Source organism: Salmo salar, chromosome 05 (assembly GCF_965601325.2).
Source record: "Salmo salar chromosome 05, fSalSal1, whole genome shotgun sequence".
In the NCBI taxonomy this organism is placed as follows: domain Eukaryota; kingdom Metazoa; phylum Chordata; class Actinopteri; order Salmoniformes; family Salmonidae; genus Salmo; species Salmo salar.
This window is the reverse complement of record NC_138295.1, coordinates 30,220,428-30,364,606: the sequence shown is the minus strand read 5'-3', so window position 1 is coordinate 30,364,606 and position 144,179 is coordinate 30,220,428. Positions and strand designations below refer to the sequence as shown.

At 41.5% G+C, this 144,179-nt stretch overlaps 3 protein-coding genes across 7 annotated transcripts; all 3 read right to left on the bottom strand.

Annotated features, from left to right (window-relative positions):
* Nucleotides 1–13,344: 13,344 nt before the first annotated feature.
* On the bottom strand, nucleotides 13,345–14,288 carry nano1 (Nanos homolog 1). The gene is given in 1 exon segment (NM_001141585.1): nucleotides 13,345–14,288. A coding segment is annotated over 1 exon segment (681 nt). The 5' UTR covers nucleotides 14,174–14,288; the 3' UTR covers nucleotides 13,345–13,492.
* A 62,119-nt stretch (nucleotides 14,289–76,407) lies between these two features.
* LOC106604584 (stonustoxin subunit beta-like) lies at nucleotides 76,408–111,681 on the bottom strand. 5 transcript variants are annotated; one of them, XM_045718043.2, is made up of 5 exons: nucleotides 80,894–81,013; nucleotides 80,043–80,552; nucleotides 79,347–79,485; nucleotides 79,059–79,105; nucleotides 76,408–78,162 (listed from the first exon to the last, which is right to left on the bottom strand). In XM_045718043.2, exons 3-5 carry the CDS (start codon nucleotides 79,478–79,480, stop codon nucleotides 77,621–77,623), a joined length of 723 nt encoding a protein of 240 aa, XP_045573999.1. In that variant the 5' UTR covers nucleotides 79,481–79,485; nucleotides 80,043–80,552; nucleotides 80,894–81,013; the 3' UTR covers nucleotides 76,408–77,620. The 5 variants fall into 5 exon arrangements, with proteins under 5 accessions (XP_045573999.1, XP_014054845.1, XP_014054842.1 ...); XM_014199370.3 differs by having other exon boundaries at nucleotides 80,439–80,552; nucleotides 80,894–81,011; XM_014199367.3 differs by having other exon boundaries at nucleotides 80,471–80,552; nucleotides 80,894–81,011.
* Nucleotides 111,682–130,292: 18,611 nt separating this feature from the next.
* Nucleotides 130,293–143,325, bottom strand: LOC106604579 (AP-1 complex-associated regulatory protein). Its single transcript, XM_014199353.3, has 10 exons — nucleotides 142,893–143,325; nucleotides 137,142–137,190; nucleotides 137,008–137,034; nucleotides 136,826–136,851; nucleotides 136,615–136,711; nucleotides 136,213–136,311; nucleotides 134,882–134,925; nucleotides 134,691–134,764; nucleotides 134,366–134,482; nucleotides 130,293–134,165 (listed from the first exon to the last, which is right to left on the bottom strand). The coding sequence occupies exons 1-10, from the start codon at nucleotides 142,961–142,963 to the stop codon at nucleotides 133,882–133,884; spliced, it is 888 nt and encodes a 295-aa protein (XP_014054828.1). The 5' UTR covers nucleotides 142,964–143,325; the 3' UTR covers nucleotides 130,293–133,881.
* Nucleotides 143,326–144,179: the final 854 nt, after the last annotated feature.

Here is a 144,179-nt window from a genome sequence, read left to right as displayed (position 1 = left end):
GCATCAATGTATAGATGAGACATGCTGTATATGCCTTTGGCTAGGATGTACACTGACAAACAAACCACATAGCTGCTTTAATCTTTATTATTTTCCTTCCTTTTTTCTTTTCTTTCACTAAAGCCTTCTGACTTTTTCTATTCTTTTTATTCTCTATTTATTTTCTTTGTGTGTGTGTGTGTGTGAGGGGAGCCCAGGACAGGGGGAAATTGGTGTAATGAATTTAGGGCGCCCATGCTTGCTGAGGCGAGCCCCCCTCGGTTGCTCGTGGCCATTAATCTTCCGCACTCTGTCAGAGCAAAATCTGCCCACAATAGGAAAAGGGGGAGCTCAAATTGACTACCAATTACGCGGCTGTGAATAAAGGATATGGAGAGAGGGAGAGAGAGAGAGAGAGAGAGAGAGAGAGAGAGAGAGAGAGAGAGAGAGAGAGAGAGAGAGAGAGAGAGAGAGAGAGAGAGAGAGAGAGAGAGAGAGAGGGGGGGCAATATGTTTCAGCGGTAAGTTTTATTTTAACCCTGTGAGTGTGCAGAAGCATCAGGGCCTGGAGACGGAGAGAGTGTGGAGTCACTCATGGATAAAGGCCTCTTGGTGAGGCTCGTTCGTTTAGCCTATCCAATGAGATAGCGGACCGGTGGTGATGCACGCCACCATGGGGTAAAATGGGTGGCGTGCAATGCCTTTTATAGCACTGTTCTTGATATCTCTCTCTCGGGGGAAGATTGAAGGAAAGTGCACCTCATCATTTTACAATGTTAGTTTTATCATGGCTTTAATGTTGGTTCTCATTATGGTTTTTTGTTGGTTTTGATATGGTGTGGCATATATTTGAAGTTAAAGCAACACATCAAAATGATTTTGCTCTATAAACATGTTCCACCACAATTTCAGGCACTAAAGACAGAATACTCAAAAATGTTAAATTCTCCTGCACCTAGGAGAACACGCTTTATAGTGAAGCCAAGATGGTCATACTCCAAGCAATTCCTTTTTTATTATGATTTTCACCTTGTACTGTTTTTAATACTTGGGAGTGGAGTATTTATTTAATTTCAATGTGAGAAAAACCTGACAAGATCTCATAATTATCATAGCATAATCCATTCATGACACATTTTTGCTATGGGAGACATTTTCTCCTTTTTAACCACCTCCCAGTTAATTATAGGAAGAGTGCACTCGCATGTGTTTCATGCACGTAAGCACAAGATAAGTCAGATGTTTTAATGAAGTTTGACTTTCAAGCATTGAGGCCTTAAATATGAGCCTCTAAGTTATTCAGAGTTTATAATTCTTCTGCAAACTTTCACAGCTAAAATAATACGGTCCAAAGCTGTTTGTTGTTGGACTGTGTTCTCTCCATATTTAGGATTGCAGACCAAGGCGCGGCGTGATTCGAGTTCCACATCTTTTATTAGTGAAACTTAAACAAAACAATAAACAAACAACAACCGTGAAGTAACAGAGCGCACATCAGCACTCAACAAAACAATATCCCACAACCCAGGTGGGAACAATGGAGAACTTAAGTATGATCACCAATTAGAGACAACGAACATCAGCTGCCTCTAATTGGGAACCATACCAAGAGCACCAACATAGAAATGAAAAAACTAGAACACCCCCTAGTCACGCCCTGACCAACAACACCATAGAGAACCAAGGGCTCTCTATGGTCAGGGTGTGACAGTACCCCCCCCCCCCCCCCCCGCAAAACCTGAAACCAAATGGGGAGGTTAGGGGGGTGACTAACGTCGGGCTGAACGCCGTGCCTGGACTGGGCATCAGCGCAGAGGAAGGCTCCGGCCTTGGAGCGGTACTGGAATCCGTGCCTGGACTGCGCACCGGCGCAGAGGATGGCTCCGGCCATGGAGCTGGGTTGGACGCCGTGCCTGGACTGGGCACCGGCGCAGAGGAAGGCTCCGGCCTTGGAGCGGGACTGGACGCTGTGCCTGGACTGGGCACCGGCGCAGAGGAAGGCTCTTGCCATGGAGCAGGACTGGACGCCGTGCCTGGACTGGGCACCGGAGCAGAGAAAGGCTCCTGCCATGGAGCGGGACTGGACACTGTGCCTGGACTGGGCACCGGCGCAGAGGAAGGCTCCGGCCTTGGAGCGGGACTGGACGCCGTGCCTGGACTGGGCACCGGCGCAGAGGAGGGCTCCTGCCATGGAGCGGGACTGGACGCCATGCCTGGACTGGGCACCGGCGCAGAGGAAGGCTCCGGCCTTGGAGCGGGACTGGACACCGGAGCAGAGGAGGGCTCCTGCCATGGAGCGGGACTGGACACTGTGCCTGGACTGGGCACCGGTGCAGAGGAGGGCTCCTGCCATGGAGCGGTACTGGAATCCGTGCCTGGACTGGGCACCGGCACAGAGGAAGGCTCCTGCCATGGAGCGGGACTGGACACCGGTGCAGAGGAAGGCTCCGGCCTTGGAGCGGGACTGGACGCCGTGCCTGGACTGGGCACCGGCACAGAGGAAGGCTCTGGTCTTGGAGCGGGACTGGACACCGTGCCTGGACTGGGTTGCACCAGACTGATGACACGATCCTCAGGTCGAGTGCGTGGAGCCGGCACAGGACGTACCGGACTGGGGAGGCGCACTGGAGGCCAGATGCGTGAAACCGGCACAGACTTCACCAGACTGCTGACAGGCTCTTCAGGTCGAATGTTGAGCAGAACACACTTGACCAACATCTCTCTCCTCTCTCTCCCCCCCAACTTCTCCATCGCCTCCCTGACGGTCTCTGGCTTTTCAGGGCGAGTGCGGGGAGCTGGCACAGATGGCACCGGACTGGTGTCACACTCTTCAGCACGCCTGCGCTGCAGCATACTCCTCGCCAAAGTCATTCTCCGATATCCCTCCTCACACTGCTCCATCGACTCCCAGGCGGGCTCTGGCTATCTCCTTGGCTCGGCCGACCACACCTCGTGCCCCCCCAAAACATCTTGGGGTTTCTGTGGCCGCGGTCCTCGGCGTTGTCGCTGTCCTTCCTGAGTCCTCTGCGACTACCGCCAAGGAAGGGTCTCGCATCTTCCCATGATTTCTTCCCAGGTCCAACTCACTTTTCCCTCCGTTGCATGCTGCTTGGTCCTTGTTTGGTGGGATATTCTGTCACGGTTGTTGGGATAGACGGACCAAGGCGCAGCGTGATTCGAGTTCCACATCTTTTATTAGTGAAACTTAAACAAAACAATAAACAAACAATGACCATGAAGTAACAGAGCGCACATCAGCACTCAACAAAACAATATCCCACAACCCAGGTGGGAACAATGGAGAACTTAAGTATGATCACCAATTAGAGACAACGAACCTCAGCTGCCTCTAATTGGGAACCATACCAAGAGCACCAACATAGAAATGAAAAAAACTAGAACACCCCCTAGTCACGCCCTGACCTACAACACCATAGAGAACCAAGGGCTCTCTATGGTCAGGGCGTGACAAGGTCTCTGACTATGGAGGGAATACGGCCATCGCAATGGGAGAATCTCAATCGCATACTCCTCGTGTTCACTCTCCTCTTCCTCAAAACCAACATTTAAATCAATCAAAATATAAATCAATCAAAATATAAATCTATAAGTCATATTTCTTCAAGGCCCTGACAATCCACCGCACAACATGGTCAGGGAGAAAGACAGTCCCCGAGACGTGCCCCTTGGTGCACTCACACTGAGGGTACATCAATCTTTTCCTAATTCCTTCAAGTGTGAAAGGGGCCTTATTGTGGCAGCCAGAGGGGAAGCCGGGCCAGAGGTACCTGTTGCAGCCATGTGGAGAAGAGAGGCCAGAGGTACCTATTGCAGCCAGGTGGAGGAGAGGAGGCCAGAGGTACCTATGTAGCCAGGTGGAGGAGAGGAGGCCAGAGGTACCTATTGTAGCCAGGTGGAGGAGAGGCCAGAGGGACCTATGTAGCCAGGTGGAGGGGAGGAGGCCAGAGGTACCTATTGTAGCCAGGTGGAGGAGAGGAGGCCAGAGGTACCTATGTAGCCAGGTGGAGGAGAGGAGGTCAGAGGTACCTATTGTAGCCAGGTGGAGGAGAGGCCAGAGGTACCTATGTGGCCAGGTGGAGGAGAGGAGGCCAGAGGTACCTATGTAGCTAGGTGGAGGAGAGGAGGCCAGAGGTACCTATGTAACCAGGTGGAGGAGAGGAGGCCAGAGGTACCTATGTAGCCAGGTGGAGGAGAGGAGGTCAGAGGTACCTATTGTAGCCAGGTGGAGGAGAGGCCAGAGGTACCTATGTGGCCAGGTGGAGGAGAGGAGGCCAGAGGTACCTATGTAGCTAGGTGGAGGAGAGGAGGCCAGAGGTACCTATGTAGCCAGGTGGAGGAGAGGAGGCCAGAGGTACCTATGTAGCTAGGTGGAGGAGAGGAGGCCAGAGATACCTATGTAGCTAGGTGGAGGAGAGGCCAGAGGTACCTATGTAGCTAGGTGGAGGAGAGGAGGCCGGAGGTACCTATGTAGCTAGGTGGAGGAGAGGAGGCCAGAGATACCTATGTAGCTAGGTGGAGGAGAGGCCAGAGGTACCTATGTAGCCAGGTGTTGGAGAGGAGCCCAGAGGTACCTATGTAGCTAGGTGGAGGAGAGGAGGCCAGAGGTACCTATGTAGCTAGGTGGAGGAGAGGAGGCTAGGAGGCTATGAGGAGAGGAGGGCCACATGTCCCAGCTCCGGCCCTGCTGGGTCCCTGACAGCTGACCAGATGGCAGAAGTATTAGACCAACAAAGGCAATCTAATGAAGGGGACAATGGAGGCCGGGCCAGGGAGGGGAGGGGGCGGTGTGCTGACAGCCACCGTGATGGAGGGACGGCGAGTGAATGACAGAGACAGGCAGGCCTGAAACCCCAAAGAGTCAATACACTTCCCTTCCCTCCCTCAAGCCCTCTCTCCCATCCCTCCCTTCATCCCTCCCTCCCTCCCTCACCTCCCTCCCTCCCTGCAACCCTCCAACCCTCCCATGTATACATCTCCTTCATGGCCCCACCCCTCCTCCTGGCAGTATTATAGGGGGCTATGACTTTATTACCCCTCATTAACACAAATTAGACCACTTGAGCCCCCTGAATGGAGATGACAAATTGAATTAAGCATTTGGAAACAAGTCAATCCCCACCCCGGCCAGCCTGCGACCATATTGCCTTAACATTCAAGGGGGAAGCCATAAAAACCTACTGATGCCTGCTGTTATTTGGGGCTTCTTTGAGAAGCTGTGAATGGTTAAATTCCTTTGGAAATGATTGGGATACTTTAGCTCCCTGAGTTATGCTTGGTGTGTTAAGTGAGGATTAATGGTGAGTGTAGCAGATGGTTTGCCCTTAAAAAACGGATGTGCCATCGGAGTGTTTTTAAGGGTTTTCTGAGGGTTCTCCTGTTGTGAGAAAAATATCAAATATACTGCAAAATATGTCCAAAATGATCAACGAAATGATATCAACTATAGACCTAGGAGAGAGTTCGCGATACGTAAATGACATTTAGAATTTAAACAGACTTTTTGGTGCACAAATGTTTGATTGCATTTATTTTGTTTCAGGGACTTTTTATGGAAAGGATATTTAACTAACCACTAATTGTAAAGTGTTTCTTTAAGACTGTCTTCTAATCACTGTAGTCTCCGTCCAGCGTGTATCTCAGTTTGTTTATATAGCACCTTTCAACATCGGTATTGTGTAATAGTGTGTGTAGGAGTTCTGGCTGAAATCCACTATCCCTGTTTTCCTTGCTAGACTTACAAACGGATCATGTTTTCATTGGCCATTGAGAGCCCATGTCCTGCTGTGATTGCGTAATCACACTTTTGTCAAAAATCACCTCATTCACAGGAACCTAATTTACAGGTGTAATGTAACTACATATCATCCCCTTGTGAAAACTGCACACACGTACAACATTGCACTCACTGTATGACAACGCCATTTTATTTTAATAGGCATGTGTAGCTAATGGAGCCCACCTGTACTGCATTAGCTAGTTGATTGTACAGCTAGCTACAGGCTTCTGATTAGTGGTATTGAATAAACTATTCTTATTCAGGGCAGTTTACTTCACGGCAAGGTAATTGTCGGAGGTCCTCTATACAAGTGAAGTGTGCTGTGTTGGTTTGCAGTGACTACTATGCAATATACCACCATCTAGTGTTTGAAAAGGTACTTACATCTATGGGGCGTCTTGCTTTGGGCCGCCTTGCGTCACAAGTTTGTCGATTCACACGCACGCACGCACACACACACACACACAGATATATAGGAGCTTGAGTCTTTGAGAATACATTTTACATTTTAAAAAGCATAGATGGCTCTACTATCATTGCTGCATGCATCGTTGTCGCAAGGAAGACCCATTCCACATAACCTGAAACTATGCCACGTGTGTCCAATTCACTCATGCAAAGAAACGCCAATACACTGAGTGAGGGAAGGTTTAGATATAAGCATCGTGTTTGATTTCAAATCTAAAGTGTGCCATTTCACTTGTAATACAAACATACTAGCTATGTATTGTCTGTTGCTAATGTTTACCACACTTTATGTACATGCCAAATGTGTGTAAAACCATAGCGCCACTTAAAGCCACAATCTCTATGAGCTAAGTGCAATGGTCTCACCTTTCATAACCCAAAATGTAAGAATGTATCAATGCATTGTTTGTTTTATTTGTAATTTGAGGGAATTGTAAACCAACAATATATATCTGAACTTGTTGATTTCATGGACTTTCAAGCCTTGCATCCATGGTCCACGTATAAATGACCATAAATTACATTTCCCAATGATGCAGCTTCTGTTTCAAATCAAGTCGGGGATTCCATTGGGCTGAAACATAGACTGCAGAGCGTAGCTTTATTACTCACTGTGATCCAAAGGCATTTTTTCCAGGCTTGTATAAGACTGACACCTTGTGGAACTCAATTACACTACAGTAGGTTTACTCCTCGTTGCCTGTAATCTAATGACGATGCTTATCAAACAGCACCAGGTGGTGCTAAAGCACTAGCAATTTTACTATATCGTCACACACGGTGAAACCCCCAAACAGCAAGGCACACCATTGCAATTACAGCTGTTTACTGAATGAAACCGTAGTTTCACTCAATGGGCTTCATTGGCATGGGAAACATATGTTTACATTGCCAAAGCAAATGGAATAGACAATAAACAAAAGGAAAATAAACAAGGGAAATAAACAATCAGTAAACACTACGTTAAACTACATTTTAAAATAATGTAGACATTTCAAATGTCATATAATTGTCTCTGTATGGTGTTGTAACAATGTGCAAGTCATTGACGTATGAAAGGGAAAATAAACAGATAAATATAGGCTGTATATACAATTTTGTTTTTGCTCCCCTGGTTCTCATGGCAACCGGCCACAAATCTTGTACTGTGACTGCACACTGCAGTATTTCACCTAACAGATATGCGAGTTTATTAATGTTTGATCTCTCTCTCTCAATTCATTTTAAGGGGCTTTATTAGCATGGGAAACATATTTACATTGTCAAAGCAAGTGAAATAGAAAATACACAAAAGTGAAATAAACAACAAAAAATGTCAAGTAAACATTACACTCACAGAAGTTCCAAAAGAATAATGACATTTCAAATGTCATGTTATATCCATATACAGTGTTGTAATGATGTGCATAAACTTAACGTTTATTTCACTTAAAGTACAAAAGGGAAAAGAAATATAGGTTGTATTTACAATGGTGTTTGTTCTTCACTGGTTGCCCTTTTCTTGTGGCAACAGGTCACAAATCTTGCTGCTGTGATTGCACACTGTGGTATTTCACCCAATATATATTGGAGTTTATCAAAATTTGATTTTGTTTTTGAATTCTTTGTGGGTCTGTGTGACGTGAGGGAATTATATGTCTCTAATATGGCCATACATTTGGCAGGATGTTAGGAAGTGCAGCTCAGTTTCCACCTCATTTGTGGGCAGTGTGCACATAGCCTGTCTTCTCTTGAGAGCCAGGTCTGACTTCGGCGGCCTTTCTCAATAGCAAGGCTATGCTCACTGAGTCTGTACATAGTCAAAGATTTCCTTAATTTTGGTTCAGCCACAGTGGTCAGGTATTCTGACACTGTGTACTCTCTGTTTAGGGCCAAATAGCATTCTAGTTTGCTCAGTTTTTTTTGTAAATTCTTTCCAATGTGTCAAGTAATTATCTTTTTGTTTTTTCATGATTTGGTTGAGTCTACTCTGTCTCTCACTCTGCATGCGTATGTGTTATTCAACTATCAGTCTGTAGGGGGCACTATTGAGACACATTTCAGTCTTGGCCATGCGGCCTCACATCTTAATGAAACCCCTGGTGTGGACTGTAACGTTACAGCCAGGCCTGCTATCCACCTGGGAGTGGTATAAAAGCAGTTGTGCAGGAAGCTTCTGCAATTTCCTCCCACTTGCGTCACAAATGCATTACTGTGCATCTCACCCAAACCACAACCACATGGGAGCTCAATGAAGCTCTGGAATTTTCCGACTGCCAAAACACAAACAGAGACTAACTAGGAACCTCCTGAATCTGAATGTATTTTAACTTTTATTGTATAAGGTTAGGGATTTTGGGAGTAAAATCATATTTTTTGCAGCAACACCTAGTTGCCTATGGATCCTTGAGAACTGACAGCAAATGGCAATATGTCAGTTCTTAAATCAATGACAGTATAAATGGGAATCATATTATGAGTTTTTCCACAGCGACAGGCTTATACTGTATAACTCTTTGTGTCTATGTTTTGGTTATGCACAATAACAACAACAAAGCCTACAGAAAGACAATTGTGTAATATACGGTTGTCCTATGTGGTCCCTTCATGTGGTTAACAGATGCTTCTCTGTCTGGATATACTAGCTCCCATAGGAATCTCCCTTAGCTTTACACATCATGACAGTGGCACTTCCATGGTAGCATAAGTGATTTATTTTCTGTTACTGTACTTTTACAGATCCAATCTCAGTCTGCAACGGTGACTAAACCCCCAGTTATCCACTCCTCGGCAAAATAGAATGAGAAAATAACTTAACACACGAATATTGGCTAGCACAGTAAGACAACAACAACCTCAGGCCAATTGTAATGAAAGTTGCTGTTCTGGTCAGATGCAATTTTGGCTTACAGTGTATGCATTGAATTAATCCACCAAGAGTACTACTCTGTAACATGGGCCAAAGTATATTAGCAACCCTGCGTTCTACATCCTGCCAAGTGTGTTCGTTCTATTGGCCCAGGGATAGTGTGCTTGCCTTGCAAGTGCATGGTGTCAAGTTGGTGTTGTGCTCCTCCCCAAATCTGCAGAATTGGTATGAAAAATAGGAATGGCACTACAGGTTAGAGGCACACCCAGGTATGAAGGGTGCAAGAAGGGGCTTGAAAACGTAAGCATGGGTGTGCTTTGTGAATTGTATTCCGTACATATAATTATATAGTAAATAGCACTACAGTGCCAATACCAATAAAACAAATCGGTTAGTTAATAGAAAGTAACGACCACAATGCATTTCAATCTCAACAATGACCACATGAATGTGTCTTATAAATGTCCTATATTTACGAATGACGTCTAACATGAACATGCTCAAATCTTACACCGTCAAATGGCAACTTACTGGAAGACTTCCCACTAATACCCCTCCATATGGGGACTCGTGTTTCCTCGATGATTCATGCATGTCAGGTCCACGGGAAGCTGGGGTAAGCAATATGTTGGATGCACTTAACCGTCCTCCCTGGAATGGTTTTCATGCTCTAGTCCTGTCTAATATGCTCTACACAAGGTCCCCAGATGACGAGAGGCAGCATCCTTAGGAACAATGATTCTGAGAAAGGGGGGCGGGGAGGAAGCCAATAAGTGTGACACCTTGCCCTGTAAGCAATTATCCATCTTCAATAATGTTATCACGTAGAAAATGACAGAGGGGCCTATGAAGGCCCATGGGGCCAATGAACAGTGTGAGTGGGTCCTTTTAGCCCAAGCTAACAGCAACAGCTGAGTCGATTCGCCCCAGTACTCTGTAATAGAAATAGTGACCCATATTTATTCAGCATTGTATGATAGAGGTCAGGGCTACACAAGTAGTGTCCAGAGAGTTGCAGGTTCATGTTCCAGGTGGGAGCGTCTGGTATAGAAATCCCTAGCTGAATTACGGTTGGCATTGTGAGGTAGGTAGTATTAATCATAGATGATATAGAAATAGAAGTGAATTTATTTGGACATAGTCATCTATCCATGAGATATGTGAATGCAGATTTATTGAAGTTCATTCATTTACATTTCTACATATGATGCAGTCTGCAGTAGGCTATTAAGTTAGGCCCAAGTCCTAACTTTAGCTAAGGCCGGGATTCAATCTGAATCCGTACTTGACATTTAAAGGTAAATTACAATTGAGCCGACATCAGCGTTGACATTGAATTCAATCTCTGCCAACGCGGTAACATTGTCTTTAAAAGACGCCTTGTCTACAAGCACGATCGGCTTGAATACCAACCTGAGTACCTCTATCAAATCTTCTGTAAATGATGCATTGATGTCAATGGGAGATTTGGGAGGAAATGTGATATATGAGCATACTGTTACATAATTAGAGGTCTTCTCTACAGTAACAACCCAGTATACACAACCAAAAGATTCATCATTCACTTTTCATTCATGTTAGTCACCTCATAAGACTAGTGGATGGCCACTACTGACTGAGAAGTCTTTACAGTAGGCCTGTAGTATAAGTGCCAAGTATTATTTGTTTACTGTTTAGCATCATTACATAACACATACAGCCATACTATGAACCCAGTCCATGTACTGTTATTCCTCCTCATACCATGTACAAAAACTGTTATCTGTATAATATAGGCTTACAGTATGATATTGACAGACAGCCATTTTCCATCATAAAATCATGTTAGAAATTCACCCCATAAATGGAGGAACTAACTAGATTAATCAAATCCTGTTGGCAGCACAGCTAATGGGGTGGGGCAGCATGGGAATAGGGCCTGGTATGGCAGCCATGTTTGTCTGAAATGATCCCCTCCAGGCTTTTCCCCACCACTGTTCTCCGAGAGATAAATCCCTGTTGCACTTAGTATCCATCCATTTTTAATGCAGGGCCCCAGCTGGAGAATGAGAGGGAGGGAGAAAGGAAGAGGAGAGGGCTGAGAGGTGTGGATGGCTGTGCCCAAGGCCTCAACACAGCACCCGAGTGCTTAGTGTATACTGTCTGTCTGAATCCCCCTTTCTCAAAAGAGGTCCAGAAGTTATGGGCTGCTGGCTGCTGCCATTCCAGAGATAGCAGACAGAGAGGCTAGGAGAGGGGGGCATTATTCAATAGACTTCAGTGCAAACATGATCTGTGTTGAGTGGGGAGGCACACAGGCCTAGACATTCCAGGGTGGGCAGCCTTCATAAACAACGGGCAAGTGCTTGGAACAACCATGGGGCTTTGTTCCTCCAGCTGAGGTGGCTCTCATGCAGAGAGACTTTGACTTCTAGAGCGGAGGAAGACCACTCCCTCCATCTGTTGAAGTATGGACTTTAATGTTCTGTAGGCGGAGCCAATGACAGAGAGCCAAGAACGATATGTGCCATCTTTAATGGTATGGTCTAGCCTACATTTAATATCTGACAATGGCAATGAGATACTGTTCATGTAAACTGGTGAACGAGGTCTGTGTCTATCAAGTCGATCAATAACATCAAGGCATCAGTTATAATATTTGATAAGCTATTTATTCATGTAATTAATTCATATCGTATTATTCTGCACAGGCAGCATACAGGGACTATTTCATTCATATCGTATTATTCTGCACAGGCAGCATACAGGGATTCATTCATTAACATAGTATTATTCTGCACACACAGCATATAGGGAAATTGTGGTAAAATATTAATAACAAAGATCAACAGTGTTTCTTTTTTCTTATTTCATTTAATCAAAAACCTCTGTTACAAGTGGCAAATTGTCAACTGTTTTCAATATATTCCATTCTCTTGCAAACAACCCCAAGAATGTAACATTGAACAAGTAAACTGTTAAAGTAGGGATAACACTATATACAGACAATCACGTTTTGGTGAAGAATGAGTAGAGCTTATTGGAAATACACTTTTGTCATGTTTGAATGCAGCAAAAGAAAAATACAATTATGTTATACAAAGATCAAAAATACTATTTAAACCCTTATTATAAATGGCAGCACTATATTAATAAACTGCAGTTGACATTTTACATGTAAGTACAAAATCCTGTTGAGGTAGTACCCTCTGAAGTCACTTGAAATGCTAAAATACTGAATAAACGTAAGTCAACTTTATATACAATACAGCAAATCTCTGTTCCTCATTTCAGTTCATTAAAATTGTATAATCCTTTGGTTAACATAACTGTCAGAAATGTGCAGTCTCACAAGTGACAACTTTCCATCTTTCCATCTTACATTCATAATAATTTTGCATCTTTTTGGATTTATTCAGGGGAATAATGCAAAAGGGGGCTAATACATTGTTTTTTAAGAAAGGCTTGTTTAATAACATTCATTTGCGCTATCCCACTATTTCTCAAGGTGAATTGTCCTCCTGACTCTACTATTGCAGAGCACTCCTTACCTCCCAAGTTCAGTCCTCTGTTGAGGATATTTTGGGGTAATTGTTGATAAAAGAAAAACTGCATTGAAAAGAAATGCCTACAAGCAATTATATCCAGTGTGTTACCCTCTCTTGGGAATGTAAACATCAAGGGTATATCTTATTTGGGTAATGATTATTCATAAGTCTGGGTGATGTGTGACATGGGAGATGAAAGTCATTTGGCTTGGCTACTATTGAGTATGAAGTTACCCAGAAAACACCAGGCCATAACAGAGATGTCATTGTCTTGTTTTTTTTTTATGCTACAGATATCACATGTCAACTTCAGAGCAAGTTTGAAACTGTGTTGTGGAGTGGCAGACAGAGGAATGGGCCTCAAAGTGCCATGCCTTGTTTTACAGACATCTTGAATGGAAAAAGTTTTATTCATGAACATTCTTACCCTTGTTAATAAATGACAAACTTAACTTTGGTTTTCAAAGAGAAAAGAAATAGCAAAGCTTACAGTAAAAAGTACTGGTAACATGACAATCACAACCTTCTCACGCCCTCATAAATCAATGTACACCAGGAAACACTCAGCATTTATTCACACATTGTGATTATGAATATAGGTGAATTTAAATGAACACTCAAAGAGCTATACACTATAAGAAGAAAATAAATTCAATGTATAACGAATAAAAACATCTATGTGAATAAAGCAACTATAAAAATATAAGAGATTTTGGAAAAAGCATAAAATCAACATTTTGTTTTATTTGTTTAAGAAGTCATGTAGCCTTAGCCATTAGGACTGGGATATGCTATAGCCGCAATGGAAACAGTCATCTGAAAATTGTTCAGTGCAATTCAATTTAGTTTCTTTACTTGTGTAAAAATCTATCTCTAGAATATTTTCATTCGCTTACCACCCACTGCCCTCCCTCCCTTTAATGGTCGCTGGGTTGGTTGATCTTTGGAGAGTGGACAGTACTTAATTGTGTGCGCATTGTCACCATTGGCGCTGCAAAGAGGGCAGGTATAAGCCCGAAGAATGGGGCACACCACCCTTCCGTCCGGTGTCTTCAGAACGTGGGAGCCATACACCTCCTCCGGCGCACCGTTATTCCTGCAGAAGACGCAGATTTTGGGCTCCTGTTTATTCCTTGACGTTGGTTTGCGCATCTTCCTCTCCACTCCGAACAGGTCAAATCCTGCGAAGCTTCCCCCGAAGCCCAAGTCCCGGTCTTGTAGTGGGATGCCACCGATTTGGTTTTGGAATGGACTCAGAATTGAAAAGCGCTCCTTCAAGTCCAGGATGGAGGTAGGCGGGGGGCTCGCGGATGGACAACAGCAGTCCAGGTGTCCGCCTCCACTACTGCCCGAGATTACGCACGCACATTCTGGAGAGTCATCCAAACCCAGGGTTGCTTTCAGGGACTCGGTGATGGAGTTTGGGCTTTGGGGCATCATGTGCTTGTTATTCTTCGTGACCAACGTCGACAGACCCAGATAGTCGTTCCAAAAATTAAAGGTATAGTCATATGGGTTGCGCGCACTCAAATAGTTATGATTGAGAAAATCCATGATTATTTTTCTCCTTTCTATGCAAAAGCACCAATGTAATCCTCCAGGTTTACAGCCAGAGCTCGTTTCCAGGATGGTTGGTGAACTGGACTGCTCCAGTGTTCTTCAAGTGTATAAACGCTTGTACAACAGGCTTGCTGGTTATAAGGAGACCGGAAAGCTGAAAAGAGGGCGGGGCTCTCTTCTTTAACCAAGTTTATGATCAGGTTGCAGCGCACTCTTTCTCTGCAAGGGTAGGTTTGGAAAGCGGGAAACCGATCCGATATGGTCCGAACTGGCAGTCGTTTACAAGTTGGAAAACAACCACATATCTTAGTAACATAGCCTACACAGAAATATAGTCACACTTTTTTAACGGTTTCATTACGCACCAGTCATATGTGTTTAGAGCTACACCCGTAGCTTTATGACTTGATACAGAAGGGCAGGATTGAGCTACGCAGTAAATACATAATTGTTTATTTGTATAGTGCGATGTCAAAGCCTACTAAAATAGCTTACATACACATGTTTGTGCGCATTTCTCGTGCACACCCTAACCCTTTCAAGACCATGCATGCATAAAATCCCTTTGTTCCTAGAGCACCCTCTCCACCACAGTGATAGAACACTTCCCACCTGACTCTTGTCATATCGCTGAGTATTTGGATACTATGGTAACAATAGTAGCCAATGCCATACCCTTTTCTGTCATCACGGCGTCTATTACAATTCAATACTACATATTTGTCACTAATATCATGATTATCCTATTGTAGTAGGCCTAAAATGTATTTTGGAGGGGTAGTGGTGGTATCGAAGGATATACTGCAGAATTACAGGGCTTGTTATAGTTTACATTTACATTTTAGTAATTTAGCAGACGCTCTTATCCAGAGCGACTTACAGTAGTGAATGCATACATTTCATACATTTTTTTCCCTGTGCTCCCCCATGGGAATCGAACCCACAACCCTGGCGTTGCAAACGCGTTGCAAACACCATGCTCTACCAACTGAGCTACAGGGAAGGCTAGTTTGTCAGTAGATTTACTTTGCTATTCCCCTTTTAGAGTGTTCCTTCTGTGGCTTTGGCATTGTGAAAAAAACCTTCTTCGTCAAGCCACATTGTTGTACAAGCTGAGGGCTGAATGAAGGCAAACTGTGTTGCCCTTCAAGCCACTCTCTCCAACCCCCGCCCTGAGTACAGAACCCTAATGATCGCAGATAAAATATACTCACATTTATACAGTGGCATAGCCCTTGTCTTTATATGTGAATCCATTCAAGGAACAAAGAGCATAGGATGGGGAGACAGGAGCATATAGAGAGGGGCATATATGGAAAGTGATTGCTCTGCAAGACATAACTGTCTCAGAATAGAATCTCGTGCTTCCTTATGACTGCATTTTATGGGTAGAAAAATAATGAACACTGGTACAGGTGTAAATTGGAAAGTGCATGAGGGGAACAGTGTGAAAATGTCATGGAAGACAGGGTATAATGGAATATATAGGCAGAGGGTATTGGATGCAGGCTGGTGCTCTCACAGGTCTATGATCAGGATGGTATTCTATTGTGGAATCCTCATTCCCTTGTTTACAATAACAGCAACGTGTCATTTCACTCCTCTGCCACTGGGAGACTGTGTGAGCCCAGTGGATCCTAATTAGGATGACATCATCAAGCTTCCGTTCAATAGAATAACCCCATAACCCCAAGAATTCACCCAAGGAGTTTTGATGTATTTTTGTTTACTGCCAGAAACCTATGATGGATAGAACATATTGTACTTATGAAAATACGTGTCCACTTTCATTGATTGAGGCCATGACATGAGCAAAGCCCTAAAAAAGAGTGTTTTGTTGTTGCTCTATCAATAGATAAGTCGTATAACTATCACATCAAACTTAACTTTAAAGTGCATGTAAACATCAGGAATGCAGGAATCTTTACATAATCAGGCAACTCAGAGTACCATTCTGTAATCTACTGTAACTGCTGCCTGCCTTCTCCATGATTAACTACCTGAGTCTGGAATTCGAGAGCAGGACTCTTTAAACAATGATAGCATATGAGTGACTGCAGTTCTAATTAAAAGTGGAGGGGAGGTTGTTGAAACCCGTCCAATCGGGAGGATTACATCTATTTCAAGGGAATTCATTAGAACTCCATACCTTGCTGTTGACTGAGCTGCAAAGTAATAAAAGAGGAACTAATACTAAGTAGAAATGTTTTCAGAGGCAGGTTTTCCCAGTCACATAAGAGAGGAAGGTATTGATCTTGGAGGATCTAACCCCTATACTTGTACCCATTAAGCATAAATAATGTATATTATCCTTAACTCTTTTTCCAGTGCAATATAGAGCCAACTCTACAGCATATGAACCCTACAGCATATTAGATACTTGGGTTTCTGCATCTCCACAGTGGAACTAAAATGTTCGTGGGTCATTATTACTTCATGTTGTTGTGACTGAGAAGGAGTAATACTCATCCATTTACATTAAGCAAATTATCTGGCTGTGTTGAGGTAGCATGGGCCTATCAGACAAGGAAGCAACTGAATGATCTATGGCACTAGTATGGGGGCTGTGGCTGTAAATTGATTAGGTATTCAAACTGAATAAGAGCTCATCATACAAGCATTTGGGGACCCAGTAACACATTTGCTTTGCAATAAAAAAGTATTGTTTTGCCCAGTAGTGCAAGTGTGAGCATTTCCCCGATTACCGATGTGGATTTACATTTCAAAACTCCCATTGATTATGCTGGAGATTAATTATGCAATGTAAATCAATCTGTATATGCCTCTTGCTGAACCTGGAAATATGGTAATGCATGATTTATAAGAGCTTTTGCAACAATCTTCCTGTGATTCCCCGATTGCATTTTGAAAATGATGTATAATCCTATACCAAATCTGTTGTTGAAGTAAGTTGTTCTGGTAAGAGCATCTGCTGAGTCGCCACATTTTAATGTACATTTTGTGGTAATGTATAATTTTTTTCTATGGGCATTTGTTTGAATTAAACGTATCACATTAAAAACCCAAATTAAAATGGAAAACTGAGGTAAAATCAAGCCTGCAGATGTACAGTAAATATTTATGGATGTACTGTGTAGGATAATAAATATGCCAGTTTTATCTGGCAGTCTTAGATGATCGTTTGTATGGATGATTGCTAATATGATGCAAAGCACATTGCATGCTGTAGAGAATGAAATATGAAACGGATATTTATGCATCTCTTCTGGCTGACATAAATAATCTTGTTAGTAGCCTCAATAAATAGCCATTTCTTTAAGTGTGGTGCTCATCGTGTAGTTTTCTGGTGTACTCTATCTCAGAGTAAGGGAATTGTCTCCCTTACAGTGGCTTGCGAAAGTATTCACCCCCTTGGTATTTTTCCTATTCTGTTGCCTTACAACCTGGAATTAAAATAGATTTTTGGGGGGTTTGTATCATTTGATTTACACAATATGCCTACCACTTTGAAGATGCAAATAATTTTTTCTTGTTAAACAAACATGAAATATGACAAAAAAACTGAAAGGTTGAGCGTACATAACTATTCACCCCCACAAATTCAATACTTTGTAGAGCCACCATTTGCAGCAATTACATTTGCAAGTCTCTTGGGGTATGTCTCTATAAGCTTGGCACATCTAGCCACTAGTATTTTTGCCCATTCCTCAAGGCAAAACTGCTCCAGCTCCTTCTAGTTGGATGGGTTCCGCTGGTGTACAGCAATCTTTAAGTCATACCACAGATTCTCAATTGGATTTAGGTCTGGGATTTGACTAGGCCATTCCAAGACATTTAAATGTTTTCCCTTAAACCACTCAAGTGTTGCTTTAGCAGTATGCTTAGGATCATTGTCTTGCTGGAAGGTGAACCTCCGTCCCAGTCTCAAATCTTTGGAAGACTGAAACAGGTTTACCTCAAGAATTTCCCTGTATTTAACGCCATCCATCATTCCTTAAATTCTGACCAATTTCCCAGTACCTGCCTCTGAAAAACATCCCCACAGCATGATGCTGCCACCACCATGCTTCACTGTGGGAATGGTGTTCTCAGAGTGATGAGAGGTGATGGGTTTGCACCAGATATAGCGTTTTCCTTGATGGCCAAAAAGCTCAATTTTAGTCTCATCTGACCAGAGTACCTTCATCCATATGGTTGGGTAGTCTCCCACATGCCTTTTGGAGAACACCAAATGTGTTTTCTTATTTCTTTCTTTAAGCAATGGCTTTTTTTCTGGCCACTCTTCTGTAAAGCCCAGGTCTGTGGAGTGTACTGCTTAAAGTGGTCCTATGGACAGATACTCCAATCTCTGCTGTGGAGCTTTGCAGCTCCTTCAGAGTTATCTTTGGTCTCTTTGTTGCCTCTCTGATTAATGCCCTCCTTACCTGGTCCGTGTGTTTTGGTGGGAAGCCCTCTCTTGGCAGGTTTGTCGTGTTGCCATATTCTTTCCATTTTTTAATAATGGATTTAATGGTGCTCTGTGGGATGTTCAAAGTTTCTGATATTTTTATAACCCAACACTGATCTGTACTTCTCCACAACTTTGTCCCTGACCTGTTTGGAGAGATCCTTGGTCTTCATGATGCCACTTGCTTGGTGTTACAGACTCTGGGGCTTTTCAGAACAGGTGTATATATACTGAGATCATGTGACAGATCATGTGACACTTAGATTGCACACAGGTGGACTTTATTTAATGAATTATGTGACTTCTGAAGGTAACTGGTTGCACCATATCTTATTAGGGGCTTCATAGCAAAGGGAGTGAATACATAAACACGCACCAGTTTTCCGTGTTTGATTTTTTTGATTTTTTTTTAAACAAGTTATTTTTTTCATTTCACTTCACCAAGTTGGACTATTTTTTGTATGTCCATTACATGAAATCCAAATAAAAATCCATTTTAATTACAGGTTGATATGCAGCAAAATAGGAAAAATGCCAAGGGGGATGAATACTTTTGCAAGGCACTGTATCTGATGGAGCTTTCCCCTCATAGAAATCATGATCTAAAAATAGTGTCTACACCTGGTCACCAATGTCAGGCCTCACTGAACAGCATTTTCTATGTAGCTGGTTATTCACATACAGTATACGTTAAGCTCATGAGACGGGGTTGCATAATACAGCATGTAGCTACTTATTGATCACTGTAATGATGTCTAATGGGTTTTCAGGAATAGCTACAAAAATCTTTTGTCATATTGATCATCGTAATGATGATGAATGATGACTCATTTCTTATGAAAATGTCCTCACTGTGTGCACCTGGCCACCTGGGCCTGTAGCTACAGTATGTTTTCTTGGTTTGTGACAGACTCTGACCAGCAGATAACCCTGTTTGTGTCTTATCATTAATATCCATTAGACTGCTGTCTTTACTTATGCAAATGAGGGCATATTCAGCAAATGTAATTTGGATTTCACTTGACAGATAGCTTAGAGCGTTTGATCAAATATTGAACCGCCAAAATGTATTCAAAATGATGCTTCAGAGCAGTCTACCTTCCAACCCCCCAACTCTGGAATGGCTTCTACTTGACCATGACTTTCCTCTGAATACAATTTTGGTTTGATATTCCTTTGTTCCTCAGAGACACAAGGTTATAGCAAAGGGTTAATGGGAAGCATTTCCATAAAGCAAAGCTTCTGTTTATGCGTTTTTGTTGTCATCCACTGCATTAACAAAATAGTACGCAGTCGTCTTTTGTTCCTTTATTGAATAGCAGGGAAATGGGTTTCCTCATAATTGCATATTAACTCCCCCGATGCCTTTCTGTTATATGCAGGCCTGCATAGATAACTGATGGTTTCATTCAATGACTCTTACTCCACCTTGCAGCATGGAATAAATGGGACCAATAAGGCAAGCTAGTCGATAAATGAGGCCCTGTCTGCATAGATATAAGGAGGCCCAGAGGTATAGAACAAACAAATGTCACTCAGTGCATTCTAGCAAAGACAAAAGCCCTCCCGTTTGACTTAATGGTCTGCTGAGCAACATTATAATGTCGATTCCAGAAACTATGAGCGATGAATGTTGATGCACTTGAGCAGGTTCATTCTCAGTTAATCCATTTTGACCTCAATTTAAACAGGACATATTTGCATATTTTGTTAAGTTTGGTACTGGAATAGAAGAGCTTAATGTAACTAATCTCTGGAGATATTAGTTTGTTTACGGTGGACTAACTTAAAGACCCAGTGCAATCTAAACAATTATTTATAATAGTTGTATTAATACAAATAGTATGATTGATGCATTTCTAAAAGGGTGATGAATGACAGGGGTTCCATGGGATTGATGTGCTTAAACATCCACTATAACCCTATAACTCTACTGTACTTGAACGGCACAGTTCACATTGATGTTTTCGGTTCCCAAACATTGCTTTGGTACCGTGGGTAAGTGTTTGGTAAGTGTGACTGAATTACCTCTTGATGCCATCATTCCCCATCTTCAGGTTTTACATTTAAAATATGTAGATTACGGTCTTATTCCCTCATGTGACTTGGAGTTTAAACTCATTTGCATGTAATGGAGACCATTATCATTCTCATATAGCTAGGAAACTGAATCTGGGCTTGGCAATCAGCAGGAGAATGAATGATAAATGATAAATTGCATAGGCTGGCAAGGAGCTGGAAAGGGAAGCATTAATTGCAAATAAGGCTTTAGTAACAGTTTAATTTATGCATTTTCTTTCTAATCTACCTTTCTAAATAACTTCCCTAAAGAATTTGCCAGCAGCCATATTCATTAGACTGCCTGAGAAAATATGAGTATTGTCTGTTTCATTAGGATCCTCAAAGCAATGTAAAAAAAGACAGTGCTTTCGCTGTTCTCAGATTACTCCTCGAGAGATGTTTCTGTGCACAATAAACACGACATACTGTATGAGCACAACAGTCCCTTTGTTAGCTTAGTGCAGACAGCGAGAGATGCCTACCTGTCTGATGTTCTTTTCATCTCTGCCAGATCAAAATAAAACACAGCTGACCTGTGAGTGCAGGCGGTCACCTGGAGAAGACTCCATATAACATTGGCTTTGTGGAGCCATCTCATCCTCCACTGACAAGGACGCAGGGTCACCCTGAAGCAAGCTGAGTTTCATAGAAGAGGAGAGATTCATTTTATCAGTTGTAGGTTGTTTAATCCCTCCGTCACAAAGCCTACACAATGCTATATTGTGGCATAGCCAGAAACAGTCATGAAATAGATAAATCAATCTTGTTCAGCTTTGACTCCTTGTATTAGATAGGATCTAAACATTGTAACAATATAAACTATTTGTTGATGTTAACCAAACATTATTCTATCTGAAAGGCATTCTATCGATGTTCGATGTGATGGTTTGTTTTGGATTCATTCTATATGACCAAATGCATATGCACACACACACAAACAGAAAAATAGATTTTCCATTTTTTTCTGATAATCGATAGGTCCTTGGTGGATATGATGAGCTGCTACATGTGCATCACTGGGATGTTTAGCTAATTAGCATCATTATCCACTTCAGTGAGCATGTCACCTTTTCCATTAGCACCAATGACATCATTAGTGCACTGATAACCCTGGTGATTGATTGAAATATGAACACAGTTCAGTGTGTGTGAGTTGGTACAGCACAGTGAATGGGTACAGTACGTTTCAACAAAGCAATAGGGATATGCTCAGAGCACTGATCAGGGTGGATATTAGGTCTCCGCCATAATTCTTTTTAAAAATCCAATCCGGTCTCTGTGTGAGCACTGGACAGTGCTTGACTTAGACTGAAATAGGTTCTGCTACTCATTTTGGGTGCTGGTATTGTTTATATTTAGGTGTAGGAGGTCCACAATACTTTTGAGATAATATTTTATAAGAGGAACAGGAGCTCAAGCAGTAGAACATTTAGGGTGCTGGTACTCAGGTCCAGTGAGCTCCTGCTCAAGTCAAGCAATGGCACTGGACAAGTAAACCTAAGACTTTTTTTCAAATATATAGAGAGATTTTTTTACACTAACTACAACAAAAATGACAGGACTAGGCTATGTGCTCATTCACATGGGCTTATGCATCTTCGTGCAATGGTTTAGTCTTTACTGGGTAAACCTTTTACATTAGCATCTAAAAATGACTAATTTGGTTGAGAATCAATTGGTCCAACTCTTTCTAGAAAGGCTACTGGCCCAGATGACAAAGCAGAAGTATCCGATTCTGACCATAACCTGCCGGGAGGTGGAATTTGATCCACTGTGCTGTCATGGGCACAGTTCTCAGGGCAGATCCTTTCCATGTGAAAAGCAGCTGCATTTTACAGTTGAGGGGATTTCAAAGGAGCCGCACCAAGCTCCTGCCTCTCAGTCGAAGCCACCTTTCCGGCCTGACCAAAATCTTTAGACCTGAAAGTTCACCGTAGGGGTTTTGTCGCCCGGTGAGCCGTTTCACATTCAATTGGCCGCTAAGACACTGACAAAGGTGCGGTGATGACAAGACTTGTTAAGTACATTTCAGTCATTTCAGTCATAAATGGTTTCTAATAGAGATTACATTGGGGAAAGGTCAAAGGCTTAGAGTGAGACATGGGAGATTAGTCATAGTTGTATGTTTTAATGATCTGTACTGGGTCCTTTATAAGACCTGAAAGAATGTTTGGGCTAAAATTGGGCGGTGCGAGGCACTGTATGGGATTTACCTGAGAAGTTGTGAGACAGGAAAGAAATCTTGTCACATCAGATTTCAGGTAAAATGTAATGGTATTGGACTTAGCAACAGCAGCATGGTCTGTCAGTAGCCCTGTTTATATCTGGTGCTAACACAGATCCTTTGTCCTGATCTTGTCTACATTCTGATTGTGCCCACATTTCCAGAATAAAATGTGTCTATTATCTGTTCACTGTGTCTGCGTTGTGACCAGATTTCCTGGTCCCTACCTTTATGCAAATTATTTCACAGCTGTTCTTTCAAAATACTGTATTTATTTATTGTAAGACACATATTGATGTAATCAGTCAATGGTGCCACCTGTCAGTGATTTTAGAGGGCGTAATAATTATGATTTAAATGGTTTCTCTGTCCAGATCTGTCTACACTTCTAAGATATCCAGACACAATGCGTGTCTGACCACCTCTGGAGGTGGTCAGGAAGACCTGATCACAATCAGGCCACAATGTCTCTTTTGATTGTCTACACCTGTCTAAAAATGTGGGTACAATCAGAATGTGGGCGAGATCAGGACAAAGGACGCAAGTTAGAACCAGGTGTAAACGGTTCTAGTGTGAATACCAGGAAAAATAGATATTGTAATACGAAATAGCACCACCCCTCCGCCCACAAGCAAATATCAATGGATGGTAAGCAGCTATGAGCAAAACAGTGGAGTTTTAGATGTCAACAAATAATTAGTTTAATCCTGTTTATTTAGTCAATTAATTAAAATGCCTTTACTTGTATGGCATGTTCAATAGAAACAAAGTTGAAAAAATCCGAAACGCGTAGGATTTTTAAAACTTTGTTTCTATTGAACATGCCATACAAATAAAGGCATTTTATTAAATTACATGAAGAGTGCCTTGGGTTCCTTTCTTTTTGATGACCAATTCACCCCTTTTACCCAAAAAAATTAAAAATAAAAAGTACAAAAAAATATTTAAAATAAAATAAAAAACAATTATGAAATGTATGCATTCACTACTGTAAGTCGCTCTGGATAAGAGCGTCTGCTAAATGACTAAAATGTAATGTAAATGTAAAGAGCACCTTCTGTCTACCAAAATGTACTATTGTGTACCTTAGTAGCGCTTCCCTTCCTCCTCTTCCTTAAATCAATGATGTTGTTTCAGCAAGTTTTTTATGATACAACATCCTTATGTGAAAGACATAACTCTTTGTAAAGGTTACCTTTTGCCAAAAACCTTTTTACTTTTTAAGTTGGGAATGTGGTTCAGTTTACCTTTACCTTAAAAAGGGAAGCAGCATGCCTTTTCAAAAAGGACTCAGGCATTCCTTTTGTAACCATTTTAATGATTACTGCCTCTATGGTCAAGAGGCGGTTGACGAATGGACTAATTCTGTAGGATTAGTCTTCGCTGGTTTGATCCAGTCAGCCAAACAAACGTGACCTCTGAGCGCTGGTCTACATAGTTCAAACCATACAGTCCGCCTCATGGGGGTTTCAGTCAATGGATTAGCCAGGATCAGCCATAGCCCTTTGAAATTATTTGACTGACTTCGAAAGACTTGTTGAACCAAAATCACTAGCAGAACACTGAAAAATGTTACGCCTGGCTAGACAAAGCCAGAGGCAAGAGGGATGTATCGCCTGGTTGTCATTCCTCATGTGTTTTGGGGACTTCTCCTCTTGTACACCTCAGCTATACCCTAGAACCCATAAAGAATGATATGGATATGCAAGACCTGTATTACACAACACATGGGGCTTCAGCTGTGTCAGGTGGCCTTTTGTTCTGGTCTAGGATCAGTTCTGCCAGAGTGCTCTGCCAAATAAACAGTGGATGTTCCAGAGAATGGTTTGCTCCACCAGCTCAAATGACATCCTGCCATAAGACAGACAGCTTTTTGGTGGGGATGCCTGAGGCAAGATTATACTAACCTTGAATCCATTACTTCACCTTAGTGACCAAGTTGAGCCTATTGAGCTCTATTAAAATTTAAAAAAGATGGAATGCATAAGGTGAATGTAGAATTGTTACATTTTGTAAGCTGAGTAAAGCGGTTTGGTGGGAGATGCATTCTGCTGTAGCATGCGATGTAATTTAACACAGTACACCCACTAATGTTCAGTACCACATGAGAAGCAATTTACATTTCAATGTAAGAACTCCAAAATAAAAAGTAGACAGAAGGGAAATGAATTCAATACTATACACGTCAGACTAAAGCCTGTTCCCTCGTCTTGTGTACTGCATTGAGAAGTAGCTCCTCTATGTGCCTCAGAATGTATTTTCAAGATGCGTTGTTAGATTACTCCATTTTGGGAATTTAGATTTTACTCCGAGATGTTTTATACATAGTGTCGAGCAGGCTTGACAGAGGCAATTTCCCAGTTTCTTTACTCTTCCAATCTGCTTCTAACTAGCTGGTCTAATGCAGCACCAGATGGGTCCCGTTCTCCCTGATGCCAGAAAAACCAAAACCGTATATATTAAATCAAATCAAATCAAATTTTATTTGGGAATTTTGATTTTACTCCAAAATGTATCAATGTGCTTTAACACTCTTCTAAAGGACAATATACAATGAAAGTGTTACATTGCTGAAGAAATGTTGCTCATGGGCTAAAATGATTGCATATTAGCATTGATGTTTGAGATGATCATCGCTTCCTTAATCATCCCAGTCCATCTCATGTTGTCCTAGATACATGCAGTACGCAGCAACTGTCCATTTTTTGGTTTAAATCTGAAGTAGGATTTTGGCTCTTCATACTTACCTCTTACCTAAGGGCTATCCAATATTTTTCATAGCCAACTGCTCTCCAAATTCATAAATGTTCCTAAAATGTAAGGCAGGTGGTCAATTCATAATACATAGTTTGGGGCCACTATTTTTCCATCCATGAAATACATCTCGGTACATTTAATCTAAAAAGGGTGCACAGTGATTAAAATGCAGCTTGGCTGATACATTTATTAGCTCCTACATATGCATGATATGGCTAAACAGTCTCCGCTGTTTGCATGAGGACATTAGGAGATTAATCACAAGTGACAGCAGAGGGAACATTCAGGGCAGGAACCGGAGGAGCCAAGATGGACCCTGACCTATATGTACCTACATGGTAGCTAGCTGGCCGGGTTATTCGATACCATTCAGGTTCAAATGGTTTAGCCGTTTCTCTCAGGTGTCTTGTGAGCATAAGATAGTCATCACACGTTTCTCCTCAAAATTAGCCCCCAAGATACTGAGGTGTAAAAAGTAGCAACTAGCTAGATGCAGTAACACGTCCTGTTCCAAAGTATTGCCGATATGTGGGTCGCAAAACATAATGTTAGTGCACTGTCTTCAGCATGTTGTTCTTCCTTTTCAGAATATATGTAGGCCTATGCTCCAAAGTTATTAAATTAGTAATTGCCATCAGGAAAAGGTTGCTTTGTCCTTGCTTTGAATGATTTTTGGAATTAATTTCTGAACACAGTGTAGTGTCACACGGATCAAAATTATTCTAGCCCAAGGATCCCAGAGCACTACTGACAGAAATAATCCCAACTATTAGTGAATCTTCAGCTTAATGTCGAAGACTAAAAGGATAAGGAAACATAAAATATTGCTGGACACATACTGACATCTTTTCGTGGAATAAACAGCCTATTTTCCATGCAATGTTATTTGTTGATACTGACTTGAATGCTAAGCATAGACATTCACATACAGAAAAATAGGTTGCATTTCTGTTGGTACAGCTCATGCTGTTAAAGGGATACTTCAGGATTTTGGCAATGAGGCCCTTAATCTACTTCCCCAGAGTCAGATGAACTCGTGGATACCATTTGTATGTCTCTGCATGCAGTTTGAAAGAAGTTGCTTACTAGCACTAGCGCAATTGCTGACTAGCATTAGCGCTATATACTGGTACCCCCTGTATATAGCCTCACTATTCTTATTTTACTGCTGCTCTTTAATTCTTTGTTCCTTTTTTTTTTTTTTTGGGGTATTTTTCTTAAAACTGAATTGCTGGTTAATGGCTTGTAAGTAAGCATTTCACTGTAAGGTTGAATATCTGTTGTATACAATTTGATTTGATTTGATTTACTGAAATTCTATGGATATCTGCTAGCATGCTAGCAGATACAAATAGACTTCAAGTCATTGCGCTAACGCTAGTTAACATTGGCTCGCAAAATTACCTCTAAATTCCTTCATAATGGACACAGCGACATAAACATGGTATCCACAAGTTCATCTGACTCAGGGGAAGTAAATTAAGGGTCTCACTGCCAAAATCCCGAAGTATCCCTTTAATATCTGTCTTACACATTTCCTGAATAGAATCTGTAACATCACTCATGTTGACGGCTGACAGGGAAATAGTCTATTTCTAGATGGATTCTGGTTAAGGCATCACATTTATCTATTGCTATTGCAGTCCTCTGGTGAAGGAGCAGACATGCAATATTAGCAACGCCATATCGACTGGCAGGTTGTTATTGATCAGCCTATACTATACGGGAGGTAGAGAAGGAAGGAGAGAGAGAGAGAGACCGAGAGAGAGAGAGAGAGAGAGAGGTGGAGTAGCTGAACTTATGTAATACCCAGAGCAGCCCTTAGGCCAGTGGGATATGGATCATATTACACATGGCCAGCATGACCATGAGTTAATCAATCTACTTTTTCATTTTCACCAGGCATCCATATCAGCTCAATCGTAGCCATCATTTTGAAGTCCATCTTTGACCCCCCCAGTGGCAGTGTTTCTAATCCTGTTTTCATTCGTCATCCTGGGGCCTATATAGGTGCACATAGGTATTAGCCCATGGGATATATGTATCAAGCATCTCAGAGTAGGAGTACTGATCAAGGATCAGGTCTCCCCTCTCCATGTAATTTTATTCATTGTGATCCAAAAGGCTAAACTGATCCTAAATCAGCAATCCTATTCATAGACACTTGATGCATATGGCACCAGCTCTATCACTGAGAAATACTGGACCACAGCTGTCCTTAGCTGCAGGTAAACTCGTACTACTCTACAAGTCATCCTTAGCTAAAGGTAAACTAGTACTAGTTTACAAGTCATCCCTAGCTACAGGTAAACTAGTACTAGTCTATAAGTCATCCCTAGCTACAGATAAACTAGTACTATTCAATAAGTCATCCTAGTACTAGTCTACAAGTCATCCCTAGCTACAGGTAAACTAGAACTAGTCTACAAGTCATCCATATTTACAGGTATACTAGTACTAGTTTGCGAGTCATCTCTAGCTACAGGTAAAATAGTACTATTCTATAAGTCATCCCTAGCTACAGATAAACTAGTACTAGTCTAAAAGTCATCCTAGTACTAGTCTACAAGTCATCCCGAGCTACAGATAAACTAGTACTTCTCTACAAGTCATCTCTAGCTACAGGTAAACTAGTACTTCTCTACAAGTCATCTCTAGCTACAGGTAAACCAGTACTATTCTACAAGTCATCCCTAGCTACAGGTAAACTAGTACTTCTCTACAAGTCATCTCTAGCTACAGGTAAACCAGTACTATTCTACAAGCCATCTCCAGCTACAGGTAAACCAGTACTATTCTACAAGTAATCTCTAGCTACAGGTAAACCAGTACTATTCTACAAGTCATCCCTAGCTACAGGTAAACTAGTACTTCTCTACAAGTCATCTCTAGCTACAGGTAAACTGGTACTAGTCTACAAGTCATCTCTAGCTACAGGTAAACCAGTACTATTCTACAAGTCAGCCCTAGCTACAGGTAAACTGGTACTAGTCTACAAGTCATCCCTAGCTACAGGTAGACTAGTACTAGTCTACAAGTAATCCCTTAAATGTGTGGTTAAACACAGGTGATAATTGTTCTCTGACCATAGTGACAAAGGACTCCAGTCGAAAACAATCAGGCCTTCAGGGGATTAAACTTCAAACAGAATCAGCGAGGCAGCCAAGGATGACAGTGTTGAGTAGCAACTCTCTCTCTCGTTAAAGGGAGAAAATGAATCGAGCTCCAGGGGAAACTCCAGCATGGCAGCTCAGGTTACACATCTTATACTTTGCACTAAAATAGATTTGTATAGTCAGCTAAATGGTTTATACCTTTTTAAAGGATGAAGAGTTGACTTTTACACATTTGTGATTTCCCTAACATATTGCTTTTGCCTTCTGTTGTTGATCCCTCAATGCAATTGCATTAAGCACAGTGTGAGTTAAAATGTGTAGCTTTTGGTCAATTTAGAGAAATCAATTGTAAAGGGCCCTGACCACCCACTATTGCCTTCCCCTGTAATTTGCAGGTACCATATGGCCCAGACAATGAATCCAGAAGTTTCATTACTCAAGATTTAATTCCCACTAAGCCCAAGTCCTAACTCTCGCTTGTACTTCATAAAACTCTCAAGTGGTCCATTTTCATTGTTGTTCTGAGGTAAAGGGAGGTGTAAACCTTTCCATTAAGTCTGATTTCCTGTCAGTCTTCTAAAAAGCATGAATAACCAGCCTTAGGCCATTGAAGTTGCTATTTCCTATGGGGCTCCATTTAATCCTAGCAACACTAGACCGACCAAGGGGCCCCTCAATGTCAAGTTCATTGTAGGTGGGACTGGGTGGGTGGGACTAACTTCAGGTCACTCTAAAAATGTAATCTTCACCTGAATGTTAACTTCCTGTGTGCCCCATCAATGCTGGTGTTTTACTTCAAACAGTGACACGGTCTAGTGGTTGAGGAAACTCTTTGGTAGCTGGAGTGTTGCGTTTTTAAATCACATCTGAGGCATTTATGCTGTTGCTGGGGCTTTGTTGGAACTTGATTGCCTATAACCCAGTTAAGGATCAACAACAGTTAATCACTACAAATATGTTTATTTTGTATTTGCTGTGAACATAGTGAATAGGCTTTCTGTGTGGTATTCGCAGACAACCATTTGATTGACAGATTTGTCAGATATTTAAATCATTATACAGTGACTCCCATCATGCATTTCACGTTCAATGTCACATCTGTGCAATTGAACGTTATCATGTCTCTACGGGTTACTATTTGCATATGCAAATTAGCACATCTACAGAGGATAAATAAGATAAATAATTCAAATTCTGAAAGTAAATGGAAAAGAGGAAATAATGTAAAACCAAAATGTGATCATGCTAGCTATACCATGATGCTCTATTGAACAAGAAATACAACATCGACCACAACTACCCAATTTTGCAACTTTGTGAGGTAACGGTTTAATTCTCCAAAATCTTCCACTGCACTAGATAGCTCTTTGTGTTCTAATGTTCCCTCCATTCAGCCCCTTTGTTTGCTTTGGTGCAGTTGCTGTGGCGACTGAGCCCAAGGCCCCCAATCAATGGGCCATACCATTGACAGGCAGAGGAGAGTGGGAGGGAAGGGGGGAGTTGTGTTGGTGTAGCCCATTTCCCCATCTACAGGCCTTCAATTATCCATGGTAATAATGCTCCCGCTTCTCCACCACCATAAATCTAGACATGGCGGAATGTGTCACTGACAAAGTGCCCTTGTGATAGCACAGTTCTCTGTGTTATTGTGCTCTAATGCATGTGACAGCAGATGATCCCCTGATACCTTTACAGAGCACACCTCAACCAAAACAATAGGGCTTCCATTCAGGTGAAGTCTTTGTCTTACCCTGTCCTCGTGTTTTCTTACAAAAACATCCGTGGTTGGAATTTCTGAAAGCTTAGACTTTGAAATGTTAACTACCACCTGCCACCACATTTTGCTCTCAAGCAACAAAAAAAAACATTACTGCCAGTCAATTTATTTTGCGCTGAGGCTTCATTTACAGCCTGCTCAAAGATGTGCTCCTTGCCAGTCTGTAAGCAGTTTTACTAGGACTGCAGTGAAATCCTCTAATTGCGTTTAAACACCGGTATGCACAAGCTGTTTGGGGCCGTATTTTGCCACTTGACTTCAAAGGTGCACGACCTGCCTGTGTTGTGTAACATGACCTGGTCCTCCATCCTCCTCCACCTCTGTGGCCCCGGAACCTGGCCCCCGGAACCCCTTCCGAGCTGTTCATATAACGATGCGCTGATTGACTTGGAGCCCGATGACACATCTCAGACCTTTTGTCAGCTTTTAATCATGTTTCCTCCAGGCTTGCCTCCCGCAGCTTCCGCCAAGAAAATGCTTGAGGTGCAGCTGTTGGAGGAACCTGCAATTTGTTTCAATAAAGCTTGTTGGAGAGGAGGGGGGTGGTGTGTGTGTGTGTGCATGTGAGTAAGCGTGCGTGTGTGTGTGCACATGCGTGCTTGCATGAGTGTGGGTGAGGGGTATTTGCTTGCTTGGTCTTCATGTTGTACAGGGGCTGACTGGAATACTGATGGGTTGCGTGTCTCCCACCAGTGTATTGAAACCCACCTCAAGAGCCCAGATGGATAAAATGGCCATTTGATTTGCACAGGCCCATTGAGAGAAGACAGAGCGCTGGTGGTTTTGGCGCTGGACCACTCAGCATGGTGGCAACATGATTGGTCCCTGAGCGATTTGAACCATTTCCATCTCATTTCACATGTTGTGGTTAATAATGATATGGGAGGTACGATCTCCGAGACAAAGCCTCAGCGTAGAAGGGGAATCCTTTGACGAGCTACAAACGCCAAGTGTGATTCAGTTGACTTGCACATTTATTTGAATATGATGTAAAAAAACTAAATAAACGAGTTACAAATAAAGACAACAGTATTCCCTTTGTATGTAGTCCAGATGTTTTGTCTTCTACAACAAAGCTTGTAAGAGGCCTAAATGTAGCAAAGAAGTGTTTTGTAAATTTGACCAAAATCTTCTACACTTTCATTGCCTGTATTGTTTTTTTTTTTGGTTCCCATTATAGCAGACCTTTCTTTGTTCTCGTCAGCTCTGTCACAAATGTCACACTTTAATCTAGCCCTACTATTCTTACAGCCTATCAAATACAGTTTTCCTTTCACTTGACAACACCTTCCGTTTGAATTTAATTTATCTTTGTACTTCCATTCTGAAAGGAGGCTGCTTTGCTGATAAAATAGAGTTGACTTCACATTAATTTAAAATGTGAACTCTTATTCTTCAGCATATTTATTTTGCTCCTGTTTTCAATTCCCTAACCTCGTATATTCAGAGGGGTTATCTAAATGCTAATGTCTCAATGCATTAAACTGAAGGCACAGTTGGTTTCACAGAAGGAGCAACTGACCCCTTTGTGATTGGGGGAAAGAGACGACAAAAACAACTGAGGATTTTATCGAGGGGTTTTAGAAAATAAAATGGGACTCCTCTTCTTCTTCTTCTTCAGTGTTCTGTAGTCTAAACATGCATCGGCATCACAACAAAAGACATGCCATTTAGATTCCTGATGGGATCAATCTGGTCTTTGTGCTGTGGCGAAGTGTTGAAATGTTACATTTTTGTCATGAGACTTTCGATACAGCCAAGCTGCCATGGATTAGGCCTCTCTGATGTCACCACACTAGTACATCTTCTATGGTTTATGGGTAGTCAGATCTGCCCTACAATAGAACCAGATACATCAGTGTTTGTGTGTGTGTGTGTGTGTGTGTGTGTGTGTGTGTGTGTACCGCTTCCAAAAATGGGAGAAAAAATGTCATATCCACTTTCTTTATACATCATTTTTCATTTCCTTTCCTTATACATAAGTGTTGCCAATTATGTGAATGTGTGCACGTTTCAACATAGTACACTTCCTGACTGGTCAAATATCCGGCATAACCTCCCTCCTTCACTCCAGCACTGTGGTGATTAGCAAAGCTTTAAATCACCAGGCTACTGATAAAGCCTCACCAGGAATCTGTGGTGCCTCTGAAGAGGAGAGACAAGCGAGTGAAAGCATTTCACTGTGTGCCCCCCTTCAGTCCCTCTCTGGGTTGTATAATACTTCACTCACATAGAGTTTGACCTTCAGAGAATTCCAATAGCAGTCCAATTTGGTCCAGCAGCCATTGCAAGCAGCAGCAGCAATAGCCTCATTTAGCTGTTTTTTTTCTCTTTGCCCAGTCTAAGAAAAGCTAGCCTCAGATATTTCTCCTCATAGAAAGCAGGTAAATGTGATGATTCATGGGCCAGCCAATGACTAGATGTGTTCAAGCACAAGGATATTAGAGTGTAATCAAACATTGCCACAAGGCCTGGACTATAATATTAAGCACTGTGAGAAACGAGGGAAGTATAATACATCTATTTGTGCCCGACACACTATTCTTGCCTGCATTTGTGTCACTAACATTCACTCCGTACATACATCCTACAATACATCATACGATCTGCATGTAACATGATCCGATTCAGCATATGACAAATATCAATGCCCCCTCTGGCTTTGTCCTAGCCTGGGTGCCTGGGTGTTTTGTCCTAGCCTGGATGCCCACCTAAGATGTTTGGTTCAACTACTCTCAAGTCCTGCAGTTATATAACATTTGAATTGTCTTCTGACCAAATATGGGCTTATGATCCTCCTCATGGTTCCACTCTGCTATGGCCTCCTTTCACATAGAACCTTCAACAACATAGAGAGACCCTATAGATATCCCTTCAAAACAAACAAAAACTAAAAACTCATGTTATAGCTCATTCTTGCAATGTACGGTGCTCTGCTTGGCGCCCAATACACCTGCAGGATGTTTTATTTTGGGTAAGGTGAAGGAAATTAAATGATACTCTTTGACAAGATAGGTTTAATCTAAAATCTGTATTCTTCTGTCCAACCTGAAAGATTTCTCAATGGGAAATGCGCTGATGCTTCTATTCAAAATGTTCAAAATACACCACAATCTTCCTTTGCTAGATTTCACTCCTGGTTCATGGACCTGCATAAAGCAGCCATGAATAAAATGACAGCCAGGCTGAATGAATGACACTTAAAGAAAATGTGCACATTGTGGTGTGGAATGAATGACACAAAATGAATGTGCCTTCAGCAAAGACCCAGGCTGTCAATGTTTCTGGTCTATTGTGGTAGGCAGGATATTGTCAGGCTGGCTCCCATTACCTTTTACACTGCATACACATAATCCTCATTCACACTGGTTTTGTTTTCACCCGAAGTGCCTACCTGACATCTTGAACCACCTCATGATTCAGGGCCCAGACTAGTTGGGAAACTTTATGAAATGCCACAGCACTTTTGCCCAGGTGCACAGTGTTACAGTACTACACTCTCTTTGCCAACATGTGCCTTTCTGAAGTTCCTGCCTACGAACTAAAATAATATCATACTAACAAAATATTGCTATTACTGGCTGTGACAGTCAGATGATATAATCAATTATAATAATTATCCACAGATGATCTCATCCCATGTCTTTAGTAATTTCATATTCCCACTTACGCCATGTCTCTCAAATCTCTAGATCCACATGATTTAGCATTTTTAAACCTGCTGAAAATGAAAGTAAAAGACTGTCTTACAAAATTTTTCATGTTTTTCAATCAATCAAATAATAAATCATTACATAATAATCCACTAAATATGGAATTCATATCACCAACAGAAACAGACAATATACCTCTCAACATAGCAGCCGGTGTTAGAGCTACACTCCTGACTTCTATTCCAACCTGCTGTAAGACCCCCACCACCCTGGCCCCAACCCCTCCACCCTCCCTTGGTAATCACTGAACCCAGAGATCTTTAATTACACTTCATTATAAAGGACATCATGAAAGGAATATGGCTCCTTGCCACTGCAGCTTGGCTACAGACAGCCAGCCAGGCTGGCTAGCTGACGTGGACGACAGGTCTTCATTTCTCCAGTTAATCTCCAGCGTTGAACACACCGCTGGCAGCTCCCCTTTTGTTTGGGCTTCATCAGGCTAGATTGGAACCAAGGGGTCTTTCATGAGAAACGTGGGCATGCAACTATTCTCCTGCTATTCTTGGACCTCGACTGTTTGCTTTTCTGAAGTGTCTGGAGGTCAGCTTTTTGACATGAAAGCGTAACGACGATGGTAGTATTCACCGGCCTCGCCATGCCGGGAATGAGACTCTGGCTTTGAGCGCATGCCAAGTTTCCTGTCTGGCGAAGGAAGTCGACAAGAGCAATCACCAGGAAATGAGACACGCAAACCGCAAAACTGATTGCTTTGTTCTATTGTACTCTCAAGATCTTGAGAGACCAATGGCAAATATTTCCCCTTCATCATTATTGTGATTAGTATTATGGTCAATGTTAAGGTGTATCACGAATGCCACATATTTCATTGTGGGCTAGGGGGAGGGAGAGAAAGCCAAACAGAAAGGCATGATTTCTCTTTGTTATTTCACGGCCCCTGCCACCCAAACCTCTTTGTGCTCAACAGGCCATGACAGTGCACACAGAGCCAATTTGAGCGTGACGCTATTGTAGCTGAATTTGTCCGGATGGCTTGTCCTGGGGATGGCTCGGATGGTTTGTCCTGGGGATGGCTCGTCCTGGAGATGGCTCGGATGGCTCGTCCTGCTGGAATGGGGTTGTGTGTCAGTAACCCAGGAGGGCGGTTTATCCCCTAAACAGGATCAGACCAAATCCTGTAGGTAGATGTACAGGGAGACAGGATTAGCCATTTTCCAACACCTCCAGTGACCAATCAATAGGCTCAACACAGATGCTATATAGCCATATGTGCTGATAGGGTTCTTTGAATGCAATATGAGCTTCACTTTACCCCTCTATCACCAAGCTTAAGTTAGAAATCTAAGGCATATAGAAATTTGAATGAGCAATGCATTATTTATTTATATCTATATATTTGTATTTGTTATCCTTTGCTAGCACTTCATACTGTTAGTTGCTGCCTTTCCTTATTGCTATGCAGATTAGGGTTTATTTTAGCCTGAATACCAGTCTCTTTAGCTAACATCCCACTCCTTGCCACTCCATGTCTTTGGCAATTACAAGGTGTGGAATGCTAGCTAAAGAGACTGGTACACAGGCTTCTTTATACCAAAGCTGAGCTACAAACCTTTCTTCTGCGTAGTCATTTACTATGTTCCTTCTATTATTTGGTATGTTTACTTGCAGATGTTGTTTCCATTGCAACCTTGAGTCTATGATCCTTTTGTTTTTGGAAGCTGCACATAGCTGCCTATCATTATAACAAAATATACTCATTAGATGTGATTAAATTGGCATGGCTCCAACAGAGACCATTTTACTACAAATTATTGTTTGTGTGTTTGTCTCGGGCATAGACCAAGTACTTCTGTAATTAATTATAATGGTTTAGCCCTGTATTGAAAACAGGGAAATTCAATTTTGAAGGTCAATTATTTCTTTTTTCAGACGGGTTCCGTAGTTAATTGGATTTTTAGTTATATATGTTGCCATTTCAATTAAAGCTTTCAGTTTGATGATTGGTGAATGCCCTCTTCTCCTATGGTTTCCTTAGCAGCAATAAATTGTCCAACTAGATACTATAAATTATGTTTTATTCATAATTTTACACTTGATATATTTTCACTTAAATGGTGGTGAATTAATTTGACATGTAATACGGCTGAAAATTAAATGTTTTTAAATGATTGATTTGTTAAAATGACATGGTGTGGTTCCTTTCATCAACACCTTGCAAAGATAACCTTTTTTCAGTCCCCCCCTACTTTGCATCATTGCTTCCCATTGCTGTACCATTTCTTTGGATGCGCATCACTCTCAAATATGTTTTCTTTGCTCAGGACTAGCTATGCTAAGCTATCCAGTTAAAACACTTCATACTTGATCTCGCTCGATGGAGATAGGGCAGACAACTTCACTTTCTCTCTCCCACAGGTGGCCAAAATATCCAGCAAACTTTTCCTCCGTTTAGCTGCCTTCAGCCAAATGCGGAAAGCGCCACTTGCTTGTGGCCTGGCAGAAATTGAATGTCAATGGCTTGTTTACTTTAGACGCTTCATTGCTGACTCTCCCAACCTAGTGCCAAACACTGGTCTTTCGCCTCACCATCCGCCTGCTTCCTTTGCATAACATATTTCACACATTGGTGTTCCCATTATAACTCTCCGAAGCCCCTGTGTCATCCCATTCAAAAGTTTAAACACACAGCAGCCTATTAGCCTTGTCTGTATTGACACAGACCAACTCTGAAATCGTTTGCACAACTACTAAAAGTTTCTCAGAAAGGACATTTTATGTGAAGGAAATTTCCCCCAGCTCTCAGAGACTGAAAGTTTTCACCCAACTGCAAGAGAAGTACTCTATGTTGTCAACGCCTGTGTTACTAAGAATGTGTGTTTACCCAGGGACTTCCTGTTTGTTCTCTGTCTGCTAGCTGTTACTGCTAATAATGTTCTAGTTTAAGGGCCCAATTCAATCCATATCGCTGAAGCGTTACAGATTTTGGCGCTAGAAATTTGAAGTTAATAACCGATTCCACCAACATATGCAGCAGCATTTACCGTGAATGCCATCGCCACCAAAGCGGGGACATTACCTTCAAATTTAAATTGGGCTTTAGTGCTGAACTTCCACGATACAGATTGAACAGTTGCCGAAACTGAATGTTATTCTCAAAAGATTATTCAAAGCAAATTAACATGAATGTACATAGAGTTAGTGTGCTAGTCTAGCATTTGTGGCTTTTAACACACAAATAAAAATGCCTGCCTCAGATAAAGCCTCCAGTGGTTTCTTTCAGAATTCTCCTTAGCTGTCTGCCTTGTCTCCCCTCCTGAATACTTAACATTCCCCAGTCTGTGCAGAGCCTCATATTATGTAGCATCAGCACAAGCAGGCCTGGCAACTCATGAATAGGGTCAGTTAGATTTCAAATATCTTCTGATGAAAAGAGGCTGGAGCTGTGGTCGGAGACTGGAGCAGCTCCCGGCTGTTCCACAAAGGCAAGCTTTCAAAAGAGGGGAGACGAGGGATGGCGAGTGAGGAGTGAGGGGGAGAGAGGGAGATGGGGAAGAGAGAGAGACAGAGAGAGAGTGAGGAGGATAGAGAGTGAGGGGGAGTGGGGAGAGAGAGAGAGAGAGAGAGAGGGAGGGAGAGAGAGAGAGATGGAGAGAGAGAGATGGAGAGATGGAGAAAGAGAGAGGCTCAATAGCATATCTGAGAATCCCTGTAAAATGCCAGGCCACACAAAGGAACAGGTGTTTGGTGGTTTAAGGTTTCAGGCAGAGGGAATGATGGGATAACAGGATGTTGACATGCATCGAATGACAAAAGGGGAACTGTTCATGGACATGATGTTGTTTTAATGGAAAACATGCATTAAAGAATAGAGAGACAAAGAATGATGACCGCTATGAAATAGTTTCCCATATCTTCATTAAAATCTGAAAAAGATTCAGCCTAGACTTGGTACATATGCAAAGATATGTTTCCCATAAGTTACAATATTGTGCCAAAAGAATAGTTTAGTTCTTGTAAGGATTGTAGTTAGGAGTGTAGTGTTGTAACAAAAATGATTGACCCTAATTGCACAAGCCCCACAGAACAGTACAGTGAAGTAAGGTATCATTTTGTGTCTGAGGCTGGTGACAATCTATAGATACTTAAAGAAAATCAATACATTGGAACCTACTGCTCAGAGGCAAAACACTACAGGTCTTAAGTGGCACGTGTTGACAGGTGAAAAGCTTTTACCTTCACAGCTCATTTATCAAAGGTCTTCGACCACTTACCGCACAACACTTCCATTTTTTGACAGCGTTTATGTTGCAAATGGACCAGCAAATGTTAGTTGAGGTGGTTCATACCCAGTATGATTGATAATGTGCATCAGCAGAGCTTCAGGGATGATATTGTAGTGGTCAATCAATGATATTCTAACCTAATATAATTTAGCTATTCCAAATACATGAATTTGAGAACATTTAGACTCATGGTGTCCAGACTGAGAGGAAATAAAACTCCTCAGGCTGGCCTTCAAGCTAACACTAGAACAGCAGAAAAACGTTACGCAACCGTGCCATACATTTTCCCTAACAACAATCATTGCCTCACCAATGTTCAGAGAGATTATACTTCCAGCTGGGGAAGCTAGCATTAGCCATGAAAAACAGTGTGCCTAGGATGTACAAAAATAGCTTTTTACTGTTAACTCACACAGGTGTGTTCTTGTTCCTCCCAGGCTTATGGAGAGATACAGGGGAAGGATACCGTGCAGAGCAGGTTGTCAGGTGCACCAAATTAATGGAAATTCTACAACGGCGCTAGCTGCCGCCAGGCTAGAAGGGCAGCAGCTGGTAGGCGAGTGGTTCGCTCTCTTTGCTGCTCCCATTAATGTGGCATGGAAACTTGTTTCAGGCATCACCGCTGCGTGTTTACGACTCACGATCTCTCCCAGAAGGTGGGATATGGACGGAGAGAACAGACAGCAGCTGTCTATGAAATCCTGTGGATACGAGTCAGCAAAGACCTTTATAAATGATTCCTTTCAAGGACAGTAAGTGTACATATAGTTCAGTCCACAAACCATGAACCATATAAACATTATAAGTGCTGTGGGTTTAATCTTTTTAAGATAGTTTTCAGGCTAGAGAATAACAGACCACGGTCTCACAAGTTTGTTCATTTTGTCTTTTTCTGGTGTTCTACAGTATCTCTAAGAAGCAGTGTTAGGGAAGCTACTCTGAAATATATAGTTTACCAAGCTACCAATTACTTCAAACTGGAAGAGGATAAGGGTAGCTTTAGCTTATGAGAAATATAGCTTACTGAAGTAAAGTTACTTAGAAAAAGTAGTTCACTACACGGAATGTGTAATTTAGCCTAATAAACAAAAAACGTATGAATTAGGCACACAAAAATTGTTTCAGGTGAGCGTTAGGCTGGTGTGATGGTGAAAAAGAAAGGAAATGTTTTTATTGAAACATTTTTGGGAAAAAAGTATTGTGTAGTTCCTGTAGTTAGCTAAACCGCTACAGTGCAAAACAGTACTAAACTACTGAAAACACTACCGAGATTTGAGTTTAGTTCAACTACCACGAAGCTACTGCAAAATGTAATGAAATTACTAGTTGAACTAATTGTAGTTCACTACTGTACGTTACTCCCCAACACTGTTATTGAGCCATGGCTGTTCATTTTCACACTCCCTGAGGTTACTTGGGTAGCCTACTTTAATTAGAGAGTGAAAGTTATTTATAGTAAGGGTTACATGGAGAAATTCACACCTCTCTGAAATGAAAATAGATGGCCCTCACTTCAGCAAAATATATTTTACTTAAACCTTCCTTGAACGCTTGAAAAAAAGAACAAGTGACCCTCCCCTGTACCCAAAATAATAATTAAAACAAAGTGGATAGCAGAGAGCGTTTACTCTCACTTCTTAACAGACCAGAGTCTTAGATGTGCACTTTTAGAAACTGTTCTTTATCCTGGAAGCATTACATGGCAATGCAGGAATTTTGATAGTGCACAGGGCTACGGGCCAGAAGGTTGTGGGTTCGCAGACCACTGTGAGCAAGAGTAAGGGTGGAATGATCTTCTTTATAGTAAAAGCATTGCATGAATCGTATTTGCAGGTCCACGAAAAAAATAGCCTTTAAATAAAATGTCATGCAATTCTACGTCATTTGATATATTAGCGGAATATTTTTAATACAACAGAAATTACAGAAATTACAGGCTAAGAATGGACAGAGAGATAGACCTATGTGTTCATCTTATCATATTTCTCCAATGCCAAATCAGTGTGTCTTGTTTAAAATGAAACTGTCCCTCTGCAAATAATGTAATCTGAGACATTAGGAATCTCAGCATGGTACTTTCAAAAGGTAGGTCTACCTTTCCACCCCAGACAGAGTAGGCCTACTGACACAGAAAAATGTAAGATTTAACTGCTGGCTACTCTTCTTACGTGGCTTAACCCAACGAAAGAAGGTCACAAGTGTTTCCCTAAAAGCTGTCTTGGGTTTAAATATCTTCAATTGTACAGAAAGTGAATAGCTTAAACAATTGATAGTGACAGAATTAGAATACTTCTCAAGCAAAGTCTATTTTTTGTCTCTTCGGCTATAGAAGGTTGTAGCTCAGCTTCTGCATGTAAAAAAAACTAAACAATGATATCCCCATATGAAAGGAAGTCACATCTTTCCTGGGTATTTTACAGTTTGTTTCTAGCATAAAGCATTGCGAACCAAAGCACTGTTATAGATCTCTTTGCATAATCGGATCCGTTATATTTTCTTCAAAATCTTATGCTAACAAGTGGTAAGCCTGTGCTTTTTGCCATTTTCGTTAATAAATGGCATACCCTCTCATACCCCCTCAATTCAAGTCTTGGTTTTAAATGAACAGCCCTTCATTGACATGGAGGTAGGCTTTTTAAAGAGTTCATGGTGGGTGAAGGAGTTGACTGACAAATCTATGGATATACAGTAGCAGCCTATAGCCTAATTTCATCTGTCTAACAGGTATTTCTTAAATAGGTAGAAATAGGCTCCAACACAAAGCCTTCTTGTTGTTAGTAAAGTGTAATTACAATGAGGAAGGTTGAAATGAATTATGCCTACTCAAATTTGCCTACTTTCAGCACCACGAACTGTCCATTTCTGATTGATTTGTGCCGCGGTGGCTGCTGCTTCAAGTTTCAGCACCACAATGTAAGTTACTCGAATCTGGTTTATTGTGAGGTCAATAACTCTGATAAATGCAGGAAGCTATCAAAGTTGACCTCCGGTCCTCCTCATCTTCGGGCTCTCCTTCTCAAACTGAACAGAACATAGGCTATAGGCCAGTCCGCATGCAAGACAGGGCTTGTCCGAAAAAAACACTAATAAACAAATATTTTCAGAAGAAATCTTGGACTCCTCCTGAACTGCCACCGTAGGCCTACTTAGCACAGCCATTGGTTAGGCAGCTCACAAAAATGTTTTTGATCAGCAAGAGCAAGGCAGGCAAGGGCTCAGGGTTGGAATACCCATTTCAGTGTGTAATGCAGCCTTGTTTAATTTACACCATCCCAGCAGCTATCTTAGAAATATATCTTTACTCTGTGCTTCTCCGAGCCTGCACTTCATAGCCTATAGGCTACGCATCATTTGATCGAGACCACACTAAATAGCCAATAGGCACGCTTGATATTGCACGCCCAGCGGAGAATGAGAGATGAGGGGCTGCATCGATATATAACCTAATAAGCAACTAAATCAAAAACACTGAGAAATATTGACATTTCATCAATGACAGATTACATGACCCTCATCTGGACTAGATAAAAAAAATACTAAACCCTCCTCTTGACAGAAATTGAAAAAGCATGACCCTCCCCTATTTTCCTCCAGGTAACCATTCTGTACATTTGGATCCGTCCGTAACAGCCATGACAGAACATAAAGACACGATAACAGATCAGACTGCAGTTTCGTAACAAGTTGAAATGGTTGAAACACTACCCCCCCTCCTCACCCCCCCCCCCCCCCTCCTCACCGCTACCAACTGAAACGTGTTTGTCTGACTTCTACTGAAAGCCTTCAATGAACCTGAAAGTGACTTCCAAAATTATAAATAACCTCATTAATCCATCTGATGCATGATGGGAATGTGGCCCCGACATTCACACATCCAATCAACGTCTCTGGGAAGATCAAAGGTGTCTGAGGACACTAATACAAATCTCTGAGGATTAACATCGGATGAAACCTCACAGGAATTTCAGCAGGTCTGAGGTTAAGTCCTGAAGTGAAATCCAGTGACGAGGAGAAAAGAACTCTACAACAAGAACTACAACAGTAGGTATACCTCAATTAAACAGTACATTAATTAAGAAATGTTATTGTATGTTGTTAAGTGTATGTTTTTCTAGGAGTAAATATTAGGGACGTTTGTTGCTGTGTGTGTGTGTTTTAAACGTTTTCCAAACCAAGCTTCCCTCTCTATTCATTCCTTAGATCGGAACTTTTAACTTGCTACCAAGTATCTTCTGAAAGGCAAACTGAACTACTCACTTGTCAATTCGTCAGAGATGAAACAACACCATGACAGCAATAACACTGGTGTTAGAAATGTTAGACTAAGAGAAATTGTTATTTTGTCCTCTTCACTTCAGCTGTCAACATCAATTTAGTGTACAAAGGAGCATCTGTGAGCCCTGGGGGAAAAAAATGGGCTCACGCTCTTTTTATTTTGGAACAGCAAAGAAACAGATGGACTTCAACAAACATTGTACCATGTACTCAAGACATGCTCAGAGACTGGGTTCAATTACCCAGACTTTCCTGACACTGTTCAGACACACAGGTTATACAACCCTCACCTCATAGACTATACAGCTTTGAAGGGCAGTTCATATTTTTATGAGAAATAAAGAATTTTCACAATACACCTGTAACAATATATTACACATGCTGCATAATGAGTGTAAGTAGGCTTTATTGATCACATACTGTATGTTCACATATACAATATGACCAGTTTTTATGAGAGGCAAAAGTATGTCAGTGGGCTAACATTCTAAGCACTGAGATGTGTGCAGAGCTGATTCTCAACCCACCAGTCCAATATCCACACGCCTCATGGAGGGAATTGTGCACTCGCTCATCCGCAAGAGAACCCCCATTTGGCAGTCTGGTCTGCTGCGCTATCTAAGTTACAAGTTGTGACAAGCCCTGATGGCTCCTGTCTCTCAAGCCAGGCTATTTATTAGAGTCTATTCAGCTCCATGTCTTGCAAAAATAAACAGAGTGCCAAGCAGCAGCAAAAGTGCTGACAGTGAGAATAGTTTCCAGGTTGAAATAAAGCAGTCTGAACTGCCCTAGGACACCGCGGCTAAGCGCTAACCCCGCTAACTTTGTATAGCCCTCCATGACTTCACCCCTCGTTTCCAGTTGACTTCAGGTGCAGTCATTTGCAGAATAAATGGTTGTGTCAATGCTGAGAGAGAGAGAGAGAGAGGTCAGTTAGATTTCAAGTATCTTCTGATGAAAAGAGGCTGGAACTGTGGTCGGAGATTGGAGCCGCTCCCGGCTGTTCCCCAAAGGCAAGCTTTGGGATGGCGACCACTTTTTCTACTTAGTCCTCCACAAAACTGAGATAGAGAGGGAGAAAGGGAGATGGGGGAGAGAGAGACAGAGTGAGAGTAAGGAGAAGAAAGAGTGAGGGGGGGAGAGAGAGAGAGAAAGAGAGAGAGAAGGTGTCTCCCTGCCAGAGAAGTTAATGAACAGGAAAGGATTAGTGTTCCAGTGATGCAGTAGAACAAAGAAAAGCGAAAGTGCATGGTTCAATGAAATGTTAAATGTCAAAGGTGAAGAAAAAATCCTCAATCCACCAAATCAGATGTTTCTGTTCTTACTTATACTTTTAGGCATAACTATTTTAAATGAACGCTTCACTGCCAGTATTTTTCATTCGATTACTATCAACATTCTCAACATTAACATTATGAATTTATATGGCCAGTCTTATATTTTCACCTAACCCATATGATACTTGTAACGTTCGTCAAAAGGAGTCGACCAAGGTGCAGCGTGGAATATGTTCATCTTGTGATTTATTTACTCAGAACACGATAAAAAGTAATGAACAAAGAAAATATGACCGTCACGTTCTGTAGACACACAAAGCAATACAAAAATAAGATCCCACAAACACAGGTGGAAAAAAGGCTGCCTAAGTATGGTTCCTAATCAGAGACAACGATAGACAGCTGCCTCTGGTTAGGAACCATACTCGGCCCAACACAAAGAAATACAAAACATAGAATGCCCACCCCACACCCTGACCTAACCACATAGAGAAACAAACCCTCTCTCTCAGGTCAGGGCGTGGCAATACTAATATTCTTGTATATGAACATTCAGGGAAGGCAAAAGAGACCCCAAAAAATATCCCTGTACATTCCATATGTACGAAACTGTGCTTTGCCACCATAACAACAGTGTGTTCGGTTGGAGTAGAGAAAGGTAGCTAACCGAAAGATATTCATAACATAGGCCTGTTCTGGGTTGTTAAGACTGAAAATATGTTTTGTACATTTTACCAATTCATAATCAGTCTGGAAGCCTTTTTACTAAGAAAATATGTTGCTCTCTCATGTGAGTGATTGATAAATGCATTAACTGCAGTGCAATAACAATTACCTCAAAAGTGGCATAGTAAACAAGTAGGATCATTCCACCAGAAGAAAGTATGCAGAATTCCACAGAAAAACATAACAAATACAGAAATGGACAAGATCCAGGGTCATTTAATAGCAAAGTAGGTTGGGTTGGAAGGCCTCAGGATGTTTGAGGTGAGGATTTGTACAGGGGATCTCAAATCTGGAGAATTCAATTTCCATATCAGGAGGTTACAACCCCTCTTTTAAGAGGGGATTGGTTACCCCATACTGCCCATGATTTCCCAGTGCCTTCGGTCTCTAGTGGGGTTAATCACTTCCTCAGACCTCCTGGTGAGGAGCAGGCCTGGTGGGGTTAATCACTTCCTCAGACCTCCTGATGGGGAGCAGGCCTGATGGGGTTAATCACTTCCTCAGACCTCCTGGTGGGGAGCAGGCCTGGTGGGGTTAATCACTTCCTCAGACCTCCTGATGGGGAGCAGGCCTGGTGGGGTTAATCACTTCCTCAGACCTCCTGACGGGGAGCAGGCCTGATGGGGTTAATCACTTCCTCAGACCTCCTGGTGGGGAGCAGGCCTGGTGGGGTTAATCACTTCCTCAGACCTCCTGGTGGGGAGCAGGCCTGGTGGGGTTAATCACTTCCTCAGACCTCCTGGTGGGGAGCAGGCCTGGTGGGGTTAATCACTTCCTCAGACCTCCTGGTGGGGAGCAGGCCTGGTGGGGTTAATCACTTCCTCAGACCTCCTGGTGGGGAGCAGGCCTGGGTGCTGACACCGGCCTGACATTCAATCAACATGTCTCTCTGCCCCCAACCCCTCTCTTGCTCCCCTCATCTTTCTCTCCCTCTTCCTCCATCTTTCTCTCTTTCTCTTTCTCTCTCTCTCTCTCTTTACTGTACCTCTCTCTCCATCTTTCTCTCTCTTTCTCTCTCCCTTCATCTTGCTCTCTCTCAGAATACTAATGTGCTAATGGTATGCTGGCATCGCTTGAGGACGGGTCAACAGGGAGAGGAACTATTAAATGTGCTCACTTATGGATGCTCAGACTTAGTCACAGTGCTACTGTTACACTGTCCTCAAGAGGATGGTGCGGGCTCAGCTTCTAGCCTAGGCAAGTCCCGGGCATGGATCATATGGGCCATAGACATTCCATATGTGTAATACACCACAAAGACAGCAGGGCGCCTCCTACATGTGAAACTGTGGGAGATAATATAGTATGGCTAGGTATAACTGCTATGATAAGGAAACAGGAACAAGGTCTACATTGGCTGCAGCTGGACATACATTAGCTGAGGCTATAAGCACATTTATAGCAGCTGGACACAACTAATGAAGACATTAAGTCAAGACCATAAGTACATTTATGACAGTCAGACATACTAATGACAGAAGGACACAGGAAGGAGGATGGTGGTAAAATGACCAACAGGTGAAATATAAGTATACAATAAATGTATTATTTTTTGTACAACATAAGGGGTCCTGCCACCATTATAATCTAATCAGAAGCAGAGATGGGCGTTATTGGGCGTAAACAAGCAAAGAACTGGAACTTAAAGATAATGGTGGCAGAAGGACGAAGGGGAGTAATTGTATTTACATATGGGATATACCCATATGCTGTATGTGTATAAAAAGCAAAGCCAGTGTTGAGAAGAGCAGTTGTTCCATGGACCAGCTGGGCTTTGCTACTTTGTATTAAAGCCTATATTGAATTCACAAGTTCTTGTAAGAGTGTTATATTCTTAAGACAATTTTCCACGACAAAACACAGCAATGGCTCAAGAGAAACACAGACCTAAGCACAAGTCACACACATTGTGCACACATAATGCTGTTATGTTTGTTGGCACAATGTAGACATTTTTGGTTTAATACTCCAGTGGGCTAAATCAGGGTCACACAGAGTATATCTTGGTTGTCTTACACAAATATACTTTGAAACAAAAGTATACACCTCACATAAATGGTTATGGGCTTAAAAAAAGAAGACACCTGTACCATGTCAGATATAGAGTTGAAATGTATTACATTTTGAGTTTGCATACCAATATTACACTTTATAAACATCACAGAAGACTGAAATATAACAAAACCATTTGACATAGAAACAATGGATTTTCGGCATTTAAAACAATAATAATAATGATGATTCATTATGAAATTATGAAAAACATGAATAACATTCACCAATGAGGCCACTAGGTCATTTGACTTCATGAAAGGGCCTAAGGAGCATTGTGTAAATGCACTGAAGTGTTAGATTAACAATACAAAGATTAGCTAAGCAACTGTAAGTAAGTAAGCTAAGATACAGTATGTCCTCATGTGTGCTTCAATCGAAAAACAGAGAGGGTTAGACACTGGTTACTGGGCTAACACGTTTACAATTCCTTCTTGTTGAACAACAACAATACTACTTCAGTAAGGATCACAAAGAGTTGAAATTCCAAACATGAGCGTATCATTGCCTAGGACTTGGAACTGATTGAAGCTTATTCATTCATAAATCTTGAAAGAAAAGCATGAGCACAAAAAATATGGAAGCCCTTTGCCTGCATGATGTCCACGTGAATGTATTATCCATTGCGGAGCTCCAAACTGGGAGGGAAATAATTTTTTCGACACACATAACCAAAGGCGGAAAGAACCCTGGCAGCAAAGATATCTTGAGAAGCCATTCCACATATGGAGCCAATTATTTCAATAGTGTTTTCCAGCAATTCCCCCAATTCCTCCCCAAGTGGAGAGTCCACACTGCAGCCTCATGCCTGAACCACATCTAATCCTAATGATTATCTTTTTGTCTCCGACACACAACAATCCTTGATTGCTGAGTCTCAAGGTGTTGTTTCAAACACACACACACACACACACACACACACAAATATCTTAATTTTTTGTCTTGTCAGAAGTCTGCAAACAAGCACTACGTTGCAACAGTTAATGTGTCACGGTTGTCGTCGGTGAAGGAGGACCAATACGCAGCAGGTACGTGTATGCTCATCTTGATTTTTAATTACTCTCAAAATGAACATAAAAAAATAACAAACACGAAAAAAACGAACGACAATAACAGTCTGACTAGGCACACGGCTAAGCACAGAACAATCACCCACAAATCACAAACACACCCTAATATATCAAAGGCAGATAGACAACACCTGCCTTCAACTGAGAGTCCCAACCCCAATTAACCAAACATAGACATACACTCACTAGACTCCACATAGAACTACCAAGACATAAACCAAAACCCGGAAATACTAAACCAAACACCCTTTTAACAAACACACCACCCCGAACCACATAAAACAAATACCCTCTGCCACGCCCTGACCAAACTACAAAACAATTAACTTTATATACTGGCCAGGATGTGACATAATGTGTAATGTCAGGTTGATTTAGTGTAGACTACCATAGCAGAGTATGTCTTTTGGTGAGTTAGGCATAAAGCTGTCTTGTCTTGAAGAATAGAGATTCTGCACAGACTAAATCCTTCAGATCTGTCATCTTCCTTCCTCTCTAGTTTTTATTGGTTAAGATCTGGGAAAAAAACACCAGCATGAATCTAAATTGAGTTCTAAATGGAGCATCTGATTACACCGCAAAGGACCAACTAGTCACCATTGAACCTAAAATAGTCTATATTGAGAGTTCTGTCCTATTCAGGGAGCAAAATGAGCTCTTGCGAGTTCCCAAGTGAAAACGTGTGTTTATTTTCCATGAAACAGATGATTATCAATTTCAGGGGACCCCTGGGAATTGCTTTAGTGAGTTGGGAATCCTGCCAAGGTGGAATAACAGAATCTAGAGTCTTTAAAGACTTCCATTTGGAAGCTGCTCTCACTCACACCATACCCACCTAAAGGAAAGTGCAGAATCTCTAGTGTATAACATTTTGTAATCTCGCATGTATAATGCACCATTATAATACATAACTTGTGTGACAATCATTTCATAATTGGTCACATGGGGGTTGTTGGTGGGAGAAATGTGGATACAGATTGTTATTTACATTGCGTATTTAATAAAAACATATCACTAATGTATTTTCCCCCCAAAGTCTTGTAGATAAAAATATCTTAGTCATTTTCTGTCATTTCATTCAGACACACTAGAAGCTTTGGATCCAGAAGCCAATGTGATAGTCTCATCCAAAAGGATTTCCATCCTCTACAATCCCTAGTGTAGAAGCTGGTGACTCTTTGTTCAGGATGTCCTGTAGGTCTTCACAGGATCTTCACAGAAAGCCAATGCATTTAGTGGGCTTCACAGGACATTCACAGAAAGCCCATGCCTTTAGTGGGCTTCACAGGACCTTCACAGAAAGCCCATGCCTTTAGTGGGCTTCACAGGACCTTCACAGAAAGCCCATGAAAAGCAAGGCCGCTAGCGCTACTCCACTGAGGGAACGCATTGCGGTATTAGTGACATTCTCCTAGCTGAGGATTTTCAGGAGTGATAAAGTGCTGGCTGAGCATTAAATAGCTTTTTGTTCCCAGCTATGCAACTTCTACAGAGCAGCGACACAGGGCAGCGACACAGGGCAGCGACACAGGGCAGCGACACAGGGCAGCGACACAGGGCAGCGACGCAGAGCAGCGACGCAGGGCAGAGCTTGAGTATGCAGCCAAAACAAAGCACCAATAACACTGCCTACAACAAGTGAGATTCTGAAGAGAATGTGTTCAATGCATATTTACAAGCTGCAGTTGGGCTGAATGAGATGTTTGGTGTTTGTTTTTCATATCCGAGAGCGATATTTAATCGTTGGTTTAATGATTGGATAGTACTACTGTATCTCTGTTAATTTTCTGTAGGTCTGATTGGTGTTGGAGGTACAAAAGGTTCAGTGGTTACTTTTGATGTGCTGCCACTGTGGAAGACATCGAGTTGAAGAGGAAAGAAATGTAATTTGAAATAAAATGGGGTTATGACTTAATACCTTCCAAGACGTGATCTCATAACCTTTCTGAACAGTGCAAACCCCAGACATAGAGACATCCAATATCTTAGAATCCTTCAGGAATTCCAGTCTCATGTGGATGAAGTGTTCAGTATTCAACCCGTTCCAACAAGGTCATATTCCACACATGCAAGGTCCAATATTAGACCTTATCTTTTTGTCTGCCACGTAAATATGTTTTGTTATAGCTTTTCTTCATTTCATATGTCACCACTAAATGTAGAATTTCACACTTTCACACTATGCAATAACTAAGCCTTGTTTACCCTACCTGTCAACTTCTCACAAATGGCTTCCTTTGTTGTCTCTGCGTGTTGCTATGGCCAGGTGAGCCGCATCATGAGAGGGACAACAGCCGTTACTTCGGAGAACATACATATTCACCAGCATCTGCCTCAAACAGAATACATTTGCAAATCCCAGGATGCATCTCTCCTGGATTTCAGGCCATGACATTTCACCTAACGCAATGTCCATCCGGCTCGGAGACTTAAATCCTGAGTTTCGCATTTATTTCATCCCACATTTGCCAGGTGAATTTTAAATGAGTCCTTTTATACCTTCACACTTTCTGTTTTTTCAGAGTGTACATTTGTTTTGCCGAGTGAAGTCGTTTCTGGTATTTATATATTTTTAAATTGAAACTTTATTTAACTAGGCAAGTCAGTTAAGAACAAATTCTTATTTTTAATGATGGCCTACCCCGGACAATGCTGGGCCAATTGTGCCCTATGCGACTCCCAATCATGCCCGGATGTGATTCAGCTTGGATATGAACCACGGACTGTAGTGTTACCTCTTGCACTGATATACAGTGCCTTAGACCGCTCGGGAGCCCTAAGCTAGCATGTTGGCAATGGCAGACTAAGTATGTAAACAGAAATGGTATATTTGCTATTGTTCAAATATCCCCTAGTTTTTTCTACAATGAATTCATTATTCCAGTCATGACTGAATAGCATTTTGGATTGCAGTTGTAGGGATTTACTTGCATGTGATTAAAAATGGAAATAATTGGATAAATGTTGGCTCGCAGGTCAACCCAATTACCGTAATAAGACTTTTATTTGCCTTCGTACTTTGGCTTGGGTGACATCAAACAATGTAGCACCTCACCCCTAGGACCTCATAATACATCCTCCTTCCCACCAGCCTTATGACAAACTGTCTACTCTAATCTAGCCTTCTACTTTAGCGTTTTCTGCTTCTAATTGAGAATAAAGGCAGTAAACCTGATCCCTTCTGTGTCCTCTTGTTTGTCTGCCAAACCCAAGCTTGTGGCCTACTTTGGATACCCCATAGAGCCTCGTGAAAAAGAGCTCCCATCGATCACCAGCCCCACGTGTCAAAGCTGCCCTAATAAAAATAGGTGTAAGTAATGTGCAGGGCAGATATGAAGCAGTGTGCCATTTGCTGGGTAGAGATATACTGCAGGTCGTAAACCACTGGATCCATGTTGTTTGTCTCAGTCAATATCTTTACATTACCCCTGCTACCCAGCCTGTATGATATCAACATAAGCCAGTATGCCAAAGGATCTCCTGATTTGGTCAAAATCAAAATAAATCCTGAGCAGGTTTTTTCAGTTCTTCTTGACTGATACACTGATATCAAAACATACATTAACTAACACCAAAATGTATTGGAACGTGCTTTACCAGGTGAGCTAACTTCTGCCAGATTCTGCCTATTGTGAATATTAAAGATTACCGTTCATGCTCTCAGGATATGTCAATGTAAACAAACTGTCACAGAGAGCTTTTTCTTCTCACATGCATTGTGTCAAAACACAGAACCTGGTGGCTATACCTAGTTGTAACCATAGTGATATACTGTAAACCCAACTGTCACCTTCCCTAGGCATGTGGAATTTCCTCTACATCATGCTGCATAAGTGTTTTCACAACACAATGGAGATGTCATCCAGGGACATGTAGAGCTACAACCCTATTCACTGGAGAAGTGGCCCTGGAGAACGCAGGAGGAAACCCCCTTGCCGATAACAAACAATTCACTCGCTTCCCTCAACGACTCTGAAGTGTGAACTTGGTGTGTGTGTATATATGATTGTAATGAAAGCAGGAAGGAAGCCGATGACTTTGTAAATGACCAGCGAATGATGTATGAGAGCCTGGTTAATTGCAGTAGCTCACGAGGTGAAACGGAGAGTAACGGCCCTGTCACAGCATGGATGATGGATTTATTGCACAAAGCAATTTTCTTGGTGAAATATTTATGGCCAACACTTTCGGTGTAACACAGCGAGCCATTCAATCATGCAGTCAGTGGACAATATTTAATTCCCAGATGAAGGCAAGCGTTACAGTGTCAGGGCAAATGACACCACACAACAAGTCCCTTACTGTTGTCACAACAAGGATGGATAGATCGATTGAGGCAGAGAGAGAGATGCAATAGTCAAGAAATATAATCCAACTGTATACCCACCTGCCATTATAGAGAGGAAATTGCTCCTGGGTTACCACAAAATGAATAACTAAATAATAACAAGCAAGCATTCATAGAGTGAGGAAACATTTAGCAAGTGTCCCTTATGAGCACAAAGAATTTGAGATAATTTGTCATACTGAAAGGTGAAAGCGCTCAAAATCTTAAAGGAATAATCCACTCCAAAACCATCTTTTTTTTCAGTAGTCCACTGTTGATACTGTCCCAAAATGTTTTGCATGTCAGCAATCAAGTTTTCAAGATATAGGACTTTCAAAAAGCTAATTGTTGCATCATCATGATGATGTGGCAAGTTACAATTAGTTTTTTGAAAGTCCTATATCGTGGAAACTTCCTTGCTGACATGCAAAACATTTTGGGAATGTATTAGTGGAGTAATGTATTAGGACTAATGTATTAGTGGACTAATGAAAAAATACCAAAAGAGTATTACTTTAACAACAAAGTAATGCACCTGCTTTCACAATCATCAAACTTTCTCTTTAATGGGAAACAGGTATTACACTCCTCTTCCTTCCATTTTAAGTGCTTAGGCCTTTAACGCCATTGATTGGCAACTTAAACTTCAGATTTTAAACTGCCTGTCATTTATTTTTTAAGCACTGCACAGTATCTGTGACATTGTGCATGGAGGGATTCAAAACAAATTGAATCACCTAAATCAAACGTCCGTCTCATTTCTTTCCCCGCCAGAGAAAATAAACGCCCCATAAAAATGCAAAGAGTCATTGTGGTGTGTGTATGCTGTGGGGAGCTGGTCTCCGTCTTCCTCTCCAAGGGCAGCAGGCAGGGTGAGGAGAGGAGGGAGCGGAAGCCTGGGCCTGCTGGTGCTGCTCTATGATGCCTTTGACTCAGCGCTCAAAGCTCAAGTGAGCGGCCAACGCCAAAGAAAACCTACCCCAGTAACAGCCGGAGGATTGTGCCCCGGACCTAGCTCCTGGCTCCATGATAAAATGCACATTCATGTAATTGTACAGCTCATACCTGACTGCTTACACAATGCCTCCTTTTTGCTCGCTGCTCGGCTGTTTTTCTGACCTGCCGAAGCCCCTCCCGAGGCTCTCTTCAGATCCGCGCTCCAAGACAAATCTGTCGACGTAAGTCAGCCTAAATGACCAATAATAATTCTGGAATGATTGTCACTCAGGGTTTGGGATTATGTATTTGGGTATCATTACTTTACAGATTATTCTGCATGCCACTCATAGATTCACTGACGTTAGAAATTCTGATTCTAAGAAAAACATATTGGAGAAAGGCGGTCTGTGTTTTAGCATTTCTTATTCATAAGCATATGAAAACAAGAGTTGAGCAGTTCTAAATGCCAATAGGAGATTTGTTGGACAGATTTTCTGAGTTCAGGAAAGCAGCTGCTTAAACATATCAGTATTGTAAACATTGGCTTGGTAAACCTGGAACACACAGTGGATGACTAATCTGTTTACCACGTATGGGTGTGAATATTTAAAACATCAACTGGTGCTGAAACATTTATTTGAGAAATGAAGTCGTGCCTACATTTCAAAGTGTGTTTTGCAACTTGCTGAGAAGTCTGAAATGGTAGTCAACAGGGTGCTTCTATAGAGGCAAAGTAACACAGAGACAGAACTGAAGCCTTCTATGCTCCACAATTGCAATGCTTTGAAAGCCTTGGATTCGGTCATATTGTTTTTTTGCACCACCAGCAACAGCTTATCTAACGCACACGTTAAGGTAGAGAGAAAAATGACAATGACATAGACGGTGTACAATCAATCGGTAGACAAATACTTAAAGACTTTCTCAAACTTTGCGATTGAACCATTACAGGATGTCACTCGGGTCCCGCCCTTGTATGCAGACCTCTCCTACAGCAGTGTTCCCACAGATCCAGTAACCTTTTCACAATAACACATTCTATCTCCCTATCAATCATAAAGCACCATGTTTTTTTTTCAGACCTGTGTGGAACGGGGAAGCAGGCCCCTGCATTCAGACCAAAGACGTCTATCTCAACTCAGCGCCAGCAGGCTCCCGAAGTACTGTAATCTCTCTCATTGATTAAATGGGCTCATGAATCTGAGGGGGTGCCTGTTTCCTGAGGTGGAGCAGAATCGTATTGAGAGTGCCTGGCAAATCAGGGGGGATAGAGCATCTTAAGTTGCTTTTTGATGTGCCCTGATGAATAAGGCCTGATAGGGTGTAGGCTTGAAAGGCTTCAGTGTGGGCTGCCCAGGGAGAGGAAGTCTATAGGCCTGCCTCTTATATAGGCTCTGGATGGATGGTGGTGGTGTATAGGCCTGCCTCTTATATAGGCTCTGGATGGATGTGCACTAAGTTAATGGAGCTTAGAAGCGCACACTCACAACACCCAGGCTAATCTGCTTCTCTCTGCCATCTGTTGGCTGATAAGTGTACCTGCTTTGTCATGACTCACAGATCACATACTGTGGCTTTGCATTAATATGGCCCACTTTAATAACTCCTTCAACCAGATTTCCATGCTTACATATTCTATTAAACTTTTATTATAGCATTACGACAGCATTAAATCAAATTGCCTTAGCCTGGCTAGATTAACATGTTCAATGATTGGGAAAAAGAGGAGCTGGAAATTGATTGACTGTCTGTTAGCTGTGAGAGCTTGTATCTAAATGTAATTAGGCAGTCATTATTGATACTTTAAAAAAAATAGGAGAGGAAAGAGGCTGCTGGCTAGATCATGAACTTAGAGTGAAAAAGTAAGGCTTACCCTGGATCTTGACAGCGCTCAGTCGGAGGAGATGAGACCATGGTGACGTGACACACTATCACAGGGGAATGAAGGCTTAACGTCCCAATACCTTGTCTGAAGGGGTAAAAGCTGTTTTGATGCTGCTCAACACTACATCATAGCAATGGCAAGGTGCAATTTCATTTCAATTCAGTCAACTCTGTAGGACTTTGTATTTTTCTGCTGCCTTTGTAAAAATTGCAATTTGGGAATTAAACATCTTCATCGCATCTTGAATCCGCTTACTTAAAATGGATGTGATTGAGGAGAATGTGCCTGATGTGCCAGAGACTAGAAGTGTCATCTGAAGTGGGAAAGAGAAGAACATGTTTCCCCATCTAACAGACTCAAACTAATAACTATTAGAGCCATTGACTGTGATCAAGGTTGACAGACTGTTCCTAGAGTCCCAGGGAACAGGGAATGGCACATTGTCTGAGGGATTGTGTGTGTGTGTGTGTGTGTGTGTTGCTTATGAACTAATGGTGATAGAAACGGGCAGGTTTTCCTAAGGGGGGAAAAACAACACACAGTAGCCTGCCCACCCTCAAAACATGCTGTGAGGTGTGGAAAAAACAATCATCACTAATATAATGGGTTAGAGGTTGAGCTTTGAGATTGACAAAATTGTCATTTATGCAGTATAAGGAGCTTTTCCGTTTCAATGGTTCTTATTTTCCTTTCAATAAAACATAGTCAGCACACAGCCTGACTGCCAACTTCAATATGTCTCTCAACAGGCATCATGTCACATGATCAGGCCAAGAGACCCACCATTGGCTACTGGCAGTTTCCATGGAGACGAGGCTCAGTGTGCCTTCCTGGAAAAATGTAAACAGTGAGTGAACACGGGAGGATTTATATACATTGTTTTCTAATCTTGTTTTCTAATTTCCATGTTGGAATGCATGCTGCCTGACAAACGGAGAGAGAAAGACGAGGGGGGGGGGGGGGGGCGAGTAAGAGAAAGAAAGATATCTTCAACTTGACATGTTGGTATAGTTAGTGTGTTCTTGTCATTGTGTTGTAAAAGCATTATATAGAAATATGGTCATCAAACAGTTTAGTGGTTCACTGTTATCCCCTCTTCTAGTGCATTCTAACAAGTGATGTTTTGGCTGTATGCTTTAAAAATGTGCATTGTTCCTATTGGTGGAAGTTAGACTCAGTGGTTTCAAGGCACATAAACACAAAACAAGTAGAATTCATGTCATTTTATCCCACATTCTGACTACAACCTAAGAAGTACAACCAGACCTCCTTGAGTTCATTAACATGTGATTTACTCTTGCATGGAGTAAATGACTGGAGTTGGATTATCAACCCTGTATATCAACCCGGTATATTAATATTATTTTGGACCGATTAAACGTCAATCATGCTATTATCATTTCTCCTTGTTATTCATATAATTATGTGGTCCCGAAGCAATTGAGGGAATTTGCTTCTTTGTTGCCTCAGTGAATCTGGGGATTTCCTTGGGATGAAGATTAGATTCCTACTGAAGCATGAAGGATGAAGGAGGAGGAGGTAAGTGATGTGATGTGAAGTCAGGAAACACCCTACTACGGTGTCCATTTTAGGATACTCAGCCTCAAGCCTCACCCTCCTTGTCTTAAATGTTACCCCTCCTTGAGTCAATCGTCATGAGTGAGGCATGAGCATTGAGGCTGAGGTTGTCCCATAATGGACACCGTACTGCGCTGTGAAGGGTTAAGCTTCTTAACCCAGCCTCAGTTTGTTTACACAACTCCTCATTATCAAGACTACTGCATCCCCAACCCATTTGAATGAGCTGCTGTTTTAGGTCTAATGCTGAGATCCACATTCGTAAACCATTTGAGTAGAGTTCTGGGGGGGGGGGGGGGGGGGAGTGTGGTGTTTACAGTAGCTGATTTTGTTACTGCTAGACAGCAGCACAGAGCTAGCACAGCATGTTTTCACAACAATAAACATAAAGTAGCCTCCCTTCGAAACAAGACAGGGTCCTACTTTACATGAAATGTCCCTGAATCGTATGTCTTTACATGGTAGTTACATAGGCCAGTACATTGTAATTACACTGTAGGTACACATTTTAAAATTAATTTTTTTAAAACATTTTTGTCATTTAAATATAGTACAGCTGTGTGTGTGGTTGCCATGTCTGTTGCTATGTGGATGGCCATCTTCCTTATTTCCATTATTATAAAGCTTATTAATTGGAAAATTGGAAATAGCGAATGAAGAGTACATTATGATAACTATGATTTTTTTTATATGAACATTGAGATTTTCTGAAATATCATGCAGAATCCACACAATCGACTAAAACATCACAAATGAATTAACCCATTCATGAAGGACCCTTCTTTCGTCAGCCATACTAATTGATCAAACTGATTTAGGTTCTGTGAAAAGATTATTACTTGAAGTTAGTATAGTCCACTGAATGACCACAATAACTTTTTGTGATCTTTCTTAATTGATGTGGCTAGCCTACAATGAGAACAAAACGCATGTACCATATTGCGTAACACTTCAACCAACTGCATAACTGCTTTGAGGGGAGGAACAAAAACCAATATCTGGTTTCAAAGAACAAACAAGGTGCCAAAGGCAGTAGAAGAAGTCTAATTCTCTGCATGCCTTCCTCATTTCTTTACACCTACATACTGTACAGTTATCTTCCCCAGACCACTGATGTAAGTGGCACTATTTTAAAACCTGGCTAAAGTGCCAGAATGTCAGCTAGCTATAATGGCTATGAAGCCATAGCTGCCAAGCACTTCACTCCGTTTCATCAGTTTATCTTATTCAACCAGTGCCATCCTTAGCAAGATGTTTTAAAGTCTATCTTGTAAAAGGGTAAAAAGAGACTCTGCACATTGCAAACTATTACCTCATGTGCTTTATTGAAAAGGTTTTGATGTAAAATATCTCATGCTGGATATGACATGTTTTAAAAGCGAAATGTAAAAGGGAGGCATGTTTGGGTGGGAGACCTCTTCTGACTGAATGTTCAGCTTGGTCTTTATTTACATAAAAGGCCGTCCGTCCTCTCTCATCATCTCTACGTCAGCAGACAGTGGTTGACTAACTGTAATTATCAGTCTGTCTTCCACAGACACGTCTGTCCTGTTAAATACATCGACTGAAACAGTCCCCAAAGTTGACAGAAAAATCAATTAGGATGAATATCATGTAAACGTGAAAATATGAATTGACATGTACATTTTACAAGGACTTAATGCAGCATACAAACACAAAATGCAATTTTTGATCTTTCTCATGCGAAGTGAACCAATCTTGATAAGTTGTTGGTGAGCACACTTTTGGAAAGTGGCAGAATTAATTGCAAAATGAACAATTCTAAAAAGCTATGTACAATTTTGTATGATCGTTCCTTTGACGACTAAGCTGTGCCTTCTAGTGTTGAGTATACTGTACATGTCAATTAAAACATGTACATACTAAGGTAAGGAAACATAATGATGCCTTCGTGTATCTTTCACACAAGGCAGACTCCGTCCTAATATCGGCACTGTAATCTTGAGATAAATCCATGTGACTTGGGCTTTCACGTAGACCAAGCATCTAGAAGCTTTTTTCCACATCACTATAAAAAACAAGGCTTTGAATAATACATGCATGTTGTGTCCTCTTCTTCTTGTTGTGATGCTTATATTGTAGAACCATTAGGGTACATTTCTGTGATGGCTGTCACAAGTAATGGCACAGTACTTGGATTCAATCAGAATTAAATCAGAATTCCAATTAAAAGGCAAATGGGATCTCGCTAGTCAGAGCTCTTTCATCCGCTCAACTCCAGAGGTGCCTTTAATTGATCCGTCCATAAATATGCATAATTAAAATGAGAGTGACTTCGCCCTCCCAATTCCACCATGTGCAAATACATAGAGAGCAGCTCTGAACATCTGAAAAAATACAAAGTAGTTGGTTCCGAATAAAGACCTTTAGCTGGAATTCTCTCATATTCTAATGAATACAAGGACTTGGACACAAGATGACACCCGTCAAACTGTAGGTGTGCCTTTGTGCATATGCATTTGATAGTTGCTTGTCTGTGGGTAAGCTATTTGAGCTACTTACCATAGTGATGTAGTTCAAGGTGTTTGGTTACATTTGTTTGTGTAGACAAGTTTGGAATTCAGGTTGACAAATGACACCAAAAAGAATGATGACACCTTGAACGTGCACAATGTGTCTGGATGCTATTTGTCTCGGAGACACTATCGGTGAATAGCTGAAAACAGACTGGAAATAAATTCCTTTTCAACTGCCATATGTGCTGCCATATCAGGTTAAATGTAAGCTCAGTATCATATCTAAACTATCCACTGTTTCACCAAATGTCATTATGAAAAGCAGCACCATCTGTAGCAAGCCTGTAGGACCCCACAAGTTAAATATATGAATCAGAATTTAAATAACTAGATTTCCACAGTACAATTCAGTGCACTAAAGTCAATGCAAGGCATAGTATTCACAGACAATGGGAGATTAAAAGAGACTATAATGCATAGAAATGGCAGAGATGATTGTCCACATTGATATACAAACATTTACAGACTCCTTGGATCCTTGCGATTACAATATTCAGAGGGGGAAGAGTAAGAATGTACGTATAATATGATAATGGCATGTAACTTCACACTCCAAGATCAGAGGCGGCAGCTAGAGGTCATGGCTTGAAAAGAATGAACCGTTCTGAGAATTTTAGAGACGGCAGCATTCTTGGGTTTTTGTTATGAGGAGTCAGTGTACATTGTACAAAGGAACAAAGATCTGTAAGAATCGACACTGGACCACAGATGATAAATATTATGATGAATAATATATTAAAAGATATTTGCTCAGAAGCTCTGGATATCGGATAACGGTAACTGTTTACTGTAGATCCTTAGAATAGAGCAAAGGAACAGATGCCACTGCATTGCCCTCATATCATATCGCCAGGAATTCCCTTTGTGCTCACACAAATATGCTCTACCATCTGGTAATTATTGTAAAAGAACCATGGCTTTTTGTTTCCACCACCAATAGTTAGAATAGGTAAAAGCCTGTATGTGGTACACATTCAGGGTAAGTGCAAAAAAATAAAAGTATGTATACATACAATGTCCCTGCCTGTAAGTACTGTGCCATGTGACTACATAGAGACACATTGTAAAGCATGGTTCCCCAACTGGCGGCCGCGGGTCGAATTAAGTTTTCTGAGCTCAAAAAGAAGAACAATATATACAGTACCAGTCAAATGTTTGGACACACCTACTCATTCAAGGCTTTTTTTTAATTTCTATTTTCTACATTGTAGAATAATAGTGAAGACATCAAAACTATGAAATAACAAAACAAAAGTGTAAAACAAATCAAAATACATTTTAGATTTCTGATTCTTCAAAGTGGCCACCCTTTGCCTTGACATCTTTGCACACTATTGGCTTTCTCTCAACCAGCTTCACCTGGAATGCTTTTCCAACAGTCTTGAAGGAGTTACCACATATGCTGAACACTTGTTGGCTGCTTTTCCTTCACTCTGCGGTCCAACTCATCCCAAACCATCTCAATTGGGTTTAGGTCGGGTGATTGTGGAGGCCAGGTCATCTGATGCAGCACTCCATCACTCTCCTTCTTGGTCAAAAAGCCCTTGCACAGCCTGGAGGTGTGTTGGGTCACTGTTCTGTTGAAAAACAATTGATATTCCCACTAGGCGCAAACCAGGTGGGATGACGTATCACTGCAGAATGCTGTGGTAGCCATGCTGGTTAAGTGTGCCTTGAATTATAAATAAATCACAGACAGTGTCACCAGCAAAGCACCATCACACCCTTTTTCACCTTTATTTAACCAGGTAGGTTAGCTGAGAACAAGTTCTCATTTACAACTGCAACCTGGCCAAGATAAAGCACAGCAGTTCAACACATACAACAACACAGAGTTACACATGGAATAAACAAACATACAGTCAATAATACAGTAGAAAAGTCTATATACAGTGTGTGCAAATGAAGTAGGTAAGGGAGGTAAGGCAATAAATAGGCCATGGTGGCAAAGTAATTACAATACACTATAATATACAATTAAACACTGGAGTGATTGATGTGCAGAAGATGAATGTGCAAGTAGAGATACTGGGGTGCAAAGGAGCAAAATAAATAAATAAATAAATATATACAGTAAGGGGATGAGGTAGTTGGATGGGCTATTTACAGATGGGCTATGTACAGGTGCAGTGATCTGTGAGCTGCTCTGACAGCTGGTGCTTAAAGCTAGTGAGGGAGATATGAGTCTCCAGCTTCAGTGATTTTTGCAGTTCGTTCCAGTCATTGGCAGCAGAGAACTGGAAGGAAAGGCGACCAAAGGAGGAATTGGCTTTGGGGGTGACCAGTGAGATATACCTGCTGGAGCGCGTGCTACGGGTGGGTGCTGCTATGTGACCAGTGAGCCGAGATAAGGCGAGGCTTTACCTAGCAAAGACTTGTAGATGACCTGGAGCCAGTGGGTTTGGCGATGAGTATGAAGCGAGGGCCTGCCAACGAGAGCGTACAGGTCGCAGTGGTGGGTAGTATATGGGGCTTTGGTGACAAAACGGGTGGCACTGTGATAGACTGCATCCAATTTGTTGAGTAGAGTGTTGGAGGCTATTTTGTAAATGACATCGCCGAAGTCGAGGATCGGTAGGATGGTTTTACGAGGGTATGTTTGGCAGCATGAGTGAAGGAAGCTTTGTTGCGAAATAGGAAGCTGATTCGAGATTTTTGTAATTGTAATTGTAATTTGTAATTGTCCACATATTCTACGTCAGAAGCATCCAGAGTAGTGATGCTGGACGGGCAGCGATCGGTTGAAAAGCATGCATTTAGTTTTACTTACATTTAAGAGCAGTTGGAGGCCACTGAAGGAAAGTTGTATGGCATTGAAGCTCGTCTGGAGGTTAGTTTACACAGTGTCCAAAGAAGGGCCAGAAGTATACAGAATGGTGTCATCTGCGTAGAGGTGGATCAGAGAATCACCAGCAGCAAGAGCGACATCATTGATGTACACAGAGAAGAGAGTCGGCCCAAGAATTTAACTCTGTGGCATCCACCACACCTCCTCCGTGATTCACGAAGGGAACCACACATGCGGATGTTATCCTTTCACCTACTCCGCATCTCACAAAGACATGGCAGTTGGAACCAAAAATCTCAAATTTGGACTCATTAGACCAAAGGTTCAGATTTCCACCGTTCTAATGTCCATTGCTCGTGTTTCTTGGCCCAAGCAAGTGTCTACTTATTATTGGTGTCCTTTAGTAGTGGTTTCTTTGCAGCAATTCGACCATGAATACCTAATTCACGCAGTCTCCTCTGAACAGTTGATGTTGAGATGTGTCTGTTACTTGAACTCTGAGAAGCATTTATTTGGGCTGCAATTTCTGAAGCTGGGAACTCTAATGAACATATCCTCTACAGCAGAGGTAACTCTTGGTCTTCCTTTCCTGTGGCGGTTCTCATGAGAGCCAGTTTCATCATACTGCTTGATGTTTTTTGCAACTGAACTTGAAGAAACTTTCAAAGTTCTTGACATTTTCCAGAATGTCAAACCTTCATGTCTTAAAGTAATGATGGACCGTATTTTCTCTTTCTCTTTTACCAAATAGGGCTACCTTCTGTATACCACACCTACTTTGTCACAACACAACTGATTGATTCAAATGCATTAAGAAGGAAAGAAATACCATTAAACTTTTAACAAGGCACATCTGTTAATTGAAATGCATTTCAGGTGACTACCTCATGAAGCTGGTTGAGAGAATTTCAAGAGTGTGCAAAGCTGTCATCAAGGCAAAGGGTGGCTACATTGAAGAATCTCAAATATAAAATATATTTGGATTTCTTTAACACTTTTTTGGTTACTACATGATTCCATGTGTGTTATTTCATTGTTTTGATGTCTTCACTATTATTGTACAATGTAGAAAATAGTAAAAATAAAGAAAAAGTAGGAAAGCTTTTGACTGATATTGTATATGACGTTTTGGGGGGGACATAAAAGACTGAAAAACACCAGCAAATCAACTCCAAGTGATTTTGATGTTGGAAATCTGTTCCAAAGTATTCCCACACATAATAGAGAGATAGATATACAGTGCTTTCAGAAAGTAGATTTTCAATTAGATTTTATTCAAAACTGTAACTCAGCCACTCAGAAACATTCTTGGAAACTGTCTTCTTGGTTAGCAACTCCAGTGTAGATTTGGCCTTGTGTTTTAGGTTATTGTCCTGCTGAATGGTTAATTATTCTTCCAGTGTCTGGTAGAAAGCAGACTGAACCAGGTTTTCCTCTAGGACTTTGCCTGTGCTTAGCTCCATTCTGTTTCTTTTTTATCCTGAAAAACTCCCCAGTACTTAATGATGACAAGCATACCCATAACATGATGCAACCACCACTATCTTGACAATATGGAGAGTTGCACTCAGTAACGTGTTGTATTGGACCTGCCCCAAAAATAATACTTTATATTCAGGACAAAAGTGAATAGCTTTGCCAATTCTTTTGCAGTATTACTTTAGTGCTTTGTTGGAAACAGAATGCATGTTTTGGAATATTTGTATTCTGTACAGTCTTCCTTCTTTTCATTCTTTCATTTAGGTTAGTATTGTGGAGAAACTACAAAGTTGTTGATCCATCCTCAGTTTTCTCCTATCACAGCCATTAAACTCTGTAACTGTTTTAAAAACACGATTGGCCTCCTGGTGAAATCCCTGAGCGGTTTCCTTCCTCTCTGGCAATTGAGTTAGGAAGGATGCCTGTATCTCTGTAGTGACTGGGTGTATTGATACACCATCCAAACTGTAATCAATAACTTCACCATACTATCACGTCCTGACCCTAGTAAGATGTCATTTTCTATAGTAGTGTAGGGCAGGGCGTGACAGGGGGTGTTTTTGGTTTATTTATGTTTTGTATTTCTATGTTTAGGTTCTAGTTTGTCTATTTCTATGTTGGGATTGTTTGGGGTTGATCTCTAATTGGAGGCAGCTGATCCTCATTGCCTCTGATTAGAGATCATATTTAAGTAGGGGTTTTTCTCATTGTGGTTTGTGGGTTATTGTCTTTTGAGTAGTGTGTTGTCCTCTCTGTGTCACGGTTTGTTGTTTTTGTATTTTCAAGTATTTCAGTGTATTGCATTCAGTTTCACTTTTAATAAGTATGTGGAACTATGAACACGCTGCATTTTGGTCCGCTCCTTCAAACAGCCGTGACACATACTCAAAGGGATATTCAATGTCTGCTTTTTTTTACCCATCTACCAATACATGCCCTTCTTCGTGAGGCATTAGAAAACCTCCCTGGTCTTTGTGGTTGCATCTACATTTCGCTACACCCGCAATAACATCTGAAAAAAATATATTTAAAAAAATTAATCTGCTAAATATTTGTATGTGACGTTTAAATGTTATTTGATTTCATTTGGAATTCACTGCTCAGCTGAGGGACCTTACAGATAATTATATATGTGGGGTACAGAGATGAGGCATTAATTCCAAAATCATGTTAAACACTATTGCACACAATTTGCAGGCTACAAATGATTTGTAAATTATGTTCCGGCCCCCTGACCATCTGCTCAAGAAAAAAAATATGCCCTTCCCTGAATCTAGTTAATCATACTTTTTGTGGCCCTCAATAACCACCATCCCACCATTCAGCAATGGTGACATCTGATTTTGAGCCACGTGCCTCTTCTCATGACCTTCACCAACCCTTTGACCAGCTCTCGACAACATGTCGCAGGCTGCCTTTAGTGGCGGAACAAAAGACAGACAAGCCATAACAGCTTCACGGCGCCTGCACTTGTTGGTCTGCTACATATCAAAGGGAAGCGCCATGCACTCAGGGGCTGGGCCCAGCCTGGCCACTATATCACGTCCAGATTTGAAAGGAGTGTCGGTGTGGCTAGAGGCCCATGAAATAAATACCTCTTGACCATTGGCTCCCATGCGCATTCATCATGTCCAGTGTAACTCACTAAAGTGCAACCTTACCCCAAGACAAAAAAAAATAAAAACACACAAAAAAACTTGCATTAACAGTTAATGTAATTAGACAGTACTCTAGTCTAAGCAGGTAGTGGGTATTATGTCTTCCCAAGATTAAGTCAGGCTAATAATGATCAAACTGCTGGGGTAGGCATGTTTTTCTGCTTACACACATCCTGGGATGATAGTGTTTTATATAGTGCCAATCATCATGTTGTGCACATGATAATATCGTGCAGAACAGCCGGCAGTAAGGTTGCAGATTGTATTAGTGGTGTATCACATTCACTCAAGTAAAAGGACCTATAAACGCCAGCCAGCTGGAAAATATATTACCTGTGATATTGCATATGTTCCTTTTTATTTCTCACTGTGTAAGTATGCTTTGGACTATTACATTCCACTGCAGGTTTTGGTGTGGTAAGCATCATGACTTGTTGTTGCAAAAAAAAAAAAAAAAGAGATTGTTAGTGTGGCATGCGACAGCCTTTAAATATTGTAAGAATTATTTAAGAGGGTAAAACATCTTGGTCTACTTCTCTGCTATTTAAATCAAAACAGAATTATCTACTACCAATCGAGAGGTACAGCCTTTTTAGTTTCAGCATCAACTGACAACAAGCTGTCCTGGGATCAGTGTATGGACGCCATTTCTAAGAAAGGCCAACAAAGGCCGAACGCAATTCTGCAAAATGTTGGATTAATTGAGCTTTAGCACGTGCACTTATGGAATTGCACTTACCCTGCCTACTGCTTGTAAATATCCTTTGCTATTTGCTGTTGTTTTTTTATATGTCATTTCAGTTTTTTGACTGCTGCAAAATTAATCGCCTCTCTGAGGACATTAAAGTTGTTCTTAATCTGAAAGCAGAATTACATTTTGATGGTCTGCTCATGGTAAACTAAATCAATCATTTGGATTTTAAATAAGGAAAGTCAGATGTATGTTATGCTCTGTTGACTGTGTGACAGTGGTGCTCCAGGGGAAGGGGTACCCTTCTCTGGCCACTGGGTCGGTCTTGCCACTTATCCCCCTACAGCCCAGAAAGGACTGAACATACCGCTATCGTCCAGACTCATGATTAAAAAAAACATGTTTTTATTTTATTTAAAACTTCACCAATGTCTCCTTGTCTTCTGTACTCAAGCATTACAGTTGACATATTCTATGGTGTTAGTCTGAGTGTAGTAATATCTGATTAAATATGTGATCTGCCCCACACTACAAAGTAATAAGGTTGATATAATCTGTCAAAGTAATCAGACCAGATATTTTCATAAATTTAAAGATCCAGTAAGACATATCAGAAGCTAGCGGATTCATTATTTACCAAGAACAGCTGCAAATTTCAATTAAACTACATGTCACGTGTGCTCCCTCTCCGGCATCTAGGTCACCAGGCTGCTCTTTTTATGATGCACACCTGTCACCACCTCATTTATTTATTTAATGTATTCACTCCCTGAACTTGCTTCCTGACTCTCAGCGCACATCATTACAGAATGACAACTCAACAAAGGGAAGCATCAGGGAGGTTTAAAACAAAAACAAAAAATGTTTTTGGAGGGGTGATGTCGGGTCCCAGTGTTGGAGCAGAGCTACCTGGGAGGCCTCAGCCGGATTGTAGGCTCCCATGCCAAAGCTGGATGAACAGGCTTTGGCCTCAGCCGAGGCAACGGGGGAGGTCTCAGCCAGCTCTCAGCCGGTTCATCAGGTTTCTGTGCCTCAGCGGAGGCAACCTGCCCGCCCCGGATCCCCGGGAACGTCCCTGTGGTTGGCATCCTGCGGCTGGAGCCGAACACACCAGGGATTGGCTACTGTCATGTATGCTCTCTCTCCGGCGCTCTAGGTCATCATGCTCCTGTGCCTTAGCCGGATCGACAGGTTCCTGCGCCTTAGCAGAGGTGACCGGTCCGCTCCTGATCCCCGGGATCATCAACTTGGTTGGCGTCCTGCGGCTGGAGCCGCGCGTCGGGGAGGGGGTACTGTCACATGCGCTCCCTCTCCGGCCTCTAGGTCACCAGGCTGCTCGTTTATGGCGCACACCTGTCACCAGCGTTACGCGCATAATGACACTCACCTGGACTCCATCACCTCCTTGATTACCTGTCCTTTATGTCACTCCCTTTGGTTTCTTCCCCAGTTGTCATTGTTTCTGTGTCTGTTCCATGTCGGTTATGCTGTTTGTTACGTGTTTGTTTCATTTATTTATTAAATGTATTCACTCCTTGAACTTGCTTCCCGACTCTCAGCGCATATCATTACACTACTTCACTTTTGAAGTTCACTTTCCTTGCTTTGTCTAACAATATCATGAATCTTGCAAAGAAGTTGTGGTTCAGAGCGCAGTATTTATTTAACACATGTTTGTTAGCCAATTTCTCACACTGGCTTTAGCCATGAATCTGCTAGCTTCTGATATGACTTACTGCATCTTTAAATATGTTAAAGTATCTGGTCTGATTACTTCATAGACTCCTCAATCAATCTTATTACTTTAAACATTTGATCTAACTGCCCCACGCTACAATCAGAAATGACTATACTCAGGCTACCACTATAGAATATGCCAACTGTTATAATAGAGTACAGAAGACAAGGAGATATTTAAGTTTTCTCCCCCTTGAGTAAGGCTGACCTCTGTACTCTATAGAGCTTTTCCAGGAGAGACTCGGCCGGTAGGCATCGGTCCACTCACACCAACGTCGGGGACCTGACCAACTGCGTTGACCATATCTTCCTCAGGCCAGCAGCCAGCCCCACCAGTCCTCAACGCTGGAACGTTGGATCGTACACCATCGCATACACAATCTATGTAGCTTTGCCCTGCGGCGACTGGATCCCACCATATGTGACTAAGGTGACTGGATCCCACCATATGTGACTGGATCCCACCATATGTGACTAAGGCGACTGGATCCCACCATATGTGACTAAGGTGACTGGATCCCACCATATGTGACTAAGGTGACTGGATCCCACCATATGTGACTAAGGTGACTGGATCCCACCATATGTGACTAAGGTGACTGGATCCCACCATATGTGACTAAGGTGACTAGATCCCACCATATGTGACTAAGGTGACTGGATCCCACCATATGTGACTAAGGTGACTGGATCCCACCACATGTGACTAAGGTGACTGGATCCCACCACATGTGACTAAGGTGACTGGATCCCACCATATGTGACTAAGGTGACTGGATCCCACCATATGTGACTAAGGTGACTGGATCCCACCATATGTGACTAAGGTGACTAGATCCCACCATATGTGACTAAGGTGACTGGATCCCACCATATGTGACTAAGGTGACTGGATCCCACCACATGTGACTGAGCTGGCCATCACCTTGTGCACTTAAAGGCTTAAAAAGTAAAATGAGAATAAAGCTACTTTGAGAATATTTTGCTACTTCGCTCAAGTAAAACTTTTAAAAACTCCTACTACCACAAAAAAATGTAAAAACAAACTTCTTCCACTAGATACACCATCACATTTCTCTCCCAAAACGAGCCTAAAACTGTTCTAATTCTTTATGAGTAAAAGTGTAGTAATCTTAGTGTAGTTATTTGTGATGACATGTATGATATAACTGCCCACAGTCTACAGTAATACAGTTGATAGAGTCTGTCAAAGTAATCAGACCAGATATTTCTATATGTTTAACTCTGTTATATTTCAAGACTTCATGTTTAACTCTCTTATATTTCAGCACTTCACATAAAACGTTTTTAACTTCTTCCACTACCACGGAAATACTTTCAGAGTTGAAGCAAGTCACAACATTTTTCTTCACGGAAAATTACCATCTAGTTCTACATGGAACTGTTACATTTGAAAGTTATCAAGTTAACACTGTTTAGAACATCTACACAAGTTTAGCAATTGCGCTCCTCATTATACCCTGTAGGCTGCTGACCTATTGCATAGCTTCCTCCTGCACCTGTCCATAACCAGTAATACATTACATAGATGGAAGAGACTTCATCACCCACTGTAGACTTGAAGACAGAATCTCACCCAGAGAGCTGTGCATGTCTGTGTGCAGTTAGATAGTAGACAATCGAAAGCCATTCTAGTCCTGGTTAGACAGCTGAAGTTGTACTCTACACACAACAAGCATTTCGCTACACTCGCATTAACATCTGCTAACCATGTGTATGTGACAAATAACATTTGATTTGATCTTATTTTCATTTGCTAGGTAAAGTGTAGGCATACTGTCTTTATAAGCACAACAATATGACATTCATAGCAGAAAATGTTTTGTCTTTGTAAGATGAACAATCCCATCCACACGTACTGTCGCCTACACCTGTAGGGATATTAGTAGTTCTGGGATAGATACAGTATAACCGCGGACATAATGACAGACGAGACAAAACTAGCCAGTTATAGAATAGTGTGTTGTAGGACAGCTCAGCTGACTGAAGACCGGGGGATTGAACTTGCAGTTAGTTTCCATGGTAACATGTCTTTACGTGACATGAAGAAATGTTGTAACTAAGTTGCAAGGTACTTTTGTAGCAAGGTGCTGTAGAACGAGTGTCATGAAACACATTCCAGACACTGGTTCTTGCTATAACTGTGACAGAGATATATCGGCTAGCTACACTGAACAAGAATATAAAACGCAACATGGAAAGTGTTGGTCCCATGTTTCATAAAAGATCCCAAAAATGTTCCATAGGCACACAATGCTTATTTTCTAAAATGTTGTGCACAATTTTGTTTACATCCCTGTTAGTAAGCATTTCTCCTTCTCCAAAATAATCCATCCACCTGATAGGTGTGGCATATCAAGAAGCTGATTAAATGGCATGATCATTACACTGTGCACCTTGTCCTGGGGACAATTAAAGGCCACTCTATAATGTGCGGTTTTGTCAGACAACACAATGCCACAGCTGTCTCATGTTTTGATTAATTGTCTCTGGCCCCCTCCCAGTTAGGGGGAGTGATGAGCTCTACAGCAGAGTCTCACAACTCAATCGCTGGTTGAAAACTGTTTTCTGCCCCTCCCAAAAGATAGAATTTGTAGATAATTGGCCCTCTTTCTGGGACTCACCCACAAACAGGACCAAGCCTGGCCTGTTGAGGAGTGACGGACTCCATCCTAGCTGGAGGGGTGCTCTCATCTTATCTACGAACATAGACAGGGCTCTAACTCCTCTAGCTCCACAATGAAATAGGGTGCAGGCCAGGCAGCAGGCTGTTAGCCAGCCTGCCAGCTTAGTGGAGTCTGCCACTAGCATAGTCAGCGTAGTCAGCTCAGCTTTCCCCATTGAGACCGTGTCTGTGCCTCGATCTAGGTTGGGCAAAATTAAAAATGGCGGTGTTCGCTTTAGCAATCTCACTAGTATAAAGACCTCCTCCATTCCTGCCATTATTGAAAGAGATTGTGATACCTCACATCTCAAAATTGGGTTACTTAATGTTAGATCCCTCACTTCCAAGGCAGTTATAGTCAATGAACTAATCACTGATAATAATCTTGATGTGATTGGCCTGACTGAAACATGGCTTAAGCCTGATGAATTTACTGTGTTAAATGAGGCCTCACCCCCAGGTTACATTAGTGACCATACCCCCCGTGCATCCGGCAAAGGCGGAGGTGTTGCTAACATTTACGATAGCAAATTTCAATTTACAAAAAAAAAACCAACAATGACGTTTTCGTCTTTTGAGCTTCTAGTCATGAAATCTATGCAGCCTACTCACTCACTTTTTATAGCTACTGTTTATAGGCCTCCTGGGCCATATGCAGTGTTCCTCACTGAGTTCCCTGAATTCCTATCGGATCTTGTAGTCATAGCAGATAATATTCTAATTTTTGGTGACTTTAACATTCACATGGAAAAGTCCACAGACCCACTCCAAAAGGCTTTCGGAGCCATCATCGACTCAGTGGGTTTTGTCCAACATGTCTCTGGACCTACTCACTGCCACAGTCATACTCTGGACCTAGTTTTGTCCCATGGAATAAATGTTGTGGATCTAAATGTTTTTCCTCATAATCCTGGACTATCGGACCACCATTTTATTACGTTTGCAATTGCAACAAATAATCTGCTCAGACCCCAACCAAGGAGCATTAAAAGTCGTGCTATAAATTCTCAGACAACCCAAAGATTCCTTGATGCCCTTCCAGACTGCCTCTGCCTACCCAAGGACGTCAGAGGACAAAAATCAGTTAACCACCTAACCGAGGAACTCAATTTAACCTTGCGCAATACCCTAGATGCAGTTGCACCCCTAAAAACTAAAAACATCTGTCATAAGAAACTAGCTCCCTGGTATACAGAAAATACACGAGCTCTGAAGCAAGCTTCCAGAAAATTGGAACGGAAATGGCGCCACACCAAACTGGAAGTCTTCCGACTAGCTTGGAAAGACAGTACCGTGCAGTATCGAAGAGCCCTTACTGCTGCTCGATCATCCTATTTTTCCAACTTAATTGAGGAAAATAAGAACAATCCGAAATTTCTTTTTGATACTGTCGCAAAGCTAACTAAAAAGCAGCCTTCGCAAATGGAGGATGGCTTTCACTTCAGCAGTAATAAATTTATGAACTTCTTTGAGGAAAAGATCATGATCATTAGAAAGCAAATTACAGACTCCTCTTTAAATCTGGGTATTCCTCCAAAGCTCCATTGTCCTGAGTCTGCACAACTCTGCCAGGACCTAGGATCAAGGGAGATACTAAAGTGTTTTAGTACTATATCTCTTGACGCAATGATGAAAATAATCATGGCCTCCAAACCCTCAAGCTGCATACTGGACCCTATTCCAACTAAACTACTGAAAGAGCTGCTTCCTGTGCTTGGCCCTCCTATGTTGAACATAATAAACGGCTCTCTATCCACCGGATGTGTACCAAGCTCACTAAAAGTGGCAGTAATAAAGCCTCTCTTGAAAAAGCCGAATCTTGATCCAGAAATTATAAAAAACTATCGGCCTATATCGAATCTTCCATTCCTCTCCAAAATTTTAGAAAAAGCTGTTGCACAGCAACTGACTGCCTTCCTGAAGACAAACAATGTATACGAAACGCTTCAGTCTGGTTTTAGACCCCATCATAGCACTGAGACTGCACTTGTGAAGGTGGTAAATGACCTTTTAATGACGTCAGACCGAGGCTCTGCATCTGTCCTCGTGCTCCTAGATCTTAGTGCCGCTTTTGATACCATCGATCACCACATTCTTTTGGAGAGATTGGAAACCCAAATTGGTCTACATGGACAAGTTCTGGCCTGGTTTAGATCTTATCTGTCGGAAAGATATCAGTTTGTCTCTGTGAATGGTTTGTCCTCTGACAAATCAATTGTAAATTTCGGTGTTCCTCAAGGTTCCGTTTTAGGACCACTATTGTTTTCACTATATATTTTACCTCTTGGGGATGTCATTCGAAAACATAATGTTAAATTTCACTGCTATGCGGACGACACACAGCTGTACATTTCAATGAAACATGGTGAAGCCCCAAAATTGCCCTCGCTAGAAGCCTGTGTTTCAGACATAAAGAAGTGGATGGCTGCAAACTTTCTACTTTTAAACTCGGACAAAACAGAGATGCTTGTTCTAGGTCCCAAGAAACAAAGAGATCTTCTGTTGAATCTGACAATTAATCTGGATGGTTGTACAGTCGTCTCAAATAAAACTGTGAAGGACCTCGGCGTTACTCTGGACCCTGATCTCTCTTTTGAAGAACATATCAAGACTGTTTCAAGGACAGCTTTTTTCCATCTACGTAACATTGCAAAAATCAGAAATTTTCTGTCCAAAAATGACGCAGAAAAATTAATCCATGCTTTTGTTACTTCTAGGCTGGACTACTGCAATGCTCTACTTTCCGGCTACCCGGATAAAGCACTAAATAAACTTCAGTTAGTGCTAAATACGGCTGCTAGAATCCTGACTAGAACCAAAAAATTTGATCATATTACTCCAGTGTTAGCCTCCCTACACTGGCTTCCTGTTAAGGCAAGGGCTGATTTCAAGGTTTTACTGCTAACCTACAAAGCATTACATGGGCTTGCTCCTACCTATCTTTCCGATTTGGTCCTGCCGTACATACCTACACGTACGCTACGGTCACAAGACGCAGGCCTCCTAATTGTCCCTAGAATTTCTAAGCAAACGGCTGGAGGTAGGGCTTTCTCCTATAGAGCTCCATTTTTATGGAATGGTCTGCCTACCAATGTGAGAGACGCAGACTCAGTCTCAACCTTTAAGTCTTTACTGAAGACTTATCTCTTCAGTAGGTCCTATGATTAAGTATAGTCTGGCCCAGGAGTGTGAAGGTGAACGGAAAGGCTGGAGCAACGAACCGCCCTTGCTGTCTCTGCCTTGCCGGTTCCCCTCTTTCCACTGGGATTCTCTGCCTCTAACCCTTTTACAGAGGCTGAGTCACTGGCCTACTGGTGTTCTTCCATGCCGTCCATGGGAGGGGTGCGTCACTTGAGTGGGTTGAGTCACTGACGTGGTCTTCCTGTCTGGGTTGGCGCCCCCCCCCCCCCCCTTGGGTTGTGCCATGGCGGAGATCGTTGTGGGCTATACTCGGCCTTGTCTTAGGACGGTAAGTTGGTGGTTGGAGACATCCCTCTAGTGGTGTGGGGGCTGTGCTTTGGCAAAGTGGGTGGGGTTATATCCTGCCTGTTTGGCCCTGTCCGGGGGTATCATCGGATGGGGCCACAGTGTCTTCTGATCCCTCCTGTCTCAGCCTCCAGTATTTATGCTGCAGTAGTTTATGTGTCGGGGGGCTAGGGTCAGTCTGTTACATCTGGAGTATTTCTCTTGTCTTATCCGGTGTCCTGTGTGTATTTAAATATGCTCTCTCTAATTCTCTCTTTCTCTCTTTCTGTCTTTCTCTCGGAGGACCTGAGCCCTAGGACCATGCCTCAGGACTACCTGGTATGATGACTCCTTGCTGTCCCCAGTCCACCGGGCCGTGCTGCTGCTCCAGTTTCAACTGTTCTGCCTGCGGCTATGGAACCCTGACCTGTTCACCGGACGTGCTTGTTGCACCCTCGACAACTACTATGATTATTATTATTTGACCATGCTGGTCATTTATGAACATTTTAACATTTTAACATTTTGACCATGTTCTGTTATAATATCCACCCTGCACAGCCAGAAGAGGACTGGCCACCCCTCATAGCCTGGTTCCTCTCTAGGTTTCTTCCTAGGTTTTTGGCCTTTCTAGGGAGTTTTTCCTAGGGAGTTTTTCCTAGCCACCATGCTTCTTTCACATGCTTTGCTTGCTGTTTGGGGTTTTAGGCTGGGTTTCTGTACAGCACTTTGAGAATATCAGCTGATGTACGAAGGGCTATATAAAAATAAATTTGATTTGATTTGATTTGATTTGCAATTGGCATGCTGACTGCAAGAATGTTCCCCAGAGCTCTTACCAGAGAATTGAATGTTCATTTCTCTACCCTAAGCCGGCTCCAATGTCATTTTAGAGAATTTGGCAGTACGTCTAACCGGCATCACAACCACAGACCACGTGTATGGTGTTGTGTGGGTGAGCGATTTGCTGATGTCAACGTTGTGAACAGAGTGCCCTATGGTGGTGGTGTGGGTTATGGCATGGGTAGGCATAAGCTACGGACAATGAACACAATTGATGTCAATTTGAATGCACAGAGATACCATGACGTGATCCTGAGGCCCATTGTTGTGCCAGTTATCCGACGCCATCACCTCATATGCATATGCATATATGTATTCCCAGTCATGTGAAATCCATAGATTAGGCCCTAATGAATTTATTTAAATTGACTGATTTCCTTATATGAACTGTCACACAGTCAAATCTTTGAAATTGTTGCATGTTGTGTTTATATTTTTGTTCAGAATAGATAGGCTAGCTAGCTGCAGCTATCCCCAAGTTATGCTAGCTAGCTGCTGTCACTGTCAGCTTGGCTAAACACAAGGTCAGTGCAGGCTTTAGCCTACACATAGAACTGAATTAGCTGACCATCTTGAGATTGTGAGTCAGTCAGGAGGGGAGAAGAGACCTCAACTTCAAAAATTCTCTCCATAGCAAAGCTATCGTAGCTTACCTCGTGGTCACTATACCAACTACTGTGCCCTTATGTGTTGTGATTGAATGGCAAAAACACACCCAACAAACATCCGCATCAAACCACACCCCAAGACAACTCTCGTTTGGCTTCAGTCATGGCCGCTGCATTTCTTAATGAGCAATCTTGAAAACAAGGCCAAATCAGTAAGTTTAGCCTCCTTTTATTCCGCTCACTTCACAGTCATGTTTCTATGGCTCAGACATAGGACCAAACTGTATCCAGGCAGTTGAGAAAGTGTTGAGTAAATCAAATGTCCACTAGCTGGTTGTATTGTAGACTAAAGTCATTTCTTTCCCTAGCTAGGTTTCCATCCAATTGGCGACAGATCTGCATAAAAATTTTTTTTTACATTTTCCCACCTGATGTGTTTCCATCGAATTGACTTCTTGCAGATAAAAGGCTGTGCGTGATGACATAGTACGCATAAATATACATTTTGTGTTTAAATTCCTATGTAGTGAATAAAAACACAATTTAAATGGGTTTCCATTTCATTTTCAACTCTACTGATGGTTATGTCACAAACAAACAAAAAAATTGCCCTACATAGCGAATGTGCCCCCTCTGGTCTTGGCACGTGTTCACAAGTCAACAGCTCGCAGATATAGCGCAGGTATAGACTACTACATGACCAGATTATTATGGACAAAAGAGCAAGATTATTTGTCAAACTTCAGCCAAGCATCGATTTTCGTGTCTCCAGAATAAGACTTGATATTTATTGGAAAAGAGCATCAAGCTTATCACCGTGCACTTCCGCACCCTGTGAAGTTCATCATCATTTATTTCATCTGTAGCCTAGTAAACTGCATGCTTTCCGAGTCCCAGTCGGAGGACAACACACCATATCATCATGTGACTCAAAGTTTACTTCGATACGATGATTATTCTATAAATATTTGTGCATAAAGGCATTTCCATCACCATTTCTCGCATAACTAATTTTACCGACACAAAAATAATCAACCTTGTCTAGAGTATTTTTTTTGTTGACATTTGGAAAGTTTACCAATAAATTTGCTATTTCCATTTGGCCTGCCGTGACATTTTTTATCTAACATGTACTTTACTCGTGTAAAAAGGCTGGATGGATACCTGGTTCATTCAAATCATCTATTGCTCTGTGGAGCCCTGGCCAAGAGGCATCATCAAAAATATTCATACTAAATGACATTCACTGACAAGACACTTCAATCATAGTCTAAACCATTGTTAGACAGGTAGGTAGGTAGGCACTGTAGGCAGGAAGGACTTCATTTATTGAAAAGCCATATTCTTGTAAATGCAAATGAAAACATCTTCTTTCATCACTTAAATTGCATAAAGGATTGATGTGTGGACATTTTGACAAATATGTGTTCTACCAATGGCAATATTTACAAACACCAAGGAATTAAAACAATATCAAAAAGATAATTGATTTAAAAACATGTCTCTGCACTCTTAGAAAAAAAGGTACCGTATTGTACTTAAAGGGGTAGAAACACTTGTCACTCTAGTGGTATCCTGTTATTACTCATTAGTTATGTTATAGGTACATAATAGTACCCTTGCAGTCCGCACAGTAAAAGAGCCAAAAAGGTACAAATGTTCCTTTTTAAGGTACAACCTCGGTGACAAAGCTTTTTGTTCATTTTAAGTGGCAAAACCTGGGATGTCTGAAAAAAAGGCTGGTGTCAGGTACTGTAGCCTAGAGGTTAGAGCGTTGGGCAAGTAACGGAAAAGTTGCTTGTTCGAATCCCCAAGCCAACAAGGCCCTTGAGCAAGGCACTTAACCCTAATTGCTCCAGGGTTGCTGTTGATGATGGAGGAATTGTGATATGCAGAACATCTCATTTCTAATTCCCACATGTGTATAAGACAAATACAATATAAGCACCCACCAAATTATTTATAATAAATATACCTATTTTCTATACCAGGTCTCTCACATGTACACTTTCCACCATCCCCCTTCTGACACATAGGTAATAAATTCAGGGGATAGCCCCGACCAGGATTTGAACCCAGGTCCAGTGACTGTTAAGCCAGCACCATACCCATCATGCCAAGAGGTCCATACCTCTTGACAAGGTGGCTCAATGTTGGGTTAATGTCGCTATAATATTATTTACAGCTCTTCATTGTCACATGCTCTTACATATGTATATACGTCTTTATAAAGACTTCAAAACTCAAATGAACATAAACATGGACCACTGGTACAACACTTTCACTCAATGAATCCAATGATTGTACTTTTATATTGAAAATATTGGGTACAAAAATGTACCATTGTACTAGATTACTATGTGTACATAAGTACATAATGGTGTATGTTGATATTTGTACCCCAGGGAACAATATCGTACCCTAACCATACCCTTTATTCTGAAAGTGTGTGTTCTGTCATGCTTACAGGTGTTTGAACTGGAGTGTGACTTCCCTGAAGTTTCTCCAGGAAACAGGAGGCTATTCTACCTGACACAGGATCACTGAGGAGCCAGTCGCCCAAATCCCAAACCCTGGGTAGAGGGGCTCAGTGAATGTGGAGTGGAATGTGTGCACGCGGATCAGTGCGTCAGAGGAGACGCTGTAGAAGGACAGAGTGCCAGCGGGCCAGTCCAGATACACTCCTACTCTGTTTGAGTGGGAGGAGGAGGGGAAAGGTATGGCAATACTCTCGTCATTGTGCCAGGCATTGTAACCATCATCAGAGCAGTGCACACTCCAGGACTTGACATTGAATCCAAGATCACAGTCATTACCATCACCTATCCTGTTTATTCCTTTATATGTCACTGCTATATCAGCCCCTTCCCCACTCCACTCTACCTCCCAGTAACAGCGCCCAGTCAGACCCTCTCTACACAGCACCTGTCTGCAGAAGTCAAATCTCTCTGGGTGATCAGCATACGGCTGCTCGTCTCTCACCTTTGTCACCTTCCTGTTCTGCTCAGATAGAGAGAGCTCTCTGAATGCTGTGTTTGGGTCCAGTGTGAGATCAGAGGCATCTGATGGGGGAGACCAAGACAACATGACATCATATTATATCAATAGAGCCAACCAAAACTGTTTACTGTTCTCCAGTTACATATGGTGTCGTCAGTGATTGTCAGACATCGGACTGGAGCCCAATCGTTGCTTTCAGAACACTTTTCTTCTATCGCTTAAATCAACATTAGAGAGTGTTTGTTCCCGTTCCTAATTCTACATCAGGCTACAGGAAGCAGTTCACCAACAGTGCCAGCTACAGAGTTGACGGCATCATTCTAGTTATGTTTAGTGGGATGTTGGTGGTTTGGATCTATGGTTCAATAGAATGAGAGTTTCAATCTGACTGGACCAACTAGTTCAATCAGGTGTTCTGGAATTATCTCTGGCCCTCTGTGTGGCCGTATCACATGTAAAATATATAAATTCATCAAATAAGATGATAAAAAAAGAGAATGACATAGCTGTAAAACATGAACCTAAAAATAAATCATTGGGTTAGTGAATACCCTTGGTGTTAAATATGAGAGTTTCAGCATGAGATATCCTTTATATATTTTTTACACATTTGTAATTTATTTTACTAGGTCAATATGGCTGTTGTAAATGTTTTGGCGACAAACTGGTGGGAATTGGGAACAAAGTCAATAGTTGGAAGTTCATTGAAGATAATGCCATTGTTGATTAGATGCTTTTTTCATTAAGTAGCCTATTTTCTCTTGAACCTGGTCTAGCCACTAGAGAATCATGGACAATATTGACACAGATATAAACAATGAATACTATATATGAATAAACATTAAAGTGATTTAATTATAAATTACCAAAGTTACTATAGATTGCAATAGATGTTCTGTTATTTACCAAAATTACTGAATAAATTACCGGTGGCTTTGCAACCCTAGTCAACACTCACATTTCTTAAGATCGGATTTCAAACAGCACTCTCCACCATGGTCCACACTGTAGGAATAAAACACCATGATTCCATATCTCTCTCTCACACACACACACACACACACACACACACACACACACACACACACACACACACACTAATCATTTCTGTTGAGTAATGATGATATCATATCACTGATACAAGAACATACAATTCAAGTTATGGATATACTCACAAGCAAGCATACAGGAAGTATCTTTCTATCTCACTCTCTCTCACTCTCTCTCTCTCAACCTTTCCTCCCACCTGTCAATGTCACGTTCCCCAGAGAGACTCATCTTAGAGGTAGTGGCCCCCTCTTCTTCCATTCTTCCCCCAGAGAGACTAATCTTAAACTCTGTCGCCCCCTCCTCCTCGTCTCTTCCCCCAGAGAGACTCATTGTACCTAAACAAAGATATCCAGCATTTAGAAAAAAATATACAGACCAAAAATGATCATGCAATACAACAGTTGTAGTGCAAAGTGACTGATTGAAAAACAATTAGAGAAAACCAACAATAAAAAGCTGGCCAATGCTTACATCATGGGGGGGGGTCACTAAAATTATACACTAAACTTTTGATTTATTTGGACAGTGAAGCTAAAACTTTTAATTTGGCTCTATGCTCCACGATTTTGGATTTGAGATCAGAACAGGATGTCACCTTTTATTTGAGTGCTTTTTCATACATATCTGTTTACCATTTAGAAATGAAAGCACTTTATGTATCTAGTCCCTCCATTTGAAGGTGTCATAAGTATTTGGACAAATTCCCTTATAGTGTATTAAAGTAGTCAAATGTTTGCAGTTTGTTTTTGTTGTATTTCAGATTATGATGTGCCTAATACAATACATAGATTACATTATTTATCATTCATTTCTATTGGACACACAAGAGACAAATTAAAACGTTTAGCTTCACTGTACAAATAGATAGGGAGGGGAGTGTATTTATATTTACAGAATATTGCGTATTTTCCACTGTATCGTTCTGTTGTTTTCTGCTATTCCAGTGGCTGTGGATTCTGTCTATCATTGATCCAAGGTCAATGAGTGTTGCAACCGCCGTCCGTATCAATAAACCCAGGTCATATTGTAATGAACATGAATGACTGATTGATTGTAACTGTGGCAGCTCATTCCAGTACTCCTCCTTTACACAGTCTACTGAAACTGTTCTGTGTAACGTATACGCCGGGAGTCAGGAAATAGGTGTAGAAGGTGCATTTAATAAAGAACCGATACAGTAGAACAAACACGAGCCAGGTACTGAACGTGAGAGAAAACAATAACACCTAATGACTGAAGACAACTGAGGGCTAAATAAAGGAGGAGTAATCAAGGAGGGAATGATGACCAGGTGTGTGTAATGATGGGGAACAGGTGTACATAACAATGGAGCCAGGATCGGTGGTTAGTAGACAGGCAACGTCGAGTGCCGGAGGGAGGGAGAAGGAGTAGACGTGACAATCTGCAATATTTACTGCTTTTAGTTGGTCATTTGAAATAAAGATCTTGAAGAATATAATGTATGTCTCATGAGCTTAGTACAGCTGTCTAACCCATCATAACCCAACATATAAGTCTATTCAACTCCATTGTTGTACTAACCATTACTAGAATCACATACATTTCATTATTAATCCGAGTGGTGGGAAAAGTACCACATTTTATACTTGAGTAGAAGTAAAGACACCTTACTAGAAAATTACTCAAGTAAAATTAAAATTCACCCAGTAAAATACTACCTGAGTAAAAGTCTAAACGTATTTCAACATTTCACTATACTGTCATCATTAGTTGGGTTCTTACCTTGTAGCCTGAATATTACACCCAGAATGTCACATTAGATGACTAAAATATCTTAGACATGTTGTTAGGGAACCACCTCAATGACGTGACTCCTCTTCCTAGGTGCGGCCACCTACAGTTGACCTTTGGATACAGTAACTGGAGGTTCCCTCCCTCCTGTGTGCTCTGGGTATTATCTGTATGGGTGTGGCTGTGTGTATGTGGGTAGAAGTATGTGCAGTGCCTTCAGAAAGTAGTCACACCCCTTGATTTTTTTCCACATTTTGTTGTGTTACAGCCTGAATTTAAAATTGATTAAATGTAGTTATTTTGTCCCTGGCTTCACACAATAGCCCATAACGTCAAAGTGGAATTATGTTTGTACAAATTCATAAAAAATGAAAAGCTGAAATGTCTTGCGTCAATAAGAATTCAACCCCTTTGTTATGGAAAGCCTAAATAAGTTCAGGAGTAAGCATTTGCTTAAAAGTCACATAATAAGTTGCATGGACTCACTCTGTGTGCAATAATAGAGTTTAACATGATTTTTGAATGACTACCACATCTCTGTACCCCACACATACAATTATCTGTAAGGCCCCTCATTCGAGCAGTGAATTTCAAACACAGATTCAACCACAAAGGCTAGGGAGGTTTTCCAATGCCTCGCAAAGAAGGGCACCTATTGATAGATGGAAAAAATGAAAAAAAGCAGACATTGAATATGGGGTCTCGCCCTGGACCATCACGCAGCTCTGGGTACCTAGCCAACCGTTTGATGAAATCTACACTTGGAGGTGTATCAATACACCCAGTCACTACAAAGATACAGGGGTCCTTCCTAACTTAGTTGCCGGAGAGGAAGGAAACCACTCAGGGATTTCACCATAAGGCCAATGGTGACTTTAAAACAGTTAGAGTTTAATGGCTGTGATAGGAGACAACTGAGGCTGGATCAACAACATTGTAGTTACTCCACAATACCAACCTAACTGACAGAGTGAAAAGAAGGAATCTTGTACAGAAAAATATATTCCAAAACATGCATCCTGTACTGCAAAGAATTTGGCAAAGCAAGTGTTATGTTTGGGGCAAATCCAATACAACACATTACTGAGTATCACTCTCCATTTTTTCAAGCATAGTGGTGGCTGCATCGTGTTATGGGTATGCTTGTCACCGTTAAGGACTAGGGAGTTTTTCCAGAATAAAAAATAAATGTAATGGAGCTAAGCACAGGCAAAATCTTAGAAAACCTGGTTCAGTCTGCTTTCCACCAGACACTGGGAAATGAAGTCACCTTTTAGTAGGACAATAACCTAAAACACAAGGCCAAAGCTACACTGGAGTTGCTTACCAAGAAGAAAGTGTATGTTCCTGGGTGGCCGAGTTACAGTGTTGACATAAATCTATATGAAAATTAATGGCTAGACCTACAAATTGTTGTCAAGCTATGATCAACAATCAATTTGACAGAGCTTGAAGAATTTAGAAAATAATCAAATGAGCAAATGTTGTACAATCCAAGTGTGGAAAGCTTTGAGAGACTTACCCAGAAAGACTCACAGCTATAATCGCTGCCAAAGGTTCTTCTACGAAGTATTGACTCAGGGGTGTGAATACTTATGTAAATTAAGTATTTCTGCATTTCATTTTCAATAAATTAGCAAACATTTCTAAAAACATGTTTTAATTTAGTCAATATGGGGTATTGTGTGTTGATGGGCATGAAAAAAAATCTACATACATATTCAAGCGCTTTCAATCAGTAACCTCATGCTGTTAATTGTTTGGTTAAGTGTCTAGTTACACTTGATTTGGATAGTCCGTATAGTCCCATGTAGATGCTGTAGATGGTCATACTATCAACAAACTATCTGTTGATAAGAAACTGCTTTCTGAGGTTATGGTTAGTTAGGTTTAGAATAAGGGTTAGGGTAAGGGTTAAGTTTAGGGATAGGGTTAGGATAAGGGTTAAGATTAGGGTTAGTAGATAGCTAGTTGAAATGTTACTGATAGTCTGTGGATAGTCTGTAGAGCTGATTATCCAGAAAAACGAAACACATTACAAAAGGTACATAATTACAAAGTAGTGTGCTGTCTGGTGTTGAGAGCTGCCATGTTCCCACAGATGATTTGTGAACAGACAGAATATGCCAGCTACCGGAGAGAAATACATCTGCTATGGTTCCTTCTAATACAGTGCGTCACACGTTGACAATTATTTGAAAATAAATCAGTTAATTCATAGTTATTTTGCAAAAGAAAGCCACGCATTTAAATGCATGACACCGGAACAGATCTTCACAATTCCTGTAATAATCTGCTCAGAATCCCAAAGTTATCATTACTGTCACACTTCCTGAGGAACTTTTGTTAACGTGCACTGACCCATCAAGGCTCCCATAGCCTACATTTGACCCCTATTTAACAGTCTTAAGACCCACAGCAATACCATCATACTTAGTGTGTATAAAGTTCCTATACTATCCAACTTTCAATATGGGACTCTTTCATAGCAAAGAAACACTTGAAAAAACAAGAGCTTCCAGATGATTATGATGGGGCACAGCATGTACGTACACATAAATGTGTATGCGTGAGTGAAGATGTCTGAGAGAAATTATTTTGTTCCCACTTTCTCTTCCCTCCCTTCCTCCCTCCCTCCCTCCCAGAGTCCCACCGGTCGTCTCATCGGTTTAGTGTTATTACCTCATTGGCAACTGTGCTGCAGAGCCAAAGAGGGCCCAGGTTAACGAGGCTCGGCGATAAGAGTGCAACAGAAACCTGTGCCCTTCGCTACGACTCCCTACTTAATAACCCCTTGAAATGAGGCGCCCTGCCATAGCATGGCTCGTCGACTGCTCAGGATTTCATTACCCAAAGACAAATGAATGAGTCGGCGGCCATGGCTGGATTTAGGCATACTGGGGGCAAGTGGGGAGCAGGGAATTACCTTAATCAGTGGGAGAATGTCCCGAGTGGCATGGAAGCATGTGATGCCAACGAAGCCAACGGAGCATAATCCACAATACAACAAAGGAAGGACATAGCTGAAGACCTTCCTTCTCTCCTCCAATGAGCTCAAACTACCTAGATGGGAGTACCCCAGAGGGCTGTACTAGGCCCATTAATACGGCCCAAGTTTATCCCACTGTTATGTGAATTGCAAGAAATGTGACATCTTGTATGGTAGCAACTCACATTACTGGACAGTTAAGTCAGGGGTACTAATGAAGAGTTGAGACTTGACAGATAAGGGTAAGGCATGAGCCGGAGGGGTGGTCCTTGACTTGTGTAGGGGTGAGGTGTGACTGGGCTGATGTGAGAAGGAGGGTGTCCTAAAATGGACACCGTATCATAAACCACACTATGGTACCCAGCACTGTCCCTGTACCAAGACCACAGTTTGTGTGGAAGCCAAGTGGATATATTCCTCTATGAACATTATAAATCCATCTGTGGTCATTTAACATGTTTGGAGCCAACACATTTCTCATTTTACACTCTCGTTTTCTCCTCACAGGGTTAACTCTGTAAAGTCTGTTGTAAAGCCATGCACGTTTTACTCTCTTTAAAGGCAGTGAAAGGAAACGTTTAATACAACGGCGAACAGTCATGGTTGTGTTATTTTCAGTGTCCTTTGATAAGACAGAGGGTGTTTCCCTTTCTCTGTTTCATGCTGAGGAACAAACCAATTTTTTTGACGGAGCGGAGGGTCTGGCGGTATTTGAGGCCCATCTCGCTGTAGTCTTTTAGGTCAGCCTTTGAAGTTGCCAATCCAGCAATGCCTCAAGTTGGATCAGGGCTTTGAGCAGTTGTTTTAATTGCTCCCCGAGAAAGAGGTGAATGGGAACGGATCCAAGCTTTTTAGTGCTATTGTACATTTGGGACCCCTCTGAGTCCTCAAATAGGAAGCTCCCTTTGGGAATTTAGCTCTGCATGTAACTTTTTATTTGTATTGTTACTTGTATTATGTTGAGTAGTAGTAGTAGAATAATTAATAGTAGTAATAGTAGTAGTGGTACTAGTAACCCACTGGGCACAGATGTCAATTCAATGTCTATTCCACGTTGGTTCAATGTAATTTAATTGAAATGATGTGGAAACAACGTTGATTCAACCAGTGTGTGCCCATTGGAAATAGTAATAGTAGTTGTAGTAGTAGTATTAGTGGTCGTAATAGTAGTGGTCGTAGTAGTAGTAGTAGTAGTAGTAGTAGTAGTAGTAGTAGTGGTGGTGGTGGTGGTAGTATAGTAGTAGAAGTAGTAGTAGTACTAGTACTAATAATAATACTAGTAGTAGTAGTAGTAGTAGTAGGCCTAGTAGTAGCAGTAGTAGTAGTTGCAGTAGTACTGTAGTAGTAGTAGTAGTAGTAGACCTAGTAGTAGTAGTAGTAGTAGTGGCAGTAGTACTGTAGTAGTAGTAGTAGTACTAACAGACATTATTTCGTTACAGTAGTAGTAATCAAAATAAGCATAAATCCACGTGTGCACAAATCTGCTCCTACAAATTCACTTAGCCATTGATTTAAACACCCTCACATAGATCAACCAAGGAGAAACACAATGGGTTTTAAATCCTTTTTAAATCCTTGCTGACTTGACATGGGGGACCCACCGCTGTTGTGTTGACATGCATTTACTTCAACAACCCAGGCCTGAGAGGAGATCACATCCCATCCTACGCTAATTAGGGGGCAGGTAGACTAGCAGTTAGAGAATTCGGACAGTAACTGACTATATATCCCCTTTACTTTCCTATTAATTATTAACTAGCATGCTGGGCTAATGGTCTGTGTAACTTCACATTACAACCGTGAATATTAATGTCAGGGAATAGATTTGAACTATTTTCCAATTGGTCGTGGCCATTTTAAGCCTTGGCATAACATTCTACAGATCATTGAGGCTGACAATGCAAATCAGCTATTTTTAGTCATGGCTAGTACAAATGCATTGAGAGATTTTGTGAAGATGGCAATGAGTAACACATCTGAAATTGAATGAGCAATAGGATAAAAATACATTTAAAAAAAGGTTCCACAGGCCTGTCACTTCTTGCTGGCTGCAACATGGTTCTAAAATCTTGAGATGCTATTTACATATTTCCTAACAATATGGAACATTTTATATTGGCAAGACATCTACCTCACTTCCAAACACCTGTCAGCGATACTGTAGTTCTACATCTCCATATGCATAGGCATGAGATCATATTTTTGATGTCTGTTCAAATATTATAACTTTTCACTACCACTCTCTGATTGAGATATAATCATGAGGTGAGAGAGAGATCGGGTGGTACACTAGCTAACATTTGCATCTAAAATGTAGAACATGAAAAACATGCAAGGCAATAACCCACTCACAAGCCAAACGCTAATTGGATAATAAATCAGTCCCAAATTACAGTGGCCCAAGGCTGGAGACGTGGGCGGGGTGTAAGGGGTGTTCTGTCAATGACAGAGTCTCCAGCTTTCCCCCTGTCCACGATACAACCCCCCCCCCCCCCCCCCCCCCCCTCACCCCCTCCTCAATTAGGGTGACTTTGCCGTGAAGTTCAGGGGGTTATGGTGGGAAATTCCCTGCCCGTATCTCTTGTGGTTAGGGAGGGGGGAAAAAACATACTCTGGAGAAGACATATAAATTGGAGATCACAGCCTTTTGCGTAATTTATATCTTTACAGGAGGGATTCCCTGTGGGAATGGCACTGGCTCTGATTCTATGACCTCTGACCATTCAGCCTGAGTTTTTTTACAAGGTATCTTGTCAGGAGCCCGGGAGACTTTATTTCAGTCTGTTCCTGCCTTAACTGCCTGGGCAGATGTTTATGAAAGAGTCCGGGTCCGCCACTTAGCACACTGATGGAATACATGTGGCAGGCACCTAGCTGCTAACATACATAGTAACATGTGGAAAGCCCATCAGAGACTGCATGCATTAGCTCCCCCTTCTTAGCCAAGGCATGTTTGCAGTATTTATTTTCAAACTTGGACGTGGTACCCATACTGTATACCATACTGTGTCTTTACCCAATGGAATACGAAGCATGTTGGATGTGTTTTCCACTGTGTATGTGTGAAAAGCTAGGAGATGTAGCTACCTAACATCTTAATGTACAAACATAATGCTAACCACTGTAGAAACAGCTAACTAGCTTGTTGACATTCCTAACAAGTTCGGATTGTCTGCTTTCAGAGAGAGGCAGTGTACATTGGGACAAACATGAATTGAACTGTGCCGACTATACCTACAGTACTGTGCAGTTTAAAGGCTATTTGACATTTGGACTCTTCCTTTCCTTTCAGTCCCTTTCACTTTCTCTCTAAAAAGGGTTGGTGTCATTGGGAAGGTAGCACTAACAAAACCATGGAGGATTTTTGCAAGGGTAAAGTTGTGAAAACGGATTAAACCCGAATCCTGATTGGCATAGAATCATAACACACATCATCCATGCTTTTCTAAAATTGCTTTACCTCAAATCCAAACGGATAACAATGGCTGTGCTACCATTTGAAAACTCGTATCTGAGACTCATTTACATCCAGGCACAATGTAAATGTCAAACTGCTCTCTGCCTTATTAATTATAAAAGAGGAACATAATTTAGATCCCCCAGCTTGTTTGGCATTTTTCTGGCAATTAAAGGACGGGCAGTTATAATTTCAAATGGTGCTCTTCAGGGTGTAATATGCATATGATGAATATTTAAATGTGATGTGGTATGACTGCAGTTAACAATCAGAGACAAATTCCAATTGCAGCTCTGGCTATTTAACCAACGTCTTTCACAGTTAACGTTCAAATCAGGACTTGCCTTCCCCTTGGCTAAACAAGATTCATCAACATAATTTTACCCAGATCACTGTCCTCACGTACAGTGGGTGATTGAGGCTAATAAGTTGTCAATTCATAAGGCCTCATTCATTAACCCTCCTGCTGTGTTCCAGTCAAATTGGACCGATTTACAAGTTCTCTCTGAAAAATGTAGTTAATTTAATCTGATTGTCATAAACCGCCCGTCGACACCGGCCTTGGAGACGACCCGGAGGGCGAGGCGCAGGGCGATACGAACGAAGACGGTGGAACTCCCACAGCATTGAAGGGTGCAACACGTCCTCCACCGGAACCCAGCATCTCTCCTCCGTACCGTACCCCTCCCAGTCCACGAGGTACTGAAGGCCTCTCGCCCGACGCCTCGAATCCAGTATGGAGCGAACAGAGTACGCCGGGGCCCCCTCGATGTCCAGAGGGGGCGGAGGAACCTCCCGCACCTCAGACTCCTGGAGAGGACCAGCCACCACCGGCCTGAGGAGAGACACATGGAATGTGGGGTTAATACAGTAATCGGGGGGAAGCTGTAACCTGTAACTCACCTCGTTCAGTCTCCTCAGGACTTTAAATGGCCCCACAAACCGCGGACCCAGCTTCCGGCAGGGCAGGCGGATGGGCAGGTTTCGGGTCGAGAGCCAGACCGGTCCCCCGGCGTGAACACCAGGGCCTCACTGCGGTGACGGTCTTCGCTGGCCTTCTGGCGCAGCACGGCGCGCTGAAGGTGAACATGGGCGGCGTCCCATGTCTCCTCCGCACGCCGGAACCAGTCGTCCACCGCAGGAGCCTCCGTCTGACTCTGATGCCAAGGCGCTAGAACCGGCTGATAACCCAGTACGCACTGGAAGGGGGAGAAGTTAGTGGAGGAGTGGCGAAGCGAGTTCTGAGCCATCTTGGCCTAGGGCATGAACGCCGCCCAATCCCCCGGCCAGTCCTGGCAATAAGACCGCAGAAACCTACCCACATCCTGGTTCACTCTCTCCACCTGCCCATTACTCTCGGGGTGAAAACCCCGAGAGACCGCGAGACGCTCCATGAACGCCTTCCAGACCCTCGAAGTGAACTGGGAACCCTGATCAGACACTATATCCTCAGGCACCCCATAGTGCCGGAAGACGTGCGTAAACAAGGCCTCCGCAGTCTGTAGGGCCGCAGGGAGACTGGGCAGAGAAAGGAGACGGCAGGACTTAGAGAAACGATCCACAACAACCAGGATCGTAGTGTTTCCCCGTGATGGAGGGAGATCGGTCAGGAAATCGATCGACAGGTGCGACCATGGCCGTTGTGGAACGGGTAAGGGGTGTAGCTAACCTCTGGGTAGGTGCCTAGGAACCTTACACTGGGCGCACACCGAGCAGGAGGAAACATAAACCCTCACGTCCTTAGCCAAAGTGGGCCACCAGTACTTCGCACTCAGACAGCGCACCGTCTGACCAATGCCTGGATGACCAGAGGAGGGTGACGTGCGGGCCCAATAGATCAGCCGATCACGAACGGCAGATGGAACGTACAGATGACCAGCAGGACACTGGAGGGGAGCGGGCTCTGCACGCAAACCCTGCTCAATTTCCACGTCCAGCTCCCACACTACCGGCACCAACAGGCAGGAGGCCGGGAGTATGGGGGTAGGATCCATGGGCCGCTCCTCCGTGTCATACAGCCGGGACAGTGCGTCTGCCTTCACGTTCTGGGAACCTGGTCTGTAAGAAAGGGTGAAACTAAAATGGGTGAAAAACATGGCCCACCTTGCCTGGCGAGTGTTCAGTCTCCTCGCCGCCCGGATGTACTCCAGATTGCGGTGGTCAGTCCAGATGAGAAAAGGGTGTTTAGCCCCCTCAAGCCAATGTCTCCACACCTTCAAGGCCTTGACGACAGCCAACAGCTCCCGGTCCCCCACGTCATAGTTCCGCTCCGCTGGACTGAGCTTCCTCGAGAAGAAAGCACAGGGGCGGAGCGTCGGTGGCTTACCCAAGCGCTGAGAGAGCACGGCTCCTATCCCAGCCTCGGACCCGTCCACCTCCACCATGAACGCCAAAGAGGGATCCGGATGGGCCAGCACGGGAGCCGAGGTAAACAGAGCCTTCAGGTGACCAAAAGCCCTGTCCGCCTCAGCCGACCACTGCAAACGTACCAGTTCCCCCTTCAGCAGTGAGGTAATGGCCGCCACTACCTGACTAAAACCCCGGATAAACCTCCGGTAGTAGTTGGAAAACCCTAGGAACCGCTGCACCTCCTTTACCGTAGTGGGAGTCGGCCAATTACGCACAGATGAAATGCGGTCACTCTCCATCTCCAACCCAGACGTGGAAATGCAGTACCCTAGGAAGGAGACGGACTGTTGAAAGAACAGGCATTTCTCAGCCTTGAAGTACAGGTCATGCTCCAACAGTCGACCAAGCACCCTGAGCACCAGGGACACATGCTCGGCACGTGTAGCGGAGTATATCAGAATGTCATCAATATACACCACTACACCCTGCCCGTGCAGGTCCCTGAAAATCTCGTCTACAAAGGCTTGGAGCATTCATCAACGTCTCTAGAGACTATATCTCTTTCATCATTACTCAATGCCTAGGTTTACATCCAATGTACTCACATCCTACCTTACCTTTGTTTTTACACTATGCCTTGAATCTATGCTATCGTGCCCAGAAACCTGCTCCTTTTACTCTCTGTTCCGAACGTGCTAGACGGCCAGTTCGTATAGCTTTTAGCCGTACCCTTATCCTACTTCTCCTCTGTTCCTCTGGTGATGTAGAGGTTAATCCAGGTCCTGCAGTGCCTAGCTCCACTCCCACTCCCCAGGTGCTCTCATTTGTTGACTTCTGTAACCGTAAAAGCCTTGGTTTCATGCATGTTAACCTCTATGGGCTAGCACCTACTCAACAGCCAGTTGAATCCTGTGGCGCGTTATTCAAATCCTTAGATATGCTATTACTTCAATTTTTCAAAAATATGACTATTTTACACCATTTTAAAGATAAGACTCTCGTTAATCTAACCACACTGTCCGATTTCAAAAAGGCTTTACAACGAAAGCAAAACATTAGATTATGTCAGCAGAGTACCCAGCCAAAAATAATCAGACACCCATTTTTCAAGCTAGCATATAATGTCACATAAACCCAAACCACAGCTAAATGTAGCACTAACCTTTGATGATCTTCATCAGATGACAACCCTAGGACATTATGTTATACAATACATGCATGTTTTGTTCAATCAAGTTCATATTTATATCAAAAACCAGCTTTTTACATTAGCATGTGACTAGCATGTGACTAGCATTCCCACCGAACACTGCCGGTGAATTTACTAAATTACTCACGATAAACGTTCACAAAAAGCATAACAATTATTTGAAGAATTATAGATACAGAACTCCTCTATGCACTCGATATGTCCGATTTTAAAATAGCTTTTCGGTGAAAGCACATTTTGCAATATTCTGAGTAGATAGCCCGGCATCACAGGGCTAGCTATTTAGACACCCAGCAGGTTTAGCACTCATCAAAGTCAGATTTACTATAAGAAAAATGTTCTTACCTTTGTTGTCTTCGTCAGAATGCACTCCCAGGACTGCTACTTCAATAACAAATGTTGGTTTGGTCCAAAATAATCCATCGTTATATCCAAACAGCGGCGTTTTGTTCGTGCGTTCTAGACACTATGCTAAAGGCTAAATAAGGGTGACGAGCATGGCGCAATTCGTGACAAAAGAATTCTAAATATTCCATTACCGTACTTCGAAGCATGTCAACCACTGTTTAAAATCTATTTTTATGCCATTTTTCTCATAAAAAAGCGATAATATTCCGACCGGGAATCTGCATTTAGATAAACAGACAAAGGAAAATAAACCATTCGGTCGAAGCGGGCACGCGCCTAAGCCCATAGTACTCTGAGTGGCCACTTGCCAAAAGCGATAAAGTGTTTCAGCCAGAGCCTGCCTCGATATCGTTCAACTTTTTCCCGGGCTCTGAGACCCTATGGAAGACGTAGGAAGTGTCACGTTATTGCACAGATCCTGAGTCTTCAATAAAAAGAGCCAAGATGAAACACTACTTCTCAGACAGGCCACTTCCTGCTTGAAATCTTCTCAGGTTTTGGCCTGCCATAGGAGTTTTGTTATACTCACAGACACCATTCAAACAGTTTTAGAAACTTTAGGGTGTTTTCTATCCAAAGCCAATAATTATATGCATATTCTAGTTACTGGGCAGGAGTAGTAACCAGATTAAATCGGGTACGTTTTTTTATCCGGACGTGCAAATACTGCCCCCTAGCCCCAACAGGTTAAACAGCGTTTGACATGCTTCTAAGTACGGTAATGGAATATTTTGAAATTCTTTGTCACGAAATGCGCTCACGCGTCACAGTTTGGATAGTTACCTGAACGCATGAACAAAACGGTGGCATTTGGATATAACTATGGATTATTTGGAACCAAAACAACATTTGTTGATGAAGTAGAAGTCCATGGGAGTGCATTCTGATGAAGAACAGCAAAGGTAATCCAATTTTTCTAATAGTAATTCTGAGTTTAGGTTGTCCCAAACTTGGTGGGTGTCAAATTAGTTAGCTGTGATGGCCGAGCTATGTACTCAGAATATTGCAAAATGTGCTTTCGCCGAAAAGTTATTTTAAAATCGGACATAGCGATTGCATAAAGGAGTTCTGTATCTATAATTCTTTAAATAATTGTTATGTATTTTGTGAACGTTTATCGTGAGTAATTTAGTAAATTCACCGGAAGTTTGCGGTGGGTATGCTAGTTCTGAACATCACATGCTAATGTAAAAAAAGCTGTTTTTTGATATAAATATGAACTTGATTGAACAAAACATATATGTATTGTATAACATAATGTCCTAGGAGTGTCATCTGATGAAGATCATCAAAGGTTAGTGCTGCATTTAGCTGTGTTTTGGGTATTTGTGATGCATGCTAGTTGCTTGGAGATGGCTGTGTGTTTTTTTGTGTCTATGTACTCTCCGAACATAATCTAATGTTTTGCTTTCACTGTAAAGCCTTTTGGAAATCGGACAACGTGGTTCGATTCAGGAGAAGTGTATCTATAAAATGGTGTAAAATAGTCCTATGTTTGAGAACTTTGAATTATGACATTTTGTGGTTTTAAATTTGGCACTCTGATTTGTCACTGGCTGTTGAATAGTGTGGGACGATTTCGTCCCACCTCCCCTAGAGAGGTTAATTGGCAGAAGCAAAAGTTGGACGCAACAGCGTCACAACACTCCAGCCAAAGGCAAAAGTGAAAATGCGCACTGGTCACAATAAATAAAAAACAACAATAAAATACCACGGGTTGAAACAATACCCGGAAAACCCAGCCTGACGTGTCACACAATAAATGTAACGAACAATTGCACACACAGACAAAGGGGGAACAGAGGATAATATACACGTAGATTGATGAGGGAATGTAAACCAGGTGTGCGGGAAAACAAGACAAAACAAATGGAAAATGAAAGGTGGAGCAGCGATGTCTAAAAGACCGGTGACATTGACCGCCGAGCACCGCCCGAACAAGGAGAGCAACCGACTTCGGCGGAAGTCGTGACAAATGTTCACAATAACTTAAGTTGCTAGAAAGATCTATGGCAACATTAGGTGATAATATATGTATTATTATGGATTTATAATCAGCTATAATGGGGCGGTCATTTTGGACCGGGAACACAGAATTAATTAACATGAAACGAACACAACAGGAGGGTTAGTCTTGCAGCACACAAATTGTCAAAGTGTTTACATCAGATACATTTTTTGGGATGTGGACAGAATTGCATTATTCTTCACCTAGAAATATAACACAAAGTATGCCCATGTTGCTTTGCAATTTCTTCTAGTCTTAATGAAGCATTTCTAAATCACTCCCAATGAGCTAAGGCATATTTCAGAAAGAGATAGTGTGGGCCTCTGGGAACTGTAGTCTTTGTTTGTGGCCCTTTTAAGGTAATGGTGCCCCAAGACATCACGTGATCTGACTATGGCCCCTGTGTCTGCTATTGATACAGCTCTCATTGGTTAAGGTGAAGGTTAAAGTATAAGTAAAGCATAGTTGATCCATTGAAAAGAAAGGGAAATACATGGAGCGGTGAATCAGTGAATACCATTATCTATGCTCTCTGCGTATTGAGAGGCACCAAGGGCATCAACAACAGCTTGTTGTTTATTGTTGCCCCACTGTGAGCTGCTTTAAAGGCATGTAAGGGGCTGCATAGATTGAAAACAATATTCTTAATAGGCCATAGGCTAATGTTTCTTCTCTGCTGAGAGCCAGACTGTTGTGACCTTTAAAATTCACAGCGGAGTGGCAGTACTCCTGGGGCCCTTGAGAGTGGCAAATCCTGAGGGCAATACAACACGATCCGAGCATAATTTGACAACGTTGAGGGTGGCCTTACATTTGCCATTTCTGGTATTACCTTTATGGAAGTTGCACAAAAACATGTTGTTGTATGTTATGAGGAGCCGTACTCAAAATCTGCCTTGCATTACAGCCTTCTGGACAATACTGATGAATGCGAACAAAAACACAGTACTGATGCAATAAATATAGATAAACAAACAGCTCTCAAAAATCTGTTTAGAATCTCTGTCATTGGACCAATCAAAAATATCAGACTTTACATTTAAGCTGTGGCACATGGCTTCAGACTGTGTAGTAACAGCGTTGCCAACCATTTGTCAACTTCTTCCTACAGCATACCATATGTGATCCCACAGCCAGTCAGATCATTTCAGCCATGGCTACTTACGCAGGAATGGGCATGCCCTCCTCTTCTAGGAAGATGTAATGGATCTGTGATTTCTGTACTATCATGATCTACGTTAGCATTCTCTGACTCTGAGCTTGTTTACTTTAGTCTGCTACTGTACATCCAATCCCTCAGACAGCAAGGTGATGTCAGGTAGACCCCATCTCTTAATGAGATATGGATAACTGGAAATAATATGGATAACTGGAAATCATATGGATACAAAATAAATAAGTCTTTGTAACAGAAAGAAGAGCTAGAAAGCTCCGTGACACACAGAGAGAGTGAGAGAGAGAGAGAGAGAGAGAGAGAGAGAGAGTGAGACAGAAAGACAAAGAGAGAGCGACAAAGAAAGACAGAGAGAGAGACAGAGAGAAAGACAGAGAGAGACAGAAAGAGAGAGAGACAGAAAAAGAGAGACAGAGAGAGAGAGACAGAGAGAAAGCGACAGAGAGAGACAGAGAGAGACAGAGAGAGACAGAGAGAGAGACTGAGAGAGACAGAGAGAGACAGAGAGAGACAGATACAACCCATATTTATGCTTATTTATTTTCACTTTTCTACTTTAACTATTTAACTACTTTAACAGTTTGCACATAGTTACTACACTGTATATAGCCATAATGCCATTTGAAATGTGTCTATTCCTTTGGAACATTTGTAAGTGTAATGTTTACTGTTCATTTTTATTGTTTATTTCACTTTTGTTTATTATCTATTTCACTTGCTTTGGTAATGTAAACATGTTTTCCCATGCCAACAAAGCCTTTTAAATTGAAATTGAATTGAGAGAGACAGAGAGAGAGAGACAGAGAGAGACAGAGACAGAGAAAGAGAGAGAAAGTGAGAGAGAGACACTTCGTGAGGAGATGAATAGTGTTATTGCTGCCACCATCTCATTATACCGCCGAAATCTAAAGCTCGATAAAAAAGTAAATCAAAACAGTGGCGCTGTATAATACATGTAATTTATACATTAAAATGTAGTCATAAAAGGCATTCTCTCATGCGTAGGGTCATATCGAGGGAAATCGAAAAAAGTATTCTTGCATGTTTTGTCACAATATTTTTTTGAGTGTTTGTTTTGGACTGATGCCTGACTAAGCATTCCACTCAACGCATCGTCAAAGAGTGCGGATTAAGATTTCATCAAAAGTGCACTACAGTGGCTTGGAAATATAGTGACATTCAAAAGGACGCAAATAACTAGTAGAAAAACCTTTTGTCATCATTTTGATGTCTCTACATTGATTTTAAATTCAGTACAACGTTAGCTAGCTAGCTAATATTGAGGGGAGGCCAACGGATTTTAGCTAGCTAACGTTAGCATTGCTAGCTAATTTTGACAAAATTTGCTAGCTAATGACAACATTGCCATCTGTCTAAAGTAAATTTGACAACATGATAATGCTGGCAAAGTTGTTTCCTACTAAATATTTGACTACTTTAGCAATGTAATTGTATTTCCAGGCACTATAGGGTAATTTAGACAAAACAGAATGACTGGGTTTATCACCAATTTAGGGCACCATTATGGCGCCGCCGGTAGAGGGCGTCTTGAGAACGTTCATAACAATGGCATGACGCGACTGAATGACGGAGGTGCAACCTATGAATAAGCATGAGTGCTGATTAAATGATCCCCCTACTATGAACTAATGTTTATAATGAAATACTTTAGTCTGTGTCTAAAAATCATGCCATGTGAATTATTTTCTTTCTAATATTTAGACTCAAATATGGCCTTAGAATGTAAATATACCACGTTGCTGATATTAAGACAACATATGACTAAGTACTATCCCTCAAGCGTAGCCATTTTCCAAAAAGCACCTCCAACAAAGCATTTTTATCACTAATCTTTGTTGTCAATTAATCTTTGATCTGGTTGAAGTTCAAACTGTACCTGCATTGTGCATTAGCATTTTCCTTTGAGGGAGCCTTTACCGTCTTACTTTCCCATTTAATACAATTCATTATGGAGGGCCCCTTTGGTACCCTGGCACTGTCAGGAGTGACAAAAGCACTGCCGAGTATGGATGTGTTTTTGTTCCCCCAGATTTGAGCTGCCATCCCCCGGGAAGCCGTATCCCCTGGAAGAAAAAAACGACCTAGAGTTATTGTGTTCTCATCCTCCATGGGAAGAAAGGGAAAAATATGAGCACGGAACTATAGCAGATTGAATGACACACACTCAGCATGGCAAGACAATATGCTGTAATTATGCTGTAACTGAATAGGTTGGGCAAAGATAGTTAAATTCGGGACATGAAGGTCTTTAACCAGAGTTTTCTAAGACAAATGAAAAATTAAAACATCCATACTCATAGATTTTAATATCAAATTAGATGTTTGATATTTCTAAAAAAAATTGTCCATATAGAAATTGAATCTCCTTTAGAAATCTAAATTTTACCTTTCAGAACCCAAATTCCAATTTGTTAAACTCATAACCATTAGCTTAATCTAAAAGAGCAATGGCTTGCAATGAGTCCACAACGCTCAAGGCCAAACCGGGAAGGTTGGCAACCCTCATCTGCAGACTGCACTCTTGCACAGGAGGACATGCATGAGTGTTGGAAAATTATGACTCCAGGGTGGGCCGTCAAACATGCAGCCTTCATAACCAACACAACAAGCCATGACACCGTACAGTTACATCGTTACCTCAGCAGAGGTCTGTCAGTCACTGCCCTCACACACTGATACAGACGTCAGCCCCCAGTGTCTTACCTGTCATACTCTCTTTCACTATACCAATTACTCAGTGTGAGTGGTAGGTGGAGACATGAAAGGGTCGGATAGACACAGAGGTCATTGGTATTGGGGCTCAATTAGCAACAGAAATACACATGGGATCTGCCATCGCCCACATCATGTATAAATAGAACCACTTACCTCTCTGTGCGTACTGTACCATCAAGAGGGCTGACCCTGATGGTCTGAGGACAGGCTATGTTGTTACTGGGAGAGGTGGGAGAAGACATGCAGCTGGTGTAGGGAGGGAGGGTAAGGGGGGGGGGGGGGGGGGAGATATGAGTACTATAAATCAGTTATGAAGAATAAGGAACTTGTTGAGTAGGAAGGAATAAAGGTGCTTGTTTGTGTAGCATAGGTGGTTAGGTAAGCTACGCTCACATGATGAGTAATCTTGCTTGAGACCTGAAGACTAATATTTTCTCCCAGAGCCATGGTTTTAGCTCAGGCTATTGCTGTCTTTAGGCAAAAGGACAAGCCTGACACCCAGTTGGTTGTAAAGATAGGCTTGTAGCAGTTATGGGAAATCATTTTTATTGGAACGTTTACTAAGCAGAGGTACAAAAAAATGAAATATATTCTGTACCAGCAAGATAACAAGACCAGAACACCGTGGTATAAAAATGATGTGCCACTAACACAGCAATCAAATGTGATCTTATTAAAGGGCACTAATGGCTTTGAGATGTGTCTCATTTTCCCCTCAGACAGGCTTCTGAGTTTGTTAGGACTGACATCAAAGGTGGGCATGACTATGAACATCAGTGTTCTGTTCATTGACATCTCGCATAATTCCACTTTGAAATAGACTTAGAGCTTACACATCAAATGTGGGGGAGCAGCTTTTCACTGTCGGCTACAATTCCTTCCAGCGTGGCGGATGTGTGGATGGGTTCTTGTGATGGGAATTGCTTTAGTATTTAATCCCAGTGTTAGAGGACACCATCTGGCATTAAATAATTCAAGCCCCCACACTACCATCGAATACCAAGTCTAGTCGTCACAGCATCTCTAAAGGAGGGTGACAGCTACTCCTGATAGGGACAAACTGATATGGGCAATTCCAAGGTAATGGAGACTCAGATATTTATCTTAAAATGTATGCTAAACAAAAATCATTGATTTCAAAGTTTAACAAACCATACAACTCTATGCACAAAGACTAATTTAACAATTTACACTGAACATTTTACAAAAATATCTTAATTAAGATTCAGCGATATCTGCAGAAGAATGGGGTGTCAGCTATGACATGACACATTGACTTCAAAAAAATCTATTTTGGTTATTGAACTACAGTAAGTGAAGGAGATTTACACCCGGACCAGACCATATCTGAACAATTCACAGACATCTATGTTTCACAAGTTTGGACATCAAAGTAGAGCTCAGTAGAGTTCAGTACTGTACAGTAGAGTTCAGTGGAGTACAGTAGCATTCAGGACTGTACAATACTGGACTATATTCTACTTTTCTTTACTGTACTGTACTGAACTATATTTTTCTTTACTGAATTCTACTCTCCTTTTTTTACTGTACTGTACTGTGAACACAACGGTTGGCGCCATTTTAGAGAGGGCAGCCGTGTTTCTAGCTCTTAGGAAACTTTGCAGTATTTCTTTTTTTAATGTATTATTTCTTACATTATTAGCCGTGAATTTTTATTCTGTTATTGCATACAGCCAGGAAGAACTATTAGATATCAGAGCGGCAGTAACTCACCAGCACTACCAGCATTTTGACCAGCAATACAACTTTCCCAAAGCAGATCCTTTGTTTCCACCACCCAGGGCAATGGAATTGATTCCAGAGGGCGAACCAAAACACGGATGGCAGAGGAGAGGTACTCGGAGTGGTCTTAGGAGGCGCATACACCACCCACCGCTTCCAAGTATATTACTCGCTAATGTTCAGTCCCTGGATAATAAAGTTGATGAGCTCAGGGTGAGGGTTTCTTTCCAGATAGATATCAGGGATTGCAACATACTCTGTTTCACGGAAACATGGCTCTCTCGGGATATACTGTCTGAGTTGGTCCAGCCAGTTGGGTTCTCAGTTCAACGCGCAGACAGGAATAAATATCTCTCTGGGAAGAAGAAGGGCGGTGGTGTATGTTTCATGATTAACGACTCATGGTGTGATTGTGATAATGTACAGGAACTCAAGTCCTTTTGTTCACCCGACCTAGAATACCTCACAGTCAAATGCCGACCATATTATCTCCCAAGATAATTATTTTTGGTTATAGTCACTGCCATGTATATCCTCCTCAAGCCGATACCATGACGGCCCTCAAAGAACTTCACTGGACTTTATGCAAACCGGAAACCACATATCCTGAGGCCGCTTTTATTGTAGCTGGGGATTTTAACAAAGCAAATGTGAGAAAAAGGCTGCCGAAGTTCTATCAGCACATTAACTGTAGTACTCACGCTGCTAAAACAATCGACAACTGCTACTCCAACTTCCAGGATGCCTATAATGCCCTCCTCCGCCCTCCTTTCGGAAAATCTGACCACAATTCCATTTTGCTCCTCCATTCCTATAGGCAGAAACTCAAACAGGAGGTATCCGTGTTAAGGACTATTCAACGCTGGTCTGACAAATCAGAATCCACGCTTCAAGATTGTTTTGATCACGCGAACTGTGAAATGTTCAGGGTAGCTTCCGAAAATAACATTGCTGAATATACTGATACGGTTACTGAGTTTATCAAGAAGTGTATAGGAGATGTTGTACCCACTGACTATTAAAACCAACCCTAACCAGAAACCGTGGATAGATGGCAGCTTTCGCGCAAAACTGAAAGCCTGAACCACCACATTTAACCATGGCAAGGTGACTGGGAATATGGCAGAATACAAACAGTATAGTTGTTCCCTCCGCAAGGCAATCAAACAGGCAAAATGTCAGTATAGAGACAAAGTGGAGTCACAAATCAACGCCTCAGACACGAGACATATGTGGCAGGGTCTACAGACAATCATGGACTACAAAAGGAAAACCAGCCATGTCCGGACAAGCTAAACACCTTCTTCGCCCGCTTTGAGTATAACACAGTGCCACCGACACGGCCCGCTACCAAGGACTGTGGGCTCTCCTCCGTGGCCGACGTGAGTAAGACATTTAAGTGTGTTAACTCTCGCAAGGCTGCCAGCCCAGACGGCATCCCTAGCCACGTCCTCAGAGCATGCGCAGACCAGCTGGCTGGTGTCTTTACGGACATATTAAATCTCTCCCTATCCCCACATGCATCAAGATGGTCACCATTGTTCCTGAAACCAAGAAAGCAAAGGTAACTGAACTAAATTACTATCACCCCATAGCACTTATTTCTGTCATCACGAAGTGCTTTGAGAGACTAGTTAAGGATCATATCACCTCTACCTTACCTGTCACCCTAGACCCACTTTAATTTGCTTACCGCCCCAATAGACCCACAGATGATGCAATCACCATTGCACTGCACACTGCCTTATCCCATCTGGACAAGAGGAATACCTATGTAAGAATGCTGTTCATCAACTATAGCTCAGCAGTCAACACCATAGTACCCTCCAAGCTCATCATTAAGTTCAAGGCCCTGGGTCTGAACCCCGCCCTGTGCAACTGGGTCCTGGACTTCCTGAAACAACACCTCCACTTCGTTGATCCTCAACACTGGGGCCCCACAAGGGTGCGTGCTCAGCCCCCTCCTGTACTCCCTGTTCACCGATGACTGCGTGGCCAAGCACGCCTCCACCTCAATCATCAAGATTGCAGACGACACAACAGTAGCAGGCTTGATTACCAACAATGATGAGACAGCCTACAGGAAGGAGGTGAGGGCTCTGGGAGTGTGGTATCAGGAAAATAACCTCTCACTCAACGTCAACAAAACAAAAGGAGATGATCGTGGACTTCAGGAAACAGCAGAGGGAGCATCCCCCCATCCACGTCGATGGGACATCAGTGGAGAAGGTGGAAAGCTTCAATATCCTTGGTGTACACATCACTGACAAACTGAAATGGTCCACCCACATACACAGTATGGTGAAGAAGGCGCACCAGCACCTCTTCAACCTCAGGAGGCTGAAGAAATTTGGCTTGGCACCTAAAACCCTCACAAACTTTAATAGATGCACAATTGAGAGCATCCTGTCAGGCTGTATCACCGCCTGGTACGGCAACTGCACCGCCCGCAACCACAGGGCTCTCAAGAGGGTGTTGCGGTCTGCCCAACGCATCACCTGGGACAAACTACCTGCCCTCTAGGACACCTACAGCACCCGATATCACAAGAAGGCCAAAAAGATCATCAAGGACAACAAGCACCCAAGCCACTGCCTGTTCACATTTCTATCATCCAGAAGGCGAGTTCAGTACAGGTGCATCAAAGCTGGGACTGAGAGACTGAAAAACAGCTTCTATCTCGAGGCCGTCAGACTGTTAAAAAGCCAGCACTAGCACATTAGAGGCTGCTGCCTATATACATAGACTTGAAATCACTGGCCACTTTAATAAATGGAACACTAGTCACTTTAATAATGTTTACATATTTTGCATTACTCATCTCATAAGTATATACTGTATTCCATCCTATTCTACTGTATCTTAGTCTATGCCGCTCTGACATTGCTCGTCCATTTATAGTTATATATTGTTAATTCCATGACTTTACTTAGATTTGTGTGTATTGGCTATATGTTGTGTAATTGTTAGCTATTGCTGCACTGTCGGGATAGAAACACAAGCATTTTGCGACACCCGCAATAACATCTGCTAAACACGTGTATGTGCCCAATAACATTTTATTTGATTTGACTACCATGATATCCCATTGTAGTCAATTCAGTTGCAGAAATTCCCTTACAGATCGGTTTTAATTACTTAATAATTAATAAACTAACTTGATATCAGTAAAAACCCAAAGTAATTGTTAGGTCTACCTTTACTTGTTACTTCTGTGAACTTTCATCATGCTCCCTTCTCATGAGGGAGAGAAATGAGAAAATATCTTAAAGATATGTGGTTTTGGTAATGGAATTTCAAGGCATAAGCAATTTTTCATAAACTCCAAAACTAAATATAAGTGTTCATATTAGTCAGCAGGGGTCTTTACTTCAGTAGTATTGCATTGTTATGTATTTATAATACCTTTTAAGACTTTTCCTGGTAGACGACTAGACTAGAAATCAAAGCCTTTGCTGATTCCACATTTTTCGGATGGAAAATGGTTAAAACATTTATATATGCCTTAATTTCTAAAACATAGACTCTTAGCTTTCATTTGACACCCAACTTGACATGTTCCTATGAACTGGTATTGGGTCCTTTTACATGGAAATGCACATTATGCTATAAAACGCAGGCAGTGGAACACACACATACACAAGCATGCTATGGATCATTGCTGTACATGCTTCTCAAGATAGTAAAACAAAGACCATAATACAATACGTTCAATTTTGCATGTCTCCTCTTGACTGTACAGTACACTATTAAACGTGCCTAACTCTAACTAAAAGGTATCAATCAGTGTATTGCATCTTGAGATGGCTATCACAGAAGTTTATGTTTGTTGGCGGCAACCTACCCCATCCCTTTGGCAGTTTAAGCGAAACAAAAAAACACCACAGACACAATCAAATGAGTTAAATAAAAATGGTAATCCATCCACTAATGGCGTATATTTTTTCTGTTTTTATTCATTATGGAGATTTAATGCAGGGGAACAGCGATGGGCGATCTTTCTTTATTAAAACACAAGCATAAAGACGCTTTTCAGGCACCTCGGAATTGACATTGGTATGATTCAACGTGTCATAAATTCAGACATAACAGCAAAAGACACCGCATATACTTGTCTAATTTAAGCATCTTCCCAGCTTCAACATATCTTAATGAATATTGCTATAACTTACAGTATGTTATTGTAGAGTAGGAGGGAGGATATGAGAAGAGGGGTCATGACTTATAGTCTTCCTATGATGGCAGAATGCAATGGGCTCACTCTGCACAGAGAATTCTAATTGAGATGCAATAAGTATTTAATAGCGTATGTGACTGGTGGATGTGCAGGAGGATTCTTTAGTTGATATTCATCCCACACACAAGGTTATGGCTTTTTTTATAGAGCGATTCAAATTTCATAATTGAACATTTGCTTTCATCAAACTCATTCCAATGTAATAATTATTCCTGTTGCTGTTCAAAGCTCCTGGAGAGACACAAATTACTTTTCAGATCGCATGCAGTATATTGGCATGACGAGGAAGAATATTGTGTTGATCCACACAAATAAGATCTGCTACAGTTATGAAAACATGTAAGTTGTCAAAACAATCCTGAATTAACACATCTGGTACCTCTCATTGGGAGTGGGCAGCCCTACAGTATCTATTTCTCTCTTCATTCAACACCCCTCACTGCCACACAAACGTGCCAGTCAACAATTAATCCAGCTTTAACAGTAATGGAGCTCAACATGCTTTTCCTTCACTCTGCGGTCCAACTCATCCCAAACCATCTCAATTGGGTTGAGGTCAGGAGATTGTTGAGGCCAGGTCATCTGATGCAGCACTCCATCACTCTCCTTCTTGGTCAAATAGCCCTTGCACAGCCTGGAGGTGTGTTGGGACATTGTCCTGTTGAAAAAAAAATGATAGTCCCACTAAGCCCAAACCAGATGGGATGGCGTATCGCTGCAGATTGCTGTGGTAGCCATGCTGGTTAAGTGTGCCTTGAAATCTAAATAAGTCACAGACAGCGTCACCAGCAAAGCAAGCCCACACCATCACACCTCCTCCTCCATACTTCACGGTGGGAACCACACATGCGGAGATCATCCCTACTCTGCGTCCCACAAAAACACGGTGGTTGGAACCAGAAATCTCCAATTTGGACTCATCAGACAAAAGGACAAATTTTCCATGGTCTAAAGTTCATTGCTCTTGTTTCTTGGCCCAATCAAGTCTCTTCTTATTATTAGTGTCCTTTAGTAGTGGTTTCCTTGCAGCAATTCGACCATGAAGGCCTGATTCACACAGTCTCCTCTGAACAGTTGATGTTGAGATGTGTCTGTCACTTGAACTCTGTGAAGCATTTATTAGGGCTTCAATTTCTGAGGCTGGTAACTCTAATGAACTTATCTTGTGCAGCAGAGGTAACTCTCGGTCTTCCTTTCCTGTGGCGTTCCTCATGAGAGCCAGTTTCATCATAGCACTTGATGGTTTTTGCGACTGCACTTGAAGAAACTTTCTAAATTCTTTAAATGTTCCGGATTGACTGACCTTAAAGTAATGACGGACTGTTGTTTCTCTTTGCTTATTTGAGCTGTTCTTGCCATAAGTTGGACTTGGTATTTTACCAAATAGAGCTATCTTCTGTATATCACCCCTACCTTATCACAACACAACTGATTGGCTCAAACGCATAAAGATGGAAAGAATTTCCACAAATTAACTTTTAACAAGGCATACCTGTTAATTGAAATGCATTCCAGGTGACTACCTCATGAAGCTGGTTGAGAGAATGCCAAGAGTGTGCAAAGCTGTCATCAAGGCAAAGGGTGGCTACTTCAAAGAATCTCAAATATAAAATATATTTAGATTTATTTAACACTTTTTTGGTTACTACATGGTTCCATGTGTTATTTTATAGTTTTGATGTTTTCACTATTATTCGACAATGTAGAAAATAGTACAAATAAAGAAAAACCCTTGAATTAGTAGGTGTGTCCAAACTTTTGACTAGTACTGTATAATTAATCAGATGTATATATGCTAATACAAAATGTCTAACGAAGTGTTGAGGTTAATTATGCGTGGACTTCTCTGTGGCACTGATTCAAAAGGCAAGTTATTATTACATGCTATTAACCAAGTCAAGATAAAATGTTAAGAGGACATTTCAACGTTAAATCAATGTTGCAGATACACTACATGACCAAAGTATGTGGACACCTGCTCGTGGACAACATCTCATTCCAAAATCATTAATATGGAGTTGGTCCCCCCTTTGCTGCTATAATAGCTTCCACTCTTCTGGGAAGGCTTTCCACTAGATGTTGGAACATTGCTGCGCGGACTTGCTTCTATTCAGCCACAGGGGCATTAGTGAGGTCGGGCACTGATGTTGGGCGATTAGGTCTGGCTAGCAGTCTGCGTTCTAATTCATCCCAAAGGTTTTTGATGGTGCTCAGGTCTGGGCTCAGTGCAGGCCAGTCAAGTTCTTCCACACCGATCTCGACAAACCATTTCTGTATGGACCTCGCTTTCTGCACGTGGACCTTGTCATGCTGAAACAGGAAAGGGCCTTCCCCAAACTGTTGCTACAAAGTTGGAAGCACAGAATAGTCTAGAATGTCACTGTAGGCTGTAACGTTAGATTTTCCTTTCTCTGGAACTAAGGGGTCTAGCCAAAACCATTATTTCTCCTCCCCCAACCTTTATGTATTCGGGCAGGTAGCTATCTCCTAGCATCGCCAAACCCAGATTCATCTGTCAGACTGCCAGATGGTGAAGTGTAATTCATCACTCCAGAGAACACATTTCCACTGCTCAAGAGTCCAATGGCGGCGAGTTTTACACCACTCCAGCAATGCTTGGCATTGCTCAGGGTGATATTAAGATTGTGTGCAGCTGCTCAGCCATGGAAACCCATTTCACGAAGCTCCCGACAAACAGTTCTTGTGATGTTGCTTCCAGAGATAGTTTGGCACTCGGTAGTGAGTGTTGCAAACGAGGACAGACGATTTTTACTCGCTACTGCGCTTCAGCACTCGGTGGTCCCATTCTGTGAGCTTGTGTGTCCTACCACTTCGCGTCTGGGTCGTTGTTGCTCCTAGACATTTATACTTCACAATAACAGCACTTACAGTTGACGGGGGCAGCTCTAGCAGGGCAGAAATTGGATGAAGTAACTTGTTGGAAAGGTGGCATCCTATGACAGTGCCAAGTTGAAAGTCTGAACTGTTCAGTAAGGCCATTCTACTGCCAATGTTTGTCTATGGAGATTACACCTGTCAGCAATGAATGTGGCTGAAATACCCAAAGGGGTATCCACATACTTTTGTATATATAGCGTATATTTTAACATTTGAATTACTCTTGAGAATGCAATTAAGTATGTATTATTCAGAGTCCCACTACTCCCACACACAAACACATCTTCCAGAATCACGGTAACATTTTGAAGGATAATTGTATCCCAAAAACCACATAGGGGTCCTGAATAAGAAGATGTATGATGGCAGTAGGTAAAAACAAGTAGGAGGTTGTTCAAATGTACTTAGTTGATAGCTCTAGGCGGTTAAAATTGATAACTTGGCACTTTGCAGGAATCCTGGAGGCTACAGGGTGTCCCCATTACATCATTTGCTTAGCAGTGGCCTTATTCACTGCCCTGGGTATAGTGTTGAGGATGTCAGGCAAAGATGTCCTTCTATAAGAACTTTTAGTAAAAAAAAAAAATATCAAAATCTACATCCTGGAATTTTTTTCTTAAATTCCCACAGTACTTTTCTCAACTTTTTGCCCAGTGCAGCATTGGCAGTCAAGAGTAGTAGCTCACTGTGCTAGTAGTTTACTGTAGTAGTTAATTAGTAGTTTACTGTGTTAGTAGTTTACTGTAGTAGTAGGTTACTGTAGTAGTTTACTGTGTTAGTAATTTACTGTAGTAGTTTACTGTGTTAGTAGTTTACTGTAGTTGTTTTCCTGTAGTTAACTGTCCCCCATGTAAACAGTCGATCAGTTGATGCAGCATGAAATCCTAGTCTTTCCATCGTACTAATATGAACATACTACCCCACATGCATATTCTACATACTAAAACGACCACATACTCATTATACTGTAGGCATGTAAGGGATTACAAAAAACGGTAACTGTAATCCATTACGTTACCAATTAAAATATTGTAATCAGATTACAGATACTTTTGAAAAACTAGATGATTACTTTGAGGATTACTTTTAAATTCAGAAAGGATGTTTGCGAAAAAAATCTTTGACACTTCTCTGTTTTTCAATTTCAATCAAATCAGCATTGAAAAAGGTTTAAGTGTGTTCCACCTGAGCGAGTCTGACCACATGCCAGAGACCACTATAATGACACACCAAATGTGTTCGATGGATCGCGGGAAAAGAGCAGGAATAGGCTTTTGTTGGCTACAGTCCAAGCTATGTCTTCCAATGGTGCGACTGCTGTCGGCATCCAAAGATTATCCAAGTTGAATAAAGGCTTAGCGGTAAGGATGACAGCAGTGGTGTGGTCTACGGCGATACGGATATCACGTATTATTGATATCTACATAGGGCATCGTTGTGAATCATACTGTTGCTCTCTCATTTAGCTATTTGCGTTTTACAGATTGTGGTTGTTGTGGATGGCTGTTCACAAATCTAAATGTGCATTTGAACCCAATAATGGTTGAATTCAAGAAGTTTAAGCTGCCTATCAATCATTGTTTTTGAAACCAGTGGACTGCCAGTGAAAAATGCGCTCTTGCAACAGCTGCATAGTGCGGATCCAGGCGTATGGAATAACAGTGTGGCTTTTATTCCTCTACCTAATTCATCCTGATAAATAAAAATCCATAGGCCTGATGATAGGCATGATCAAACTTCCACACTTTTGTTAGACTTAAAAGATGCAATCTGTAGTTGCTACATCTATTTTTGGACTTATAAATGATATATATATATATATATATATATATATATATATATATATATATATATATATATATATATATATATATATATATATATATATCCATTGATTCTTGAAGAATAGAACTTATAAATGCCTCATGAGTTTAGTTCGACTGTCGAGAACAAGGACCCAAAATATAAGCTTGTTTTAACTCCAATTTACAATTTTAACAAAGACTGTATAGCCTCATAACATGGTTAAAACAATCATTTGTATATCATGGATGGTCAGTCCTTGCATCCATAGCTCTGTTTAGTAATCTGAGAGTTTTTACATTTCTCCAGGCCCATCCCTCAGCTTTTTCACCAAAACAGAGACGGGGTGCCGTTTTGCAATTGTTTCATCTTTGTATTTGCCCTTCAAACAGCTGCATATTATCAAGATATCAAAGTGTCACCAACAAAAAGGTAAACAATAGGCAGCATATGGCATTGATTTTCACATGTAAATAGCATTTTTCAGTAGTGTTCAAAGCATGTCATTCCATGAGCACAGCATTTATTTTTCAACTCGAATCAATGAGCCCAATCAGTCCTCAATGACAACAAAATCATAGACAGCAGAGTAGGGCTGGCTAATAAGTCCTTAGTTTTGGGGTCATGCTCAGGTAAAACAATTTGGATAATCTATACTTCCATATTTCCAAGTCCTATTCTTGAAGATCAAGGGGTATAACATTTATTGGAATAACTGGAATTCTGATAGACTTTGGTTTTTAATGTAAAGATATAATTTAATCGTATTATTATATGTAGTAGAGAACGATGGGTTAGAAGAAGCCTACATAACCAACCCATAAAGTAAAATGGAACATCCATATATGGCCAGATATGTAAACTTTAACATTGGTTTATCCTGAAATAGATGCCATTAAATTGGTAACATAGGTTTTTGTCTTCTTCTAATGTCTCTTAAGGGGAAAATAATCTAAAAGTAACGGAATGTAATCAGATTACGTTACTGAGTTTGGGTAATCCAAAAATTACGTTACTGATTACAATTTAGGACAGGTAACTAGTAACTGTAACGGATTACATTTAGAAACTAACCTACCCAACTCTGACCATAGAGATAGTATGGAGTTATGCGATTCCAAACAAAGCATGAATGTTCTACAGCTCCTCAGACTCCAATTCTATAAGTGTGTGGTTAATGGTGTGTAAACGTATTTCCCAAAGCGCTCATTTTGTACTGCCGCTCAATGTGTGACCGGCTATATCAAATGAGCACCTAAGAGGCAAGCTAAACAAATCACCTAATTATCCTAGGGGTACTGACAGAACACTAGGGAGAAACAAATCACCCAGCTTTAAAATGGCTGTGGCAGATTACATTTGACTTTCAAGAAAGGGGAAAATCGATTCCCTTGATGAAATTCTGCAACCGAGAGAGAGAGAAAATATTCCCATATCATAGGAAATCTAAGAAAAAGCTAAATGCTAAGAGAAAAGGAGATAGCCCAGGAATTCTCCAGAGACCATAGAACAGAGAAGGTTAAGACAGCCACTAGTTGGCACATCTACCATGTTCATTAGGCACTGACAAGTCAAGAAGGTGCCATATTCAACCATAGAATATGATGCTTTTCTCAGCAAGCTCTTGGAGTCAGGTGATTTCCCCAACCATAGACATCACATGCGCATCAATGTGGCAGATGGCCATGTGTTAGGATTTTGAAGACAACCAACCCGTCTATAAGAGCTGTCAAAGATATATCTGCCATGTAATGCATTCCCTATTAGCAATGATCCTGTGAATTGCTGCAGTGCACATCTGATCTGAGGCCTGTCAAATCTGGACCTGACAGGAAAAAAAACACCAAAGTACGTCATTTTGGCACTTCCACAAAAACTGGTTGAATCATTGTCTCACTTATGCAGTGGTTACACATCCATCCTAAGAATCCAGATCTGATTTTCTTTCAACATTCCAATATTTTTTCTTGACTGTGCACACTCAGTTTTACATGTGACCCATATAAGATTTGCGCATTCACACTGATGTACAGTAGCCTCTGAAGTAGCACACGGATGCAATGCTAATTTCCTGTCACTGTTGTGGTGGTTGTCATGGTTACGGCAGGTAATGTGCAACAAGAAATATCGACTTCAGAGTTGAAATAATCTGATCAGAGCATCCAGACAGAGGTCGTATATGGAGGATGGGGTTTGTATCAGGAGTCAGATCCACATATGTAGGTGGTATAAATCTGAAGTCTAAAGATCAGATTGTATAATTTTTTGTTATTGCTGTTTACACATTACGGAAAATATGGGTATCAGATATGGAAATAATTAGCAAAATTTCTGAATTTGGTTGCCTGTGTAAAACAAATATCACTATGATACATTTACATTTACACTGAAGACTGTTATACTTTCCCTTATTGTAAAGGTACATCAATTTAGGAAGAAAGGAAAAAGTTCAATTTTTGTTCTTTGCCCTTGCCTGTCTCCTTTGCCCATTATTCTGTTCAAAATTCTTCACGTTCTGTCAAGGTGTTAGTTATAGGGATCATGGCTAGACAGCAGTTTTCAAGTCTTGCCATAGATTTTCAAGCAGATTTAAGTCAAAACTGTAACTTGACCACTCGTGAACATTGGTAAGCAACTTCAGTGTAGATTTGGCTTTGTGTTGTAGATTATTGTCCTGCTGAAAGGTGAATTCATCTCCCAGTTTCTGGTGGAAAGCAGACTGAACCAGGTTTTCCTCTAGGATTTTGCCTGTGCTTAGCTCCCTTCTGTTTATTTTCATCCGCCCCAGCCAATGTCAAGCTTACCCATACCATGGTGCAGCCACCACCATGCTTGAAAATAAGGAGGCAGTTACTTAGTCATGTGTTGTGTTGATTTGCCCCAAATGTTAGGTTTTGCATTTAAACCAAAACATGTATTCCTTAGCATTTTTTATTTTGCAGTATTACTTTAGTGCCTAGTTGCATACAAGGTACATGTTTTGGAATATTTGTATTCTTCTTTTCGCTCTGTAATTTAGGTCATTATTGTGGAATCACTGCAATGTTGTTGATTCATCCTCAGTTTTCTCCCATCACAGCCATTGAACTCTGTAGCTGTTTTAAAATCACCAATGGCCTTTTCACTTTGACAATATTAAAGGTTGCAAGATCGAATCCCTGAGCTGACAAGGTAAAAATCTATCGTTCTGCCCCTGAACAAGGCAGTTATCCCCCTGTTCCTAGGCCGTCATTGAAAATAAGAATTTGTTATTAACTGACTTGCCTAGTTAAATAAAGGTAAAATGTAAAAAAAATAAAATAATTTAATGATGGAATATGTTGTGTTGATCAATGACAAAAATTACACTTAAATCTATTTCAATCCCACTTTGTAACGCAACAAAAAGATTTGAGATAACCGTTATGGTGTCTCTAGTGTCAGGTTGGAGGAAACTTGTATGAACCATAAACTTAACAGAAATAAAAGACTGGGGGATGTGGTCAGTGAAATAAGAGTATATTGGCTATAACAGTATGAATATCATAGAGGTTCAACGTAAGCAACAAAATAATGATTCAAACATAAAAAAATATATATTTTTGTCAGAGCCAACAGTACAAAGAACAAATCCACAAAACCTTAGTCATACCAGATCCTCCAGTTTGGGTCTTTGAGTTTTGAAAGGAACTTCAAGTCCAAATCCAAGGAAATGTCCCCCAAAGCAGAGTGGAACATAGGTGAAAAGAGGCCTAAAATCCCAAACAAGTAGAAAACAATGCTCTCCCCAAACAATGTACCTGCAGCCTAAATTCAAGATGGCATCTGTAGGTTGGACACACCTCCAACTACACCCATACCTGTAGCCGCCTTCTTCTTCTTCGGTATAATGGCATTATATGCGCATTCCGCCACCTACTGTACAGGTGGATAACAAAGATCTGAAAAGGAAAAATGTGGGGTAAAAAATAAAAATGATAAAAAATCCATACAAACTATCAATAACAAAATGTTAAATAAACTAAATCAGCCTGATTTTCTGTTTTAATCAGGTCCCTACACAGGCTCAGAAGGATCCTGTGATGGCAACAGTATTCCTTGCAGTGCTTCTGCCTTTATGTCTTGAAGAATCAAAAACTTCTTGGCTGCAAATATAATGATGTCCAGCTTCTTGGACTTCTTGGACACTTGTGCAGTACAATTAATAACTCTGGCTATACAGTGCACTTGGAAAGTATTCAGACCCCTTGACTTTCTCCACATTTTGCTTAGTTACAGCCTTATTCTAAAATGGATTAAAAAGTTATTTTCCCTCATCAATCTATACACAATACCCCATAATGACAAAGCAAAAACAAGTTTATAGAATTTTTGCAAAGCTATAAAAAAAACTGGAAATATCACATTTACAAAATTATTCAGACCATTTAGTCAGTACTTTATTGAAGCACGTTTGGCAGCGATTACAGCCTAGAGTGTTCTTTGGTATAACGCTTCAAGCTTGGCACACCTGTATTTGGGGAGTTTCTCACATTCTTTTCTGCAGATCCTCTTAAGCTCTGTCAGCTCTGTCAGTGGCACAATTATTTTAAGGTCTCTCCAGAGATGTTCGATCGGGTTCAAGTCCGGGCTCTGGCTGGGCCACTCAAAGACATTCAGAGACTTGTCACGAAGCCACACCTGCATTGTCTTGGCTGTGTGCTTAGAGCCGTTGTTCTGTTGGAAGGTAAACCTTCGCCACAGTCTGAGGTCCTGAGTGCTCTGGAGCAGGTTTTCATCAAGGATCTCTCTGTACTTTGTTCCATTCAACGTTCCCTCAATCCTGACTAGTCTCCCAGTCCTTGCTGCTTGTGGCTTCCATCTGGCCACTCTACCATAAAGGCGTGATTGGTGGAGTGCTGCATAGATGGTTGTCCTTCTGGAAGGTTCTCCCATCTCCACAGAAGAACTCTGGAGCTCTGTCAGAGTGACCATCGTGCTCTTGGTCACCTCCCTGACCAAGGCCCTTCTCCCCCGATTGTTCAGTTTGGCCGGGAGGCCAGCTCTAGGAAGTCTTGGTGGTTCCAAACTTATTCCATTTAAGAATGATGGAGGCCACTGTGTTCTTGGGGACCTTTCAGTGCTGGATACATTTTTTGGTACCTTTCCCCAGATCTGTGCCTCGACACAATCCTGCCTCGGAGCTCTTCGGACAATTCCCTCAACCTCATGGCTTGGTTTTTGCTCTGACATGCACTGTCAACTGTGGGACCTTATATAGATAGGCGTGTGCCTTTCCAAATCATTTCCAAACAATTGAGTTTACCACAGGTGGACTCCAATCAAGTTGTAGAAACATCTCAAGGATGATCAATGGAAACAGGAAGCACCTGAGCTCAATTTTGAGTCTCATAGCAAGGGGTCTGAATACTTATGTAAATAAAGTATTTCTGTTTAAAAAAATTATAAACTTGCAACCATTTCTAAAAACCTGCCAATATGTGTTATTTTGTGTAGATTGATGAGGAAAAACATATATTTAATCAATTTTAGAATAAGGCTGTAATGTAACAAAATGTGGAAAGAGTCGAGGGGTCTGAATACTTTCCGAATGCACTGTAAATGCTACAAAATCCACCTTCTTCCCAACAAGTGTATCCAGATCACTTGATTGACGTTTAACATTTGTATCCACCACCATATCTTCTTCAGAACTGTGGCCTCTTGCCCCTTCAACTCTCTTCACCGCCTCCACATAGGAGATTGTTTTGCACAGCCCTGATACTTGACACCTCAACCTCTTTCACCCTGACAAAACACTCAGGCAATTCAGAAATATGATCCCCACCACAGTTGCAACATTTTACATTCACATACTCTTCAATAACATATTCCTTCCGTCTGCAAAGACTTGACACATGGCCAAACTTTTTACACTTCTTGCATTGCATCGTGTTTTGCACGAACGCTCTTACAGCGTATCTTATATATCCCAGCTTTACATAGGGTGGTAAATACTCAAACATAAATAATACAGATACACTTTGCTCCTTTTTCTAAGTCTCCAATTGGGTCATGTGACGTGTATTAACTACTCCTGGACATGTTCTGTCTAAGATATTGATCATCAATGTCCAACGGGATAGCAGAGAACACCTTTCACCAGTGCCCTGCTCTGAAAATCAAAGATGTCCACGTCATGCGTTGATAATTTCGCGAGCCACAATGCACGCTCTTTTTTCTCTTTAGATACACACGATATCAACACCATACCACTCCTGGTTACTTTTACTGCGTCCACTTATTCCAATGCCTCTTCACCATCCTTGTGACGTCAAAAGGATTTCCCAAATAAACATCCTTATCCAAAAAACATACTCCAACAAGCAACACTCAGACTCATTTTACACAACTATTTTAGCCCTTTTATTTCCATTCTTGGAATTCACTGTTGTCCACTAATCTTTCTCGCTAACTGTACTCTACGTGCTTTCAACTTCAAATTACACTTCTGCTTCCGCCATCTACCCATCTGTATTTTTCTTTGATTGGACTAATACCTGTAGCCTTAAAGGCATACTACCTAATATACAATTATCAGCACAATATAGGCTGTTAACATACTGTAGTCTTGGCCAAGTACATACATCAACACATTATTTTCCTAGTTTTAGCATTTTATTTATTTTAAGGAAAATGTTTCATGTAATTTTCACTTTATGCTTTCAGGATAATAAAAGTGTAGTGTTGGCAAGACTCATCTAATAAACTGGATGATAGGGCCATAAATTACCCCACATCTCATTAACTGAAATGTTTCTGAGCAATGGTATTGAGATGTCTCCATTCTTTGGACCCCGTTGTAACGATCGTCTGACAGAGGGGACCAAGATGCAGCGTGGTAAGTGCTCATATTAACTTTAATGAATCACTTTAAATAACACAAGAAAACGAAAGTCAACAGTTCTGCCAGGTGAACACACAAGACAGAAAACAACTACCCACAAAACCCCAAAGGAAAACAGGCTGCCTAAGTATGACTCCCAATCAGCGACAACGATGTACAGCTGTCCCTGATTGAGAGCCATACCAGGCCAAAACAAAGAAATACAAAAACATAGAAAAAAGGACATAGAATGCCCACCCAAATCACACCCTGACCAAACCTAAATAGAGACATAAAAAGGCTCTCTCAGGTCAGGGCGTGACACCCGTCCCCTCCTTTGGAACCTATAGTGTTTTCTCTATGAGTATGTCCACGATGGGCACCACCATTTTGATGGACAGTGTCCTTTGAGCGCCACAGTGTCCATTGAGCTCCACATGAGATAAGGGGGCTCTCTCTAAATTAATCACGAAGTTCCAGGCATTAGAACAGTCCAGAGAAGAAAGACACTCTCCTGTCAAAACAGGATCCATGTGGCCATTCAGGGAGACGTGCATTTGAGTGGCAGTTTCCCGGGAGACGCAGTCGGAGGAAAAAAACAATGAAGCTGAATGGGGAAGAAATACTCCTTTAAGTCTCAATGGACTCTCAATGAGACGTTGAGTGCCGCCTCCTACGCTCTGAGTCCGTCCCAAGAAGAGTTCTTCTCCCATTCCTGCCCTTTAATATTGGATTTTGGGTTTACTGGGGTGATATGAGCTCCACATACTGTAGGTCCTTATCCATCAAAATTAGATGACTTAATATACTATGGGTTTAATACATTTATCTAATTTTATCCATGCCTCAAGGCAAAGGTGTGACATAAGAACAGAGGTTTTCACTCAGCAAATGTCAATTATTGTGTTTTTACTCAATGATGTCAATAATATGGTTCTGGTGAATTGTAAGGCCTTTGATACACATTGAAGAGTTCCAAAACAGCAATCATACCGCAAATCCTTTCTACAAATCCCAGTGGACTAAACAGAAATTGCATTATTTTTTACTCAAAACACATGGCTGCATGGGCAACAGAAAAAATCCTCTGTGGATTTTTTATTTAACTTCTTGTTACAGATGGCCCCATTGGAGCTGTGCCTGTCAGAAACAAAAGAACTACACCATTTGAGATGACAAACATTTCTGCGGGGCTCCGTCTACCAAGGAGGCCACCAGAGCTGATGAGGTACCTATTGTGCTTCGAGGCATTCATATATCTATGGTTGCTCCAGCAATAATAGACTCCAGGGAAATAATCTCTGCAGCAGCAGTCCCATAACCTTTTCCGTTGCACCCGTGGCAGCCCTCAAGAATTGCACCCTCATTGAAATAAGATAATTACTTTTTTTCTCTTTACACAATCAAGGACAGAAAATTAAGCCTTGTTCAGTCTGCAACTGGTAACTGGTTTTTCCACTATACATTCCCTCATTAAATCCAGAGATAAGTCTGCGTGTATGTTTGTGCCTGCAAGTATGTGTGTGTATACAAATAATTATTATTGCAGTAATTTAGACCTTTTGCCTAATAACAGAGGCAATGGGATCTATGAATACACACTTTTTAATCCACACTGGACTTCCCCTCACAGGGCCGTGATAACCCATCATGCAGACAACTGAACCTTTAATAAAACTGTGTGCTTCGATCCACACTAGCCAGCGATAGAGGCAATTGCTTCTGGCTAAAAATGGATTTGGAAAATTACCCCTGAATGCCTTTTTCCCCTCCACATTGTCCTGAGCTGGCGCTTGGATAACATGTAAAAGGTCAAAAATAGAAATTTGTTGTAATGTCAATATTTGTCAACTCCCTCATCCGTATCTAAATTCAATTAATTGACCTTTCATGGGGAAAATAGTCCAAGCTATCCTATTGTTGTCACCCCATGCGCTCTCTCTCTCTCTCTCTCTCTCTCTCTCTCTCTCTCTCTCTCTCTCTCTCTCCTCTCTCTCTCTCTCTCTCTCTCTCCCTCTCCAATGCCTACAACTGATTTCATTATACACATTCAGCATACCGCAAACCAAGGCAGTGAGGGAGGTATTTGGGTCTATCTTCTATTACTGTTGAAGGTGACATTAGTATTGTTTTGGAACCAGATGTGATTTCTATTGACAGCAGTAGTCTGACATGACAGTGCACCCTATGGTATAAAAAGGAACTACACTTTCAAATACATGTTCTGTATTGGACCAGGAGGTTTTCCCTGACCATGTGACCATAGCTTGAGAAGGTAGTCTCGACCTATTGGAGGTAATAAAGACCCACAGCAAAAAAATCCGTAATTTCTTCTATTTATAGGGCACTATATAATTGTGCTTCATAATGCATTATACAACCTGGCCAGAGGACTTTATGGATATAGTTTTACTAGACGTTTATGAGCAGTTATAAACACCCACCTTTCATTATGATGCATAGCTTATAAATCATTATTAATACAATTATAATGCACAGGAAGTGTGCAAGTGTATTCTTCTAAATGAAACACATTTTTCTTTTACCACATCCCTTGGCTCCACACTTGGTCAGACCAAAGGTCTAAAATGGGAATCATTATGTGGGAGGTCTCTTTATCCTGTGGCAGACAAGTTGCTGCCTCATAATCCATTAAGCAGAAAGCCCTCTTAAGACCTTTGGTTTGCAGAGAGGCCCAGTTTCCCTGTGTCTTTCTGGAATAGGAACACTTTGCGTTCTACAAATCCTGCCTGAAGATTAAAGGACGGCACTTTAGGGATGTTTTTTAATAGAGCCAGCACTATTGTCATCCTCTACCATTATGAAAGACAGCCATTAAAAGAGACAGTCATCTTGTTTTTGCAGTTGCATGATGTGATGCAGGACACAGATATGAAGGTGAAGTAAAATTAAAAACATTTTATTAGTCACATGCTTCGTAAACACAGGTTTAGACTAAAAGTGAAATGCTTACTTTACCGGTCCTTTTTTAACAACTCAGAGTTAAAGAAGATAATTATATATTTTTTTTTATTGAATTAGTGGCACAAGGAATAAATACACAATGAATAATGAATAACAATAACGAGTAAAAATAAAAATACTGGGGAGTACCAGTACGGAGTCGATGTGCATGGTGCGAGGTCATTGAGGTAGCATATAGGTAGGGTTAAAGTGACTAGGCAACAGGATAGATAATAGACAGTAGCAGCAGTGGGTAGCCATTTGATTCACTATTTAGCAGCCTTGTTTAGCAGTCTAATGGCTGGGGGTAGAAGCTATTCAGGGTCCTATTGATTCCAGTCTTGGTGCACTGGTACCGCTTGCCATGCGGTAGCAGAGAGAAAAGTCTATGGCTTGGGTGGCTGTAGTGTTTGACAATTTTTTGGGAGTGTTTCTTACACAGCCTGGTATAGAGGCCCTGGATGGCAGAAAGCTCAGCCCCAGTGATGTACTGGGTCATACTTTGTTGGGCCGTGCGGTCGGGTGCCATGCAATTGCCGTACCAGGCGGTAATGCAGCCAGTCAAGATGCTCTCAATGGTGCAGCTGTAGAACTTTTTGAGGATCTGAGGGCCCATGCCAAATCTTTTCAGCCTCCTGAGGGGGAAGAGACGTTGTCGGGCCTTCTTCACGACTGTGTTGGTGTGTGTGGACCATGTTACCATCAGATTTAAAAAAAAAACAGGTAAAAATATACCTTATGGAACAATGGGGACTGTGAAGAGACACACACACACAGGTACAGACACAAGCATACGCACACAAGCGCTAGCACACACACTCTACACACATGTACAGTACATTGTAATATTGCTGTATGGTGGTATTATACATTTTGTATTGTAGATATGTACAGTAGTGGTGTAATAATGTTATATGATGTACTGTTTTATATTTTGTTTGATATGTCATGGTAGTGTTATGTGTTTGGACCCCAGGAAGAGTAGCTGCCTTGGCAAAACAGAGAATACCATCGTGTTTGTGAGAGTCTCATCTTTTCAAACCGTTTGGATGCTACAGAAATTTTTGTGAGAAGAGCGATTTCCAGGATGTCTCATGGTCTGACATTTTTATTATGTTACTTAGATTGACGCATAGGTCCGTCAATAGACTCTTAAGGATTTAATTAACTGCATTAAAACCGTCACAACCCGCAAGCTGTTCCTTTCTGTGGATGTTTTATTTAGATATTGATACAAAACCATGCCATTGCTTAAAATTCACTGTTATTACATTATCTGCAAATGACAGAATTGGAGCTTTCTGTCGGTTCATTCTCATCTGTCTTTATTTTACACCTCTCTCTAAAATGACATGCAAACTTTGCTCTGATAGAATTATGGTTTTGAGTTTAGTGTTTTGAAAAGGGGTTTAATAAGTTCATCATTAGACTTCCCAAACCGTCCTCTTTGTGCAATAGAGGACTCCTTCTTCCTCCCACAGCTGTAAGGTATCAAGCTGACCTTGGGAAACTTTAGAGAATCGTACTCATTTGCACCAAGCTCAGCACAGATGCAAATAGAAGACCCCCACACACAGGCATCACATCATCCTTAACCAACCCCCCTGCCCCTTCTCCCCTACCAGCAAAGAAAAAGAGAGACCCTCTTTTTGTGTTGTCTTCGTTGTCATGAGTGGCTTGAGAAAAAAGGGACCCTTGATGGCCTCTTGAGGGAACAGAGAGTTGAAATAGCCTGCCGCCTCCCTCCCACCACCACTGTCTATTCATTATTGTGTAACACTGATATTAACAGAACAGACGTCCAGTGTTCTTCTGACCATGCCTTAGCTTCCTACTTCATCCTTTATGCTTCAGCACTGTAAGGAGCACAATTCCATTTACAGTCCATGAAATGTTGCATCAACTGTCTTTGTTTGGTTTGATTACATTATGTTCTCAAAACTGTGAAAAAATCATATATTATCTTACTGTCTCGTTATTTAAGTATGCCGATGCGTTGACTGGCATTGCTCAACCAGTCGAATGAAAATAAACACAAGGCTCGCATACACTGGTTACTCTCCGAGAAGCATCCTTGCGCACCGAGCTTCACCTGTGAATTCTTCCCCAATGCCCCTGAGATATATGAGACAAATCCTACCGCTACCACCAATTTAACAGGAAAGAGTGAGAGTTGTTACAGGTAATTATACCGTAGCTCGTAGGTGGAGAATAAAATGCTCTCATAACTTCGCAATCCAGGTGAAAATGGTGGGGTTTTAGATGTTAGAGAAAGGTGACATGAATAGGAGTGTGGTGGTGCTCATCTTGGCATTGGAGATGGGGGTTGGGGAAGAAAACACCCTTAGCAGAGGCATGCATCTGTGTGCAGGCATAAATATTGAACAGGTGGCTTGTGTGGCGAAGGGAACAGCGCTCCGAGGGGTAATTCTATTCCTTAAGACGCCATTCACACTTAATGGATGCCAATTCCCAATGCAAGTCCCTCGCCACTTATCAAATTCACCCTTCATATCCCACATCCCTCTTGTGTGTTTGTCCAATAGCAGATATTGGGTGTCCCTTTCTGTTATGTTACATCATATCTCATTCCATAAAGCCAATCTCATTCCAGAAGGCCAGGATCGCCATCTCCACAAATAGGTTTTCCTTGGGATATCTGATTTTACAACAAGCCAAATGCATAGACCTAAATGTGCTGAGATAGATACAGTATGTTCCCTGTGGAGGTGTTGCACACACGGTTCCAGATGGTGGACAACCTTTTCATTTCGGAATACATTGAGAAGTAGCCTACAACATCCCAGATCACTTGAATGGACAATGCCTTTTTAAAGGTCCAATACAGTCAAAATTCTGTTTTTTCCTGTGTTTTATATCATATTGTTCAACAGCTTATGAAACTAGCACTTTAAAAACGTGACAAAATTAGAGCAGTAGCTACAGTAGGTTTACATCCAATTCGCAACAGATTTTTATGCAACGATTCTAAAATCTGCATTAAGAAAATACGTACATTTTCCCACCAGTGGCTGTTTCCACCAAATTGACTTTTTCTCTCAATGTGTTCCAATGTGTTTCCATTCCATTTTCAACTCTACCGATAGTTTTGTCACAAAAACTGTTGCGTTAAATATCAAATGTGCCTACTCTGGTCTTGGCACATGCACTCTAGCCAACAACTCAGGTAGGCTAGTCTACATGATGAGATTATTAGGGATAAGAGAGAGAATATTTGTCAAATGGCAGTCAAGCATCGATCATCATGTCACCAGAATCAGACCCTCAATATTTATTGGAAAGGAGCATCAAGATCACCAGTGAAGTTCATTATAATTTATTTAATCTGTAGCCTAATAAAATCCATTCTTAATGGGAGGACCACTCCAAGTTTACTTTGATATGATGTCCCCCTGAGGCCCATCTCCTAGCCTGCTAGCCCCGGCCTGCTAGCTGTCTGAATCGCCGTGCCTCCAGCTCGCCTAGCTACTCACTGGACCCTATGATCACTCGGCTACACGTGCCTCTCTCTAATGTCAATATGCCTTGTCTATTGCTGTTTTGGTTAGTAATTGTGTCTTATTTCACTGTAGAGTCTCCAGCCCTGCTCAATATGCCTTAGCTAGCCCATTTGTTCTACCCCCCACACATGGGGTGACCGCACCTGGCTTAAATGGTGCGTCTAGAGACAAAACCTCTCTCATCGTCACTCAATGCCTAGGCTTACCTCCACTGTACTCACATCTTACCATACCCTTGTCTGTACATTATGCCTTGAATCTATCCTTCTGCGCCCAGAAACTTGCTCCTTTTACTTTCTGTTCTGAACGCACTAGACAACCAGCGCTTTTAGCCTTTAGCCATACTCTTATCCTACTCCTCTAATGTTCCTCTGGTGATGTAGAGGTTAACCCAGGCCCTGCAGCCCCCAGCATCACTCCCATTCCCCAGGCGCTCTCATTTTTTTTACTTCTGTAACAGTAAAAGCCTTGGTTTCAAGCATGTTAACATTAGAAGCCTCCTCCCTAAGTTTGCTTTATTCACTGCTTTAGCACACTCCGCCAACTCAGATGTCCTAGCCGTGTCTGAATCCTGGCTTAGGAAGGCCACCAAAAATCCTGAAATGTCCATCCCTAACTATAACATTTTACGACAAGATAGAACTGCCAAAAGCGGCGGAGTTGCAATCTACTGCAGAGATGGCCTGCAGAATTCTGTCATACTATCCAGGTCTGTGTCCAAACAATTCAAGCTTCTACTTTTAAAAATCGACCTTTCCAGAAACTAGTCTCTCAACGTTGCCGCTTGTTATAGACCCCCTTCAGCCCCCAGCTGTGCCCTGGACACCATATGTGAACGATCGCCCAACATCTATCTTCAGAGTTCGTACTGTTAGGTGACCTTAACTGGGACCTGCTTAACACCCTGGTCATCCTACAATCTAAGCTAGATGCCCTCAATCTCACACAAATTATCAAGGAACCTACCAGGTACAACCCTAAATCTGTAACCATGGACACCCTCTTAGATATCATCCTGACCAACTTGCCCTCTAAATACACCTCTGCTGTCTTCAAACAGGATATCAGCGATCACTGCCTCATTGCCTCTGTGCGTAATGGGTCTGCGGTCAAACGACCACCCCTCATCACTGTCAAACACTCCCTAAAACACTTCAGCGAGCAGGCCTTTCTAATCGACCTGACCCGGGTATCCTGGAAGGATATTGACCTCATCCCGTCAGTAGAGGATGCCTGGTTGCTCTTCAAATGTGCTTTCCTCTCCATCTTAAATAAGCATGTAGAAAAAATGTAGAACTAAGAACAGATATAGCCCTTGGTTCACCCCAGACTTGACTGCCCTTGACCAGCACAAAAACATCTTGCGGCATTCTGCATTAGCATCGAAAAGCCCCCGCGATCTGCAACTTTTCAGGGAAGTCAGGAACCAATATACTCAGTCAGTTAGGAAAGCTAAGGCTAGCTTTTTCAAACAGAAATTTGCTTCCTGTAGCACTAATTCCAAAAAGTTTTGGGACACTATAAAGTCCACGGAGAATAAGAGCACCTCCTCCCCGCTGCCCACTGCACTGAGGATAGGAAACACTGTCACCACCGATAAATCTACGATAATCGATCATTTCAATAAGCATTTTTCCATGGCTGACCATGCTTTCCACCTGGCTACCCCTACCCCGGCCAACATCTCAGCTCCCCCTGCAGCAACTTGCCCAACCCCCCGCTTCTCCTTCACCCAAATCCAGACAGCTGATGTTCTAAAAGAGCTGAAAAATCTGGATCCCTACAAATCAGCTAGACAATCTGGACCCTCTCTTTCTAAAATTATCAGCTGAAATTGTTGCAACCCCTATTACTAACCTATTCAACCTCTTTCGTATCGTCTGAGATACCCAAAGATTGGAAAGCTGCCGTGATCATCCCCCTCTTCAAAGAGGGAGACACTCTAGACCCAAACTGTTGTAAACGTATATCCATCCTACCCTGACTTTCTAAAATCCTAGAAAGCCAAGTTAATAAACAGATCACCGACCATTTCAAATCCCACCGTACCTTCTCCACTATACAATCTGATTTCCGAGCTGGTCATGGGTGCACCTCAGCCATGCTCAAGGTCCTAAACGATATCATAACCGCCATCGATAAAAGACAGCACTGTGCAGCCGTCTTCATCGACCTGGCCAAGGCTCTTGACTCTGTCAATCACCACATTCTTATCGGCAGACTCAATAGCCTTGGCTTCTCAAATGACTGCTTCGCCTGGTTCACCAACTACTTCTCAGATTCAGTGTGTCAAATCGGAGTTCAGTGTGTCAAATTGGAGGGCCGGTTGTCCGGACCTCTGGAAGTCTCTATGGGGATGCCACAGGGTTCAATTCTCGGGCTGACTCTTTTCTCTGTATATATCACTGATGTCGCTCTTGCTGCTGGTGATTCTCTGATCCACCTCTACGCAGATGACACCATTCTGTATACATCTGGCCCTTCTTTGGACACTGTGCTAACAAACCTCCAGACGAGCTTCAAAGCCATACAACACTCCTTCCGTGGCCCCCAACTGCTTTTAAATGCTAGTAAAACTAAGTGCATGCTCATCAACCGATTGCTGCCCGCACCCTCCCGCCCATCTAGCATCACTACTCTGGATGGTTCTGACCTAGAATATGTGGACAACTACAAATACCTAGGTATCTGGTTAGACTGTAAACTCTCCTTCCAGACTCACATTAAGCATCTCCAATCCAAAATTAAATCTAGAATCAGCTTCCTATTTCGCAACAAAGCCTCCTTCACTCATGCCACCAAACATACCCCCGTAAAACTGACTATCCTACCGATCCTTGACTTTGGCGATGTCATTAACAAAATAGCGCCCAACACTCTACTCAGCAAATGGGATGCAGTCTATCACAGTGCCATCCGTTTTATCACCAAAGCCCCATATACTACCCACCACTGCGACCTGTATGGTCTCGTTGGCTGGCCCTCACTACATATCCGTCGCCAAACCCACTAGCTCCAGGTCATCTATAAGTTTTTGCTAGGTAAAGCCCCGCCTTATCTCAGCTCACCGGTCAACATAGCAACACCCACCCGTAGCACTCGCTCCAGCAGGTATAGTGCACTGGTCATCCCCAAAGCCAACACTTCTTTGGCAGCCTTTCCTTCCAGTTCTCTGCTGCCAATGATTGGAACAAATTGCAAAAATCTCTGAAGCTGGAGTCTTATATCTCCCTCTCTAACTTTAAGCATCAGCTGTCAGAGCAGCTTGCCGATCACTGTACCTGTACACAGCCAATCTGTAAACAACACACCCAACTACCTCATCCCCATATAATTACTTACCCTCTTGCTCTTTTGCACCCCAGTATCTCTACTTGCACATCATCATCTGCACATCTACCACTCCAGTATCAATGCTAAAATGTAATTATTTTTGAACCTATTGCCTATCTCCCTAATCTTGTACATTTGCACACACTGTACATCAATTTTTCAATTTTTCTTATTTTTTGTGTTATTGACTGTACGTTTGTTTATGTGTAACTCTGTGTTGTTGTTTTTGTCGCAGTGCTTTGCTTTGGTTTAACTTGGCCAGGTCGCAGTTGTAAATGAGAACTTGTTCTCAACTGGCCTACCTGGTTAAATAAAGGTGATAAAAAGATGTTTATAATATCAATATTTGCGCATAAAGGCGTTTCCACCGCCATTTCCCGCATAACTTCCTGTTTCTATCACAGCTGTCGTGATTTTTTTTATATGCTATGACTTTACTCACATAAAAACTGTGGATGGAAACGTGGTTAGTGTTATTTCCTGATAGTTACTGGTTGAAAATACAATCTACACAGGACCTTCTAATCAGAAGGTTTGCATGGTGATGTGAAAGATGACCCTGCCATTCTACACATAGCTTTGGACCTCATGTCCCCCAAACGCTCTCTGCTTCTTTCTTTCAGGGCTATAACTTTCCCAGTGTCTGTAGCTTCATAGAACTTCCTGCAGTGACGGGGTGTGAGGGGTGTGTGCCAGGGTGTGAGGATGTGACGGGTGTGAGGGATCTGATGAGTGTGAGGGATGTGACGGGTGTGACAGGGTGTGAGGATGTGACGGGTGTGACAGGGTGTGAGGATGTGATGGGTGTGAGGGATGTGAGGGGTGTGACAGGGTGTGAGGGGTGTGAGGGGTGTGACAGGGTGTGAGGGGTGTAACAGGGTATGAGGAGTATGACAGGGTGTGAGGGGTGTGACAGGGTGTGACGGTTGTGACAGGTGTGATGTGTGTGATGGGTGGGAGGGGGTTTGAGGGGTGTATGAGTATGAAGGCAAAGCCTTTGCTTCAGGAGCCTGGGGGACTACCAACAGAACACAGGTCTTCTAATGCGGCAGGTAGCCTAGTGGTTAGAGCGTTGGGCCAATAACCGAAAGGTTGCTAGATCGAATCCCCGAGCTGATAAGGTAAAACTCTGTCAAGCTGCCCCAGAACAAGGCAGTTCTGCTCCTAGGCCATCATTGTAAATAAGAATTTGTTCTTAACTGACTTGCCTAGTTAAATAAAAAAAGTGTTTGACAGTGCAAGTTTGGGGTCACTTAGAAATGTCCTTGTTTTTGAAAGAAAAGCACATTTTTTGTCCATTAAAATAACATCAAATTGATCAGAAATACAGTGTGGTCATTGTTAATGTTGTAAATGACTATTGTAGCTGGAACGCCTGATTTTGTATGGAATATCCACATAGGCGTATAGAGGCCCATTATCAGCAACCATCACTCCTGAGTTCCAATGGTACGTTGTGTTAGCTAATCCAAGTTTATCATTTTAAAAGGCTAATTGATTATTAGAAAACCCTTTTGCAATTATGTTAGCACAGCTGAAAACTGTTGTCTGATTAAAGAAGCAATAAAACTGTCCTTCTTTAAACTAGTTGAGTATCTGGAGCATCAGCATTTGTGGGTTCGATTACAGGCTTAAAATGGCCAGAAACAAATACATTTCTTCTGAAACTCGTTAGTCTATTCTTGTTCGGAGAAATGAAGGCTATTCCATGCGATAAATTGCCAAGAGCTCCAGAGTTCCTCTGTGGAGATGGGAAATGCTTCCAGAAGGTCAACCATCTCTGCAGAACTCCACCAGTCCGGCCTTTATGGTAGAATGGACAGACCGAAGCCACTCCTCAGTAAAGGACACATGACAGCCCGCTTGGAGTTTGCCAAAAGGCACCTAAAGACTTTCAGACCATGTGAAACAAGATTCTCTGGTCTAATGAAACCAAGATAGAACTCTTAGGCCTGAATGCCAAGCCTCACGTCTGGAGGAAACTTGGCACCATCCCTATGGTGAAGCATGGTGGTGGCAGTACCATGCTGTAGGGATGTTTTTCAGCGGCAGGGACTGGGAGACTAGTCCATATCGAGGGAAAGATGAACGGCGCAAAGTACAGAGAACCTGCTCCAGAGCGCTTAGGACCTCAGACTGGGCGAAGGTTCACCTTCCAACAGGACAACGACCCTAAACACAAAGCCAAGACAATGCAGGAGTGGCTTCAGGAAAAGTCTCTGAATGCCCTTGAGTGGCCCAGCCAAAGCCCGGACTTGAACTCGTTCAAACATTTCTAGAGAAACCTGAAAATAGCTGTGCAGTGACGCTCCCCATCCAACCTGACAGAGCTTGAGAGGATCTGCAGAGAAAGAATGTGAGAAACTCCCCAAATACAGGTGTGCTAAGCTTGCAGCGTCATAACCAAGAAGACTCGAGTCTATAATCGCTGCCAAATGTGTTTCAACAAAATACTGAGTAAAGGGTCTGAACACTTAAGTGATATTTCAGTTTATTATGCTTAATACATTTGCAAAAATTTCTACAAACCTATTTTTGCTTTGTCATTATGGGGTATTAAGTATAGATTGATGAGGGGGAAAAAAACAATTTAATCAATTTTAGAATAAGGCTGTAACGTAACAAAATGTGGAAAAAGTCAATTACTTTTTCCAAATTTTGTTTTGTTCCAACCTAAATTAAAAATGGATTAAATGTAGATGTTGTGTCACTGGTCTACACACAATACACCATAATGTCAAAGTGGAATTATGTTTTTGGATATTTTTACAAATTAATGTATAATAAGTATTCAAGCCCTTTGCTTGGTAAACCTACTTAAGTTCAGGAGTAAAACATTGCTGAACAAGTCACATAAGTTGTATGTGTGCAATAATAGTGTTTAGCATGATTTTCGAATGGCTACCTCATCTCTGTAGCCTACACACACAACTATCTGTATGGTCCCTCAGTCAAGCAGCGAATTTCAAACACAGATTCAACCACAAAGACCAGGGAGGTTTTCCAATGCCTTGCAAAGAAGGGTAGCTAGGTAAACATCAAAAAGCAGACATTGAATATATCCCTTTGAGCATGGCAAAGTTATTAATACATATTGGATGGTGTATCAATACACACAGTCACTACAAAGATACAGGCATCCTTCCTAACTCAGTTGCTAGAGAGGAAGGAAACCGCTCAGGGATTTCACCATGAGGCCAACGGTGACTTTAAAACAGTTACAGAGATGAATGGCAGTGAAAGAAGAAAACTGAGGATTTTCAACATCATTGTAGTTACTCCACAATACTCAACTAAATGACAGAGTGAAAAGACTGAACAGAATAAAACATATTCCAAAACATGCATCCTGTTTGCAATGAACTTTATGTCCTGAATACAAAGCATTATGTTTGGGACAAATTCAACACAACACATCACTCAGTACCACTCTTCATATTTTCAAGCGTAGTGGTGGCTGCATCATGTTATCGTTAAGAAGTTTTTCAGGATAAAAAATAAATGGAATGGAGCTAAACACAGGCAAAATCCTAGAAGAAAACCTGGTTCAGTCTTCTTTCCAACGGACACTGGGAGATGAATCCCCTTTCAGCAGGACAATAACCTAAAACACAAGGCCAAATATACACTGGAGTTGCTTACTGTACCAAGACGACACTGAATGTTCCTGAGTGGCCTAGTTACAATTTTGACTTAAATCGGCTTGACAATTTATGGCAGGACTTGAAAATGGCTGTCCATCAATGATCAACAACCAACTTGGTTGACAAAGCTTGAAGGATTGTAAAAATAATAATGTGCAAATACTGTACAATCCAGGTGTGCAAAGCTCTAAGCTGTAATCGCTGTCAAAGGTGATTCTAACATGTACTGTATTGACTCAGGGGTGTGAAAACTTATGTAAATGAGATATTTCTGTATTTCATTTTCAATAAATATGCCAACATTTCTACAAACATGTTTTCACTTTGTCATTATGGGGTATTGTGTGCAGAAGGGTGATTTTTTTGTTGTTGTTGTATTTTTTATTTTGAATTCAGGCTGTAACACAACAAAATGGCGAATAAGTTAAGCAGTATGAATACTTTCTGAAGGCACTGTAATTGAGGACCATGTTTACATCCAGCCTCAAGCTTCGATAATACAGAGCTGTCAGAGCACACAGTTGAGAACAAGAGAGAAAAGAAGTGAGAGCGATCATGGAGGGGGTGAAGGGAGAGGTTAAAGAGTTGCACAGGGTTGAGGGTTGGATCCCCATGGAGGTCCATGTTTACATTGAGTGGAAGACCATTGTGTACACAAGGGATACTCTTACACTTGGAGAAATAAATATTAATAAGGATCGGCATCCCGTCAAAGGGACAGTTGTAAATCATGCAGCGCGTTATGTTAAGATCGCAGATTTTAGAGAAACAACAAATGTCGGTACACATAAGTGTCTTATATCAGCTGAAAGCTTAAATTCTTGTTAATATAACCGCACTATCCAATTTACAGTAGCTATTACTGCGAAGAAATGCCATGCTATTGTTTGAGGAGAGCTCCTAACTACAAAACACTTTATTCACCGCAATAGGTTTGATAAATTCATCTCTGAAGGTGAAATGTGTACTTACATTCTGAAATCTTGCTCTGATTTATCATCCAAAGGGTCCCAGAGATAACATGAAGTGTCGTTTTGTTAGATAAAATCCTTTTTCATATCCTAAAAAAGTCCATATAGCATGCACGATCAATTTTGTATTTCCACTCGTTCAATTTGCAAAGAAAGGAATCTGTGAAAATCTCACCCTAAACGTTGTTTCAACGAGTCAAATCACATTTGTATGTATTCCTCAGAGATCCTAGAAGGTAACAAGACTTCACTATATCATTAAGGGTGTAGTATATCCTATTGGACACCATATTTGGTCAGAGAGCGACGCCTTCATGGCATGCTGATGACACGGGCGGCCATCACTTGAACGACTGTATCTTTGTCAAATAAGCACCAATCAAGGTCAAACAAAGCAAGCTAGATAGCCAATGAGCTGGGCTTACGGGAGTATCCGGAAACCATGTATATGTCGTAAAATGTAGCTACTAACCTTGTACGACAGCATGCCTTTTCATTTTGGACAAAAATGTTAAGAATATTCAGTTATGAAAACTGGTTGTTTGGCAAATGTTGAACTTATAATATGGCTACTAATACTTGAAAAGCTAAATCAAAGTCAAAGTATACAGATTTGACGATATTCTTGCAGAAAAATGTAATGTGAATGCGAATGTATCCCACGATTTGCCCAAATGTACCTGGGGACTTCACACTAAAAGTCTTGTAGTTCACTCATACTTCAAGTTATCCATTTGAAACTTTACACATACACTGCTGCCATCTCCTGAACACTATCAGAATTACAACCAGAGTGATGGCTTGAACTGTGACCTTTCTCTTGCATTTCAAAGATGGTGATAGAAAAAAAAACGTAGTAGTAGAAAAAATAGTTTTTTTCTTTGTATTTTCTTCTACCAGATCTATTGTTATATTCTCCTACATTCAATTCACATTTCCACAAACTTCAAAGTGTTTTCTTTCAAATGGTAACAAGAATATGCATATCCTTACTTCAGGGCCTGAGCTACAGGCAGTTAGATTTGGGTATGTCATTTAGACGAAAATTGAAAAAAAGGAGGCTATCCCAAAGTTTTTAAGCCACCTATGACATTTCAGGAATGATAGTCTTCAACTTTTGTATTTATTTAAAAAAGGCTCCAAACAGTGTAACATGGGTAACAATCAAAAAGTTGTATGCCATTTTTGTCCCATATTGTAGGGTCACAAAAACACAAAAACACCTTGTAGGGTCACAAAAACATTGAAAGAGTAAGAAAAAAACTGCTGTTGATGTATGGACTCAATACGTGACTTTACAATAAGTCACGTCTGCTGTTGGCCATAAAGAAAATGTTCTACTAGAAACTGTATTGCTATTTTTAGATGACATTTGAAATAAAGAACAATCTCTCAAAGTAATGATCATTAACAGTTCAAGAAGGTAAAGCATTTACTGTGACAGTACAGTACTTTTGTTATCCAGGAAAAGGAAGCTTTCAAAGTAATTCAGTAAAGCCAAGCTCTTATTGTCTGAGCTGTTCTCTTCTTTCATTTATCTCCTGCCAGCTCCCACAATCCTTTGGGGGAAACTAGGTTTTCGGGTGCAAGGCTTTGATTGTCTCTAGTCTGTCGTTTGTCTTGATTTTGCTCACCTTCACATTTCCATGGTGGAGGTTAGGAAACAACATTTTGTCATAGGCAAGGTGTTCCCTTAACACACTGGGTAAAACACACACACCATTTTATTTCATAATGTTCTGACTGGAAGATAGTGCTCAAAATTCCTTCCAGCTACAAGATTTGCTGGGGTACAGTATTTTGTCTGACATGTACAGTATCTGGTTGGCAAACAGTAATAAGTAATAGCTTCCTTGTAGCCACTTGGGACATTTTGTAGAGCGAGTAACTGGGATGTTGTTGATCCATGGACTACAGTCATCTTTCAATCAGGCACTGTAATTCAGGTTACTTACTATATCTATCTATCTATCTATCTATCTATATATATATATCTATCTATCTATATATATATATACATACATACATACATACATACATACATACATACACACATATACTTAATCTCAAAGAATGCATGTAGCAATACTGCCACCTGCTGGAGATTTAACCACCCATAAAAAAAAAATTGTTCCATTGCATGTAAATAAAAGTAACAATTATACAATACACTAAAACTACACTGTTTATACAGCATTGTGCATTTTGCCACATTACCTTAAATTATCACAGATTAAGGTTTGTAGGACTTATTTTAGTTGGTCAAAAATTTATTTTAGTTTAACAAAAAAAAATTGCATGTTATTAACAGAATGGCACAGGTGTTGATACATTCTGTTTGCAATAGTAATTAAAGGCTCATGCCTATGGGTGTAATCCTAACCTGTGAACAATGAAACAAAAATCCGACATTGATATCAATGAGAGTTGTGTGTGCAATCTGTGTAAAACATGCTTGGATCTCAAATTAGGATTCAGGTCCTTTATCAGTAGATTAATTGAAAAGGGTAAGTTATCATAATCTGTGCTATGACCCATTAAAAGTAGCCAAATAAAACGGGTTCACTTCAGAAATCCCTTTACATTATTCTCCGTAACAAATATATTTCTAAAGAGTGGAATGATATGAATGAAGCACACAGCAGTTTAATCAATCCTTGTGATTGCACCCGTAACGTACGGTGTCCAACCCTTAACGCCATGCTAACTTAGGTAAAAAAAGGACAGTATCCTTAGAAAACACTACAAACGAGCCATTGTTTGGACCCACCAGTTCCCGTAAGTCAAACAGTGCATAGATAAGCTGCAATACAATCCCTCCCATTATTACAGTCTGAACACTTTCTGTGGACAAAATATTATGAATTGAGTTTGATGCCAGACAAATAGAGGGAAGTGCAATTTGGAGTTGGGCCAATGGTGCAGCTGTGGTAATTTGTCACTCCAATTATGATTACACTTTACATTTTAGTCATTTAGCAGACGCTCTTATCCAGAGCGACTTACAGTACTGAATGCATACATTTCTTTCTTTTTTTCGTACTGGCCCCCCATGGGAATCGAACCCACAACCCTGGCGTTGCAAACACCATGCTGGCGTTGCAAACACCATGCTCTACCAACTGAGCCACAGGGAAGCCTAATTGGATTTAATTGGCAAAATCAAATGGCTTGCGTTTCTAGGCTGGTAAAGCTATAGGCAGTACAAACAAAGGAAAGTTAAATTCCCTCTCAATACGGTGAAACAACCTAAATGGTGGCGCTTTGGATTCCCCAGGTACAGTAGGGATGCACTACAGGTGAAATCGCTGTTGTCACAAACGTCACAACAATCGCAAAATCAAGGTGAGACAGTATTCTGTACAATAAAGCAAAAGCCTCCAAAGTAGGCACATCATCTCCACATTGTAAGGGTGTAGTAAGGGTGTAGTGAGGGTCTCCTTTTGCAGTGAGGGAAGACAAAAACGAATTTACTAGTGCACACAAAGAAATTATATATACACGTATTGATGCATCTATAGAAACCTCCTAGAGCATACTGTAGTCCCCAAACAGTTCTTCGTTATTCCTAGCCATGTATTCACATCAACCATTTCAATCAAATAAAACCATGTCCAATTCCAGTGATCAGGGTTACATTCTTAAAAGGTCTTGAAAAATGTCCAATGATTGTGCTAAAACAGAAATAAAGGCGAGATTGAAGAGCTGGAGCCCAAGTTGTACGCTATTGGCAGTGCCATTGTTAGGAGCAGTACTGGAGACAAGATGTACGTTTATCCATGTTCTCTTGTAATCAGCTGGTCTTAAACGTAAAATAAACAATTCACGAGCTACTCACCATGACAAATCAATCCTAAACTTTTTAAAAAAGAAACGAAAAGTCTGACGCTGTAAGATATAAATGTGTACATAGGGGAGTAAGGAATTCTACAAATGTGATGTAGCCAACCTTCACTGTACATAATACAAATAAAAATGTTGGGCACACAAACCTGTCCATAACTTGAGCAGCATTTGACTGAAACACATTTTGTTTCAAACTAACAAATAACAAAATGTAGTACTATGTGTCCATGATGAGTCACTTGTTAATTGGAACTGAGAGGATAAACAAAATAGCAAATCTTAGCACTTGCATTTTTCCAATTAAAAACACATTGAGTGTACAGACAAGTTGCTACATGATATACTCCACTCCATTAGAGGTTCTCTACATGTTTCATACCAGAGAACTGGCAAGCTATGATCCTTGGAGAACCACTGATTAAAATATTCATTTGGTAACAGACAAAATCCTTGTCAGCTAACTATCCTATGAACAATTTATGAAAGTTTTATTTCCTAGTGATTCAGGCACTGATAGGTTGTTGTTGCTTTTATTGTACGTGTCCCTATGTTGTTTTCAGTTCATTTTAACTGTGAAAACACTATAGCCCTCTCACAAATAAAAACCCAATCACTATCACACCAAACTTGATCTGGAAATTGCACTTGATTCAATGATGCACTGGATGACATGAAAACGTTGCCAACTAAGGCTTAATTAACACAAGAGAAGATTGTCAAATCAAAAACTGGTCCACCAGCCAATGGGGACAAACAAACACATTAAGTTGATGAGGTGTAGAATCAAACATTCACAATGTGGTATAACATTAAGATTTGACTCTGGTTCCCCAGGCAATGGGGACTATCTCTTCTCAGTCTCTGGTGCAGTTATCTCTACCGGTGGTGTTTCCTCAGATGGGGTGTGCATATCCATGACGGGGTTGACAAAGCACTCGTATTCAGAGTCCTCTGCATTCTCCTCGCCGTGAGCGCTCACAAAGTCGTTCTCCCACTCCAGGGCGTTGGAGTCCTCAGAGGCGGAGGCCGTACCGCTGGTCGTCTGCTTCCTGCCCGGCCGGAGTGCCGCTCGGAGTATGTCCTCCTCGGTTTTAGACCTCTCCCACGCTGGGACCACCTGGTTCATCCCTGAAGACAAGGACAATTTGATACATCTAGTTAAACATCACATGACCATTCAACTGGTGGTTTTGGGAGGGTTGAATTCAACAATCCCTGTTGTTGTTGTTCAATGAAACTGCACAGTAAGTTCAGGGAATGTCTTTGACATGTGACAAAACATCCAAGGGGACAACAAAAAGACAATGAGTAATTACACAAGCCCCCACCTTCCTCGTCCTCCCACTCCAGGTCCAGTGAGGTTCCGTCATCGTTGGTGGAGCGGGTCTTGAAGTCCCAGCTGCTCTCCGTGTTGGGAGTGATCACATTAGTCTCAGAGGACAGCCCTGATTACACAAACACTGGCTTATCAAATCACAGATGGTTTCAAAGAGCAAGAAGTCTCAATGAGGCATGACGATTAACTTTCAGGGATACAGAAATTGTTTTATCTTAAAATAGAATGTTGTATGCACAATTTGAGAGGAACCGTTTCAAACACGGAATATAATATATAGGCTCCAGAAAATGGTTGTGCTGAAATAGCGGACTCACTGCTGCTCCTGAAGGCTTCTGACATGACTTTCACATTCTGTAGGTAGACATCAAAGTCTTCACCTGAGCCATGCCTATAACAGAGTCCAACCAGTGGAGGAGAAACGGTCAACAACTCAATTTCATGGTCATACCATCACTGACACACATGGACCATGACGTAGCCATTTTTACTTGGTTGATATACTCACTTTCTTGGATGGACTGCTGCCTTGCTTTTTTTCCGTTGTGCAAGCTGTTGCATTGAAAAATAATTATACCTCAGAAAAACACTTGGTCTAAAATGTAAATGTAAATAATGATCACTTGAAGATTTGTTAGTTACATGCTGCCATTACCGGCTGTGTTAAAATTAAGGTGGCAGATAGGCAAACACAGATGGAAAAAAAAATTATTAACCAAGGGAAAAACTGTAGAATGAATAATAAAAAAGCACAGCATTGAGAAACAACTCAAATATCAAAAGAATGGAAATGAATGGATGCATAGGCTAATTTGAGGTTAAGAAATTAAGTGTAGACAAATGCCTTTCCCTTTTTTGTGTGAATTAACTGAGGCAAATTACTACTTCAAAAGGACACTTGCCTGGGAGTACGATTTACAAATTCATATTGAGAGACATACCATAGACTACAGTTCTTTAGATTGACAAAGGAATGACCACCAATTTGTGATATTATGTACTTGAAGTGGTTATAAAGACTAGTGTTTTCGCGATACCAGAATTATGGCTTCTATCTCGATACCAGGTTAAGTATCACGATACTCGATACCACGCCAAAAAAAAAGAAAGCGGGGAGGACTGTGCTCACAAGTTTTTGAAATAGAAAAACAAAATTGGATGTTCTAAGTCCATAACAATGCTTAAACCACATTAGGGGACCAGTTTTGAGGTCTGGGAAAATTTTAAGACGTTTAGATTTGAATGTAGTTACCCTTTAAGTGCTCATGCAGTTAGCATGGTTGTTTGGTTAGGTTGTTTGGTTAGCGGTGTTTCTGTAGCTCACGTGATAGAGTTTGTAAAACAAGCGGCCACTGGATTGATGCAAATAATCATGATTCTGCCAGGTAGGCATAAACTTTTAATTTAGAAAGGTTTTTGGGAAAGCCTTTCCATCTACACAAAGACGCTCATTATTAGTATCACTAATGGCTACACACGCGCACCACATGTGTGGCTACCACACACAGACGGGCATTCTCATTGCCTCTTCAGAAAGCGGCAGGGAATACACATCCCTGATGCGTTCTGTTCAGGTCTTATGTTAAACTTTGGCTAATTAAATAATTTAATAAATGCAATACATTTAGTTGATTTCCAAACGTGAGACACACAGAACGACCAACCGAACCATTCTAGTACCGAACAGTTTGATATGTTGTAATATGGAAAAAGTACAGAAGTTTTGGTGTACTGTGCCACAGTAATCAAAAGAAGCAGGGGTTGAGCCAAGGAAAAGGTGGGTGAGGCGAAACAAGGTAGTGAAGGGATGATAGGCGCACTCAATAATGGCCGCCTCACCTCCTTTAGCTTTCGCTCGCGTGCCAGCCTGGCGGCCTCACGCTGGGCAGCATTTCTAGCCTCCTCTTCTAGCCTTAACTTCTCCTCTTGTGCTAATAACTGAGCAGAAATGACAAAACAAAGAACAAAGTTGGGAACAGAAAACCAAAATTGCAAAACAATTCTGAAAAGCAAATAAAATAAAAATCAACCAAAATAAGGCTGCTATGAGCACGTAGGCTAAGCATAAACTTATCTTAGATGCTGTATCTTGCTACATGAAAGGCAGTGCAAAGTTCATAAATGAGGAAGTGTAATGACCTTTGAATTGAAACTTCCATTATCTGTAAGCAAAAAAAAAAAAAAAAAAGGTACTATGATTTCTCCAGCCCTTTCAGAGACACTGTTCTTGTGTAAGCCTACCTCTGCTTGCAACTTCTCATCTATCAAGGTCTGCTGATCGGAAATAGCAGCATACCGGTGCTCTTTGAGGTGGATGATCTCATCTTCACTGATAGGCCTGGTATCAAAATGAAACAAACATTACCTCAAGCTCATCTTGGTTCAAGCCCTGATTAACATTCTTCTGATATGCATTCGTCTGTCCCCCCCCAAAAAAGTTTCAAAAACGTACCTGGGACAGCTTTGTGGGCTCTCTGCCTGAAATTAAAATAAGACAACTTAAACACCAAAAGTGGGCAAAGAATCATACAGAACAGGCCCACAATCGTCGTGTCTTCTGTGTATCGTCAGCCAATGGCACACTTTCGGATTGTTTCACTCTAACAAATACGGTCTACATGTTCACACACTTACCTCATCACTCTCAACAAGGTTTTCAAACTGTGGGGAGACAGAATTGCACTGTAAGTACGTCATGTTTTTCCAACCAAGTGATGCATGATGAAACATGACATAGGCCTACTTCCAGAAAAATGTATGTATCATACCTCTATTGTATAATGTTCCCCAGTTGTACTGCTTCTAAAGTATTTTGACCTGTACGGACAGAAATTTGACAATATTAACATCCATTTAGGATGCTTTCGGTCAGTCATGTCATAGCTGCTAGTTCTTTCAACAGAAGAGATGGGCAATTGATGCTGAGACTCAGATTGTTATAAAATAGTTTCTGTAGTTATCTTATGTTTCTTAGCATTCCTGAAACATGAATTTGTTGAATTATAATTTGATCTGAGATATGAAGCCATTTGTTTGCATGCAAATTGGCCATTTGAATTAATAGGACTAATAAAATCTTCAATGAATATAGTACCTTATATGCGATTTGGACCATAATTCTTCCTAACAACGACTAAGACATGAGGAATCCAATATAATTATCAAAGCTACCCACAATCCCACCCCGGACAACCAGTATGCATTATGTCTGACAAGTACAAGTAGTATGGTAGCTGCTGCTTGGAGTATTGCGTCTTCATCCTATGTAATTTATTCCTTGTGAATCTGGTGGGGTTTTTTCCACGTTCAGAGAAATTAGCCATTGAAGACGCTTGCATTATTTACCATACATTGTTAAAGTACCATGTTCTGCCCACTAGATGCCGCTGTTATCGCTACTGTCACCACACCCTTTAATCAATTTTGCTGGTCTCTTGTGTGTATTAAATGGATCACATCTGTTTCTTTGCAACTTTGGGTAGAAAACCAAAAAACTTTTGCTCACGATGGAAAACAAATTGTGGTCATCCTCACAATTCAAGCCAATCCCCCAGGAAATAAATTCAGTTTGTCCTTCTCTTAGGCTTAATTGGTGTCTAGGAAACGGACCCTCCGTGTGTGGTTTATTTCCATTAAGGTCTGGATCAGTTAGACCATTACTGGCGAACAAGCAAACCATTAGGACACAGCAGTTCTAATGGTTTCAATGTTATGGTCTCCAATGGTAAAAGTCCCAAACACACATTGCATAGTGTTTTGTAATGCTATTGGGTTGGGCTGTGTTTAATGGTAAATGTCACTTATCACATGTTATTGAAAAAAAGACTGCCATGAATGGTTTATAATTGTATTATTTTATTTGGGTTGTGACAACATTTAGTCACTAACCAATTTCTCCAAAGTTTTGGGCTTGTAGGATGTCTAAATATCAGACAAACAAATGCATTCATCGAGGACTGGCTTGGCCACACAATTTATTTATCATGAGCAAAAGCTATTAGTTTTCTACACAAAATTGCAAAGAAATGAGACCAGCGAAATGGATAAATGGGTGTTGGCACAAGCAGGAACAGTGGCATCTAGTTGGCAAAGCCTGATACTTTCACACCAATATAAATATTACAAGCAAATTCAATGGCTAATTTTGCTGAACGGGGGGGGGGGGACGGGGACACACAAAATCAGGGAATACATTACAAAGATGAAGGAATACTCCAAGCTGCAGCTCCATACTACAATTGTTCATCCTTTAAAGTTGCAGCGTACTGCGGCGCAGCTTGCATTGTGCCGCAGAATTCTATGTCACGTTATTTAAGTGTGAACCACTGGTACCATTAATGCTAGTTAGTGCTAGTTTGACCACAAGGGGGCATCTTTGAGAAGCATTGATAGCCTTCAATAGTGGCTGTACTAGAGAATTTAAAACCTTTTTTGTAAGAAGATAGTACATGGGACTGATTTTAAGAAATGTTGCTTAACTTGTTATGGATAGGGGGCAGTATTTTCACGGCCGGATAAAAAAACGTACCCGATTTAATCTGATTATTACTCCTGCCCAGAAACTAGAATATGCATATAATTATTAGCTTTGGATAGAAAACACTCCAAAGTTTCTAAAACTGTTTGAATGGTGTCTGTGAGTATAACAGAACTCATTTGGCAGGCCAAAACCTGAGAAGATTCCAAACAGGAAGCGCCCTCTTACTATTTCTTGGCCTTCTTGATCATCTCTATCCAAAACAGGGGATCTCTGCTGTAACGTGACATTTTCTAACGCTCCCATAGGCTCTCAGAAGGCGCCAGAACATTGAATGATGACTTTGCAGGCCATGGCTGAAAAACAGTAGCGCATTTGGATAGTGGTCGATCTGAGAACAATGAGACTGGTGCGCGCATGCACGAGACGACTCCATGTTTTTATTTTTTCGTCTTTGAACGAAAACAGGGTTTCCCGGTCTGGAATATTATCGCTTTTTTAAGAGAAAAATCGCATAAAAATTTATTTTAAACAGCGTTTGACATGCTTCGAAGTATGGTAATGGAATATTTTGACATTTTTTGTCACGAAACGCGCTGGGCGCGTCACCCTTCTTTACCCTTCGGATAGTGTCTTGAACGCACGAACAAAACGCCGCTATTTGGATACAACTATGGATTATTTGGAACCAAACCAACATTTGTTATTGAAGTAGAAGTCCTGGGAGTGCATTCTGACAAAGAACAGCAAAGGTAATCCAATTTTTCTTATAGTAAATCTGAGTTTGGTGAGGGCCAAACTTGAGTGTCAAAATAGCTAGCCCGTGATGGCGAGCTATCTACTCAGAATATTGAAAAATGTGCTTTCACCGAAAAGCTATTTTAAAATCTGACACCGCGATTGCATAAAGGAGTTCTGTATGTATAATTCTTAAAATAATTATGTTTTTTGTGAACGTTTATCGTGAGTAATTTAGTAAATTCACCGGAAGTGTTCGGTGGGAATGCTAGTTCTGAACATCACATGCTAATGTAAAAAGCTGGTTTTTGATATAAATATGAACTTGATTGAACAAAACATGCATGTATTGTATAACATAATGTCCTAGGAGTGTCATCTGATGAAGATCATCAAAGGTTAGTGCTGCATTTAGCTGTGGTTTTGGTTTTTGTGACATTATATGCTAGCTTGAAAAATGGGTGTCTGATTATTTCTGGCTGGGTACTCTGCTGACATAATCTAATGTTTTGCTTTCGCTGTAAAGCCTTTTTGAAATCGGACAGTGTGGTTAGATAAAGGAGAGTCTTGTCTTTAAAATGGTGTAAAATAGTCATATGTTTGAAAAATTGAAGTTTTCGGATTTTCGAGGACTTTGTATTTCGCGCCACGCCCATCATTGGATATTGGAGCAGGTGTTCCGCTAGCGGAACGTCTAGATGTAAGAGGTTAATCCATTTGATTAATATTATGGTGTTTCTATTCCAAGAAAAATGAAAAACCCTCTGGATTTCCGTTGGGCTGGAACGGAAAATATGGCACTGTACAACGTGACATTCAGGAGCAGGCTAGAGTACTGGGCTATTTAGCTAAATAAACCACCGTATTGTGCGGGCACAGGGGAGACCGGGGTTCAATTCCCTGATGGGGAGGAAGGAGTAGGCTGTCCTTGTAAATAAGAATTTGTTCTTAACTGCCTTGCCTAGTTAAATAAAGGTTACACTAAGAGCAAAACATTTCTACACCCTAATTGTAGTCTAACCAATACACAAACGGAAATTTAGTGAAAATAACAATCTCATTGATTTATCTAGACCAGTCCCCATGCTTGTCTCAGAGCAGTGTGAAATGGTGCTAAAATAGTTGTAGGCTATTGTTTCAAATCCTATTGCTTCTAACTTCAATATGCTCTTCAAAAGAATAAGACCTACACCAGACTCATGTCGCCTACGGTAGGCCTACAGTATATTGAAAAATATGACGTGACTCTCCGGCAATAATTACATAGAGGATTGATATTTATTCCCATAGTAATTCTTTATGGATCCATAACTAAATAAACGTCAGCATTTGAAAGAGTATTTTTATCATTATTTTATTAACAAAAGCACAAAGATGCATAAAGATTAGTTAATCTGTTCTAGTTTGAACATGCAGCCTGGCACTAAGAACAGCGAGAAACGTTTCCCTAGTCAGCTCCATTATTAGTGCAATGCCCCTTAGCTTTGCGGCCCATCCCGTGAATGAAAATAGAATTGGGTACTGTGGAATCGATGAGGGTAAACAGAAGTGGTCTTGTGATAATTGTTTGTGTTTCTGCTGGTCCGAGGGAGAAGGCGCTCCGCATTAAAGGAATGGGGGCAAGAAATGTGAATTGTTTTGCGCTCAAGAAAAGGGCGCCATTGAAAGGAGTGATAACTGGGGTAGCAGTAAATTACTAATGCGAGAGAGGCAGGTTGAGGTTTACAGGGTTAGAGTAGTGCAGAAGTTGTCAAATGCTGAGGCAGTGAAGAAAGTAGAGGAAGATGGGTCAAGGGGGAGGGAAATTATGTTGTGATATTATGTTTCAGTAAGATAGAATTTTTAGCATAGTAATGGTTATCAACTGGACCACAGTATTTGGGTGTGCGAGACTTTACATCAGAAGAGTTACAGGGTGTGTTAAGTGGTGGTGTCCCATCCTTTCAGGTTGTTGGCCTGAGGTTGGACTAAATAGATTTAAATAGTGGAGTAGGGTGGTGTTATTTTTGTATACATTTTTTTGGTAGTGTATTTGTTTATTTATATTTTTTTCAAGCAAAGTATAAGGGTGTTGTACTCCAGTCTAGTAGGTGGCTGTAATGCAACATTTATTGGATGCCATCCGCCGTTAAACCTCATCGAAGAAGAACAATGTATACTGGTTTTTGGGGTGGGGAGTGGGGGGTCCGTGGGTGACTTGACCATTTTATTGGTTCCTCATGTCCTACTCAATGGTAGGAAGAAGTTTGGTTCAAATTGGATGTTGGGTACTACGTGTTGAATATTTTGGGAATCCTATCAATTAAAAAAAAGGTCAAATTTGGGCACAATCAATTAGCTTAATTTCTCAATGATCAAATTATATTTCAACAAAATAATGTTTCAGGAATGCTAATATCGGTTTCTTACCTACAGAAACAATTTATTTACAATCTTAGATGGTGGGTGTCATGGCTTGCTGAAATGACACGGAATGGTGGTTAGTCTAGTCATGCTGTTACCAAATGCATCTGCATTGTTCAAATAAATTTGTTTTTGTCAAATGTTCAGTGGAAATTGTTAAGTTGTCCTTGTGCAGAGAGTTGCATGGTTTGTTGAGCTTTGCAATCATTGGTTTTTGTTTGGCATACATTTTAATGTGAAAAATCTGAGTCTGAGCATAATTCTTACCATGGAATTGCTCAGATACAGCCTGGCATCACAACTGTAACATCAAGTTTACAGTTTATAACCTACTCAGAAATGTCATTTTCCTTTAAGGAAGCTGGATGCAATGAGTCTGTCAACAAAATGTTTTTCTATATTAGTCAATTGTAATTGAATACAGCATAAAATGCACCATGCATTTACAAAGCCGTGTGTCAGTGTATGGCAAGACCCACATGAAGGAGTGGTGTGAGGAACGCTTCAGCTTGCTGCGGGAAAACCTAGCTAGTTCGCAGGGAAATGTAACGCTATTTGACATGCGACTCTTAACTCGTAGCTATAATTACGCTTTCAAAACAACTGGGAACTCGGAAAAATACGAGGTCAAATCATAACGTCAGTGATCTTTAGGTCGTGAAGTCAGTTCCCGAGTTGAAATTCCGAGATACATGACCGTCCGATTTTTTTCCAGTCGGATTGCGGTTGAGTTCCCAGTTGTTCTTAACACAATTCTAAACTCGGAGATTTCCGAGTTCCCAGTTGTTTTGAACACGGCATAAGCCTTGACACCGTGGAGCTTTTTACGCTGATAATACTGTATACTTGTGCCTAGTTAACCTTTGCTAGCCAACGTTGGTTTAAAGGGCGTATCACTTACCCGCCTCCTCGTTGTATAATGTTTGCTTCTCTTCTGAAAATTCCAGAACAATAAGCCCAACAGTTTCCCATCGCATTCTGTCAAGATATACCTTCCTTGGGTTGGGTACTACAGGCGTACTGGATATTTTCACAAATTAGATTGATAGCTAGCACAGGTGTACGCTCTTCGACCCGTCGCCTATAGGCACAGGTATTAGCTAGTAGCTAGCTCTTACAATTACAGGGTGACATGACAGCTAATGAGCGATCAAAGTATGGACTTTAAAGACGCATTGTATATTTATATGTACATACGCTTGTTGCAACACCAATATCCATCAGAAAAAATGTGGCTAGATGGCGACAGCTGTGGCTTTCAGAATTCTCATTCAATATTTCCTCGCACGTGACTCATGTTTACTTAGCTACGGAGACTCATCTGGCTCAAACGACGTGGGCACGCATCAGATGCAAAAACACAATAGCCATTGTCATCTTCTTCGATGAGGTTTAACTGCGGTTGACATACAAAACATGTTGCATTACCGCCACCTACTAGACTGGAGTACAACGCCCTTATACTTTGCTTGAAACATAAATAAACAAAGAACCTACCATCTAACACAACACAAACAAAAAATAAATGAATAAAATAAAAAATAACACCACCGTACTCCACTATTTCAATCTATTTAGTCCTACCTCAGGCCAACAACCTGAAAGGATGGGACACCAAGACGTAACACACCCTGTAACTCTTCTGATGTCAAGTCTTGCACACCCAAATACCTCTCTGCAACTGCCACCACAACCTCAATGTTCCGCGACTTACGTTCCATCCCTGCAGTACAGTTGACAACCACTGCTAGAAATGCTATAAATGTAATCTTACTGAAACATAATATCACTTGTTGGCCTATCCCTCTGTACAAGTACATGTCTACCAGTCACACCACTCCTCTCAGGATCCCTCCCCCTTGACCCATCTTCCTCTACTTTCTTCATCTTCATCTTCCTCTACTTTTTTCACCCACCCTGAAACCACAAATGGATCAGCCAAAAGGCAAGGGTCCACTTTTTCCAAAAACTTCACTCCTACAGTCAGACTCATCTTCATCCTGACCCTCGGTGCAAGCCTCGGGCTCCAAGAACGTCACCACACCTACCACCTCCGATACTTCGCCCTCATTCACTTAATTACATTTCTCCTCAAGGAGATATGTAGATCAGTCAGTCAGCAGTCGCCTGCACAAGCCTCTTGTTTAAGAAATCAACAACTTTTGGGTGGCTTATTACTTATTTTGTT

Coding starts and splice junctions, on each gene's coding strand:
- LOC106604584 (XM_014199370.3), bottom strand. CDS start 80,472: ATGTACACCTGTTCCCCATCATTACACACACCTG. Junction 79,486..80,438: donor CCCATCATTACACACACCTG/GTCATCATTCCC, acceptor ATCTTTGTTTAG/GTACAATGAGTCTCTCTGGG. Junction 79,106..79,346: donor GGGGAACGTGACATTGACAG/GTGGGAGGAAAG, acceptor TTATTCCTACAG/TGTGGACCATGGTGGAGAGT.
- LOC106604579 (XM_014199353.3), bottom strand. CDS start 142,963: ATGGGAAACTGTTGGGCTTATTGTTCTGGAATTTTCAGAAGAGAAGCA. Junction 136,712..136,825: donor AGCCCACAAAGCTGTCCCAG/GTACGTTTTTGA, acceptor TTTTGATACCAG/GCCTATCAGTGAAGATGAGA. Junction 134,483..134,690: donor AGAAGCCTTCAGGAGCAGCA/GTGAGTCCGCTA, acceptor TTGTGTAATCAG/GGCTGTCCTCTGAGACTAAT.